At 42.2% G+C, this 112,715-nt stretch overlaps 3 protein-coding genes and 5 pseudogenes across 16 annotated transcripts; 2 read left to right on the top strand and 6 right to left on the bottom strand.

The window, feature by feature from the left end:
- Window positions 1-15,864: 15,864 nt before the first annotated feature.
- Window positions 15,865-36,953, bottom strand: LOC128570811 (schlafen family member 13-like). Of its 4 annotated transcripts, none has more exons than XM_053570316.1 (5): window positions 36,835-36,953; window positions 21,811-22,895; window positions 20,999-21,130; window positions 18,849-19,572; window positions 15,865-18,660 (listed from the first exon to the last, which is right to left on the bottom strand). In XM_053570316.1, the coding sequence occupies exons 2-5, from the start codon at window positions 22,874-22,876 to the stop codon at window positions 17,853-17,855; spliced, it is 2,730 nt and encodes a 909-aa protein (XP_053426291.1). In that variant the 5' UTR covers window positions 22,877-22,895; window positions 36,835-36,953; the 3' UTR covers window positions 15,865-17,852. The 4 variants fall into 4 exon arrangements, with proteins under 4 accessions (XP_053426291.1, XP_053426292.1, XP_053426293.1 ...); XM_053570317.1 differs by having other exon boundaries at window positions 21,811-22,883; window positions 36,835-36,889; XM_053570318.1 differs by lacking the exon at window positions 36,835-36,953 and adding an exon at window positions 32,315-32,778.
- A 1,141-nt stretch (window positions 36,954-38,094) lies between these two features.
- On the bottom strand, window positions 38,095-71,478 carry LOC128570563 (ATP-dependent Clp protease ATP-binding subunit clpX-like, mitochondrial; annotated as a pseudogene).
- On the bottom strand, window positions 38,176-40,295 carry LOC128570564 (ATP-dependent Clp protease ATP-binding subunit clpX-like, mitochondrial; annotated as a pseudogene).
- On the top strand, window positions 42,097-43,630 carry LOC128571078 (histone-lysine N-methyltransferase EHMT2-like; annotated as a pseudogene).
- On the bottom strand, window positions 47,856-68,135 carry LOC128570562 (schlafen family member 13-like). Its single transcript, XM_053569868.1, is given in 5 exon segments — window positions 47,856-49,836; window positions 50,054-50,777; window positions 52,203-52,334; window positions 53,015-54,099; window positions 68,017-68,135. Coding segments are annotated over 4 exon segments (2,706 nt in total). The 5' UTR covers window positions 54,081-54,099; window positions 68,017-68,135; the 3' UTR covers window positions 47,856-49,052.
- A 73-nt stretch (window positions 71,479-71,551) lies between the features above and the next one.
- On the top strand, window positions 71,552-74,806 carry LOC128571079 (histone-lysine N-methyltransferase EHMT2-like; annotated as a pseudogene).
- A 4,400-nt stretch (window positions 74,807-79,206) lies between these two features.
- Window positions 79,207-103,278, bottom strand: LOC128570561 (schlafen family member 13-like). Of its 11 annotated transcripts, none has more exons than XM_053569858.1 (7): window positions 102,976-103,278; window positions 102,704-102,833; window positions 87,658-87,749; window positions 85,828-87,548; window positions 84,999-85,130; window positions 81,295-82,018; window positions 79,207-81,077 (listed from the first exon to the last, which is right to left on the bottom strand). In XM_053569858.1, the coding sequence occupies exons 4-7, from the start codon at window positions 86,897-86,899 to the stop codon at window positions 80,294-80,296; spliced, it is 2,712 nt and encodes a 903-aa protein (XP_053425833.1). In that variant the 5' UTR covers window positions 86,900-87,548; window positions 87,658-87,749; window positions 102,704-102,833; window positions 102,976-103,278; the 3' UTR covers window positions 79,207-80,293. The 11 variants fall into 11 exon arrangements, with proteins under 11 accessions (XP_053425833.1, XP_053425835.1, XP_053425834.1 ...); XM_053569860.1 differs by lacking the exon at window positions 102,976-103,278 and having other exon boundaries at window positions 85,828-86,918; window positions 87,416-87,548; window positions 102,704-102,916; XM_053569859.1 differs by lacking the exon at window positions 102,976-103,278 and having other exon boundaries at window positions 85,828-86,918; window positions 87,412-87,548; window positions 102,704-102,916.
- LOC128570567 (protein SET-like) lies at window positions 83,391-84,386 on the bottom strand (annotated as a pseudogene).
- Window positions 103,279-112,715: the final 9,437 nt, after the last annotated feature.

The following is a 112,715-nucleotide window of genomic DNA, read 5'->3' on the forward strand; positions in this document are numbered from 1 at the left end:
ATAGGGACCCCTGAAGGGGAAGAAGATTATCCCAAAGGAATGGAAGCCCTACTGGAGACTATCATAAATGAAAACTTCCCAAGTTTTACTAAAGATCTCTACACACTTCTTTTAGAAGGATATCAAACCGTGGGTTATCTCGACTCAAACAGCTTCTCCAAGACATTGTAATGAACCTGTCCAAAGTTAAGATGAAAGAAAAATTCTGCAAACATCCAGGAGTGAGCACTAACTGACCTACAGAGGCAGAGCCATTAAGATGACAGCAGAGTTTTCAACTGAAACCTTCTAAGCCAGAACAGCATGGTTATCCACCTTCAACATTCTTAAACAAAACAATTTTTGAGCCCAGATTTATGTACCCTGCTAAACTAAGCTTCAAAATTGATGGAGAAATGAAATCTTTTGCAGATATACAAACACTGAGGAAATTTGCCACAAGACTGGCTCTACAGGAAATACTTAGACCTATTCTCAACACTCACTATCACAACCGACCACCAGTAAACTAAAAACCCAGAAGCTAAAGGTCAAAAATTAGCTTCCACAATGGTGTAAAGGAAAAACTACACAACAGAATTTTACAAAATACAATGAATAGAATTCCACTACACTTATTAATTTTCTCAATAAGTGTCAATGGACTGAATTTCCTATTGAAGAGGCACAGGCTGGCTGATTGGATAAAAAAACACAAGCCATCAGGAGACACACCTAGCCTTGAAGAACAAATCAAGACTCAGGGTTAAGGGATGGAACACAGTATTTCAAGCAAATGGAAATTAGAAGAAAGGAGGGATTGCAATTGTATTTTCAGATACAAGGAGATTTAAAGCAACTAAAGTTAAGAAAGACAAAGATGGGACACTTTATATTGGTGAAAGGAACAATACAACGAGAAAGCATTTCAATTTTAAATATTTATGCACCCAACTTAAATGCTCCCAGATTTATGAAACTGACCTTGATTGGTCTGAACAATATGATATTGCATAAGACATCATAGCCAGGGACTTTAACACCACTCTGACAGAAATGGACAGATCCTATAAACAGAAACTAAACAAAGATACAAAGGATTTAAATGTGACTCTAGAACAAATGGGATTAATAGATATATATAGAACACACCATCCCAAAGCTAAGGAATATACATTTTTCTCAACAGTCCATGGTACGTACTACAAAATCAACCACCTCCTAGTGTACAAATCAAAACCTCAGCAAAATTAAAAGCATAGAAATTGTATTTTGTATTTTCTCAGACCACATGGCAATAAAGGTGGAGCTCAACTCCAACAAAAACATTCATCCCCAAAGACTTGGAAATTAAACAACTTTATGCTGAATGATAGTTTGGTTAAGGAAGAGATTAAAGAGGAAACTGTTAAATTCCTCAAACATAACTACAATGAAGACACAAGTTATCAAAACCTGCGGGGTACAACAAAAGCAGTCTTAAGAGGGAAATTTATTGCATTAGATGTATATGTTCAAAAAACAGAAAGACAGTGCATCTACAAACTCTTTGAACCATTTTTTGGAATTGATAAACGAAGAACAACCTAATCCCAAAACCAGCAGAAGAAAAGAAATAACCAAAATTAAACTGGAGATTAATGAAATTGAAAACAAAACAGTCATTCAGAAAATTAATGAAACAAAAAGTTGGTTCTTTGAAAAAATAAATAAAATTGATAAACTTTGGGCCAGATTAACTAGAAACAGAAAAATAAAATCTCTAATAACCTCAAATGGAAATGATGAAGGGAAAATAACAACAGATGCCACAGGAGATCATCTCTGAGTGCTACAAGAAATTCTATGCTCAGAAATTTTACAATATGGAGGAAAGGGATAAATATCTGGAATCACACCCTCTCCTAGACTTAATCAAGACATAGATCTCTTGAACAGACTGATTTCAAGCCCTGAGATTAAAGAAACAATTAAAAATCTCCCAACAAAAATAAACCTTGGTCCAGATGGCTTCACACCAGAATTCTATGAAATATTCAAAGAAGAGCTTATACCCATACTGCAGAAATTACTCCAAAAAATTGAGAAGGAAGGAATCTTCCCCAACATGTTCTACGAAGCAAACACCAGCCTGATATCCAAACCAGGACCCAACTAAACAGGAGGGTTTCAGACCAATTTCACTAATGAATATAAATGCAAAAGTTCTCAATAAAATGGCCAATAGATTTGAGCTACATGTTAAAAAAGTCATTCATAATGATCAAGTAGATTTCATCCCAGGGATGCAAGGCTGGTTTAATATACACAAGTCCATAAACATAATTCATAATATCAACAGAAGCAAAAACAAAGACCATATGGTTCTCTCAATAGATGCAGAAAAAGCATTTGATAAAATTCAGCATCCTTTTCTAATTAGAACACTTAAGAACATAGGCATAGATGGCACATCTCTGAATCTGACTGAAGCCATCTACAATAAACCCACAGCTAATATTATACCAAATGGAGTAACACTGAAAGCTTTTCCACTTAGAATTAGAACCAGATAAGGTTGTCCTCAATCACCACTACTACTCAACATAGTGCTGGAAATGCTAGCCAATACAATCAGGCAAGAGAAGGAAATAAAGGGCATCCAAGTAGGGGCAGAGTAGGTCAAACTCTGGCTCTTTGCTGATGATATGATCTTATAGTTAGAGATCTCCAAAGATTCAACCACAAGACTCCTGGAAGTAATTTTAAAAATACAGCAATGTCTCAGGATATAAAATCAATGTCCACAAATCAGTAGCCTTTATATATGCCAAAAGCAGCTAAGTTGAGAAGCTAATCAAGGATACAATTCCCTTCCCAGTACCTTCAAAAAAATGAAATACTGAAGAATATACCTAACAAACAAGGAGAAGGACGTCTACAAAGAAAATTATGAAACCCCAAGAAAAGAAATAGCAGAAAATACTAATAAATGGGAGAACATGCCATGCTCACGGCTGGGAAGAATCAACATTGTCAAAAATGTCTATACATCTCAAAGCAAGCTATAGATTCAATGCAATCCCCATTAAAATATCATAATCATACTTTCAAGATTTGGAAAAAATAATTCTTTGGTTTGTATGCAGCCAGAAGAAACCCTATATAGCCAAGGAAATTCTTAATATTAAAAACAAAGCTGGGGCATCACCCTACCAGACTTTTGGCTATACTACAAGGCCATAGTGATCAAAACAGCATGGTATTGAAAAAATAGAAATAAAATACAAAAATAGAGACATTGACATTTGCAACTAAATAGAAAACCATGAGATGAAACTAACAACTTTCAGCCACCTCATTTTTGATAAACCAAAAAAAGAACATACATTGGAGAAAAGAATCCCTATTTAATAAATGGTGTTGGGAGAACTGGATAACCACATGTGAAAGGCTGAAACTGGGCCCGAACCTCTCACCACTTACAAAAATTGATTTAGAATGGATTAAAGATTTAAATCTGAGGCACAAAACAATAGAAATCCTCAAAGAACATGTGGGGAAAACACTTGAAGAAATTGGCCTGGGGAAAGATTTTATGAAGAAGACTTCATCTGCAATTGCAACAACAATGAAAATAAACAAATGGGACTTAGTTATATTGAAAAGCTTCCTTACAGCTAAGGAAACAACAACCATAGCAAATAGACAACCTTCAGAAGGAAAAGATATTTGCATATTATGAATCTGACAAAAGGTTGATAACCAAGACCTACAGAGAACTAAATTAATCAACAACAAAAAAGCCAACAATTCCATATATCACTGGGCATGAGAGATGAATAGAACCTTTTCTAAAGAAGACAGACAAATGGCTAACAAACATCTGAAAAAAAGTGCTCATTGTCCCTAATCATCAAAGAAATGCAAATAAATCAAAACTAACCTGAGATATCACCTAACCCCAGTGAGAATGGCCCACATCACAAAGTCTCAAAGCTGTGGATGCTGGCATGGATGTGGAGAGAAGGGAATGCTGCTGGTGAGACTGCAAACTAATACAACCTTTTTGGAAGGAAGTATGGAGAATCCTCAAACTACTCAAATTAGACCTCCCATTTGATCCCATAATCCAGTCACTAGGCATCTACCCAGAAGAAAAAAAAATGCCCTCAAGCTGAACTTGGAGCCTGATGCACAGCTAGTTGTTTCCTCTGAAAACTTCCATGCTCCTGAGCCATAGGAAATACTATTGGACTCGAGAAAGGACTTAGGCTGTGTCAGATGTTATTCTGGGGGGAAAGGGTGGGTATACAAGGGTCCTCAAAGATCACCATGGGGATGGGGCTGAGGTCCATTGGTCCTTCCACCCTGCAGTATCTTGAATGTTGTGGTGTTGGGAGCAGTTGTCTCACTCCACCTCCTTCCCCAGAAATTGAGTTTGGTTGCCTCCTCTGGCTCCTACAGTGAGAACACACATCATGGTGCTCTGGTGGGGCTCTAAGAATCCAGAGCTGCAGGGAACCTTTGGGGACTAAGGACATGGGCCCTGATAGACCAGTGCAATAGCACTTTCCTTCTGTACAGGGAGGAAATCAAATCTTGGCATGGAACACAGCTCACCCCAAGGCAAATAAGGATGCTGGAGTCAGGATTCCAGTTAAACCTGGCTTGGTGAGGAATCACAGAAGGCAGGGGCTAGGTTTGGAGAAAAGGAAACTGAACCTTCTCTTTTCTCAGAACTGGTCCTTTCTCTTCTACACTTCCCTCCCCTTGCCTATTTCCTCTTTCCCTCCTCAGACCCTTCTTCTCCCCCTCAGCAAGACTTAGGCTAGGCTCAGCCCCATCTTCTTCAGAAACCATTTTCATTCCCATGGCCTCCCTGACCCAATACAAAGCTCTTGGCACACATGTGCCACTGTGGGCAAGGGGCCCCTCCTGGACCTACTGCCCTGCCAGCCTGTTAAAAAGGCTGGGTAGTAGCAGATGATAATGTGGGGCACCTATGCCCAACCTAGGATCAGCTCCAATTTCTCTTTTCCACTCTGCCTTCTTTGACCAGCCCCTAGGAATTCTTTTCTATTTTCTTTTACTTTTTCCTTTTTGTCTTTTTCTTTTCTTTCTTTTCTTTTAACATTCATCACTATACTTTTGAGGACAGGAATTTTTGAGTATTACTTTTTCTCTACATTTCTTCAGATCCAAAAACCAGACTCCCTCCACATTACCTAGACAGAGGTCAAAGAAGTCAAGGAGATTTCCATCTGGTGAGGAATTTGCAAGAATGACCTATCTCTTACTGCTCAGTCTTAATCCCCTAAACCAGCAGCCCAGTCTTTCAAAGGGAAAACTCCCACCATTTTATCATTAAGTATAATGTGTGTTGGGAGCTTTTGAAAATATCCTTTAACAGGAAAAGGAAGCTCCTCTTTCATTCTAGTTTGCTGTGGGTGTTTATCTTGAGTGCATGTCAAATAATAATTGAGTGCTTTTTCTGCCTCCATTGAGATAATTATATCATTTTTCTCCTTTAACCTGCTGATGTCATAGATCACAATAATTGATTTTTACATGTTAAACCAAACCTTCCATTCTTAGGATAAATGTACGTATTATATTCTTGGGAGAATGTACATAGTACATTCCTGGGATAAATGATAAATTAAAACATTTGCTGTATTTTATTTACTAACATTTATTGATGAATAGTTGCATCTGTTTATTAGATTGAATGGCCTAGGACAGGGGTCTTCAAACTGTGGCCCGCAGGCCACATGAGCCACATGAGGCGGTGTGATTGTATTTGTTCCCATTTTGTTTTTTTTACTTCAAAATAAAATATGTGCAGTGTGCATAAGAATTTGTTCATAGTTTTTTCTTTTAAACTATAGTCCAGCCCTCCAACGGTCTGAGGGACAGTGAATTGGCCCCCTGTTTAAAAAGTTTGAGGACGCCTGGCCTAGGATATTTTTCTCATAATGTTCTTGTGAAGTGAGGCGTTCTCTCTCTCTCTCATTTTTTATTTATTGTTGGGGATTCATTGAGGGTACAAGAAACCAGGTTACACTACTTGCATTTGTTAGGTAAAGTCCCTCTTACACGTATTTTGCCCCCAAAAGATGTGACACACACCAAGACCCCACTCCCTCCCTCCTTCCCTCTCTGCACTTCTTTTCCCCACTCCTTCCTCCTTCTTTCTCTGCTCTCCCCTTCCCCCACCCCACCATGTCATTAATTGTCATTAATTGTCCTCACATCAAAATTGACTACATAGGATTCATGCTTCTCCATTCTTGTGATGCTTTACTAAGAATAATGTGTTCCCCTTCCATCCAGGTTAATACAAAGGCTGTAAAGTCTCCATTTTAAAAATGGCTGAGTAGTATTCCATGGTATACATATACCACAACCTGTTAATCCATTCCTGGGTTGGTGGGCATTTAGGTGTTTCCACGTTTTGCCGATTGTAAATTGAGCTGCAATAAACAGTCTAGTGCAAGTGTCCTTATGATAAAAGGATTTTTTTCCTTCTGGGTAGATGCCCAGTAATGGGATTGCAGGATCAAATGGGAGGTCTAGCTTGAGTTCTTTGAGGGTTCTCCATACTTTCTTCCAAAAAGGTTGTATTAGTTTGCAGTCCCACCAACAGTGTATAAGTGTTCCCTTCTCTCCATATCCACACCAGCATCTGCAGTTTTGAGATTTTGTGATGTGGGTCATTCTCGGTGTGGTTAGATGGTATCTTGGGGTGGTTTTGATTTGCATTTCTCTAATAATTAGAGATGACGAGCATTTTTTCATATGTTTGTTAGCCATTTGTCTGTCTTCTTTAGAGCAAGTTCTATTCATGTCTCTTGCCCATTGATATATGGCATTGTTGGTTTTTTTCATGTGGATTAATTTGAGTTCTCTATAGATCTTAGTTATCAAGCTTTTGTCTGATTCAAAATATGCAAATATCCTTTCCCATTGTGTAGGTTGTCTATTTGCTTTGGTTGTTGTCTCCTTAGCTGTACAGAAGCTTTTCAGTTTAATGAAGTCCCATTTGTTTATTTTTGTTATTGTTGCAATTGCCACGGCAGTCTTCTTCATGAAGTCTTTCCCCAGGCCAGTATCTTCCAGTGTTATACCTATGCTTTCTGGATTTTTGAGGATTTTTATTGTTTCATGCCTTAAATTTAAGTCTTTTATCCATCTTGAATCAATTTTTGTGAGTGGAGAAGGATGTGGGTCTAGTTTCAGTCTTTTACATGTGGATATCCAGTTCTCCCAGCACTATTTATTGAATAGGGAGTCTTTCCCCCAAAGTATGTTCTTGATTGGTTTATCGAAGATTATGTGGTTGTAAGATGTTAGTTTCATTTCCTGGTTTTCTATTCAATTCCAAATGGCTATGTCTCTATTTTTGTCCCAGTACCATGCTGTCTTGACCACTATGGCTTTGTAGTACAGCTTAAAATCTGGTATGGTGATGCCCCCAGCTTTGTTTTTTTTACTAAGAACTGCCTTAGCTATACAGGGTTTTTTTCTGGTTCCATACAAAATGCAGAATCATTTTTTCCAAATCTTGAAAGTATGATGTTGGTATTTTAATAGGAATGGCATTGAATAGGTAGATGGCTTTGGGAAGTATAGACATTTTAACAATGTTGATTCTTCCCGTCCATGAGCATGGTATGTTCTTCCATTCATTAATATCCTCTGCTATTTCCTTTCTTAGGATTTTATAATTTTCTTTATAGAGGTCCTTCACCTCCTTTGTTAGGTATCTTCTTAGGTATTTCATTTTCTTTGTAGCTATGGTGAAGGAAGTTGTGTCCTTAATTAGTCTCTCATCTTGGCTGTTGTTGGCATATACAAAGGTAACTGACTTGTGGACATTGATTTTATATCCTGAGACATTGCTGTATTTTTTGATGACTTCTAGGAGTCTTGTGGTTGAGTCTTTGGGATTCTCTAAGTATAAGATCATGTCATCAGCAAAGAGGGAGAATTTCACTTCCTCTGCTCCCATTTGGATTCCCTTTATTTTTCTTTGTTTTTGCATAATTGTATTGGCTAGAACTTCCAGCACTATGTTGAATAGTAAAGGTGACAGAGGACAACCTTGTCTGGTTCCAGTTCTAAGAGGAAAAGCTTTCAGTTTTACTCCATTCAGTAAAATATTAGCTGTGGGTTTGTCATAGATAGCTTTGATCAGTTTCAGAAATGTGCCACCTATGCCTATACTCTTCAGTGTTCTAATTAGAACAGGATGCTGGAATTTATCGAATGCTTTTTCTGCATCTATTGAGAGGATCATATGGTCTTTATTTTTGCTTCTGTTAATGTGGTGGATAATGCTTATGGACTTGTGTATGTTAAACCAGCCTTGCATCCCTGGGATGACACCTACTTGATCATGATGTCTGATTTTTTTGATGATAAGCTGTAATCTATTGGCTAGGAGTTTGTTGAGAATTTTTGCATCTATATTCATGAGTGAAATTGGTCTGATATTCTCCTTTTTAGTTAGGTCTTTTCCTGGTTTTGGTATCAGGGTGATGTTTGCTTCGTAGAACATGTTGGGGAAGATGCCTTCCTCCTTGATTTTTTGGAATAATTTCTGCAGTACAGGAATAAGCTCTTCCTGGAAGGTTTGATGGAATTCTGTTGCGAAGCCATCTGGACTAGGGCATTTTTTTGTTGGAAGCTTTTTTTATTGTTTCTTTGATCTCAGTGCTTGAAATTGGTCTGTTCAAGAGCTCTATTTCTTCCTGGCTAAGTCTAGGGAGAGGGTGTGCTTCCAAATATTGATCCATTTCCTTCACATTGTCAAATTTCTGGGCATAGAGTTTCTGGTAGTATTCGGAGATGATCTCTTGTATCTCTGTGGGATCAGTTATTATTTCCCCTTTATCATTTCTGATTGAGGTTACTAGAGATTTTACTTTTCTATTTCTGGTTAGTCTGGCCAAAGGTTTATCTATTTTATTCATTTGTTTTTTTAAAAAAAACTCCTTGTTTCATTAATTTTCTGAATGATTCTTTTGTTTTCAATTTCATTGATCTCCGATTTAATTTTGGATATTTCTTTTCTTCTGCTGGGTTTAGGCTTAGATTGTTCTTCTTTTTCCAATTCCATAAGATGGCTTGTGAGTTTGCTGATGCACTCTTTTTCTGTTTTTCGAATGTGGGCATCTAAAGCAATAATTTTTCCTCTTAGGACTGCTTTTGCAGTATCCCACAGGGTTTGGCAGCCTGTGTCTTCATGTTGTTGTGCTCAAAGAAGGTAATGATTTCCTGTTTTATTTCTTCCTGCACCCAACTGCATTTAACAGAAGGTTGTTTAATTTCCATGCCTTTGTGTGGGGTTGAACATTTTTGTTGGAGTTGAGTTCCACCTTTAATGCCTTGTGGTCTGAGAAGATACAAGGTAAAATTTCAATTCTTTTGATTCTGTTGAGGTTTGTTTTGTGGCCTGGGATATGATCAATTTTGGAGAATGTTCCATGGGGCAATGAGAAGAATGTATATTCTTTATCTTTGGGATGGAGTGATTTATGTGTCTATCAAGCACAGTTGTTATAGGGTCTCATTTAATTCCCTTATATCTTGGTTTAATTTCTGTTTAGAGGAGCTATTCAGCTCTGTAAGAGGAGTGTTAAAGTCCTCTGTTATTATGGTGTTATAGGATATCATATTGCTCAGACTGAGTAGGGTCTGTTTCAAGAATCTGGGAGCATTTAAATTGGGTGCATAAGTATTTAGAATTGCAATGTCTTTTTGTTGTATTTTTCCCTTGACCAATATAAAGTGACCATCTTTGTCTTTTTTGACTTTAGTTGCTTTAAATCCACATGTATCTGAAAATAAGATTGCAACTCCTCTTTTTTTTTAATTCCATTTGCCTGAAAAATTGTCTTCTAACCCTTAACTCAGAGTTTTAATTTGTCTTTTGAAGCTAGGTGTGTTTCCTGCAGACAGTAAATGGATAGCTTGTGTTTTTTTTTTTTTTTTTTTTGTAGAGACAGAGTTTCACTTTATGGCCCTCGGTAGAGTGCCGTGGCCTCACACAGCTCACAGCAACCTCCAACTCCTGGGCTTAAGCGATTCTCCTGCCTCAGCCTCCCGAGTAGCTGGGACTACAGGCGCCCGCCACAACGCCCGGCTATTTTTTGGTTGCAGTTTGGCCAGGGCCGGGTTTGAACCCGCCACCCTTGGTATATGGGGCCGGCGCCTTACCGACTGAGCCACAGGCGCCGCCCTAGCTTGTGTTTTTTAATCCAGTCAGCCAATCTATGCCTCTTCAGTGGGGAATTCAAACCATTAACCTTTATTGAGATAATTGATAAGTGTGGTAGTGTTCTATTCATCTTATTTTGTGAGAGTCCCTTGCTTAGTTTTATCTTTTGCATCAGCGTGAAAGTTAGGTTCTGTCCTTTAATTTCTGAGATCTTACTTTGCTGTTGATCCATTATGATGGTCAGTGTGTAGAACAGGTTGAAGTATTTTGTGAAGAGCTGGCTTATTGTAGCGAATTTCCTCAATGTTTGTATATCAGTAAATGATTTGATTTCTCCATCAATTTTAAAGCTTAGCTTAGCAGGATATAGAATTCTGGGCTGGAAATTGTTTAAGTAGATTAAAGGTAGATGACCATTGTCTTCTTGCTTGGTAATTTTCATTAGAGAAGTCTGCAGTCACCCTGATGGATTTTCCCCTGTAGGTCAACTGGCACTTACTCCTGGTAGCTTGAAGAATCTTTTCTTTTGTCTTGACTTTGGACAGGTTCATCACAATGCGTCTTGGAGAAGTTTGGTTAGAGTTGAGGCAACCTGGGGTCCAATATCCCTCGAAAGGAGTGTGTCAGAATCTTTGATGATATTTGGGAAATTTTCATTTATAATATTCTCTAGTATGGCTTCCATTCCCCTGGGGCATTCTTCTTCCCCTTCAGGGATACCTATAACTCATATGTTTGAACACTTCATAAAGTCCCATAAATCTGTCAGTGAAGGTTCTGCTTTCTCTCTCTTCTTTTCTGCCTCTTTAACTATCTGAGTTATCTCAACAGCTTTGTCCTCTACCTCCGAGATTCTTTCTTCTGCATGGTCTAATCTGTTGTTCATACTTTCTATTGCATCTCTAAGTTCCCTAATTGACTGCTTCAGTTCCTTCAGCTCTGCTGTATCCTTTCTTTATTCTTCATATCATTCATCTCTTATTTGATTCTGTTTTTGGATTTCTTTTTTGTTATTTTCCACTTTATCAGCAGTTTCCTTCATTGTTTCCATCATTTCTTTCATTGTTTTCATCATCTGTATTCTAAATTCCTTTTTTTTTTTTTTTTTAGAGACAGAGTCTCACTGTACCGGCCTCGGGTAGAGTGCCATGGCGTCACACGGCTCACAGCAACCTCTTAACCCTTGGGCTTACGCGATTCTCTTGCCTCAGCCTCCCGAGCAGCTGGGACTACAGGCGCCCGCCACAACGCCCAGCTATTTTTTTTGTTGTGGTTTGGCCGGGGCTGGGTTTGAACCCGCCACCCTCGGCATATGGGGCTGGCGCCCTACTCACTGAGCCACAGGCGCCGCCCCTAAATTCCTTTTATATCATTTCTAACATTTCTTTATAGGTGGAATCCTCTGCAGTAGCTACCTCATGGTCCCTTGGTGGTGGGAGGGGGGGTTGCTCTGGACTGCTTTTTCATGTTGCCAGGATTGTTCTGCTGATTCTGCCTCATGAGTTATTTCTTTTATCTGTTTCCTTGCCCTAATTTTTCTTTTACTTCCTCTTGCTCTTTAAGTTGCCATGCCTCTGGACTAGGGTTTTGATGATTCCTTTTGGTACAGGACCAGAAGGATGAGAAGACTGAAGAGCAAGAAGTGAAAAAAGAAAGAAAGAAAGAAAAGAAAAAAGAGAAAGGAGAGGTTATGGGTAAAAGGGAATATTGACAAAAAGAAGAGAGGCACAGAAAGAAGGAGACAAGAGCAATATAGGTGTACAGTAGGGTACTTTGACCCAATCTTAAAAAACCCGCAACCTCTGGGGGTGCCAGGTTGGGTCGTTCCCTTGAGGTCAGCAACTCTTTGCTAGCCTGTTCAGACACAGTACCCCACCTCCACCAGGTAGAGGGGAAAGACAAAAATGCTATAAATCAAACAAAAACAAGCAAACAGAAAAGTTTATGTGATAAAATTGGGGAGGAAACCATATAATAGGGGTAGAAACACTAGCAAAAATGAAGTTCTAATTGTTGAAAAAGGCAACAATGGAAAATTATATTTAAACTAGAAAAATGAAGAAAGAAAAGGAAGAAAAAAGAAAAGAAAAATCTATAGGGAAAATGTTGAAATTAAAAACAACAACAACAACAAAAACAAACAAAAAACAAAACCAAAAACAAAGCAGTATATATATCTTGCTGAATATTGTTTGGGCAACAGATGGTCTTCTAGGGTATGAGATGTTAATCACAATGCTGATATGGCTGTACAAGATGGAGACTGGAGGCTTCTGCTGATTTCTCAAACCCCGCAAGGTGGAGAGCCTAAATCTCTCCTCAGCCCACTTAAAAGGCACTTTAAACTACTAACCTTGGCTAAGCAGAAGCTTTCCCAGGAAAGCACTTGTCACTGGGATCACTCCTGAAGTGGCTGTCCACTTACCCAGTGTGCCAAAACTGGTCTCACTCTATGTCCTTGAGGGCTAAAGCTGTAAGGTGTCTCAGTCCCCGCTTTTAGGTTGCTCAGTCACTAGATTACTCACTACCACCCGATCCTTGCTGTGTGACCCTGAGGGTGGAGCTTGCTGGTGCAGTTCTCCCACAATGTCTCCATGGGCCCCACAGCTGAACACCCTTAGCTCTGTTTGGCTCAGCAGTTCAATCTGGGGTCCTAGACAATGCTTAAAGTCCTCTGCACTCTTGCCAAGTTCTCCCAATGTAGTTCAACTGCGTGCCAAGTCCAAAAAACCCCAAACAGCTCACAGGTAAGGCCTTTCCAGTTTGTAATCTCACTGCTGCTGTACTTACAGCTGCCCGTGGGATTAGACCGAATGAACACATGCAAACACTTGCCAGTTATCCACTGCTTTTGTCCTCCTCATGGGGTCCAGAAGTCTCACACTGACTCCTTGTGTCCCCAAAGGGATATTTCTGGGCAGATCCCACCAGCCAGAGATGCTTGGAGTCTTCTTTCCCCAGACTCACCATGCCCAGTTGCAAGGAAGCTGTTACTCAGCTCCATCTTGCTCTGAACTCCTCTCTCTTTCTTTTTAATACCTTGGAATATTTTGCGTAAGAATGGAATTATCTGTTCCTTGAACATTTGAGAAAGCTTGCCATTGAAACAATTTGGGCCTAATGTTTTCTTTGTGAGGAGATACCAAGCTACCTTTGGAGGTATGGTCTATAATTGGGGTTCCACACTCTGGAGTCCTGTTATAACTCAACATTTCTGACAGAGAGGATATGCATGGGGTAATGAACGTGGCCTTCCCCTTTCCAAGATCCATTTGGCTGCCACCATCACTGAGTGTTCATCCTGTTGACAGCAGTTACCAAAGCACAGTTTTCAAGACAGCAGCCTTCCCCACAGAAACCAGACAAAAAATGGTGGCTCATAGGAACACACACAATTCCAAACTTGAATGTGCCTTCCCTGTTCACAAAGTTTTTCTGTTAGCATCGCTGTTGATGGACTTAGAGAATGCCTTGTTTATTATTGCTGTAAAACACTGCCTCCAAACAAGGAAGTTGACAATGATAAGCAACGGAACCCATCTTACCTCAATGGTATGCCACAGTGGTATAGCAATGAGTTCAAGGCCATCACATTCGCTGTTTTCACCCTGTGGCCCTCACTCAGAATCAGCTGGCTTCACAGAATGATGGCATGGTCTTCTGCAGCCTTAGCTTTAGCCCCAGTTGGGAGAGAACACCTACATGGCTGGGGTTCTTCCCTGTGGGAGATTGTGTATACCAGAATACACTGCTCTGAACCAAGGGGTGGCAGTGGGTTCGAGTGGATCTTTTTACTAGCCAGGTCACTTTGGGCCCAGTTGGTTTGGAGGTTCTATACCCAAACATAGTCCTGATCTCATTAAATTGTAAGTCAAAGCTTTTTCAGAAAATCTCGGGACAGTATAGAAAAACTGTCCCCCAAACTGAGAGGGTTCCAAGAGACCCAAGAATGACTCTGACAAGTCTGGCTTGACAATTTAGATGGATTTATTAGAGGTTGCTTATTTGGTTGCTTGCTCCTGGGCAGCACAGGAACTCCTTCCACAGTGCTTTCTTGCATGCAAAATCCAGGTCTGCCCACCCTGTGCTGTTGCCTTAAATTCCTTCCCGTAAGTCATACGCAGCTTTTACATTGTTTCCTGGTAAAGAAACAAGTCAGATTGCACAGTACCATCATCATGTGCCTTGTGCAACCCATGTTGTGTTAATGATATTACAATTCTCCACTAGGTGAGGATTTTAGTATTACAATTAGCTAAAGGATACCACAGGGTAGCTAAGGCAGTTCTAAAGCAGTTAAGGCCAATTTGTGCCATTTCAGGTGAGAAAGTGCTCAGGTACCCAAGAAATGCTGGGCACTTTCCCCATGCCCATGGCTTATACTTCCTTATCAGGGCTCTTTTGTTGGTGGTGTTCAGCTGTTTTCTGGCATGGACCATTTCTCTGAAGGCTGGTGCCAATCCAGTACTCCTTTTGTTATAAGTGAGTCAGTTTTTTTTTTGCAGTTTTTGGCCGGGGCTGGGTTTGAACCCGTCACCTCCGACATATGGGACCAGCACCTTACTCCTTTGAGTCACAGGCGCCATCCAGTGAGTCAATTTTTTTGTTTGTTTGTTTTGAAACAGAGTTTCACTTTGTTACCCTCGGTAGAGTGCTCTGGGATCACAGTTCACAGCGACCTCAAACTCTTGGGGGCTTAAGCGATTCTCTTGCCTCAGCCTCCCAAGTAGCTGGGACTACAGGTGCCTGCCACAATGCCCGGCTATTTTGTTGTTGTTGTTTAGCAGGCCTGGGCCGGATTTGAACCCGCCAGCCTCAGTGTATGTGGCTGGCACCGTAACCAGTGTGCTACAGGTGCCTAGCCTAAGTGAGTTGTTTTTTTGTGTGTGGCTGCCAATGAGGTCTGTTTTTACTGCCTAACAAGTGTGGTGGTTGTATGTGAGTGTTAAACTTCCCAGACACACTGCAGGCCTCCATGACACATAGATTCAGGTGTTCTTTTATTCCAGACATGTTTTATTAAATTATCATTTTAAAATGTTTCTTCTGATCCAGTGCTTTTACTCTTTGAGGAACTCCAATTTTATACACGTTGAAAATGTATTGCTTATCTTTTGTATGTATCTCTTTCTGATCTTAAAAATATCTCTTTCTTTGCTTCTGTTTGCCTTTTTGGCTTTTCTTGTTCACATTTTTAGATTTTATTATTCTACTTTCTATGTGTCAATCATTCCTTGTGCATCTCATCATCTAGTCTTCCGAAATTATTTTGACTTTTGCTTCCTGTCTTGATTGGGTTAGTTTCTGTTTCATATCCTCTTTTGTGGGGTTGTGTCTTATCTTTGAGATATCCTTCTGTATTGCAATCACTTCATAATATTTTTTAAATTTTTAAAATGTTGTCATATTGTGTGTCAACATCCCTCTGCTTTGTGGCCATATATTTCTGGCGAACTTTATTCTTTTTTGCTGTGATAATGTGATATTGCATAACACATTAAATTAATGATAGAAATTAGTCTTTGGAAGAATGAATGTTATAAAAGTTTTCTACTTGGAAAGTTGCCTTTTGAGATAACTTGACAGAGTTATTTATATATTGTTCAGTATAAAGGTAAATTTCACTTTTTGACCATAGCACAATATGTATAAATATCTATGTAAAAAATGTACTTAGTTAAGTACTTTAAAGTTTACAATGTTCCATTTTTTCTGATTTAATGTTTCCTTTTCCTAAAAATATTAAGGCTGAGAAAAAGGCACACCAAATTTTGCTGGAATGGGGGAAGTTATAGTTATAAGCTGGAGCTGGCTTAGGCCAGTTCCCAAGGACAAATGTTAATTTTTGAGGGATGTTGTGAACTTATTCATATCACATAGTTAGCTTGAAATTGACTATGAGGCCTGGCATAGTGGCTCACTCCTGTAATCCTAGCCTTCTGGGAGGCAGTGGAGGGTGGATCCCTTGAGCTCACCAGTTTGAGACCAGTCTGAGCAAGAGCGAGACCCTGTCTCCACTAAAAATAAGAAAAAACTAGCCATGCATAGTGGTGGGTGCCTGTTGTCCCAGCTACTTGAGAGGCTGAGGCAAGAGGATAGCTTAAGCCCAAGAGTTTGAGGCTGCCGTGTGCTGTGATGCCACAGCACTCTACCCAGGGCAACAGAGTGAGTCCCTGTCTCAAAAAGAAAAAGAAATTGACTGTGGTGAGAATAATTGTCTACTTCACATTACTTTTTGTTAAATTTAAAGAACCGCAGATTCTTTTTCTTTAAACTTAATTTTTATTAAATCTTAACTGTATATATGTACGGGGTATAATGTGATGATTTGATTTACAATGTAGAATGCTTAAATCAAACTAATTAACATAATCATCACCTTGCTTACTTATTTTTGTGGTAAGACATTTATAATATACTCAGTTGTTTGAAATATACCCTTGCATTGTGCACATTAGGTGAGATCCCACCAAACACCCTCCCTCCACTCCCCACTTTCTTTCTGAACTATCTTATCATTTGTATTGTATTTTATCATTCATATGAATTTTATCATTCATATGAATGTGTAGGTGTCTATATATTGGTTTCATAATAGTGTTGAGTACATTGGATACTTGTCCCCCCCATTCTTGAGGTATGTTACTAAGAAGAATATGTTCCAGCTCCATCCAGGTAAACATAAAAGATGTAAAGTCTCCCTCTTTTTTATGCCTGCATAGTATTCCATGGTGTACATATACCACAATTTGTTTATCCATTCATGTGTTGATGGGCATTTAGGCTGCTTCCAAGACTTGGCTATTGTGTATTGAGCTGCAATAAACATTTTGGTACAATTGTCTTTGTTGTAAAATGATTTTTGTTCATCTGGGTAGATATCTAGTAATGATATTGCAGGATCTAACAGTTGGTCAACTTTTAGTACCTTGAGAAGTCCCCATACTTCTTTCCAAAAAGACTGTATTAGTTTGCAGTCCCACCAGCAATGTAGAATTAAAAGAACCACAGATTCTTGAACTCTTCATGAAAAGATATAAAGTGCAATTGTGTTTTATTGCATTTTCAAGGGTGAACAAAGAAGGAAGTATCAACAATCCTCTCTCCCTTAATGAAAGAAACTTACTTGTAAGTTTGTAAACATGGGATTTCAATACAAATACCAATAGAAAGGTAATGTGTATTAATTATGAAAGCTATAACCCAATTATAGCCCAAGAATATAGGGAAAGGGGAGAGAGAAGGGAGGGGAGGGGGGAGGATGGGTGGAGGGAGGGTAATTCGTGGGACCACACCTAAGGTGCATCTTACAAGGGTGCATGTGAAATTTACTAAGTGTAGAATATAAAGGTCTTAACACAGTAACCAAGAAAATGCCATGAAGGCTACGTTAACCAGTTTGATGAAAATATTTCAAATTGTATATAAAACCAGCACATTGTACCCCATGACTGCATTAATGTACATAGCTATGATTTGATAAAAAAGAAAATAAAATAAAGTGTATTAATACAATCAGTCAGAATTTTTATCCCTTTCCCACATTATAGCAGCAATTCTGAGGCTAATTCTCTTAACAGTTCCCTGCTGTTAAAAATAATACTCTTGTGATGCAGAATAATCATTCTTTTTTGGATACTGCAGGAACAAAGGGAATATTCTGTCTTTATCACTTCTTAGACTGAGGTCTTCTAATTGAGTTAGAAAGACTGAGAATATACAAATGTTTGTTTGCCCTGGAAGCCAGACAGAGCAGAAAATTGTTGAAAATGGCTGGCTCAGCTGTTGTGGGGTTGATCCCAAACACAATATTTCTTTCCAGGCCTGAAAATCGACGGACACTGTCAAACATGTCCTCTGTGAAAACAGATACATTGTTAATCTGAGAAAATTTTCTCTTCTTCATTTCTTTCAAGAACTTATCTTTGAATTCATCCGCTTCACTTGCTGTGCTGCAAAGAATAGCAATATCCTTGGGAGAATAACCATTCTTGAAGAGAAACTGGCATTTATTTGCTACATCGATCACCATCTTTTCCAAGTCCAAGTAGTCAATTTTCTGTACACTACCTTCCACACCTGAAGACCATTCAGCTTCATGGAGCATGACCAGATACTCAGGAGGAAGGTTAGGTGGAGGATCTTCTCTGATCTTCTGCATTATTTCTTGTAGGTATTTGGCTATTTGATCCGCATTGCGGACCACTCTGGTGAGCTCCTCTCTTGGATACTGCTCTGAGAGAGAGGGGAGGCCACTGCGAGTCAAGTGGCTGGTCTGGAAGTAGTCTAGAAAGACCCAGAGGATTCCTGGGCAAGCTTTTGTTCTCTGAGTGATGGTTTTTGCCTTCCCATACCAGTCCCCATCTTCTTTGCGGAAATTCTGAGCTTCATCAATGACGATGTGTTGAATATGTTTAAAGTTAAAGCTTCTTTTCATGAAACTTTTCCGGGTCACTGCCTCGCAGATGTTCATCTTACTGCAAAAATTAAAATGACACACTGAGTTTTTCTCTAAAAAGGGGAAGGGAGTGACTTTATTGTGTTTCCCTGAACACAAGTCTGCTGCCACAGACTTATCACCTAATTCTCCTGGGAACAAGGTGATACAGCAAAGAAATTAAACCCAGATTAAATAACACTTAGAAATATAAGGTCCACAGCTTACCTGATAGAGTCCCTCAGAGGCTGGTTTTCACAAATGTAGAGAATTTCATGTGGCTGACAGAGAAACACATTTCTGATTTTCTCCATGATCTTCGTGGCCATGATTGTCTTCCCTGAGCCAGGCAAGCCATGGACAAACAATTCTCTGTTCTTGCGCAGGTTTTTGGAAAATAGCTCATACTGTTGGGCTGTAAGCAGATTTAAAACCTCACAGCCAAGCTGGTCACTCAGGAGGGACCTGAAGCTGAGGAGGACGATCACCAGGGCTTGCAGCAAGGCTTCGGCTTGCTGGGTGTCCACAAGGGTGTAGGACCTGGGATAACGTATCAGAGAGACTGCACCTTCCAAGCTCTCTGTGTTGCTCTCAGCACTCAGGTGGAGGACCTTGGCCATGACGTACAGATTCCCAGTGTAGCCCCCAATGTTCACCAGCTTCTGCTTCAAAGTAAAGGCTGTGAAGGTGCAGTCGCCCTGCCCCCCTGCCTCCTGCTCCCTGAGAATGGTGTAGAGAATGGGGGGGCTGTTCTGTGCTATCAGCAGAGCATCACAAATGACTTCTCGCTTCTCTTCCAAGTTCAGATCCACAGCCCAGCTTCTGGAGAAGATCAAAATTCCCTGGGAGAAAGGACGCATTTGCCCGTGTATTAACTCCTCCAGTCCTTCATGCTCTGAGACCAGCTCCTTCCAGAGAGATTCGGGAGTGTATCTCAAATGATCTGATGGCACTGGGTGTGAAAAAATAGAAAAGATTTGAAAACACGTTTTTATTATTTTGTATGAATCACACGTTACATTTAAAGGGGAGAGTAAACCTCCAAATAATTGTACAATTTAGGAGAAGTTCCTTCTGGTGCCTCTCTTTAGCCCACACCCTGTAAGTCTGGTGAACTGAATCACGTTGCCCTTTTATGTACCTCTTGGAGAGAAGAGGGTGTCAACTCCAACGGCGTTAATTGCGCCTGAGAAAGTGAACACTATGTACGCCTTCAATCACTCTAGTACCTGTGTCTCACATTTATTGGGGAATGTCATTAATAAAAAACCTTTCTGATAAGCCAATTACTACAAAGGTCATGTAATTAGGAAAACTATTTGGTTGGCTTCTTTGCCTTTTCTGGTTGAGACAATGGGGGGCCATTCGTCACCTATGGTGAACACATCATGCTCTGTAGGCCTGCCCCTTGCTCTTACCCTGTAAACCAATCTTTCTTTCTCAAGATACTTTGTTTCATGTTTGAAAAAAAAAAAAAAGAAAAAAAGAAAGAAAACTAGTTGAAAATGGGCCTAAGGCCCTATGCAGTAATGAAGGCCTTGATTAATATTTATACAGTATGGCATTTGTATATAATGTTCTACTCTTAGATCTCACATTTTATATGTTCAATGTGTGAAACTAAACCAGCCACTTTACTCCTCTAGAAATCTACATTTCCTTTTCTAAGTAGGAACTCCTAGACAAAGCCTTGCTAATAAAATATTTAGGCAGTGAGGAGATGGATTACCAAACATGGTTCATTGTATTGAATTCTTATTTTGTGCTACATCTGGGACATTGGAGACTCATCTCCTCTAGCCTCCTTAAGAGAAATTACTTCTTGTTTCTCTGTATTTTTAAATTCTACCAGGCAACATAATTCCTGAATCTCTGAAAAGCTGACCAGAAGTGGTCAATTATTCTACAGTGCCCCCTCCCTTGCCTGCACTTGTAGTAGATGAGTGATTTCCAGCCCAGTAGAGCATCGGAATAATTTGAGAAGCTTGCTCAAATGTGCATGCCCAGGCCTCATCCCTGAAAACTACGTGTTTATAAGTTCTTGGTGGGGACCTGGACATCTGCACGTTTAACTACTTCCTGCAGTATTTCTGATAATCAGCCATATTTGCAACCACTAAGCTAAGGGTACCTGAAACTCTAAGGCAGTGGTTCTCAACCTTCCTAATGTGGCAATGTATTTTCATTGTTAAAAAGGGGTCACGACTCACAGGTTGAGAACGCTGCTCTAAGGGTACCCAAAACTCATCTGCAAGAGGCTTGTGGCATTATCATTTTCCAACTTGGATTTGCAGAGCATAATCTTTCACAGATTTGTTTTTAACCAAATATATTAAGTCATCTCCCTTTCTCCTAACATAAAAACTGGCAGTGAGTACCTGGAAACAAACGTTGTTGGAGATCTGCTTTATGTTCTAGACCTTTCTTAGAATACACTGGTCTGCAAAGTGGAGGTCCGTGGGACAGACTCAGCTGAGATTCAAAAGCCTCGGCCAACTCTGAAATTAACTCTGAAAGAAAGAACATTTTTCCCTGTTTGATTCCACCCCAAATTCATAACTGGAATAGGCCATAAGGCTGTCACTGAGCACAGCAGAATTCAGGCCATGCAGTCAGACACTTCACCCTTCCTTGACTCTGCCAAGATTCCCAAAGCCCCCCCCATTATACAGACCTTCTTTTGCATTTTGAATGGTGTTTCCCTATTCAGTATAATGCTTCCTCCTCCATATTTAAAAAGCTCTTTTCTTGAGTTGTAGTGAAATTTAAAAGTCTTTTTTTAAATTTGCATCATTGTGTGTTTTAAATTCACACAGGCAACTGCACTCACCCCAACCCAAACAAACACACCCAACGCTGGCTTTTGTCTCCCAGAGTTGATCTATGCTAAACTGAGGCACAAGGTCATTGTTAGTATGAGGCTGTAGAAAATTCCAACAGAGGATTTTAATAAAGGAATCCATTTCCAAATTTTCCCTTCACTTCCTTTGTAGGAAATCACCATTCACAAAATATCTGATTTTGGCCTTTTCTCAGCCACCAAAATTTTCCTTTATATGAAAAGCATGGAGGTTTAGAGAAAGTAAATTTCACTAGGTGTGAGGAGCTGAAAGTTACAGAGAATGAAGAAGAACATGGCAATAGTGAAGAGGCAGAGAGGATGGGAAGGGAGGATCTTGTTCCTTCTTACCTGGGTCTGTATCTGTCATCATGTTGACCCATTCCTTGGCTGTCAGGCTGCAGATTTTCTTGTCATTCACTATCCACGATTTGGGATCTTCTGAGAACACCGCACAGCAGAATGGCTCCACTTTAATCACACAGAGATAACCATACAACTCTTCTCCCTTAAACACATCTATCATTTTGGTGCTGTACTCCACCCTTGGCTGGGAAGAGCAGAAGTGGACAAGGGGCAACTTGGAAATTGCTCCTGCTATTATACTTTCCAGAGTCTTAAGGTCAACGTTTTCTTTTGCACATCCCAGGACTTTCTTACTCTCATCATCCACTCCAATAAAAAGATAGCCTCCTTCGGTGTTTGAAAATGCTGAGACGTACTGTGGAATTAAATTTTTTATATATTTTGTGATGTTTTTTGTACTAAACTGTTTAAACTCTATGTATTGAGACTCGGGAAATGGCAAAATTTCACCATATGTAAGCCTGTTCATTTGGAAAACTTTGTAAGCGGGATTTGATTCAGAGGTATTCTGGTGATCAATTCTGGGAATTTTACTAGGTGGATATTCTTCATTGTTCAGACTGGATTCTGCATTCTTTTTCTTGGTCTTCAGGAAGCCGAATGCCTTTTTTGAATCCATGGCAAGCACACAGGTGCCAGATCTATAGTATAGGGAAGAACTCAGACTGCAAATGCAGGACTTGACAGAACTGTCTTCAAGGAAAGAGTCGCTGCTCCAACACTTAACAAAAATGTAGAAACTCCTCCCTTGTTGGTTGGACTCAAAGAAAGCCTGAAAATTTGAAGACTGAATAAGCTCTCTTAAAGACCGTTCTAAATCTTGTCCCATCTCCACAGGATGCTCATCTTTGTTTTTCATTTCCATCCGAATCACTCCTCCTCCTGAGTTTAATAGAGCACACGCAGCCTGTACAACTCTTGCCTTCTCTTGTTCTCTCTGTGTTTTCTGCAGCTCATTCCTATTTCGTTCTCCAAGAGTCACTTCACCCACATCGATGACCAAGTCTGAGCATGATGGTTCCACCACCAGGGAGCAGTGATTTTTTTGCATGGTGATCCTACAGAAGAAACTGTTAGAGCACACATTTCATTTTGACTAAGAAATTAATTGTTCCATGCATGCAAGTCACTCATTAAAAAACATTTAATCTATGTCAAATACGTGCTGGGAGAAAGTAATATAACAGTGAGCAAGACAGGAATAGTTTCTTCGCTTTCGGAGCTGACTGGTAGGAAAGGGGGCTAATGAAATTAGCATTCACCATCATGTGTGATGTGGGTTATAAGAGGGAAAAAACATTAAAGGGATATCTGAACTAATCCACAGATGATAGTTCAGTAAGACTTTCCAAAAGGAGTAACATTTAAAGCCAAGACCTGTAGGATGCTTTGGAATTGGCCAGGAAGTCATGGGAGCAGTGGGGTCATCCAAGTGCATGACAATATGAAAAATCTCAGTTTAGGACAAATTTCCAATGAATATCAACATCAGAGATGAGTAAAAGGAGAAAACATACAAAAGGAGACTGTGGAGTGGGCTGAGTGTAAACAACCAAAGAAGAAGGAGAAAAACAAGGAACTATGGCATTAAGGAAGCCCAAACAAGTTCACCTGCTGAGGTTTTAAGGTATCTAGCACTGCTGACAGGTGCACTAGGTGATGACCAGAAAGTCTTATTAGGTTTAATAAAATTGAGGTTATTGGTGAGTTTGAAAAATGCTTTTCAGACAACTGGGAAGTAGGCATCAGGGGGCATTGTACCAGGGGCTGAGGTCACTAGAGTCAATGAGGACAATTTGAATTCCAATGTCAATGAATAGCATTCTGTTATTGGCCTAGATATTCCATCTTTATAACTCTGCTTTCTTTTCTTTCCTTTTTTTTTAGACAGAGTCTCACTATATCGCCCTTGGTAGAACAATGGCGTCACGGCTCACAGCAACCTCAAACTCTTGGGGTCAAGTGATCCTCTTGCCTCAGCCTCCCAAGTAGTTGGGACTACAGGCACCTGCTACAACACCCAGCTACTTTTAGAGATGAGGTCTAGCTCTGGCTCAGGCTAGTCTCAAATTCGTGAGCTCAAGTGATCCATCCACCTCAGCTGCCCAGAGTACTAGGATTACAGGCAAGGAAACTATATTGTCATCATTTTGCAATGGGTTGGAGAATGAATGGAAGATATGAAAATAGCATTACCAAATCTGTACAACTTGTTCATCTGTCAAGCCATGAAAGAGGAGACATTCAGTGATATGTAGTTGGAGGAGAACTATTGAAGTGTAAGAATTTTTTTAAGTTTGGAGTGTCTAGAAAATACTTAACATCAATGAGAACGATCCAGCAGGGAAGTGAAAATTTTAAGATGTAGAAGGAAGATGAGATGATTGAAATAGTGAAGGCCCTGAAAAGAGAGGTAGGGAAGGAACAGGATCCAGAAGGTCAGGAGGAGGAGAAAAGCAAATAACTGGCATGGGAGAAAATAGGTTTATTGGTTTTAGGAAGTTGAGAGAGGGCCCTTCTAATACCTTCTCTTTTTCCTTTGACGTAGGAAATAAAGTCATCCCAAGACAGAGGAAATGGGTGCAAAGGCAGAAGGATAAAACATTTTAATAGAGCAGTGAAAGTCTGAAACAGACATTGTAAAGAACAAGATAATTTTTTCTCTGTTTCTTTACAATTTCAGATTAATATGAGGGTACAAACCACTAGTTTACACATGTAAAGTTAAAGTCCAAGTTGTAGCTGTGTCCTTCACCCAGGCAGGGTGTATGACATATATCTATGCATTATACCCATTGGGTGGGAACCTACTGAACCCCTTCTCCTCTTCTTGAGTTTAATTGAGTTTTTTTCTCATATGGGTCTTGATCGTTAATCTCCTAGTTTCAAATTGGCATTGAGTATATGTAATGGTTGTTTTTTCCAATCTTGTGATACTTTATTTAGGAGAATGTTCTCCAAATCGAACCACATTGTTACAAAGGATGCAAAGTTTCCATCTTTTATGACTAAATAGTATTCCATGGCATACCTATACCATAGTTTAGTAATCCATTCATGTGTTGATGGGCATGTGGGTTTCCACAAGAACAAGATAGATTTTTGATGTGAGAAACAGAAGACTTACATACAAGGAGAAATTAATACAGTAGATAAAATGTGTAAACCTTACCTTCATGTATAAACATAGATGAATTTACAAAGCATGACGATGAGCAAAAAATCCAAATGTGGAGTGATGTTACCAAGATGACAGAACAGAAGGTAACCTGCCCATGACAGCAAGAATTCCATACCCACCCACAGTTAAAAATCTCTCTCTGGGAGACTGAGGATTCAGGTTAAGAGTTTGTGAAGCCCCAGTGGAGCCCAAGACTTAGGAAGGTCATTTCAAGAATGATGACCAATCCCCAGTTGGCTGATCTGCCCTGCAAAGCTTACTTCTGGGTTCAAGCCTAAAAAATGACCCAGTCTCTCAAGGGGCATTGCTATAGCACAATTTGGTCTTGAGCCTATAACCAAAACCATCTGCTAAGGGGTCTGGTTGGAATCAACTCTAGTGCCTTGGCAGACAAGCTCATGCCCACTGATGGTGGCCATGGCAGTGAACGTAAAAGTTGTCCTGTGGCAGTGCTCCAGCCTTCCTCAGTTGAGGTTCCAGTTCAGAGCTACTCCCACAAGAATGCAGAGGGAGACTCACCCATATCTTTCAGCCCACAAGTCTGAGCCCTTTGATGGGCTCATCAATGCACATCCCACAGCAGATTCTGAGGGGATCCGGTCTCAGCTCTGGAACTACTCCACATGTGCAGGGACGTGCAAGGTGATGCATGCCTGTCTGAGTGAATTAGATGGGTCCAGCAGCCTCCTTTCCAGCATTTTCACATCCTGAAGGAGTCCAACTATGGATTGAACTATGGCACAAAATTAACTCTAGCCCCTCTTGCTGCAGTTGGGGACCCATCCTGCCTGTGTGGAGATCTGCTGGGAGGCATGCCTATCTTGGCCATCAGGACAGTCTTCTAGATGCAGATCCTTGGCCAACCTTCCAACACAGCCCTAGAACCCTCCTTGGATCTTTCCTGGTCCATCTGGAACAGAAAGCCACATCAACCTCAGAGTCTTCCTGAGGCTCATGCAACCCCAGGCTTAGAATGTCCTCTAGTGCTGACATGGCTTCAGGACTACTAGGCTCCAGACACATAACAGTTGGCTTAGAATCCTTCTCTGAAGCAGAACAAGCACAAACAAAACCAGACTGAAAAGACAAAAATAAAAATGTAATCCCTCAATGCACAGACTGGTACCAATACATTTTCTCAGCACTTCAGGAACTTCAGAAAATTAGGAAGTATCAGGAACTTCAGAAAATTAGGACCTCACCAAACAGACAAAATAAGACACCAGAGACCAACCCTAAAGCTATAAATATGTGTGATTTCTAAGACAGTTCAAAATAGCTGTTAAAAAACAAGAAACGAACTTCAATAGAAACAGAAAATCAACTCAAGAATTATCAGAGAAATTTAACACAAGTTGAAATAATGTTTAAAAATTAAACAAATTCTTGAGGTGAAAAATATGACGAATGAAAAATGCAACAGAGAGCATTAACAGCAGATATGATTAGACAGAAGAAAGAATGCGTGAACTTGAATACAGACTATTCAAAAACACACAGTAAGAGGAGAAAACAGAAAAAAGAATGTAAAGAAATGAGCAAGATTATGGGCACTATGACTCAAAATTAAAAGATAAAATATTTGGGTTATCAGAATTAAAGAAGGAACTAAGAAAGACAAAGGGGTAGAAAGCTTATTCATAGAAATAATATTAGGAAACTTTCCAAACCTGGAGAAAAATATAAATACACATGTACAGGAAGGTCAAAGTTCACCAATCAGATTCAACCCAAAGAAGAATACCCCAAGACATACTATAAGCAAACTCACAAAGGTAAAAGACAAAGAGAGGGTCCTGCAGGTAGTGATAAAAAAAGAAGCCAAAAACACATTAGGGAGATCCAATATGCCTGGCAGTAGACTTCTCAGCAGAAGTTGAAGGAAGGAAAAGAGTTGCCAACCCCAAACTCTGTACCCATTAAAGTTATCCTTCAAAAACTGGAAAGAAAAAGACTTTCTTTCTTGGACAACTAAGGTTGAGGTGGTTTATTGCTACCAAAAGAGATCTTCAACCCAAATCAAAAGGACACTAATGTGTTTGTTTTACTAATATTGTAATTCTGGTGTTTAAATCACTTACATCTTTTGTAAGAAGACTAAAAAACAAAACTATTAAAGATGATTATAACTACACAAGTTAAGAGATAGGTAATATAAAAATGTAAATAATGACATCAAAAATTCAAAATGTGGGAGGAAAAATAAAAAATATTTAAAAAAGTGAGAAGGGAGTTAATGTGCAGAGTTTTATTTGTTAATTTATTTCTTTTTCTTTTTGTGCTTAAACTTAAGTTGGTATCAGTTTTAAACACTTGTTATAACTACAGGATATTTTTTGTACTTCTTACAGTAACTATAAACCAAAAATATATACTAGATATAATAAAAATTTAAAAGTAAGGAATTAAAACATACTACCAGAGAAAAACACTAAACCACAAAGTAAGACAGCAAGAAAGGAAGATAGGAGTTATACAACAACTAGAAAACAAGCAAGAAAATGGCAACAGTAAGTCTTTCCCTGCTAATAACATTGACTGTAAATGAACCAAGTTCTCCAATTAAAAGACAAAGAGGGGTGCCTCCTGTGGCTCAAGGAGTAGGGCGCCGGCCCCATATACCTGGGGTGGCAGGTTTGAACCTGGCCCTGGCCAAAAAATAAAAAATGCAAAGAAAAAAAGAAGTTCTAGCCAAATTTTGTTCCGCGCCTGTAGCTCAGCAGCTACAGCACCAGCCACATACACCGGAGTTGGCAGTTTTGAATCCAGCCTGGGCCTGCCAAACAACAATGATAACTACAAAAAAAAATAGTTGGGTGTTGTGGCAGGCACCTGTAGTCCCAGCTACTTGGGAGGCTGAGGCAAGAGAATGGCTTAAGCCCAAGAGTTCGAGGTTGCTGTGAGGTGTGACACCATAGCAACCATAGCACTCTACCCAGGGTGACAGCTTGAGACTCTGTCTCAAAAAAAAAAAAAAAGGAAAAGGATAAAAGACATAGAATGGCTGAATGGATTAAAACACTAGACCTGACTATATTCTGCCTGCAAGAAACTCATTTATAAGGACACAGATAGACTGAAAGTGAAGGGATGGAAGAGATTTTCCCTTGAAAAGGAAACCAAAAAAAGAACAGGAACAAAGTCTAGTATTTGATAGTACAATAGGGAAATTATAGTTAGCAATTTATTGTGTATTTCAAAATAGCTAGAAGAGACGAATTGCAATGGATATCCAAATTATCCATATTTCATTATTACACACGGTATACGTGTATTAAACATCACATGCGCCCCCAAAATATGTACAACTATATCAACAAAAAATGCAAAAAAGCAAATTTGTGGAAGTTATATACAATAGCAATAGATAAAAATTTAAAGAAAAAACTATAGTGCTGCAGTTAGGGACCTATCCTGTTTAAATCTGATACCAACTTAACTTTAAGCACAATGTTATTGTTAAAAAACTATAGTATAATAAATATTATTTATGAATATATATGTGTAGTAAAAGGATAAAAACATAGTGAATAAGGATGCACTCTGGTTTCCTAACAGAGGTTACAAATAAGGTTAGAAAGGAATGAGACTGGAGAATTAAGAAGTTTTTATATGACAATTAATGACACGATGGGGGTGGGAGAAGGGGAGAGCGGAGAGAGAAAGAAGGGGGAGGGGTGGGGAAAGGAAAAGCAGAGAGAGGGAAAGAGAGAGGGAGGTGGGGTCTTGGTGTACGCCACACCTTTTGGGGGCAAGACTAGATTGTAAGAGGGACTTTACCTAACAAATGCAATCAGTAACCTGGTTTCTTGTACCCTCAATGAATCCTCAACAATAAAAAAAAAAAAAAAGAAGTTTTTATATATGTAATACTAAAATTTTGGTGTGGAAAAAAAAAAAAAAACCTGTGCCAAATATGGCAAAATCCTGTTAAATGTCAGGGGTAGGTGAGACATGCATTTTTCTTTTTTTTTTTTTTTTACTTTAAACCAAATTTTATTTTATTTAAAAACAGGTACAAAGTAGAAGTATAGGGCACACCTCCTGGGTGAAGGACCCAACTGCAACTTGGACTTCACCTTACAAGTGCAAACAATGTAACCTAATCATATGTACCATCATATCAATTCAAAATTTTATTATTATTTTTTCTTGGCAACTTTATTTTTTTTATTTTTTTATTTATTTTTATTTTTTTTTATTGTTGGGGATTCATTGAGGGTACAATAAGCCAGGTTACACTGATTGCACTTGTTAGGCAATGTCCCTCTTGCAATCATGTCTTGCCCCCATAAAGTGTGACACACACCAAAGCCCCACACCCCTCCCTCCGCATTTTTCTTATTATATTCTTTTTACATTTCTGGAATTTTGAATTATTACAGATTTTTTTTTTTTTAGTTTTGTAAAAAATAAATGTTTATTTCAAATACGAAAAGTAATGTTAACATTATCCAAATTGCGTCTTCACTTTTACAAGTATAAAACAAGAGTTCTGAAAAACTGTTTACAATTAGGTATAAAATATTTAAGAATATAATTTGATATTTACAGTGGGCATTTTTGAAAAATAAGTTTTCTAATATAGCTTTGAAACAAAAGTACATTTACAGTCCCAGTTAAATAAACAAGTCCCTCACTAAGGAACAATCCTCCCTCAAGATAGATAGATAGCATTTCAAAATTAAGTCAGTGTTAAGTATTCCTCTTAAAATAATGATAAACGTGACTCAATAATGTGTAAGTTCAAATACCTTGTGCTCCCTGACAAATACGATCTACTTCTTATGTCTGCCGACCCAGAGTTCTCAAACCATTTTAATTAAGCAATTTCAGTGAAATACATAACCTAAGTGGGAACCAAACTCTCCAACTGAGAAATCTCTATTATGGCAATTCTGAGTATTTCCAAGAAAATATTCCGAACAGAGAATGACAAATTTCTCAGCAGCAATTACGGAATCACACTTTGTAATTACTTGACAGGACTGCTCCCCAGACTTCTGCTTCTCGTCTCCAGATGCATCTGTATTAGATTTGAAGCAAGGCTTTTGAATCCTTTACTGGGTTTTGTAGCATCTCAAATCCATCTGCACTGAAGCTTCTCTTGGACAGTCTTAAATTAACATCCTTATCTATTTCTTGAGCGTCCTCCTGCATCCTTTTCTTCACAGTTGCACGTTTTAACCAGTCTTCTTTTGTACTTTTTATTCCTGAAACTTGACTAGTATGTGGGTGACTAACCGTGCATTAGTTGACTTGCAGATACGATGCTGTCTTCTCTCTTCTCCGGCACACACTGCAGCCTGGATCCAACAGTCCAGTTATTCTTGCCAGGTGGTCAGCAAGCAGACCGTTAAAAATGATTTTACTCTGTAATTACTGTATGTGTTCCCACTTCTCTCGAAACATGTCTCTCTCCACACAGACGGTTCAGTTCCTTGGACCGGCGGGGAGCAGAAGACAAGCCAGGCCAGCGGGGAGAACACCGGAACTGAATTCTTTAAAGCATCATGTGAGTAACCTTGGAAGCAGATTTTCCCCCAGTGAAACCTAGAGATGCTGGCAGACCCAGATGACACCTCAAATGCATCCTTGTGAAAGACCCTAAAAACCCAGCTATGTGATACACAGATTTCTAACCCATAGAAACTATGAAATAATATTTTATATATATAATATTATATATTTTATATATATATTTAGAGACAGAGTCTCACTTTATTGCCCTCAGTAGAGTGCAATGGCGTCACAGCTCACAGCAACCTCTAACTCCTGGGCTTAGGGGATTCTCTTGCCTCAGCCTCCCGAGTAGCTGGGACTACCGGCGCCTGCCAGAACACCAAGCTAATTTTTTGTTGCATTTTGGTCGGAGTTGGGTTAGAACCCACCTACCCACTAAGCCACAGGCACTGCCCAATAATATTGTTTTTAAGCCACTGTGTTTTGAGTTAATTTGGTGTTACACAGCCTTTGATAATACATCTTCTGATCTCAAACTTCTCCATCCCCAACACACACACATCCTTCCTCTCCCTATCCTGACTTTTAATCCATGACCTAGCCACCTATTTCATAGAGAAAATAAAGGTCTCCAGTTTGATAGGAATTTCCTCAATTTCTTGAAAGCAAAACTACTATACTTCTATGAACATCTGCTCCATTAAGCCCTCTCTTGTACAATTAGCCCCCTTTTATCTTGTGTTTCTATCATCTCCTTTTCTGGCTCCTTCTCTATCAGAATTTAAATTACCTAATTCTCTCCCATCCAAAACACACACTTAAAATGGACTTGACCCCCATCATCTTCTACAGGTACGCCTTTCTCTCCTCCCTCATTTTAAAATGAGAGTTCTGCAATTGCCATTTCAATTTCTTTACCCAATTACTCCTCAACCTATTTGAATATAGATATCTTATCTCCCCTGTATAGTCCTAAGAACTTCATTAAATCTGTTTTTGCTAAGGTCTTCTACCAAAGACAACCGTGATGCTAAATATACCAAATCATTCACAATTTTTGTTTAGCATGATCACTTGGCAGCCATCTGGCACTGGTGACCACACCATCTCTTTTGAAACACTCTTTTCTCACGGACTACTTGATGTCACAGTCTTCTGGTTTTCCATCTTTTTCCAGCTGCAATACTTGGTCCTTTCAGGCTTTATTTTTTCTTTAACTCAATCCATAAACGCTGATTCTTCTAAGACAGCCATTCTCAACCTTGTTCAGTGACAGACTCCGTCCTAGTCCCTTGAACGGTGTGCCTAGCATAACGTTGACTCTCAATCCGCTTCTATCGAAATGTTTACATCCACGCTTGCATACAGCTACTCTAAATCCCCATTCTCAAGGTCTTTGAGAAAAAAATAAATCTTAACTACTTAATTATCCTCAAAACGCCTTTCCCTGGAAGAATGAAGGAATGAACCAGTCACGTGCAGCTGATTACAGGTCACTGGCCTCTTTAAAGGAGGGGGCAGTAGTAAGGACATCTCGTGTAAATAATTCCGAGCAGATGCAGGCGCTGGGCAGGGCAAACACACGCCGAAGGCCAGGAGCCGCGAGGGCGGGCTCGGGGCAGGAAGATCCCGGCGGCCCGAACGTGCTCGTGCCCGAGCGGCTGCTGCGGCGTCCGCCCAACGCGCGTGCGCCACCGGAGCCGAGCGGAAGGCGCGCCCTGCTCGCGCGGGGAAAATGGAGGCCAAGAAGCGGCTTAGGGGTAGAGGAAGGTGTGGGGAGAATTGTGCCCAGGGAGGAGACAGCACGGAAGAAGACTTGAGGAACAGAGAGGAAGAAAGGCCGACCTACGTCTTGGAAGCAAAGTGGGCGGAGTGGGGACTGGCTGGAGGAGCTGCGGAGTATCAGCAGGGTTAGTGACTTTATTCTCTGCGCAGGCCGGAAGCGCCCGCTCCTGAAGTCCAGCACCAGAGGGTGGGAGGTGGGAGGGCGGCGATTTAGGTTCCCAGCTCCGGGCAAAGCCAGGCTCTGTAGGAACCCAACCCCATCACGTCCGGATCTTCTCAGAGGGCGCGCGGCCTCGCTCTCAGCCAACCTATTACAGAATTTTTAAAAACAAACCTTCCCCAATTTAAAGGATCATGAGAAAAGGGTGGAATTTTATCATGTAAGTCATTGAAATCTGGATTATGAATTCTAAGCTACTAGGACAGATAGTGAGGGCAGCAGGGATCTAATGGAAGGAGACAAACTAAAAAGGTCAATGGATTTTAGGACTGAATAAGGGAAATGACAAAGTAAACTTTGAAATACAAAATTATGAATAGATGATCAAGATTAAGAGGTATCTTAAAAGGTTAATACAATGGTCAAATACATCATTATTTGGCATCAGTTGACAATTTACAAAACCCAGTAGGATTTAGAACAATCAATAAATTCAGAAGTTAATTTGAAGTCATTCGGGATACATACAAACCGTAGAAGTGGAGTATCACAGCTTAATTTTCCTTTCCTACAAAAATCCATTTTATCCTAAAGCCTTGAAATTGCAGTTCTTACTTGCCGGTAGATGCTAGTAACTCTGGACTGATAAGGTGGATATTGACATGTAACAGAAGGTGCAAGAATACCAAGCAGTAGGATATTTAGAAGAATTCTGTTACATAAAAACAAAAGCTGACACATTTACGATCTTACCTTTTGCATAATATATCCTTGCATAGAAATTTATACTTCTCACAATTTTCTTCTGCAGTCCAGGATCATTGAAATTGACCAAATTATTTGTAAAATATTGGAAATTGTCAAATTATTTGTAAAATATTCCTTTTGATGTATGAGGACTTCAAGTTAAATATTTTCTCTTTGCCCCCATACTTCAATTTTAAAGAAGTATATGCCAATAATTTTTTTAATGCAGTTTTTGGGCTGGGCTGCGTTTGAACCCACCACCTCCAGTATATGGGGCTGGCACCCTACTCCTTTGAGCCACAGGAGTTACCCAATGCCAGTAATTTTTCATTGGTAACTGTATTTAAAATGTCAACCACACCCACCTGTTTAGATTCTATTGCAGGTAGAAAAGACTCAGGGAATTTTATTTCTACCTCTTTCCTTAGATTTATTTATTTATTTATTTATTTTGAGATGTAGTCTCAAGCTGTCACCCTGGGTAGAGTGCTGTGGTATCAACAGCTCAAAGCAACCTCAAATTCTTGGGCTTAAGTGATTCTCTTGCCTTAGCCTCCCAAGTAGCTGGGACTACAGGCACCCACCACAACGCCCAGCTATTTTTGTTGTTGTTGTTCTAGGAGTTGTCATTGTTTTTAGCTGGCCCAGCCAGATTTGAACCCACCAGCCTCGGTGTATGTGGCTGGCACTGCCCCTTTCCTTAGATTTAAAGGAAAATTATGATCAATGCTACTTTCAGATTCTTTGTAAGATAGAGATATTTTCCATATATACTTCAAATCACAAATAAAATTGAACTAAGTCAATAAGAAACTGAGAATTAAAAAATAATCAGAACACTCACCAAAGAACTTTTAAAACAAAAGCCGCTGATTCTGTTGGATTTACAGGATAACTTTCTCAAACCTTTGAATGTAACCACAGTTCCCACCCACACAGTGAATTACCACTTCCTGCTGACTCCTTCCACCAAAATCAGTCCCGAAGGACCTGTATACCAAAACATATGTAGAGAGAGAGGCAGTAGAGGTCAGGGATGAAGATTCAGACTTCCTGGGTTCAAATCCTAGCTCTGCTATTTATGAGCTGTGTGGTTTGGAGCATTTACTTGACTTTTCTGTACTTTAGAAAAATAATGATAACAAGAAAACCCCCCTCACTGATGAAATTAAGTGAGGTACTATTTTTTTTTTTTTTTGTAGAGACAGAGTCTCACTTTATGGCCCTCAGTAGAGTACCATGGCCCCACACAGCTCACAGCAACCTCCAACTCCTGAGCCTAAGCGATTCTCCTGCCTCAGCCTCCCGAGCAGCTGGGACTACTGCACCCGCCACAACGCCCGGCTATTTTTTGGTTGCAGTTTGGCCCGGGCTGGGTTTGCATGACACAAAGTAAACTTATTGTACTAGAGTTTAATAGACTCGCATAGGAAAAAATGTCCCAGAACCCAGGAAATGGGGTTTGAGGGGTGGAGACCGGAGAGAATCCTATGAGGAGCCCCTGGGGGCAATGGAAGCTTGCTGGTAAGTAGCCAGCACAAATGCATGAGTTAGGAAAGTGGCCTTCTTGCCTCTTACTTCTCTGTGGAACTTGGTGGAAGCAGTTCAGGCCTCCCATGCAGGTGTATTGGAGGTAAAATCAGGACAGCACAAACTGCACCCCGCCCCCCAACCATGGGATAGAGCTCTGAGGAAAACTGGTGGGGAATCAGCTGCCCCAGGCAGAAATGAAACAGAAAGGGAAACAGGCTGTAACAGAAGTGATCTCAAGGTGTCGCCAGACTGAGGAGTCTGCCTCAGAGAAGCAGATGAGAGATCAACAGTTTCACTTGTATATACAGGAAAGCAAAGAGCTGTTCTGTTCTCCTGTTTTTTATTTTTTTTTAATTTCAGATTAAGATGAGGGCACTAGGGATTAGGTTACAATGTTTGCATTTGTTACATAAAGTCCCTGCTGTAGTTGTATTTACACCCGGGAGGTGTACCATATATCCTTACATTGTGCCTATTAGGTGGGAGCACACTGATCCCTCTTCCTCCTCCTCCTTCTCTCCTCTCCCTCCCCCCAACTTGAACTGAATTGAGTTTTTCTGTTGTGTGGGCGTGTATTAGTTCATCTACTGGCCTCATATTAGTATTGAGTACATTGGATACTTGCTTTTCCATTCCTGTGATACTTTACTAAGAAGAATGTGTTTCACCTCCATCCAGGTTAATACCAAAGATGTAAAGTCTCCATCTTTTTATGGTTGGATAGTTTTCCATGATATACATATACCACAGTTTGTTAATTTATTTATGGGTGGACAAGTCTCCTGGGTTTTGTTGTTGTTGTTACTTTTATACCCTCACAGTAAAAGTAAATATCAACAATGTTATTAATCATCATAATACACTTGAAAGAGATTCCTCCTCATAGGTTACAAAGTTACACACACATATATTATATCCCTATATATTAAAGTGGCTATATCTTCAAAACTTTTTTTTTTTTTTTTTGGGACAGAGCCTCAAGCTGTCCCCCTGGGTAGAGGGCCATGGCATCATAGCTCCTAGCAACCTCTAACTCCTGGGCTTAAGCGATTCTCTTGCCTCAGCCTCCCAAGTAGCTGGGACTACAGGCGCCCACCACAACACTCGGCTATTTTTTTTTTTTTCTGCAGTTTTTGGCTGGGGCTGGGCTTGAACCTGCTACCTCCAGTATATGGGGCTGGTGCCCTACTCCTTTGAGCCACAGGCGCCACCCTTAAAACATTTTTCCTCTAGAGTAAATTTATAGTTAGTCAACACTTCACTGGGCACACAGAGTGTCCTGAGTCCTTGCTGGTTATCATGGCCTCCAGTCTCCCAAATTACCTAAGACAGCAGGCCTTGGAAGTGAATCAACAATCTCCAGGTATGGGCATGCAGGCTCATTCCACCTCCCCAGAGCCTGTCCAGCAGCCCCTGTATGTAAAGGTTGCATAGGAAAACAGTGGCTGGCATCACTGGGAAACTAAAATCATAGAGCTCTTTGGCCTTCTCCAATAACACCCTGCATTTTACAGACCTTGTTGGAAGAAAGACTTTTTTTTTTCATTTCTTCCCTCTCTAAATTATAAGCTTCCCGGCAGGGTAATGGCAATCTTAATTCTGCGTTTAGCTCCTAGATCAAGAACAATAACTTACAGTGTTTGGTCAGTCACACAATCACCTGCAGAACCTGTTTCTTGGCGTTACATATTGCAAACACTCTGGACCGCGGGCCTTCACGGTCCTGGGATCTGTCCAGAAGGCAGACATGTGCGTTTCTCTCCTTCCTGCTGGCCTCCCAGGCTGGGCGCCCTGTTCCGCACCATCCCCAACCCCGCCCCACTCCCGGCAGCAACCAGCTGGCGGTAACCGGGCTCCTCCTGCTTCCCTGACAGAACAGGCGCATAGGCCAGGCCCATCCCCAATCCCTTCACGCACCCACACTCCCCGCCACCCAGTGCTCCACAGTCCGATCTTTAGGGAATTTCCTGAGTAACCTAGCTGGGCCTCCCAGGAAGAAGAGAAACGCACAGATGTCGCCCTGGGTCGCGATGGCTCTGGTCTCCTCCTCCTCCCGCCCGGCGTTTGGTAGGGTTGGACTGGCCTGGGGAGAAGCGGGAATTCTGTGGATCGGGGAAAAGGAGCTGAAACCCTCTCTTACCCTTTCAGGCTCCAGCAGGTCCAGGTCCTCTTCGCGTGTCCTTGGAAGCTCCAGGGTCCTGTCCTTACATCCCAGCGGTTAGCGCCACCCACGCGGGTGGACTGGCCAATAGGAGTGTCCGCTAAGCCCGGGAAACTTTGCCGCGCTGAATGACGCTTGAACCTTAGGATTGCTCTATGTGGGGGCGTGGGGGCAGTTCCTAGTTCTTTTCTGCTTTCCTCCTCGCTCATTCCCGCCCTTGTCCCATCTCCTCGCTCCTCCCTGTCATCTATCCATCCAAATTACAGTAAAACAAAGCATTCAGATAATTTCGGAGAGAGGGCTTCCCCAGGCGGTTGCTGCGGTCCTGCTCCTGCGCTCCCAGCGCAGCCGGGCCAGGTCCTTCCTCCCGCGCCCTCCTCTCCCGGCGCCTGCTGTCCCACCTTCTCCAGACCCTTCCGAGGGTCTGTGTGAGCTCTCACCCCGGCTTTACCCTTCCAACCCGCTCCAGCTGCCCCAGTCCCAACCTGGGGTTCTGTCCCTACTGTCCCAGAAAGTGGGTCTTGGAGGCCGGGACAGGAATTTGAGCCTTCTCGTTTGTCCCAGACCTGCAGTCCGCTGTCCCGCCAACCTGCGGCAGGTACGCGGATCCAGCTGCTATCGGTTTGTGGCTGGGTTTAGCCAGCCCCGGCGCGGGGGTCTGGGCTTCTCAGCCCCAGCTGCAGAGTGGGGTTTGGCGGCGGTTAGGGGACAGTTCTCAAGTGAACCCCGATCACCGTGAGACTGCTTGTGTCCCGAGAAAACCAACCTGCTTTCTGGTTGTCTGCCCCATCACAGACACTATCAAGTGTCTGTCCCACTATTTGGATCAGGTAAGTCTCCATCCTAGGCTGGGCGCTCCCAGTGAGCCGGGCTCCAAGGTGTCCCTGTCTATGGGCCCAGTTTCCACTGCAAGGAGCAGCCCAAGGGCAGGAGCCGGCATGATTAACACCTGGCAGCCAACTAGGGCTCCATTGGAAGTGAAACTGAGAAAATAAACTGTTTTGTGACGCTCCCCTTCAGAGATTACTTCTACCACTATTCACAGCTGTTGCATATATGCCTCCAGATCATAATCTACATACGTACACAATATGGATGATGTATATGTAACATGAATATTTATTAAAATGAGATCATAATGTACATACTGTTTCATAACCTGATTTGGGGGATCCCAAAATTCACTTTTAAAGAATTCATTTTCCCATTTGTAGAGTAACATTATTGTAAAACCCACAGTTATTGCAATACCTGCATTGCTTAAAAGAATTCCTAAGAATTTTGTTAAAGCATATTTTTAAAAAACTGAACCAAAATAACGTACATTTCTGAACAATGTATCATTAAAGTCCACCTGATGTCCTCTGTATAAATCAATGTCATGTTACAATAAAATATACATGATCTGATTCTTATCCCAAAGGTTTCTCTGACCATGTATGATAGCCAAGACAGGTCCAAATGCCTTTAATATCAGACTGCAGAGACAGTTATGATCCTAAACAAAAGAAGGAGGGAAAGCTTTCTATACAGGACAGGAATCTGACAGTTTAGCTGTTTGCAGCATCTGTTTGGCGAAGCCATCTTTCTTCTTCAACCCCAGAGTCATACTGCTCTTCAGAGGATTCTTTTGTTGGAGCCGAATGTATCCTGGTTCCTTTTTTTCCTTCTACTACTTCTCTGTCAACCTCCATACAAAGGATATCAGAATTAGGGACTTCAAACATTGGTTCTAGTAACAGCTTTTCCATTATAGACCGAAGGCCTCATGCATCTGTTTTTTATTCTAGTGCCAATCTGGCTATTGCTTTCAAAGCGTCCTCAGTAACATTCAGCTCACACTTATCCATGCTGAAAAAGGCCTGGAACTGAGGAATAACAGCATTGCGTGGCTCAGTCAGTATTTGTACAAGTGTTTTCTCATCTAGACTGTGCAAAGGAACTACCACAGGCAACCATCCCACAAACTCAGGAATCATGCCAAATTCAATGAAATCTCTGGCTTCCACGTGATGTAATAACTGAACTTTTTCTTGAGTTTTTTGATAAGTATTTGATTCACCACTTTGATTAGCAAGGTCTGCAGCAGCTGTAGCCCTTCTGCCTTTTCCCAGATTAGAAGGTGTTCCAAATCCAAGATACTTTTAATTTTTCCTCCTGCTTATGATTCTGTCTAAACCATTGAAAGCACCGGATGCAACAAACAGAATGTTTGCTGTGTCAACTTGTATTCTTTCTCCACGTAGCTTTCGGGAATTCTTTTCCGGAACATTGACTATTTTGCCTTCTAGTAGTTTTTTTTTTTTTTTTTTTTTTCCTTCTAGTAGTTTTAATAAACCTTGCTGAATGCCTTCTCCACCTACATCCTGTAACTGATAAATTCCTGGCACACTGCCAATCTCATCTACTTCATCCAGAAAGACAATTCCTTGTTGTGCCCTTTCTATGTTATAATTGGCATCTTGGAGCAGTTTGGCAATCACAGACTCAATATCTTCACCTACGTATCCAGCCTGAGTCAAAGTTGTACAATCACAGATACCAAAAGGGACATCAAGGCATTTAGCTAAAGTCTGTGCCAGCAGGATTTTACCTGACCCAGTTGGTCTGAGCAGCAAAATATTACTTTTTCAAGTTTATGTCATCATGAGAAGAATCCAATACTTCAACTCCTCGTTTTTTCTGAGGTATCTTTTGATTTACCTGTTGCTGCATTGATGCTCCTAAAGCATTACCATGTGGTCTGATTCCAGCAATCTGAAGCAATTTTGTAAAGCTGTACTCATCCTCCCATCTCGGTGTTAATGCTGTCTGCTTCTCAACTTCTGCTTGCTGTCTCAAATTAGCTGGAATATTATTATATATTCTCTTATAATGATTGTACACAGCAACTGAAAGCACCTTCTTAGCAAATGACTGGCCAACAACATACTTCTTGGGGGGTGGAGGTAGTTTCTGTGGGAATGCCAATTTTACAGCTTCGGCTGTTGATTCAGTTTCTTTAATTATGCTTTTCTTTGAGTCTGCTTCAGATAGCACAACAAAAAGATGATGACATTTTTCACACTTGACAAAACGGGCTGGTGACACGAAGGTCTCTACCTGTGCACAAGTCACCACATTTAGGACAGCGCAGCTGGTTTCCACCTTTCTCAGAATTCCCAGAGCCTGACTTCTCATAGCTTCCCTCACTCACTGATTTCTTATTTCTATCACCAGAACCGCCTTTACTTATCCCGTCTTTTGAGGCAAAGTATGCTGGTGTTTCTGTAAAGGTTCTAAGAGGAGCCCTTCGCAGAATCTGAGTTTCAAAGGCCCCAAGCCTTCCTAAAACTGGTATATGAATGCGACCACAAGAAATACCTCTCTGCGTGGAGGCGAATGAGGAGGTAATGAGCCGAGCGGGCCGCACTGCAAGTACAAGAGCCGCAGCTGGACATCTCCGCAAGGCCTACGCCGGGGCTTCGCCCCCCAGGATCTGTATGTTTCAGCAGCCCGACTCTTACTCGCAAGATGTGCTTTCTTGATTCTGAACCCTTCCGCTGGCCCAAGGCGGAGAGTAGAGTGCACTAGCCAGGCCTTCGCGCTCTTGGTGCCCCACTGCTGTCTACTCTAGAGCAGACTCCTGACCCCACTTCCTTCCCCTCCTACCGGGCCCGGGGAGCCTGCGCGCGCCTGCCTGCGCCCTAGGCCCCGGAGGCGGCGTGGGCCCATCACCTGATTTTTCCAATGACCTCCACCGTTCCAAATCGTCATATCATCATTTTAAGTTTCTCCACTTTTCCTTAAAATGTTGTTTATAGATTCTTTGTACAAACCTGTATCTAATCCAGAACCATCTGTAAAGCACTTCAGGAAAAGACTGTTAACCTAGAATTCTATAACCACCAAAAACCAAAAAGCAAAACAAAACAAAATCCTGCCAAATGGAGACAAAGTGATGCCCTTTTCAGACAAATGTTAGGAAATTTGTCCCCAGCAGGTCTGTCTCACAAAAAAATGTTAAAGGAAGTTCTCTTTAGATTGAAGGAAAATGACACCAGAATGAAATTCAGATCTAGACAAATGAACAGCTCCGAAGTTAGCAAACATGCAGATAAATATAAGAGATGTGCTTTGTCACTGTTAAAGTTATTTTTAAAATAATTATTTTTAAGATGATTGTTTAGGTCAAGTGCAGTGGCTAACAATTGTAATCCCAGAACTTTGGGAGGCCAAGGCAGGAGGATCACCAGACTCTAGGAATTGGAGACCAGCCTGAGCAACCTGGTCTCAACAAAAAAAATTAAAAAATTAGCTAGGCATGGTGGTGTGTGCTTACAGTTCCAACAATTTGAGAGGCTGAGACAAAAGGATCCCTTGAGCCCAAGAGTTGGAGGCAGCAGTGAATTATGCTCATACCCCCATATTCCATCCTTGGCAACAAAGTGAGATCCCATCTGAAGAAAAAAGAAAAGATTGTTTAAAGAAAAAAAAAAACTACGTATTTTGGTGCTTACAACAGAATATAGAGATAAAAATTATGATAATTACAGCACACAGGATGGGTGCTGTTATGGGTGTAAACCTTTCCCTGGATCCTGAATACATTGCCCGTATCATCATGATTTAATTAGGTGGGAACCAATCTTAAGTATAGATGGCATAAGTTTAAAAAATGTGTTTTGAAGCTCAGCGCCCATAGCAGAGTGGTTATGGGGCTGGCCATATGCACAGAGGGTGGCGGGTTGTAACTCAGCCTGGCCAGCTAAACAACAATGACAACTGCAACAACAACAAAAAAAATAGCTGGTTGTTGTTGCGGGAACCTGTAGTCCCAGCTACTTCGGAGGCTGAGGCAAGAGAATCGCTTAAGCCCAGAGTTTGAGGTTGCTGTGAGCTGTGACACCATGGCACTCTACCAAGGGCGACGTAGTAAGACTCTGTCTCAAAAAAAAAAAAAATGTGTTTTGAAAATGAGGTTACTCACTTTCTGTTTTATTTTGGATGAGATGTCTTCCTTTTCCCCAGCTCTTATTTCCTTGCCTTTTATAATACAGTAGCATTTTTACAAAATATAAAATTTTGTAAAAATTTTACAAAAATACAGTAGCATTTACTTTTTAATGTACTGTAAAATTTACTTTTCATGTATGGCTCTATGAATTCTAACACATGTATGGAATCTGTAGCCTCTACCATAAAAGATATAGAATAGTTCCATCACCACAAGAAAAAAAAATTCAAAAAACTCACCCAGAGATGTGGGGTCTGCCAAGAGGGAGGGGCTGAAGTGAGCCTGGAGGAGAGGTCATTTGGCCCCTCCAGGCAGCTGAGGCCACAGAAGTGGGGGCCCCCACAAATGAATGGGTAGGCCCTGGAGCCTACTCTCTCTCCAGGGCCCAGCATCTTAGGTCCCCCAACTCCCTACTGGGCTGACCAGCCCACCACTCCTTGTCACCCCTCCCGGAGAGGCCTCTACCAAAATGGGTGCACTGTTGCTAGAGAAGGAGACAAGAGCAGCCACCAAAAGAGTTCATGGCTCTTTGGGCGACAACCCTTGAAGTGAGGAGACCCTGCCCAAGGCAAACCCTGACTCCCTGGAGCCTCCTGGGCCCTCATATCCAGCCTCTGTCACTGTCACTGTTGGTGATCAGAGGGCTGACCCCCTGTAGAGGCTACACCGCTCATTGGGGATGAACCAGAGCATCTCAAGGGAGATATGGACCTCCATGAAAGATAGATCCTGCCGGGCCATGCAACAAAGTCATTCCCTCTTCCCCCAGCAAGGCAGGTGCCTGTCCCAGCCAGGCCAAGATGTCAATAACAAGGGCAGGAAAGTCACCTCCATTGATCCAGAGTTTGGCTATGAGTATGCTGCTGAGTATGTCTGGTGCCTAGGAAACTGCAACAGCAGGGCCTGAACCCCCTCCAGCCACCACCAGCCTGGAGGGGCAGCCTAAGGTCCACAGATCCCACGAAACCATGTCCAAACCAGGAAATGGGCAGCCCCCAGTCCCTGAGAAGCGGCCCCCTGAAGTGCAGCGTTTCCGCACGAATGATAGCATACACTCTCTGACTCTCTGGGGAAGGTGACTTCAGATGTGGCCAAAAGGAGGAAGCTGAACTCGTTAGAGGAGTTGGGTTCTGCTCGGAGTTCAGGAGAAACAACTCTGCAGAAGGGGGGTCCTGGGCCTCTGTAGGACTGGGAGACTGTAGTAGATGACAACTTCAGCCTCTACCACGATTCCTATTCTATGGATGAACATGTGGATCTTAACAGCAAGCCTAAAGTTGAAGCACTAGCTGAGCAACTGATTGAAGTGTGGAAGAAGAGGAAGAGGAGGGGTCAGGGAATCAGTCAGATTGGAGTGGTTCCAGTGGCCGGTGCAAGGTCAGGAAGAGATACCGAAAGGACAGCCCCTGGGTGAAGACTTCTCCTAAAGGGAGGAAGCAGGGGTCTCCACAGGCTCAGGAGCCTCGAGGAGTGAATGGTGTGGGCTCCTTGGGCCCCAGTGAGCACACAGAGATCCCTCTGGGGACCCTGGAAATGCCCAGGGAGAGGGAGGGGACCCTCTCTCGCAACCACACTGGGATGTCCAATAACACATCTTCACTGGAGACAGAACCAGGGTTTGAGGAGTTGCCCCTCTGCAGCTGTCGCTTGGAGTCACTCAAGATTAGCCACATCAGTGAGGGAGCAGGGCACAAGTGCTTGGCCACTGAGAGTGTGGACGGAGAGCTGTTGGGCTGAAATGCTGCAGCCCTTCAGTTTAAAACCCAAAATAAAAAATAACACCAGGCGGTGCCTGTGGCTCAAAGGAGTAGGGTGCCGGCCCCATATACCGGATGTGGTGGGTTCGAACCTGGCCCCAGCCAAAAAAACTGCAAAAAATTAAAAAAACACCAATCTTACAAAAGACTCTTCTGAAAAATAAAAAAGAGAATACTTCCTAGCTCTTTTGTGAGATTAATTAACTTTGATTTCAAAACCTGATCAGAATATTAAGAGAAGGGAAAATTATAGAGCAATCTCTGCCATAAATGTAAATTTAAAAACTCTCAATAAAATATAAGTAAAATGGGCGGTGCCTGTGGCTCAAGGAGTAGGGCGCCGGTCCCATATGCCAGAGGTGGCGGGTTCAAACCCAGCCCCGGCCAAAAAAAAGTATATATATAAGTAAAATGGATATACCAATATATAAACATATATTACAGTAAACAGAGGTTTACTCCAATTATCCAAGAATGATTTACATGTGAAAATCAATCAGCCTGTTCACTACATTAATAGAAAAAGAGAACAGCGTACAACCGTTTCAGTGGATGCACAAAAAGCATTTGACTCCTGAAAATCATGCGTAGGAGTAATGCACGTTCCCTCTGCTCTCACTTCCCTGGTCAAAATGAGTTACCTTGCCAAGTCTAGCACCAGTGGGGTAGGGAACTCTGACCTTCTTCTGAAGAGGGCCCCAACCTGTCGAACGTTATGACATCTGCCACAACATCTCATGCTCTAAAGTGGGACAAAAATTCAACCACCACTCATGATTTTAAGAAAGCTCTCTCAGCAAATTAGGAATAGAAAGAAATATCTTACATCTGATAAAGATTATTTACATAATAAAAGCATTTATAAAACATACTCAGGAGGGAAATGTAACAAAGTCACCCTGCAGTGGAATGAGGTAAGTTAACCATTTTCACTTCTAATCCATGTTGTGCTGGAGGCCTGTCAGAGCAATGAGGCAAGGCCAGCCCAACAAGTCTGAAGAACAATAAACCTCTAACATGACAGCAATGTGACGGGGTGCAAATTAGACCATCAGACCAATGGAACAGAAGAGAATCCAGAAACAGACAACGTATAATCCCCTACTTAGGGCACAGGAAGGGAGCAAGGTGGAAAGGAGAAGACTTTTAGGAGGTGGGAGGAGGACCAGCCCAGGAGAGATGCAGGATTGTTCTAATGCTGGGTTGGATCCTGTCTTTGTGCAAAATGTTTTGATGTTTTATTCATCATAAAATGACTTTTGCAGTTTCTGGCCGGGGCTGGGTTTGAACCCGCTACCTCTGGCATATGGGGCCGGCGCCCTATTCCTTTGAGCCACAGGCACCGCCCATAAAATGATTTTTTATGAATTTTGATTTTTAAAATGTTGTTTCTTTTGATATGCAAAGTGTTTTTTGGTGCCCCATTTAATTTTGCACTTGATAGTAGCGCCTCACTCTTGTCACCCTCGTGGGCCCTGATATATTCATCATCTTAATTGTAGTGACGGTATCCAGAGGTTAACACATGTGGTGTGTTAAATGCATCATATCATACATGTTAAACATGTACAGGGTAGTGCCTATCGATTATAGCTCATTATGGCTATTTTCTTTCTTTTTTTTTTTTTTTTTTGCAGTTTTGGCCGGGGCTGGGTTTGAACCCTCCACCTCCGGCATATGGGCCGGTGCCCTACTCCGTTGAGCCACAGGCATTGACCTCACTACAGCTATTTTCAAAAAAGTAAACCTATAAGAAAAACAGACCACAGGCTTGGTGGACGGGTCTTCTCTGTTCAAGGTGTGGCCTCTGCGCCTCACCAACAGAGGCCAAGACAATTCCCCAGCGCAAAGCCCCTACCATGGGGACCTGAGACTCTGGTGGCATGCTTACCTTCTCCCCTGCTCCTTTCTTAGCTCCCCTGGGGTGGATGGGAGATGCAGAAGCTGCGGCTGCACCCTCCTCCTCACCGCAGGCCCGAAGGCTGGGACCTCCGCTGGCTAGCTGTGCAGATTGGTGCCCAATTGCCCATTTCTCCTGGTGGACAAGGACTAGACCATGATCTGTCCTCAGGGGACGCTGGCCTTCTAGCCCACTAACAGGTCAGGGTTAGTTCCACCACACCTTGGAGATCAGCCTTAGTGAGAGCAAGATCTCTTCTCTAAAAACTAGAAAAAACTAGCAGGGTGTCGTGGCCGGCTCCTGTAGTCCCAGCCACTTGGAAGGCTGAAACAGAAGGATCACTTGACCTCAAGAGTTTGAGGTTGCTGTGAGCTAGGCTGAAGCACCAGCACTCTAGCCTGGGTGACAGAGTGAAACTCTTGTCTTTAAAACAAACAAACAAACTCCAGTGTGTGCCAAACATTCTGGCTGGTGCACTTTGAATTTTCCCTCCAGGAAACCAAGGTGAGACCTGAGGTCCTGACAATTCCTAGACACGGAGCAAGGTCACCCCAGAAGCAGCTATCACGGCAGGGAAGGGAACTGGGAGCTAAGGACTCCTCCAGTTACAGGGACATCTCCAGACAACACTGTCCTTCGTTATCTTTGGGGAATGAGGTCAAGAATGATTCCTTACATTTTTATTATGGGTCTGCACAGTGGCTCATATCTGTAGCCCAACACTTTGGAAGACCCTATAGAGACGATCGCTTGAGGGAGATCCTCTCCCTATAGAGAGGATCACTTGAGGAGTTTGAGGTCACAAGAGCACTAAGATGACACCACTGCCCTCCAGCTTGGGCAACAGAGGAAGACCCTACCTGTCTTTAAAAAAAAAATAATGATTGTGAGATGTTTTTTTTTTTTTTTTTTTTTTTGGCCGGGGCTGGGTTTGAACTCGCCATCTCCGGCATATGAGACCGGCGCCCTACTCCTTCAGCCACAGGCACCACCTGATTGTGAGATGTTTTAAACTTATAGAAAGTATGCCACCACCCATGTATCTGTTCCCCACCTTAGAAAATGAAAATGACTACAATTGAAGAGTCCTGTATTCCTCCCCCCTCGCAGCCTTCCTTCCGTCCATTGTTTTCCCCTGCCATCCCCCACCAACTCCCCTCGCAGCCCTTCTCCCGGGAAGGTTCCAGGCAGAAGATGGAGTCCCAGTTCTGCCCCATACCCAGGCCATGTTTAAAGAGTTCGCGGTTGGTCTCTGCTTGGTGATTGTGTTTCCTGTCCTCACCAGGACTGAGGACGGTCAGCGCTTCTCCGTGTGTGTGTGTGTGTGTGTGTGTGTGTGTGTGTGTGTGTGTGTGTTTTCTTCCTTTTTACAAAAACAAGTCTGCATTCAGACTTCCTCTCTGCACTCTCTGCAAACTGTCAGCCCTCTGAGGATTCTGTATGATTCTGTGCAGGCCGTCCCTCATTCAGCAATAAGTTAGTGAGGGCACAACATGTTTTCAAGGAAAAATAGGACGGCTTATCATTTTACCCTGATCATATAAATGGAGTAACTGTGGGAGTGCACATAATTTGCTGGGTTTTCTGAGGTTATCAAAACCCAGCGTGATGATAGCAGTCATTTCCACTATAACCAACTTAGTAGGAGGGTTTATACTCTGAAGACTGCAGGTTTACAGTCTGAACTAGTAGCTAGGTGGAATACTTATTTTGGAAGTTGCAAAGCTGTGCAAATGTCTTGAAAATGCCTTCTCTCCATCTCTGTTTCACACCATGGAAAATCAGGGAGAAATTACATACCCATTTTGTATACTTTGCATTCATGAAACAATTGCATTTTTTGACAAATAATACTAAAATCCACTAAATAGTCATTAAAAGTCTTAGTGAAGATAGGATTCTTAAATTCTTAAGAATTACTGGGCGGCGCCTGTGGCTCAGTCAGTAAGGCACCGGCCCCATATGCCAAGGGTGGCGGGTTCAAACCCAGCCCCGGCCAAACTGCAACCAAAAAATAGCCGGGCGTTGTGGCGGGCGCCTGTAGTCCCAGCTACTCGGGAGGCTGGGGCAAGAGAATCGCTTAAGCCCAGGAGTTGCAGGTTGCTGTGAGCTGTGTGAGGCCACCGCACTCTACCGAGGGCCATAAAGTGAGACTCTGTCTCTACAAAAAAAAAAAAAAAAGAATTACTGCTAATTTCTAGCCTGACGTTATTTGAAAATCTTGCTTCTTTATCAGCGCTGTCACCACACTTCTGGTGTCAGGTTTTCCTATTTTTCAGCTCAAAATGTTTAGAGTGATACGGCTTGTGTAAGAAAGATGGAATATTTTTTAAATTTTATTATTGATTTTCATTTTATTTTATTCTATCTCACTGTAACATTTACATTTAATCCAAGATTTTATTTCTTATTTATAGTGTTTTTCAAGTAGAAAGACATAAGATTCAGAGTTTTGAAGATGAAATTCTTTAATGCATTTGAGATATGTATACAAGTTTCACAGACTCATGTCTATGGGATTACCACTGAGTTTAGATTATCTCCTCCAAGAGTGTTTTTGAAGAATTCGTATATTTAAAAATTAGAGATTTTGGCTTAATCTTTTCAACTCTATTACCTCAACATCAAAAGGGTCAGGTCTCTATGAGGAACCCTGAATCTTCCAGGAATCTTCATTCCATTTACCAGTTCACTAACAGTATAGGAAAACTCAGTCCATTGGGCCTTAATTATTGTAAGCAAAACACTCCCTCATTTTGATCAGATTAAAACTCTCACCAGTTCTGCTCTTCGGACCTGAACATACTTATTTAAGGAGGGTAGAGCTACTCTTATTCTTCCTGTAGTTTAGGGCTTGTCTACCTAGGCATTATTGAGATTTGGGGCTGGTGGCTCAGCGCCTGTAGCTCAGCAACTAGGGTGCCAGCCAAATATATCAGAGCTGGCGGGTTCGAATCCAGCCTAGGCCCGCCAAACAACAATGACAACGGCAACCAAAAAAAATAGACAGGCGGTGTGGCAGGTGCCTGTAGTCCCAGCTGAAACTGAGGCAAGAGAATCACTTAAGCCCTAGAGTTTGAGGTTGCTGTGAGCTGTGATGCCACCACACTCTACCCAGGGCGACAGCTTGAGACTCTGTCTCAAAAAAAAAAAAGAAAAGAAAAGAAAAAAAGATTTGGAGCTGGAAAATTCTTTGTTGTGGGGGCTATCCTGTACAATGTGTGATGTTTAGCAGCCTCCTTGGCCTCTTCCCATTAGGTACAGATGTGCAGGGCCCAGACGTGCATTGTACATGGTGGCAAAAGCTTTTATAGAAAACCACCATCCTTCTGACTGGAAGATTCAGGAGACAAAATATGGGGCAACCACAGCTGCTGGAAAGAGCCGAGAGAGGAATCCTTGAAAAAAAAGCAAGGGAGGAGGAGGAGTTTCAAGTTCATCGTCCAAATCTCAAGCAGGCTTGTGAACTAAAAAGCAGTTTCTGCCAACACCAAGCAGCCTTTCACCCACAGACATTGCCTCTCATTTTCGTTTGGAATTCTTCCTATCGGTCAGCAAGCCACAGAATATACAGATGTTGCTTTGCCCTTGAAGCCAGACAGGCCAGAATACAGTGTGCGATAGCTGTCTCAGGTGTACTCGGATGGATACCAAATACTATGTTCCTTTCCAGGCCTGAGAATCTCCGGACACTGTCCAACACAATGTGATCACCAGATATGTCACATGCATCACTGAGCTGCAAAATCCTTTTCTTCCTCATGGCTCTTAGCAGCTTGTGCTTGTAACGCTCCACTTCTCTGGCGGTGCTTACAAGCACAGCAATGTCTTTCTCAGAATAGCCTTTTTCAAAGAGGGCCTTGCAGGTGTCTGCCACGTAGGTCACTATTTCCTCACGAGTTAAGTCATACTCAATTTTTAAGTATCCCTGAATACCCTGAGCCCATTCAGCTTCAGGAAGCATGTTCAGGCCCTCAGAAGGGATGTTATCTGGAGGGCTATTTCTAATTGCTTGCATTTCTTCTTATAGGAAGTTGGCTATTGGGTCTGCATTACGGACCACTCTGGTGAGCTGTTCTTTTGAATTCTGCTTTGAGAGAGGGGGGAGGCCACTAACATCCAAGTGGCTGGTCTGGAAGTAGTCCAGAAAGATCCAGAGAATTCCTGGGCAAACATTTGTCCTCTGAGTGATGGCTTTTGCCTTCTCATACCAGTCCCCATCTTCTTTGCGGAAATGCTGAGCTTCATCAATGACAATGTGTTGAATATGTTTAAAGTCATTTTTCATGAAAGTTTTCCGGGTCACTGCCTTGCAGATTTTTTTTTCACTGTAAAAGTTAAAATGACACACTCAGGTTTTCTTTAGCTAAAAAAAAGGGACTATTACTCTGTTATGCTCCCTGAACATGGTCTGTTGTCACAGATCGCCTTACCACTTAAGTCTTAAGGAACAAGGTGACTTAGCATCGCAGAAAGGTGACTTAGCATTAGAGAAAATTAAACCCAAATTAAGTGACCCTTAGAGACATAAGGTCCACGGCTTACCTGATAAAGTTCTTCAGAGGCTAGTTCTCACAAACATAGAGAATTTTATCTGCCTCACAGTGAAACACATTCCTGATCTTCTCCATGATCTTCATGGCCATGATTGTCTTCCCTGAGCCAGGGAAGCCATAGACAAACAATTCTCTGTTCTTGCGCAGGTTTTTGGAAAATAGCTCATACTGTTGGGCTGTGAGCAGATTTAAAACCTCACAGCCAAGCTGGTCACTCAGGAGGGACCTGAAGCTGAGGAGGACGATCACCAGGGCCTGCAGCAAGGCTTCCTCTTGCTGGGTATCCACAAGGGAATAGGACCTGGGGTAACCTATCGGACAGACTACACCCCCCAAGCTCTCTGTGTTGCTCTCAGCACTCAGGTGGAGGACCTTGGCCATGATGTACAGCTTCCCAGTGTAGCCCCCCATGTTCACCAGCTTCTGCTTCAAAGTAAAGGCTGTGAAGGTGCAGTAGCCCTGCCCCCCTGCCTCCTGCTCCCTGAGAATGATGTAGAGAATGGGGGGGCTGTTCTGTGCTATCAGCAGAGCATCACAAATGACTTCTCGCTTCTCTTCCAAGTTCAGATCCACAGCCCAGCTTCTGGAGAAGATCAAAATTCCCTGGGAGAAAGGACGCATTTGCCCGTGTATTAACTCCTCCAGTCCTTCATGCTCTGAGACCAGCTCCTTCCAGAGAGATTCGGGAGTGTATCTCAAATGATCTGATGGCACTGGGTGTGAAAAAATAGAAAAGATTTGAAAACACGTTTTTATTATTCTGTATGAATCACACGTTACATTTAAAGGGGAGAGTAAACCTCCAAATAATTGTACAATTTAGGAGAAGTTCCTTCTGGTGCCTCTCTTTAGCCCACACCCTGTAAGTCTGGTGAACTGAATCACGTTGCCCTTTTATGTACCTCTTGGAGAGTAGAGGGTGTCAACTCCAACGGCGTTAATTGCGCCTGAGAAAGTGAACACTATGTACGCCTTCAATCACTCTAGTACCTGTGTCTCACATTTATTGGGGAATGTCATTAATAAAAAACCTTTCTGATAAGCCAATTACTACAAAGGTCATGTAATTAGGAAAACTATTTGGTTGGCTTCTTTGCCTTTTCTGGTTGAGACAATGGGGGGCCATTCGTCACCTATGGTGAACACATCATGCTCTGTAGGCCTGCCCCTTGCTCTTACCCTGTAAACCAATCTTTCTTTCTCAAGATACTTTGTTTCATGTTTGAAAAAAAAAAAAAGAAAAAAAGAAAGAAAACTAGTTGAAAATGGGCCTAAGGCCCTATGCAGTAATGAAGGCCTTGATTAATATTTATACAGTATGGCATTTGTATATAATGTTCTACTCTTAGATCTCACATTTAATATGTTCAATGTGTGAAACTAAACCAGCCACTTTACTCCTCTAGAAATCTACATTTCCTTTTCTAAGTAGGAACTCCTAGACAAAGCCTTGCTAATAAAATATTTAGGCAGTGAGGAGATGGATTACCAAACATGGTTCATTGTATTGAATTCTTATTTTGTGCTACATCTGGGACATTGGAGACTCATCTCCTCTAGCCTCCTTAAGAGAAATTACTTCTTGTTTCTCTGTATTTTTAAATTCTACCAGGCAACATAATTCCTGAATCTCTGAAAAGCTGACCAGAAGTGGTCAATTATTCTACAGTGCCCCCTCCCTTGCCTGCACTTGTAGTAGATGAGTGATTTCCAGCCCAGTAGAGCATTGGAATAATTTGAGAAGCTTGCTCAAATGTGCATGCCCAGGCCTCATCCCTGAAAACTACGTGTTTATAAGTTCTTGGTGGGGACCTGGACATCTGCACGTTTAACTACTTCCTGCAGTATTTCTGACAATCAGCCATATTTGCAACCACTAAGCTAAGGGTACCTGAAACTCTAAGGCAGTGGTTCTCAACCTTCCTAATGCCGCAATGTATTTTCATTGTTAAAAAGGGGTCACGACTCACAGGTTGAGAACGCTGCTCTAAGGGTACCCAAAACTCATCTGCAAGAGGCTTGTGGCATTATCATTTTCCAACTTGGATTTGCAGAGCATAATCTTTCACAGATTTGTTTTTAACCAAATATATTAAGTCATCTCCCTTTCTCCTAACGTAAAAACTGGCAGTGAGTACCTGGAAACAAACGTTGTTGGAGATCTGCTTTATGTTCTAGACCTTTCTTAGAATACACTGGTCTGCAAAGTGGAGGTCCGTGGGACAGACTCAGCTGAGATTCAAAAGCCTCGGCCAACTCTGAAATTAACTCTGAAAGAAAGAACATTTTTCCCTGTTTGATTCCACCCCAAATTCATAACTGGAATAGGCCATAAGGCTGTCACTGAGCACAGCAGAATTCAGGCCATGCAGTCAGACACTTCACCCTTCCTTGACTCTGCCAAGATTCCCAAAGCCCCCCCCATTATACAGACCTTCTTTTGCATTTTGAATGGTGTTTCCCTATTCAGTATAATGCTTCCTCCTCCATATTTAAAAAGCTCTTTTCTTGAGTTGTAGTGAAATTTAAAAGTCTTTTTTTAAATTTGCATCATTGTGTGTTTTAAATTCACACAGGCAACTGCACTCACCCCAACCCAAACAAACACACCCAACGCTGGCTTTTGTCTCCCAGAGTTGATCTATGCTAAACTGAGGCACAAGGTCATTGTTAGTATGAGGCTGCAGAAAATTCCAACAGAGGATTTTAATAAAGGAATCCATTTCCAAATTTTCCCTTCACTTCCTTTGTAGGAAATCACCATTCACAAAATATCTGATTTTGGCCTTTTCTCAGCCACCAAAATTTTCCTTTATATGAAAAGCATGGAGGTTTAGAGAAAGTAAATTTCACTAGGTGTGAGGAGCTGAAAGTTACAGAGAATGAAGAAGAACATGGCAATAGTGAAGAGGCAGAGAGGATGGGAAGGGAGGATCTTGTTCCTTCTTACCTGGGTCTGTATCTGTCATCATGTTGACCCATTCCTTGGCTGTCAGGCTGCAGATTTTCTTGTCATTCACTATCCACGATTTGGGATCTTCTGAGAACACCGCACAGCAGAATGGCTCCACTTTAATCACACAGAGATAACCATACAACTCTTCTCCCTTAAACACATCTATCATTTTGGTGCTGTACTCCACCCTTGGCTGGGAAGAGCAGAAGTGGACAAGGGGCAACTTGGAAATTGCTCCTGCTATTATACTTTCCAGAGTCTTAAGGTCAACGTTTTCTTTTGCACATCCCAGGACTTTCTTATTCTCATCATCCACTCCAATAAAAAGATAGCCTCCTTCGGTGTTTGAAAATGCTGAGACGTACTGTGGAATTAAATTTTTTATATATTTTGTGATGTTTTTTGTACTAAACTGTTTAAACTCTATGTATTGAGACTCGGGAAATGGCAAAATTTCACCATATGTAAGCCTGTTCATTTGGAAAACTTTGTAAGCGGGATTTGATTCAGAGGTATTCTGGTGATCAATTCTGGGAATTTTACTAGGTGGATATTCTTCATTGTTCAGACTGGATTCTGCATTCTTTTTCTTGGTCTTCAGGAAGCCGAATGCCTTTTTTGAATCCATGGCAAGCACACAGGTGCCAGATCTACAGTATAGGGAAGAACTCAGACTGCAAATGCAGGACTTGACAGAACTGTCTTCAAGGAAAGAGTCGCTGCTCCAACACTTAACAAAAATGTAGAAACTCCTCCCTTGTTGGTTGGACTCAAAGAAAGCCTGAAAATTTGAAGACTGAATAAGCTCTCTTAAAGACCGTTCTAAATCTTGTCCCATCTCCACAGGATGCTCATCTTTGTTTTTCATTTCCATCCGAATCACTCCTCCTCCTGAGTTTAATAGAGCACACGCAGCCTGTACAACTCTTGCCTTCTCTTGTTCTCTCTGTGTTTTCTGCAGCTCATTCCTATTTCGTTCTCCAAGAGTCACTTCACCCACATCGATGACCAAGTCTGAGCATGATGGTTCCACCACCAGGGAGCAGTGATTTTTTTGCATGGTGATCCTACAGAAGAAACTGTTAGAGCACACATTTCATTTTGACTAAGAAATTAATTGTTCCATGCATGCAAGTCACTCATTAAAAAACATTTAATCTGTGTCAAATACGTGCTGGGAGAAAGTAATATAACAGTGAGCAAGACAGGAATAGTTTCTTCGCTTTCGGAGCTGACTGGTAGGAAAGGGGGCTAATGAAATTAGCATTCACCATCATGTGTGATGTGGGTTATAAGAGGGAAAAAACATTAAAGGGATATCTGAACTAATCCACAGATGATAGTTCAGTAAGACTTTCCAAAAGGAGTAACATTTAAAGCCAAGACCTGTAGGATGCTTTGGAATTGGCCAGGAAGTCATGGGAGCAGTGGGGTCATCCAAGTGCATGACAATATGAAAAATCTCAGTTTAGGACAAATTTCCAATGAATATCAACATCAGAGATGAGTAAAAGGAGAAAACATACAAAAGGAGACTGTGGAGTGGGCTGAGTGTAAACAACCAAAGAAGAAGGAGAAAAACAAGGAACTATGGCATTAAGGAAGCCCAAACAAGTTCACCTGCTGAGGTTTTAAGGTATCTAGCACTGCTGACAGGTGCACTAGGTGATGACCAGAAAGTCTTATTAGGTTTAATAAAATTGAGGTTATTGGTGAGTTTGAAAAATGCTTTTCAGACAACTGGGAAGTAGGCATCAGGGGGCATTGTACCAGGGGCTGAGGTCACTAGAGTCAATGAGGACAATTTGAATTCCAATGTCAATGAATAGCATTCTGTTATTGGCCTAGATATTCCATCTTTATAACTCTGCTTTCTTTTCTTTCCTTTTTTTTTAGACAGAGTCTCACTATATCGCCCTTGGTAGAACAATGGCGTCACGGCTCACAGCAACCTCAAACTCTTGGGGTCAAGTGATCCTCTTGCCTCAGCCTCCCAAGTAGTTGGGACTACAGGCACCTGCTACAACACCCAGCTACTTTTAGAGATGAGGTCTAGCTCTGGCTCAGGCTAGTCTCAAATTCGTGAGCTCAAGTGATCCATCCACCTCAGCCGCCCAGAGTACTAGGATTACAGGCAAGGAAACTATATTGTCATCATTTTGCAATGGGTTGGAGAATGAATGGAAGATATGAAAATAGCATTACCAAATCTGTACAACTTGTTCATCTGTCAAGCCATGAAAGAGGAGACATTCAGTGATATGTAGTTGGAGGAGAACTATTGAAGTTTAAGAATTTTTTTAAGTTTGGAGTGTCTAGAAAATACTTAACATCAATGAGAACGATCCAGCAGGGAAGTGAAAATTTTAAGATGTAGAAGGAAGATGAGATAATTGAAATAGTGAAGGCCCTGAAAAGAGAGGTAGGGAAGGAACAGGATCCAGAAGGTCAGGAGGAGGAGAAAAGCAAATAACTGGCATGGGAGAAAATAGGTTTATTGGTTTTAGGAAGTTGAGAGAGGGCCCTTCTAATACCTTCTCTTTTTCCTTTGACGTAGGAAATAAAGTCGTCCCAAGACAGAGGAAATGGGTGCAAAGGCAGAAGGATAAAACATTTTAATAGAGCAGTGAAAGTCTGAAACAGACATTGTAAAGAACAAGATAATTTTTTCTCTGTTTCTCTACAATTTCAGATTAATATGAGGGTACAAACCACTAGTTTACACATGTAAAGTTAAAGTCCAAGTTGTAGCTGTGTCCTTCACCCAGGCAGGGTGTATGACATATATCTATGCATTATACCCATTGGGTGGGAACCTACTGAACCCCTTCTCCTCTTCTTGAGTTTAATTGAGTTTTTTTCTCATATGGGTCTTGATCGTTAATCTCCTAGTTTCAAATTGGCATTGAGTATATGTAATGGTTGTTTTTTCCAATCTTGTGATACTTTATTTAGGAGAATGTTCTCCAAATCGAACCACATTGTTACAAAGGATGCAAAGTTTCCATCTTTTATGACTAAATAGTATTCCATGGCATACCTATACCATAGTTTAGTAATCCATTCATGTGTTGATGGGCATGTGGGTTTCCACAAGAACAAGATAGATTTTTGATGTGAGAAACAGAAGACTTACATACAAGGAGAAATTAATACAGTAGATAAAATGTGTAAACCTTACCTTCATGTATAAACATAGATGAATTTACAAAGCATGACGATGAGCAAAAAATCCAAATGTGGAGTGATGTTACCAAGATGACAGAACAGAAGGTAACCTGCCCATGACAGCAAGAATTCCATACCCACCCACAGTTAAAAATCTCTCTCTGGGAGACTGAGGATTCAGGTTAAGAGTTTGTGAAGCCCCAGTGGAGCCCAAGACTTAGGAAGGTCATTTCAAGAATGATGACCAATCCCCAGTTGGCTGATCTGCCCTGCAAAGCTTACTTCTGGGTTCAAGCCTAAAAAATGACCCAGTCTCTCAAGGGGCATTGCTATAGCACAATTTGGTCTTGAGCCTATAACCAAAACCATCTGCTAAGGGGTCTGGTTGGAATCAACTCTAGTGCCTTGGCAGACAAGCTCATGCCCACTGATGGTGGCCATGGCAGTGAACGTAAAAGTTGTCCTGTGGCAGTGCTCCAGCCTTCCTCAGTTGAGGTTCCAGTTCAGAGCTACTCCCACAAGAATGCAGAGGGAGACTCACCCATATCTTTCAGCCCACAAGTCTGAGCCCTTTGATGGGCTCATCAATGCACATCCCACAGCAGATTCTGAGGGGATCCGGTCTCAGCTCTGGAACTACTCCACATGTGCAGGGACGTGCAAGGTGATGCATGCCTGTCTGAGTGAATTAGATGGGTCCAGCAGCCTCCTTTCCAGCATTTTCACATCCTGAAGGAGTCCAACTATGGATTGAACTATGGCACAAAATTAACTCTAGCCCCTCTTGCTGCAGTTGGGGACCCATCCTGCCTGTGTGGAGATCTGCTGGGAGGCATGCCTATCTTGGCCATCAGGACAGTCTTCTAGATGCAGATCCTTGGCCAACCTTCCAACACAGCCCTAGAACCCTCCTTGGATCTTTCCTGGTCCATCTGGAACAGAAAGCCACATCAACCTCAGAGTCTTCCTGAGGCTCATGCAACCCCAGGCTTAGAATGTCCTCTAGTGCTGACATGGCTTCAGGACTACTAGGCTCCAGACACATAACAGTTGGCTTAGAATCCTTCTCTGAAGCAGAACAAGCACAAACAAAACCAGACTGAAAAGACAAAAATAAAAATGTAATCCCTCAATGCACAGACTGGTACCAATACATTTTCTCAGCACTTCAGGAACTTCAGAAAATTAGGAAGTATCAGGAACTTCAGAAAATTAGGACCTCACCAAACAGACAAAATAAGACACCAGAGACCAACCCTAAAGCTATAAATATGTGTGATTTCTAAGACAGTTCAAAATAGCTGTTAAAAAACAAGAAACGAACTTCAATAGAAACAGAAAATCAACTCAAGAATTATCAGAGAAATTTAACACAAGTTGAAATAATGTTTAAAAATTAAACAAATTCTTGAGGTGAAAAATATGACGAATGAAAAATGCAACAGAGAGCATTAACAGCAGATATGATTAGACAGAAGAAAGAATGCGTGAACTTGAATACAGACTATTCAAAAACACACAGTAAGAGGAGAAAACAGAAAAAAGAATGTAAAGAAATGAGCAAGATTATGGGCACTATGACTCAAAATTAAAAGATAAAATATTTGGGTTATCAGAATTAAAGAAGGAACTAAGAAAGACAAAGGGGTAGAAAGCTTATTCATAGAAATAATATTAGGAAACTTTCCAAACCTGGAGAAAAATATAAATACACATGTACAGGAAGGTCAAAGTTCACCAATCAGATTCAACCCAAAGAAGAATACCCCAAGACATACTATAAGCAAACTCACAAAGGTAAAAGACAAAGAGAGGGTCCTGCAGGTAGTGATAAAAAAAGAAGCCAAAAACACATTAGGGAGATCCAATATGCCTGGCAGTAGACTTCTCAGCAGAAGTTGAAGGAAGGAAAAGAGTTGCCAACCCCAAACTCTGTACCCATTAAAGTTATCCTTCAAAAACTGGAAAGAAAAAGACTTTCTTTCTTGGACAACTAAGGTTGAGGTGGTTTATTGCTACCAAAAGAGATCTTCAACCCAAATCAAAAGGACACTAATGTGTTTGTTTTACTAATATTGTAATTCTGGTGTTTAAATCACTTACATCTTTTGTAAGAAGACTAAAAAACAAAACTATTAAAGATGATTATAACTACACAAGTTAAGAGATAGGTAATATAAAAATGTAAATAATGACATCAAAAATTCAAAATGTGGGAGGAAAAATAAAAAATATTTAAAAAAGTGAGAAGGGAGTTAATGTGCAGAGTTTTATTTGTTAATTTATTTCTTTTTCTTTTTGTGCTTAAACTTAAGTTGGTATCAGTTTTAAACACTTGTTATAACTACAGGATATTTTTTGTACTTCTTACAGTAACTATAAACCAAAAATATATACTAGATATAATAAAAATTTAAAAGTAAGGAATTAAAACATACTACCAGAGAAAAACACTAAACCACAAAGTAAGACAGCAAGAAAGGAAGATAGGAGTTATACAACAACTAGAAAACAAGCAAGAAAATGGCAACAGTAAGTCTTTCCCTGCTAATAACATTGACTGTAAATGAACCAAGTTCTCCAATTAAAAGACAAAGAGGGGTGCCTCCTGTGGCTCAAGGAGTAGGGCGCCGGCCCCATATACCCGGGGTGGCAGGTTTGAACCTGGCCCTGGCCAAAAAATAAAAAATGCAAAGAAAAAAAGAAGTTCTAGCCAAATTTTGTTCCGCGCCTGTAGCTCAGCAGCTACAGCACCAGCCACATACACCGGAGTTGGCAGTTTTGAATCCAGCCTGGGCCTGCCAAACAACAATGACAACTACAAAAAAAAATAGTTGGGTGTTGTGGCAGGCACCTGTAGTCCCAGCTACTTGGGAGGCTGAGGCAAGAGAATGGCTTAAGCCCAAGAGTTCGAGGTTGCTGTGAGGTGTGACACCATAGCAACCATAGCACTCTACCCAGGGTGACAGCTTGAGACTGTCTCAAAAAAAAAAAAAAAGGAAAAGGATAAAAGACATAGAATGGCTGAATGGATTAAAACACTAGACCTGACTATATTCTGCCTGCAAGAAACTCATTTATAAGGACACAGATAGACTGAAAGTGAAGGGATGGAAGAGATTTTCCCTTGAAAAGGAAACCAAAAAAAGAACAGGAACAAAGTCTAGTATTTGATAGTACAATAGGGAAATTATAGTTAGCAATTTATTGTGTATTTCAAAATAGCTAGAAGAGACGAATTGCAATGGATATCCAAATTATCCATATTTCATTATTACACACGGTATACGTGTATTAAACATCACATGCGCCCCCAAAATATGTACAACTATATCAACAAAAAATGCAAAAAAGCAAATTTGTGGAAGTTATATACAATAGCAATAGATAAAAATTTAAAGAAAAAACTATAGTGCTGCAGTTAGGGACCTATCCTGTTTAAATCTGATACCAACTTAACTTTAAGCACAATGTTACTGTTAAAAAACTATAGTATAATAAATATTATTTATGAATATATATGTGTAGTAAAAGGATAAAAACATAGTGAATAAGGATGCACTCTGGTTTCCTAACAGAGGTTACAAATAAGGTTAGAAAGGAATGAGACTGGAGAATTAAGAAGTTTTTATATGACAATTAATGACACGATGGGGGTGGGAGAAGGGGAGAGCGGAGAGAGAAAGAAGGGGGAGGGGTGGGGAAAGGAAAAGCAGAGAGAGGGAAAGAGAGAGGGAGGTGGGGTCTTGGTGTACGCCACACCTTTTGGGGGCAAGACTAGATTGTAAGAGGGACTTTACCTAACAAATGCAATCAGTAACCTGGTTTCTTGTACCCTCAATGAATCCTCAACAATAAAAAAAAAAAAAAAGAAGTTTTTATATATGTAATACTAAAATTTTGGTGTGGAAAAAAAAAAAAAAACCTGTGCCAAATATGGCAAAATCCTGTTAAATGTCAGGGGTAGGTGAGACATGCATTTTTCTTTTCTTTTTTTTTTTACTTTAAACCAAATTTTATTTTATTTAAAAACAGGTACAAAGTAGAAGTATAGGGCACACCTCCTGGGTGAAGGACCCAACTGCAACTTGGACTTCACCTTACAAGTGCAAACAATGTAACCTAATCATATGTACCATCATATCAATTCAAAATTTTATTATTATTTTTTCTTGGCAACTTTATTTTTTTTTATTTTTTTATTTATTTTTATTTTTTTTTTATTGTTGGGGATTCATTGAGGGTACAATAAGCCAGGTTACATTGATTGCACTTGTTAGGCAATGTCCCTCTTGCAATCATGTCTTGCCCCCATAAAGTGTGACACACACCAAAGCCCCACCTCCCTCCCTCCGCATTTTTCTTATTATATTCTTTTTACATTTCTGGAATTTTGAATTATTACAGATTTTTTTTTTTTAGTTTTGTAAAAAATAAATGTTTATTTCAAATACGAAAAGTAATGTTAACATTATCCAAATTGCGTCTTCACTTTTACAAGTATAAAACAAGAGTTCTGAAAAACTGTTTACAATTAGGTATAAAATATTTAAGAATATAATTTGATATTTACAGTGGGCATTTTTGAAAAATAAGTTTTCTAATATAGCTTTGAAACAAAAGTACATTTACAGTCCCAGTTAAATAAACAAGTCCCTCACTAAGGAACAATCCTCCCTCAAGATAGATAGATAGCATTTCAAAATTAAGTCAGTGTTAAGTATTCCTCTTAAAATAATGATAAACGTGACTCAATAATGTGTAAGTTCAAATACCTTGTGCTCCCTGACAAATACGATCTACTTCTTATGTCTGCCGACCCAGAGTTCTCAAACCATTTTAATTAAGCAATTTCAGTGAAATACATAACCTAAGTGGGAACCAAACTCTCCAACTGAGAAATCTCTATTATGGCAATTCTGAGTATTTCCAAGAAAATATTCCGAACAGAGAATGACAAATTTCTCAGCAGCAATTACGGAATCACACTTTGTAATTACTTGACAGGACTGCTCCCCAGACTTCTGCTTCTCGTCTCCAGATGCATCTGTATTAGATTTGAAGCAAGGCTTTTGAATCCTTTACTGGGTTTTGTAGCATCTCAAATCCATCTGCACTGAAGCTTCTCTTGGACAGTCTTAAATTAACATCCTTATCTATTTCTTGAGCGTCCTCCTGCATCCTTTTCTTCACAGTTGCACGTTTTAACCAGTCTTCTTTTGTACTTTTTATTCCTGAAACTTGACTAGTATGTGGGTGACTAACCGTGCATTAGTTGACTTGCAGATACGATGCTGTCTTCTCTCTTCTCCGGCACACACTGCAGCCTGGATCCAACAGTCCAGTTATTCTTGCCAGGTGGTCAGCAAGCAGACCGTTAAAAATGATTTTACTCTGTAATTACTGTATGTGTTCCCACTTCTCTCGAAACATGTCTCTCTCCACACAGACGGTTCAGTTCCTTGGACCGGCGGGGAGCAGAAGACAAGCCAGGCCAGCGGGGAGAACACCGGAACTGAATTCTTTAAAGCATCATGTGAGTAACCTTGGAAGCAGATTTTCCCCCAGTGAAACCTAGAGATGCTGGCAGACCCAGATGACACCTCAAATGCATCCTTGTGAAAGACCCTAAAAACCCAGCTATGTGATACACAGATTTCTAACCCATAGAAACTATGAAATAATATTTTATATATATAATATTATATATATATTTAGAGACAGAGTCTCACTTTATTGCCCTCAGTAGAGTGCAATGGCGTCACAGCTCACAGCAACCTCTAACTCCTGGGCTTAGGGGATTCTCTTGCCTCAGCCTCCCGAGTAGCTGGGACTACCGGCGCCTGCCAGAACACCAAGCTAATTTTTTGTTGCATTTTGGTCGGAGTTGGGTTAGAACCCACCTACCCACTAAGCCACAGGCACTGCCCAATAATATTGTTTTTAAGCCACTGTGTTTTGAGTTAATTTGGTGTTACACAGCCTTTGATAATACATCTTCTGATCTCAAACTTCTCCATCCCCAACACACACACATCCTTCCTCTCCCTATCCTGACTTTTAATCCATGACCTAGCCACCTATTTCATAGAGAAAATAAAGGTCTCCAGTTTGATAGGAATTTCCTCGATTTCTTGAAAGCAAAACTACTATACTTCTATGAACATCTGCTCCATTAAGCCCTCTCTTGTACAGTTAGCCCCCTTTTATCTTGTGTTTCTATCATCTCCTTTTCTGGCTCCTTCTCTATCAGAATTTAAATTACCTAATTCTCTCCCATCCAAAACACACACTTAAAATGGACTTGACCCCCATCATCTTCTACAGGTACGCCTTTCTCTCCTCCCTCATTTTAAAATGAGAGTTCTGCAATTGCCATTTCAATTTCTTTACCCAATTACTCCTCAACCTATTTGAATATAGATATCTTATCTCCCCTGTATAGTCCTAAGAACTTCATTAAATCTGTTTTTGCTAAGGTCTTCTACCAAAGACAACCGTGATGCTAAATATACCAAATCATTCACAATTTTTGTTTAGCATGATCACTTGGCAGCCATCTGGCACTGGTGACCACACCATCTCTTTTGAAACACTCTTTTCTCACGGACTACTTGATGTCACAGTCTTCTGGTTTTCCATCTTTTTCCAGCTGCAATACTTGGTCCTTTCAGGCTTTATTTTTTCTTTAACTCAATCCATAAACGCTGATTCTTCTAAGACAGCCATTCTCAACCTTGTTCAGTGACAGACTCCGTCCTAGTCCCTTGAACGGTGTGCCTAGCATAACGTTGACTCTCAATCCGCTTCTATCGAAATGTTTACATCCACGCTTGCATACAGCTACTCTAAATCCCCATTCTCAAGGTCTTTGAGAAAAAAATAAATCTTAACTACTTAATTATCCTCAAAACGCCTTTCCCTGGAAGAATGAAGGAATGAACCAGTCACGTGCAGCTGATTAAAAGGAGGCCTCTTTAAAGGAGGGGGCAGTAGTAAGGACATCTCGTGTAAATAATTCCGAGCAGATGCAGGTGCTGGGCAGGGCAAACACACGCCGAAGGCCAGGAGCCGCGAGGGCGGGCTCGGGGCAGGAAGATCCCGGCGGCCCGAACGTGCTCGTGCCCGAGCGGCTGCTGCGGCGTCCGCCCAACGCGCGTGCGCCACCGGAGCCGAGCGGAAGGCGCGCCCTGCTCGCGCGGGGAAAATGGAGGCCAAGAAGCGGCTTAGGGGTAGAGGAAGGTGTGGGGAGAATCGTGCCCAGGGAGGAGACAGCACGGAAGAAGACTTGAGGAACAGAGAGGAAGAAAGGCCGACCTACGTCTTGGAAGCAAAGTGGGCGGAGTGGGGACTGGCTGGAGGAGCTGCGGAGTATCAGCTGTGTTAGTGACTTTATTCTCTGCGCAGGCCGGAAGCGCCCGCTCCTGAAGTCCAGCACCGGAGGGTGGGAGGTGGGAGGGCGGCGATTTAGGTTCCCTGCTCCGGGCAAAGCCAGGCTCTGTAGGAACCCAACCCCATCACGTCCGGATCTTCTCAGAGGGCGCGCGGCCTCGCTCTCAGCCAACCTATTACAGAATTTTTAAAAACAAACCTTCCCCAATTTAAAGGATCATGAGAAAAGGGTGGAATTTTATCATGTAAGTCATTGAAATCTGGATTATGAATTCTAAGCTACTAGGACAGATAGTGAGGGCAGCAGGGATCTAATGGAAGGAGACAAACTAAAAAGGTCAATGGATTTTAGGACTGAATAAGGGAAATGACAAAGTAAACTTTGAAATACAAAATTATGAATAGATGATCAAGATTAAGAGGTATCTTAAAAGGTTAATACAATGGTCAAATACATCATTATTTGGCATCAGTTGACAATTTACAAAACCCAGTAGGATTTAGAACAATCAATAAATTCAGAAGTTAATTTGAAGTCATTCGGGATACATACAAACCGTAGAAGTGGAGTATCACAGCTTAATTTTCCTTTCCTACAAAAATCCATTTTATCCTAAAGCCTTGAAATTGCAGTTCTTACTTGCCGGTAGATGCTAGTAACTCTGGACTGATAAGGTGGATATTGACATGTAACAGAAGGTGCAAGAATACCAAGCAGTAGGATATTTAGAAGAATTCTGTTACATAAAAACAAAAGCTGACACATTTACGATCTTACCTTTTGCATAATATATCCTTGCATAGAAATTTATACTTCTCACAATTTTCTTCTGCAGTCCAGGATCATTGAAATTGACCAAATTATTTGTAAAATATTGGAAATTGTCAAATTATTTGTAAAATATTCCTTTTGATGTATGAGGACTTCAAGTTAAATATTTTCTCTTTGCCCCCATACTGCAATTTTAAAGAAGTATATGCCAATAATTTTTTTAATGCAGTTTTTGGGCTGGGCTGCGTTTGAACTCACCACCTCCAGCATATGGGGCTGGCACCCTACTCCTTTGAGCCACAGGAGTTACCCAATGCCAGTAATTTTTCATTGGTAACTGTATTTAAAATGTCAACCACACCCACCTGTTTAGATTCTATTGCAGGTAGAAAAGACTCAGGGAATTTTATTTCTACCTCTTTCCTTAGATTTATTTATTTATTTATTTATTTTGAGATGTAGTCTCAAGCTGTCACCCTGGGTAGAGTGCTGTGGTATCAACAGCTCAAAGCAACCTCAAATTCTTGGGCTTAAGTGATTCTCTTGCCTTAGCCTCCCAAGTAGCTGGAACTACAGGCACCCACCACAACGCCCAGCTATTTTTGTTGTTGTTGTTCTAGGAGTTGTCATTGTTTTTAGCTGGCCCAGATTTGAACCCACCAGCCTCGGTGTATGTGGCTGGCACTGCCCCTTTCCTTAGATTTAAAGGAAAATTATGATCAATGCTACTTTCAGATTCTTTGTAAGATAGAGATATTTTCCATATATACTTCAAATCACAAATAAAATTGAACTAAGTCAATAAGAAACTGAGAATTAAAAAATAATCAGAACACTCACCAAAGAACTTTTAAAACAAAAGCCGCTGATTCTGTTGGATTTACAGGATAACTTTCTCAAACCTTTGAATGTAACCACAGTTCCCACCCACACAGTGAATTACCACTTCCTGCTGACTCCTTCCACCAAAATCAGTCCCGAAGGACCTGTATACCAAAACATATGTAGAGAGAGAGGCAGTAGAGGTCAGGGATGAAGATTCAGACTTCCTGGGTTCAAATCCTAGCTCTGCTATTTATTAGCTGTGTGGTTTGGAGCATTTACTTGACTTTTCTGTACTTTAGAAAAATAATGATAACAAGAAAACCCCCCTCACTGATGAAATTAAGTGAGGTACTATTTTTTTTTTTTTTTTGTAGAGACAGAGTCTCACTTTATGGCCCTCAGTAGAGTGCTGTGGCCCCACACAGCTCACAGCAACCTCCAACTCCTGAGCCTAAGTGATTCTCCTGCCTCAGCCTCCCGAGCAGCTGGGACTACTGCACCTGCCACAATGCCCGGCTATTTTTTGGTTGCAGTTTGGCCCGGGCTGGGTTTGCATGACACAAAGTAAACTTATTGTACTAGAGTTTAATAGACTCGCATAGGAAAAAATGTCCCAGAACCCAGGAAATGGGGTTTGAGGGGTGGAGACCGGAGAGAATCCTATGAGGAGCCCCTGGGGGCAATGGAAGCTTGCTGGTAAGTAGCCAGCACAAATGCATGAGTTAGGAAAGTGGCTTTCTTGCCTCTTACTTCTCTGTGGAACTTGGTGGAAGCAGTTCAGGCCTCCCATGCAGGTGTATTGGAGGTAAAATCAGGACAGCACAAACTGCACCCCGCCCCCCAACCATGGGATAGAGCTCTGAGGAAAACTGGTGGGGAATCAGCTGCCCCAGGCAGAAATGAAACAGAAAGGGAAACAAGCTGTAACAGAAGTGATCTCAAGGTGTGCCAGACTGAGGAGTCTGCCTCAGAGAAGCAGATGAGAGATCAACAGTTTCACTTGTATATACAGGAAAGCAAAGAGCTGTTCTGTTCTCCTGTTTTTTATTTTTTTTTAATTTCAGATTAAGATGAGGGCACTAGGGATTAGGTTACAATGTTTGCATTTGTTACATAAAGTCTCTGCTGTAGTTGTATTTACACCCGGGAGGTGTACCATATATCCTTACATTGTGCCTATTAGGTGGGAGCACACTGATCCCTCTTCCTCCTCCTCCTTCTCTCCTCTCCCTCCCCCCAACTTGAACTGAATTGAGTTTTTTTGTTGTGTGGGCGTGTATTAGTTCATCTACTGGCCTCATATTAGTATTGAGTACATTGGATACTTGCTTTTCCATTCCTGTGATACTTTACTAAGAAGAATGTGTTTCACCTCCATCCAGGTTAATAACAAAGATGTAACGTCTCCATCTTTTTATGGTTGGATAGTTTTCCATGATATACATATACCACAGTTTGTTAATTTATTTATGGGTGGACAGGTCTCCTGGGTTTTGTTGTTGTTGTTACTTTTATACCCTCACAGTAAAAGTAAATATCAACAATGTTATTAATCATCATAATACACTTGAAAGAGATTCCTCCTCATAGGTTACAAAGTTACACACACATATTATATCCCTATATATTAAAGTGGCTATATCTTCAAAACATTTTTTTTTTTTTGAGACAGAGCCTCAAGCTGTCCCCCAAGCTGTCCCCATGGCATCATAGCTCCTAGCAACCTCTAACTCCTGGGCTTAAGCGATTCTCTTGCCTCAGCCTCCCAAGTAGCTGGGACTACAGGCGCCCACCACAACACTCGGCTATTTTTTTTTTTCCTGCAGTTTTTGGCTGGGGCTGGGCTTGAACCCACTACCTCCAGTATATGGGGCTGGTGCCCTACTCCTTTGAGCCACAGGCGCCACCCTTAAAACATTTTTCCTCTAGACTAAATTTATAGTTAGTCAACACTTCACTGGGCACACAGAGTGTCCTGAGTCCTTGCTGGTTATCATGGCCTCCAGTCTCCCAAATTACCTAAGACAGCAGGCCTTGGAAGTGAATCAACAATCTCCAGGTATGGGCACAGCAGGCTCATTCCACCTCCCCAGAGCCTGTCCAGCAGCCCCTGTATGTAAAGGTTGCATAGGAAAACAGTGGCTGGCATCACTGGGAAACTAAAATCATAGAGCTCTTTGGCCTTCTCCAATAACACCCTGCATTTTGCAGACCTTGTTGGAAGAAAGACTTTTTTTTTTTTTTCATTTCTTCCCTCTCTAAATTATAAGCTTCCCGGCAGGGTAATGGCAATCTTAATTCTGCGTTTAGCTCCTAGATCAAGAACAATAACTTACAGTGTTTGGTCAGTCACACAATCATCTGCAGAACCTGTTTCTTGGCGTTACATATTGCAAACACTCTGGACCGCGGGCCTTCACGGTCCTGGGATCTGTCCAGAAGGCAGACGTGCGTTTCTCTCCTTCCTGCTGGCCTTCCAGGCTGGGCGCCCTATTCCGCACCATCCCCAACCCCGCCCCACTCCCGGCAGCAACCAGCTGGCGGTAACCGGGCTCCTCCTGCTTCCCTGACAGAACAGGTGCATAGGCCAGGCCCATCCCCAATCCCTTCACGCACCCACACTCCCCGCCACCCAGTGCTCCACAGTCCGATCTTTAGGGAATTTCCTGAGTAACCTAGCTGGGCCTCCCAGGAAGAAGAGAAACGCACAGATGTCGCCCTGGGTCGCGATGGCTCTGGTCTCCTCCTCCTCCCGCCCGGCGTTTGGTAGGGTTGGACTGGCCTGAGGAGAAGCGGGAATTCTGTGGATCGGGGAAAAGGAGCTGAAACCCTCTCTTACCCTTTCAGGCTCCAGCAGGTCCAGGTCCTCTTCGCGTGTCCTTGGAAGCTCCAGGGTCCTGTCCTTACATCCCAGCGGTTAGCGCCACCCACGCGGGTGGACTGGCCAATAGGAGTGTCCGCTAAGCCCGGGAAACTTTGCCGCGCTGAATGACGCTTGAACCTTAGGATTGCTCTATGTGGGGGCGTGGGGGCAGTTCCTAGTTCTTTTCTGCTTTCCTCCTCCCTCCTTCCCGCCCTTGTCCCATCTCCTCGCTCCTCCCTGTCATCTATCCATCCAAATTACAGTAAAACAAAGCATTCAGATAATTTCGGAGAGAGGGCTTCCCCGGGCGGTTGCTGCGGTCCTGCTCCTGCGCTCCCAGCGCAGCCGGGCCAGGTCCTTCCTCCCGCGCCCTCCTCTCCCGGCGCCTGCTGTCCCACCTTCTCCAGACCCTTCCGAGGGTCTGTGTGAGCTCTCACCCCGGCTTTACCCTTCCAACCCGCTCCAGCTGCCCCAGATCCCAACCTGGGGTTCTGCCCTACTGTCCCAGAAAGTGGGTCTTGGAGGCCGGGACAGGAATTTGAGCCTTCTCGTTTGTCCCAGACCTGCAGTCCGCTGTCCGGCCAACCTGCGGCAGGTACGCGGATCCAGCTGCTATCGGTTTGTGGCTGGGTTTAGCCAGCCCCGGCGCGGGGGTCTGGGCTTCTCAGCCCCAGCTGCAGAGTGGGGTTTGGCGGCGGTTAGGGGACAGTTCTCAAGTGAACCCCGATCACCGTGAGACTGCTTGGGTCCCGAGAAAACCAACCTGCATTCTGGTTGTCTGCCCCACTACCAAGTGTCTGTCCCACTATTTGGATCAGGTAAGTCTCCATCCTAGGCTGGGCGCTCCCAGTGAGCCGGGCTCCAAGGTGTCCCTGTCTATGGGCCCAGTTTCCACTGCAAGGAGCAGCCCAAGGGCAGGAGCCGGCATGATTAACACCTGGCAGCCAACTAGGGCTCCATTGGAAGTGAAACTGAGAAAATAAACTGTTTTGTGACGCTCCCCTTCAGAGATTACTTCTACCACTATTCACAGCTGTTGCATATATGCCTCCAGATCATAATCTACATACGTACACAATATGGATGATGTATATGTAACATGAATATTTATTAAAATGAGATCATAATGTACATACTGTTTCATAACCTGATTTGGGGGAATCCCAAAATTCACTTTTAAAGAATTCATTTTCCCATTTGTAGAGTAACATTATTGTAAAACCCACAGTTATTGCAATACCTGCATTGCTTAAAAGAATTCCTAAGAATTTTGTTAAAGCATATTTTTAAAAAACTGAACCAAAATAACGTACATTTCTGAACAATGTATCATTAAAGTCCACCTGATGTCCTCTGTATAAATCAATGTCATGTTACAATAAAATATACATGATCTGATTCTTATCCCAAAGGTTTCTCTGACCATGTATGATAGCCAAGACAGGTCCAAATGCCTTTAATATCAGACTGCAGAGACAGTTATGATCCTAAACAAAAGAAGGAGGGAAAGCTTTCTATACAGGACAGGAATCTGACAGTTTAGCTGTTTGCAGCATCTGTTTGGCGAAGCCATCTTTCTTCTTCAACCCCAGAGTCATACTGCTCTTCAGAGGATTCTTTTGTTGGAGCCGAATGTATCCTGGTTCCTTTTTTTCCTTCTACTACTTCTCTGTCAACCTCCATACAAAGGATATCAGAATTAGGGACTTCAAACATTGGTTCTAGTAACAGCTTTTCCATTATAGACCGAAGGCCTCATGCATCTGTTTTTTGTTCTAGTGCCAATCTAGCTATTGCTTTCAAAGCGTCCTCAGTAACATTCAGCTCACACTTATCCATGCTGAAAAAGGCCTGGAACTGAGGAATAACAGCATTGCGTGGCTCAGTCAGTATTTGTACAAGTGTTTTCTCATCTAGACTGTGCAAAGGAACTACCACAGGCAACCATCCCACAAACTCAGGAATCATGCCAAATTCAATGAAATCTCTGGCTTCCACGTGATGTAATAACTGAACTTTTTCTTGAGTTTTTTGATAAGTATTTGATTCACCACTTTGATTAGCAAGGTCTGCAGCAGCTGTAGCCCTTCTGCCTTTTCCCAGATTAGAAGGTGTTCCAAATCCAAGATACTTTTAATTTTTCCTCCTGCTTATGATTCTGTCTAAACCATTGAAAGCACCGGATGCAACAAACAGAATGTTTGTTGTGTCAACTTGTATTCTTTCTCCACATAGCTTTCGGGAATTCTTTTCCGGAACATTGACTATTTTGCCTTCTAGTAGTTTGTTTTTTTTCCTTCTAGTAGTTTTAATAAACCTTGCTGAATGCCTTCTCCACCTACATCCTGTAACTGATAAATTCCTGGCACACTGCCAATCTCATCTACTTCATCCAGAAAGAATTCCTTGTTGTGCCCTTTCTACGTTATAATTGGCATCTTGGAGCAGTTTGGCAATCACAGACTCAATATCTTCACCTACGTATCCAGCCTGAGTCAAAGTTGTACAATCACAGATACCAAAAGGGACATCAAGGCATTTAGCTAAAGTCTGTGCCAGCAGGATTTTACCTGACCCAGTTGGTCCGAGCAGCAAAATATTACTTTTTCAAGTTTATGTCATCATGAGAAGAATCCAATACTTCAACTCCTCGTTTTTTCTGAGGTATCTTTTGATTTACCTGTTGCTGCATTGATGCTCCTAAAGCATTACCATGTGGGCTGATTCCAGCAATCTGAAGCAATTTTGTAAAGCTGTACTCATCCTCCCATCTTGGTGTTAATGCTGTCTGCTTCTCAACTTCTGCTTGCTGTCTCAAATTAGCTGGAATATTATTATATATTCTCTTATAATGATTGTACACAGCAACTGAAAGCACCTTCTTAGCAAATGACTGGCCAACAACATACTTGTCAAGGTGGTTGTAAATCTTCTTGGGGGGTGGAGGTAATTTCTGTGGGAATGCCAATTTTACAGCTTCGGCTGTTGATTCAGTTTCTTTAATTATGCTTTTCTTTGAGTCTGCTTCAGATAGCACAACAAAAAGATGATGACATTTTTCGCACTTGACAAAACGGGCTGGTGACACGAAGGTCTCTACCTGTGCACAAGTCACCACATTTAGGACAGCGCAGCTGGTTTCCACCTTTCTCAGAATTCCCAGAGCCTGACTTCTCATAGCTTCCCTCACTCACTGATTTCTTATTTCTATCACCAGAACCGCCTTTACTTATCCCGTCTTTTGAGGCAAAGTATGCTGGTGTTTCTGTAAAGGTTCTAAGAGGAGCCCTTCGCAGAATCTGAGTTTCAAAGGCCCCAAGCCTTCCTAAAACTGGTATATGAATGCGACCACAAGAAATACCTCTCTGCGTGGAGGCGAATGAGGAGGTAATGAGCCGAGCGGGCCGCACCGCAAGTACAAGAGCCGCAGCTGGACATCTCCGCAAGGCCTACGCCGGGGCTTCGCCCCCCAGGATCTGTATGTTTCAGCAGCCCGACTCTTACTCGCAAGATGTGTTTTCTTGGTTCTGAACCCTTCCGCTGGCCCAAGGCGGAGAGTAGAGTGCACTAGCCAGGCCTTCGCGCTCTTGGTGCCCCACTGCTGTCTACTCTAGAGCAGACTCCTGACCCCACTTCCTTCCCCTCCTACCGGGCCCGGGGAGCCTGCGCGCGCCTGCCTGCGCCCTAGGCCCCGGAGGCGGCGTGGGCCCATCACCTGATTTTTCCAATGACCTCCACCGTTCCAAATCGTCATATCATCATTATAAGTTTCTCCACTTTTCCTTAAAATGTTGTTTATAGATTCTTTGTACAAACCTGTATCTAATCCAGAACCATCTGTAAAGCACTTCAGGAAAAGACTGTTAACCTAGAATTCTATAACCACCAAAAACCAAAAAGCAAAACAAAACAAAATCCTGCCAAATGGAGACAAAGTGATGCCCTTTTCAGACAAATGTTAGGAAATTTGTCCCCAGCAGGTCTGTCTCACAAAAAAATGTTAAAGGAAATTCTCTTTAGATTGAAGGAAAATGACACCAGAATGAAATTCAGATCTAGACAAATGAACAGCTCCGAAGTTAGCAAACATGCAGATAAATATAAGAGATGTGCTTTGTCACTGTTAAAGTTATTTTTAAAATAATTATTTTTAAGATGATTGTTTAGGTCAAGTGCAGTGGCTAACAATTGTAATCCCAGAACTTTGGGAGGCCAAGGCAGGAGGATCACCGGACTCTAGGAATTGGAGACCAGCCTGAGCAACCTGGTCTCAACAAAAAAAATTAAAAAATTAGCTAGGCATGGTGGTGTGTGCTTACAGTTCCAACAATTTGAGAGGCTGAGACAAAAGGATCCCTTGAGCCCAAGAGTTGGAGGCAGCAGTGAATTATGCTCATACCCCCATATTCCATCCTTGGCAACAAAGTGAGATCCCATCTGAAGAAAAAAGAAAAGATTGTTTAAAGAAAAAAAAAACTACGTATTTTGGTGCTTACAACAGAATATAGAGATGAAAATTATGATAATTACAGCACACAGGATGGGTGCTGTTATGGGTGTAAACCTTTCCCTGGATCCTGAATACATTGCCCGTATCATCATGATTTAATTAGGTGGGAACCAATCTTAAGTATAGATGGCATAAGTTTAAAAAATGTGTTTTGAAGCTCAGCGCCCATAGCAGAGTGGTTATGGGGCTGGCCATATGCACAGAGGGTGGCGGGTTGTAACTCAGCCTGGCCAGCTAAACAACAATGACAACTGCAACAACAACAAAAAAAATAGCTGGTTGTTGTTGCGGGAACCTGTAGTCCCAGCTACTTCGGAGGCTGAGGCAAGAGAATCGCTTAAGCCCAGAGTTTGAGGTTGCTGTGAGCTGTGACACCATGGCACTCTACCAAGGGCGACGTAGTAAGACTCTGTCTCAAAAAAAAAAAAAATGTGTTTTGAAAATGAGGTTACTCACTTTCTGTTTTATTTTGGATGAGATGTCTTCCTTTTCCCCAGCTCTTATTTCCTTGCCTTTTATAATACAGTAGCATTTTTACAAAATATAAAATTTTGTAAAAATTTTACAAAAATACAGTAGCATTTACTTTTTAATGTACTGTAAAATTTACTTTTCATGTATGGCTCTATGAATTCTAACACATGTATGGAATCTGTAGCCTCTACCATAAAAGATATAGAATAGTTCCATCACCACAAGAAAAAAAAATTCAAAAAACTCACCCAGAGATGTGGGGTCTGCCAAGAGGGAGGGGCTGAAGTGAGCCTGGAGGAGAGGTCATTTGGCCCCTCCAGGCAGCTGAGGCCACAGAAGTGGGGGCCCCCACAAATGAATGGGTAGGCCCTGGAGCCTACTCTCTCTCCAGGGCCCAGCATCTTAGGTCCCCCAACTCCCTACTGGGCTGACCAGCCCACCACTCCTTGTCACCCCTCCCGGAGAGGCCTCTACCAAAATGGGTGCACTGTTGCTAGAGAAGGAGACAAGAGCAGCCACCAAAAGAGTTCATGGCTCTTTGGGCGACAGCCCTCGAAGTGAGGAGACCCTGCCCAAGGCGAACCCTGACTCCCTGGAGCCTCCTGGGCCCTCATATCCAGCCTCTGTCACTGTCACTGTTGGTGATCAGAGGGCTGACCCCCTGTAGAGGCTACACCGCTCATTGGGGATGAACCAGAGCATCTCAAGGGAGATATGGACCTCCATGAAAGATAGATCCTGCCGGGCCATGCAACAAAGTCATTCCCTCTTCCCCCAGCAAGGCAGGTGCCTGTCCCAGCCAGGCCAAGATGTCAATAACAAGGGCAGGAAAGTCACCTCCATTGATCCAGAGTTTGGCTATGAGTATGCTGCTGAGTATGTCTGGTGCCTAGGAAACTGCAACAGCAGGGCCTGAACCCCCTCCAGCCACCACCAGCCTGGAGGGGCAGCCTAAGGTCCACAGATCCCACGAAACCATGTCCAAACCAGGAAATGGGCAGCCCCCAGTCCCTGAGAAGCGGCCCCCTGAAGTGCAGCATTTCCGCACGAATGATAGCATACACTCTCTGACTCTCTGGGGAAGGTGACTTCAGATGTGGCCAAAAGGAGGAAGCTGAACTCGTTAGAGGAGTTGGGTTCTGCTCGGAGTTCAGGAGAAACAACTCTGCAGAAGGGGGGTCCTGGGCCTCTGTAGGACTGGGAGACTGTAGTAGATGACAACTTCAGCCTCTACCACGATTCCTATTCTATGGATGAACATGTGGATCTTAACAGCAAGCCTAAAGTTGAAGCACTAGCTGAGCAACTGATTGAAGTGTGGAAGAAGAGGAAGAGGAGGGGTCAGGGAATCAGTCAGATTGGAGTGGTTCCAGTGGCCGGTGCAAGGTCAGGAAGAGATACCGAAAGGACAGCCCCTGGGTGAAGACTTCTCCTAAAGGGAGGAAGCAGGGGTCTCCACAGGCTCAGGAGCCTCGAGGAGTGAATGGTGTGGGCTCCTTAGGCCTCAGTGAGCACACAGAGATCCCTCTGGGGACCCTGGAAATGCCCAGGGAGGGGACCCTCTCTCGCAACCACACTGGGATGTCCAATAACACATCTTCACTGGAGACAGAACCAGGGTTTGAGGAGTTGCCCCTCTGCAGCTGCCGCTTGGAGTCACTCAAGATCAGCCACATCAGTGAGGGAGCAGGGCACAAGTGCTTGGCCACTGAGAGTGTGGACGGAGAGCTGTTGGGCTGAAATGCTGCAGCCCTTCAGTTTAAAACCCAAAATAAAAAATAACACCAGGCGGTGCCTGTGGCTCAAAGGAGTAGGGTGCCGGCCCCATATACCGGATGTGGTGGGTTCGAACCTGGCCCCAGCCAAAAAAACTGCAAAAAATTAAAAAAACACCAATCTTACAAAAGACTCTTCTGAAAAATAAAAAAGAGAACACTTCCTAGCTCTTTTGTGAGATTAATTAACTTTGATTTCAAAACCTGATCAGAATATTAAGAGAAGGGAAAATTATAGAGCAATCTCTGCCATAAATGTAAATTTAAAAACTCTCAATAAAATATAAGTAAAATGGGCGGTGCCTGTGGCTCAAGGAGTAGGGCGCCGGTCCCATATGCCAGAGGTGGCGGGTTCAAACCCAGCCCCGGCCAAAAAAAAGTATATATATAAGTAAAATGGATATACCAATATATAAACATATATTACAGTAAACAGAGGTTTACTCCAATTATCCAAGAATGATTTACATGTGAAAATCAATCAGCCTGTTCACTACATTAATAGAAAAAGAGAACAGCGTACGACCGTTTCAGTGGATGCACAAAAAGCATTTGACTCCTGAAAATCATGCGTAGGAGTAATGCACGTTCCCTCTGCTCTCACTTCCCTGGTCAAAATGAGTTACCTTGCCAAGTCTAGCACCAGTGGGGTAGGGAACTCTGACCTTCTTCTGAAGAGGGCCCCAACCTGTCGAACGTTATGACATCTGCCACAACATCTCATGCTCTAAAGTGGGACAAAAATTCAACCACCACTCATGATTTTAAGAAAGCTCTCTCAGCAAATTAGGAATAGAAAGAAATATCTTACATCTGATAAAGATTATTTACATAATAAAAGCATTTATAAAACATACTCAGGAGGGAAATGTAACAAAGTCACCCTGCAGTGGAATGAGGTAAGTTAACCATTTTCACTTCTAATCCATGTTGTGCTGGAGGCCTGTCAGAGCAATGAGGCAAGGCCAGCCCAACAAGTCTGAAGAACAATAAACCTCTAACATGACAGCAATGTGACGGGGTGCAAATTAGACCATCAGACCAATGGAACAGAAGAGAATCCAGAAACAGACAACGTATAATCCCCTACTTAGAGCACAGGAAGGGAGCAAGGTGGAAAGGAGAGGACTTTTAGGAGGTGGGAGGAGGACCAGCCCAGGAGAGATGCAGGATTGTTCTAATGCTGGGTTGGATCCTGTCTTTGTGCAAAATGTTTTGATGTTTTATTCATCATAAAATGACTTTTGCAGTTTCTGGCCGGAGCTGGGTTTGAACCCGCTACCTCTGGCATATGGGGCCGGCGCCCTATTCCTTTGAGCCACAGGCACCGCCCATAAAATGATTTTTTATGAATTTTGATTTTTAAAATGTTGTTTCTTTTGATATGCAAAGTGTTTTTTGGTGCCCCATTTAATTTTGCACTTGATAGTAGCGCCTCACTCTTGTCACCCTCGTGGGCCCTGATATATTCATCATCTTAATTGTAGTGACGGTATCCAGAGGTTAACACATGTGGTGTGTTAAATGCATCATATCATACATGTTAAACATGTACAGGGTAGTGCCTATCGATTATAGCTCATTATGGCTATTTTCTTTCTTTCTTTTTTTTTTTTTTGCAGTTTTGGCCGGGGCTGGGTTTGAACCCTCCACCTCCGGCATATGGGCCGGTGCCCTACTCCGTTGAGCCACAGGCATTGACCTCACTACAGCTATTTTCAAAAAAGTAAACCTATAAGAAAAACAGACCACAGGCTTGGTGGACGGGTCTTCTCTGTTCAAGGTGTGGCCTCTGCGCCTCACCAACAGAGGCCAGGACAATTCCCCAGCGCAAAGCCCCTACCATGGGGACCTGAGACTCGGGTGGCATGCTTACCTTCTCCCCTGCTCCTTTCTTAGCTCCCCTGGGGTGGATGGGAGATGCAGAAGCTGCGGCTGCACCCTCCTCCTCACCGCAGGCCCGAAGGCTGGGACCTCCGCTGGCTAGCTGTGCAGATTGGTGCCCAATTGCCCATTTCTCCTGGTGGACAAGGACTAGACCATGATCTGTCCTCAGGGGACGCTGGCCTTCTAGCCCACTAACAGGTCAGGGTTAGTTCCACCACACCTTGGAGATCAGCCTTAGTGAGAGCAAGATCTCTTCTCTAAAAACTAGAAAAAACTAGCAGGGTGTCGTGGCCGGCTCCTGTAGTCCCAGCCACTTGGAAGGCTGAAACAGAAGGATCACTTGACCTCAAGAGTTTGAGGTTGCTGTGAGCTAGGCTGAAGCACCAGCACTCTAGCCTGGGTGACAGAGTGAAACTCTGTCTTTAAAACAAACAAACTCCAGTGTGTGCCAAACATTCTGGCTGGTGCACTTTGAATTTTCCCTCCAGGAAACCAAGGTGAGACCTGAGGTCCTGACAATTCCTAGACACGGAGCAAGGTCACCCCAGAAGCAGCTATCACGGCAGGGAAGGGAACTGGGAGCTAAGGACTCCTCCAGTTACAGGGACATCTCCAGACAACACTGTCCTTCGTTATCTTTGGGGAATGAGGTCAAGAATGATTCCTTACATTTTTATTATGGGTCTGCACAGTGGCTCATATCTGTAGCCCAACACTTTGGAAGACCCTATAGAGACGATCGCTTGAGGGAGATCCTCTCCCTATAGAGAGGATCACTTGAGGGAGATCCTCTCCCTATAGAGAGGATCACTTGAGGAGTTTGAGGTCACAAGAGCACTAAGATGACACCACTGCCCTCCAGCTTGGGCAACAGAGGAAGACCCTACCTGTCTTTAAAAAAAAATAATGATTGTGAGATGTTTTTTTTTTTTTTTTTTTTTTTGGCCGGGGCTGGGTTTGAACCCGCCATCTCCGGCATATGAGACCGGCGCCCTACTCCTTGAGCCACAGGCACCACCTGACTGTGAGATGTTTTAAACTTATAGAAAGTATGCCACCACCCATGTATCCATTCCCCACCTTAGAAAATGAAAATGACTACAATTGAAGGGTCCTGTATTCCTCCCCCCTTGCAGCCTTCCTTCCGTCCATTGTTTTCCTCTGCCATCCCCCACCAACTCCCCTCGCAGCCCTTCTCCCGGGAAGGTTCCAGGCAGAAGATGGAGTCCCAGTTCTGCCCCATACGCAGCCCATGTTTAAAGAGTTCGTGGTTGGTCTCTGCTTGGTGATTGTGTTTCCTGTCCTCACCAGGACTGAGGGCGGTCAGCGCTTCTCCGTGTGTGTGTGTGTGTGTGTGTGTGTGTGTGTGTGTGTTTTCTTCCTTTTACAAAAACAAGTCTGCATTCAGACTTCCTCTCTGCACTCTCTGCAAACTGTCAGCCCTCTGAGGATTCTGTATGATTCTGTGCAGGCCGTCCCTCATTCAGCAATAAGTTAGTGAGGGCACAACATGTTTTCAAGGAAAAATAGGATGGCTTATCATTTTACCCTGATCGTATAAATGGAATAACTGTGGGAGTGCACATAATTTGCTGGGTTTTCTGAGGTTATTAAAACCCAGGGTGATGATAGCAGTCATTTCCACTATAACCAACTTAGTAGGAGGGTTTACAGTCTGAAGACTGCAGGTTTACAGTCTGAACTAGTAGCTAGGTGGAATACTTATTTTGGAAGTTGCAAAGCTGTGCAAATGTCTTGAAAATGCCTTCTCTCCATCTCTGTTTCACACCATGGAAAATCAGGGAGAAAATACATACCCATTTTGTATACTTTGCATTCATGAAACAATTGCATTTTTTGACAAATAATACTAAAATCCACTAAATAGTCATTAAAAGTCTTAGTGAAGATAGGATTCTTAAATTCTTAAGAATTACTGGGCGGCGCCTGTGGCTCAGTCAGTAAGGCACCGGCCCCATATGCCAAGGGTGGTGGGTTCAAACCCAGCCCCGGCCAAACTGCAACCAAAAAATAGCCGGGCGTTGTGGCGGGTGCCTGTAGTCCCAGCTACTCGGGAGGCTGAGGCAAGAGAATCGCTTAAGCCCAGGAGTTGCAGGTTGCTGTGAGCTGTGTGAGGCCACCGCACTCTACCGAGGGCCATAAAGTGAGACTCTGTCTCTACAAAAAAAAAAAAAAAAGAATTACTGCTAATTTCTAGCCTGACGTTATTTGAAAATCTTGCTTCTTTATCAGCGCTGTCACCACACTTCTGGTGTCAGGTTTTCCTATTTTTCAGCTCAAAATGTTTAGAGTGATACGGCTTGTGTAAGAAAGATGGAATATTTTTTAAATTTTATTATTGATTTTCATTTTATTTTATTCTATCTCACTGTAACATTTACATTTAATCCAAGATTTTATTTCTTATTTATAGTGTTTTTCAAGTAGAAAGACATAAGATTCAGAGTTTTGAAGATGAAATTCTTTTTTTTTTTTTTTTATTGTTTTATTGTTGGGGAGATGAAATTCTTTAATGCATTTGAGATATGTATACAAGTTTCACAGACTCATGTCTATGGGATTACCACTGAGTTTAGATTATCTCCTCCAAGAGTGTTTTTGAAGAATTTGTATATTTAAAAATTAGAGATTTTGGCTTAATCTTTTCAACTCTATTACCTCAACATCAAAAGGGTCAGGTCTCTATGAGGAACCCTGAATCTTCCAGGAATCTTCATTCCATTTACCAGTTCACTAACAGTATAGGAAAACTCAGTCCATTGGGCCTTAATTATTGTAAGCAAAACACTCCCTCATTTTGATCAGATTAAAACTCTAACCAGTTCTGCTCTTCCGACCTGAACATACTTATTTAAGGAGGGTAGAGCTACTCTCATTCTTCCTGTAGTTTAGGGCTTGTCTACCTAGGCATTATTGAGATTTGGGGCTGGTGGCTCAGCGCCTGTAGCTCAGCAACTAGGGTGCCAGCCACATATATCAGAGCTGGCGGGTTCGAATCCAGCCTAGGCCTGCCAAACAACAATGACAACGGCAACCAAAAAAAATAGACAGGCGGTGTGGCAGGTGCCTGTAGTCCCAGCTGAAACTGAGGCAAGAGAATCACTTAAGCCCAAGAGTTTGAGGTTGCTGTGAGCTGTGATGCCACCACACTCTACCCAGGGCGACAGCTTGAGACTCTGTCTCAAAAAAAAAAAAAGAAAAGAAAAGAAAAAAAGATTTGGAGCTGGAAAATTCTTTGTTGTGGGGGCTATCCTGTACAATGTGTGATGTTTAGCAGCCTCCTTGGCCTCTTCCCATTAGGTACAGATGTGCAGGGCCCAGACATGCATTGTACATGGTGGCAAAAGCTTTTATAGAAAACCACCATCCTTCTGACTGGAAGATTCAGGAGACAAAATATGGGGCAACCACAGCTGCTGGAAAGAGCCGAGAGAGGAATCCTTGAAAAAAAAGCAAGGGAGGAGGAGGAGTTTCAAGTTCATCGTCCAAATCTCAAGCAGGCTTGTGAACTAAAAAGCAGTTTCTGCCAACACCAAGCAGCCTTTCACCCACAGACATTGCCTCTCATTTTCGTTTGGAATTCTTCCTATCGGTCAGCAAGCCACAGAATATACAGATGTTGCTTTGCCCTTGAAGCCAGACAGGCCAGAATACAGTGTGCGATAGCTGTCTCAGGTGTACTCGGATGGATACCAAATACTATGTTCCTTTCCAGGCCTGAGAATCTCCGGACACTGTCCAACACAATGTGATCACCAGATATGTCACATGCATCACTGAGCTGCAAAATCCTTTTCTTCCTTATGGCTCTTAGCAGCTTGTGCTTGTAACGCTCCACTTCTCTGGCGGTGCTTACAAGCACAGCAATGTCTTTCTCAGAATAGCCTTTTTCAAGGAGGGCCTTGCAGGTGTCTGCCACGTAGGTCACTATTTCCTCACGAGTTAAGTCATACTCAATTTTTAAGTATCCCTGAATACCCTGAGCCCATTCAGCTTCAGGAAGCATGTTCAGGCCCTCAGAAGGGATGTTATCTGGAGGGCTATTTCTAATTGCTTGCATTTCTTCTTGTAGGAAGTTGGCTATTGGGTCTGCATTACGGACCACTCTGGTGAGCTGTTCTTTTGAATTCTGCTTTGAGAGAGGGGGGAGGCCACTAACATCCAAGTGGCTGGTCTGGAAGTAGTCCAGAAAGATCCAGAGAATTCCTGGACAAACATTTGTCCTCTGAGTGATGGCTTTTGCCTTCTCATACCAGTCCCCATCTTCTTTGCGGAAATGCTGAGCTTCATCAATGACAATGTGTTGAATATGTTTAAAGTCATTTTTCATGAAAGTTTTCCGGGTCACTGCCTTGCAGATTTTTTTTTCACTGTAAAAGTTAAAATGACACACTCAGATTTTCTTTAGCTAAAAAAAAGGGACTATTACTCTGTTATGCTCCCTGAACATGGTCTGTTGTCACAGATCGCCTTACCACTTAAGTCTTAAGGAACAAGGTGACTTAGCATTGCAGAAAGGTGACTTAGCATTAGAGAAAATTAAACCCAAATTAAGTGACCCTTAGAGACATAAGGTCCATGGCTTACCTGATAAAGTTCTTCAGAGGCTGGTTCTCGCAAACATAGAGAATTTTATCTGCCTCACAGTGAAACACATTCCTGATCTTCTCCATCATCTTCATGGCCATGATTGTCTTCCCTGAGCCAGGGAAGCCATAGACAAACAATTCTCTGTTCTTGCGCAGGTTTTTGGAAAATAGCTCATACTGTTGGGCTGTGAGCAGATTTAAAACCTCACAGCCAAGCTGGTCACTCAGGAGGGACCTGAAGCTGAGGAGGACGATCACCAGGGCCTGCAGCAAGGCTTCCTCTTGCTGGGTGTCCACAAGGGAATAGGACCTGGGGTAACCTATCGGACAGACTACACCCCCCAAGCTCTCTGTGTTGCTCTCAGCACTCAGGTGGAGGACCTTGGCCATGACACACAGCTTCCCAGTGTAGCCCCCCATGTTCACCAGCTTCTGCTTCAAAGTAAAGGCTGTGAAGGTGCAGTAGCCCTGCCCCCCTGCCTCCTGCTCCCCGAGAATGGTGTAGAGAATGGGGGGGCTGTTCTGTGCTATCAGCAGAGCATCACAGATGACTCCCTCCTTCTCTTGCAAGTTCAGGTTGACAGCCCAGCTTCTGGAGAAGATCAGAATTCCCTGGGAGAAAGGACGCATTTGCCTGTGTATTAACTCCTCCAGTCCTTCATGCTCTGAGACCAGCTCCTGCCAGACGTCTTTGGGAGTGTATCTCAAATGATCTGATGGCACTGGGTGTGAAAAAATAGAAAAGATTTAAGGATGTATTTGTATTACTTTGTATGAATCACGTTACATTTAAAGGAGAAAGTAAAACCCCCAAATAACTGGGCAATTTAAAAGAAGTTCCTTCTGGGGCACTTCTCTTTAGCCCACACCCTACAAGTCTGGTGAACTGAATCGTGTTGCCCTTCTATGTATCTCTTGGAGAGTAGAGGGTGTCAACTCCAACGGAATTAATTGAGCCTGAGAAAGCGAACACCATGTATGCATTTAATTATTCTTGCATCTCAGATACTTATTATGAAATATTAAGAAAACTTTCTGATAAGGAAATGACTACAGAGATCTTAGGTAACTAAGAAAAGTAGGTGGTTAAAAATGGGTCTAAACAGACCTGATATATTAATTATCAGGCCCTTGATAAATGGTTAGACATACATAGGACAGTTGTATGTTACATTCTGCTGTAGATTTCATGTTTAACATGTTTGATGTGTGAAGCCAGCCGTTTCTTCTCTCTCCTAGAAATCTAGGTTTCCTTTCCTTTTCTTTCTTTTTTTTTTTTTTGCGTGTGTGTACACATTTGGTCTTCTTGTAACAAAGCTACTGTACACTTCTAACGTTTAAAACTGAGCATCATCTTTCCTTTCCAGTGAAACAAAAAGAAAATTTAAAAATAAACAGGACAAAATTACAATAGAGAATGTCAATTCCCAATAAGATCCTACAGGTTCTGATTCTCCCATTTGAGTGGCAGGGATCAAGTCATCTTTAGGGGAGAATCTATTTTAAAAGTGTCATCTTAAACTGCAAGGATGTCCATTAAACATCACAATTAAACATGCCAAAGGAGAAGCCATGTTGTCAACATGCCACTTAACCCACCCAAACATCTCAAACCCACCCTCTGCTGACCTTCTATACCCCATTTTTTAAAGTTTTTTTTTCTTTTTTTAAGCAAGAGCAAGTAGACAGATACATGTTGGTAAATGCTAACTGTCCATATTCACATAGAGGCACAATGTACTCTCTGAGCCCAATATACAGAGAAAGGAGGAAAACAGCTAGAATTCTATGCACTGCTACACAGGGGCCTGGCCCTCCAGCTTCCAGCAGAGCGAAGGGAGCAGGTTCTTCTTTTTTCCCACAGAGCTCGGTGGTGTTGCTTCCATACAGTTTTTGTTGAGACAGGAAGGGATAAAAGTGAATTTGGAACAGAAATGAGTAGAGATTCTTTTCCCGTTGTATTCTGCTCAAGGTATTTCCCCCAAAATAAGTTGAGAATCATGGCGTAGAGAAAAGAAACCTCACGAACAGGGCGACTAAGCAGAGAGGGAAAAAAAAAAAGACTGCAACTTGCTCCCAGGGACTGGAGAAAATTTTTTAAAAGGTTGGAATCCATCCGTGTTCCGTTAGTCATCTTCTCCTTCATCCTCCTCCTTCCTCCCCCTCATCATCATCTCATCTCCTTCACCTTCATCCTCACCCCCTTCTTCATCAATATCTCCCAAACCTTCATCATCATCATTGTCCTTTTTTTCTCCTACTCCTCCTCCTTCTTCATCATCCATATCAGGAACCAAGTAGTACTGTAATGGGTTTGGCCAAACACATCTTTGACGACCTCCGCTAATCCACCTGCACCTGCATCAGAATGGTCAGTAACCAGGTACAGAAAGTCTCTGGTTCCTCCTGCTGCCTCTTCCCGCTGGCTTTATTCTGTGTCTGACTGGAACGTTTCGTCAGATCCTATCCAGATTTCCATTTGATTTCAGTGGACTTTGAAGATGGATCACCACTCTCATTCAGATGAAATTCTTTGGAGAGAACTTTATTTTCAAAGTAAGGGTTTTCATCAAAATAAAAATCTATTCTGTAAAATGACTTAATGTCTTCAAATTCTGTCACTTCCACTCTGGTCAAATAATGCAGTGCCCCAAGCAGGGTGGACACTTGTGGATGGTTGATAAATGTTACTACCCCCAAATTTTGGATTTTAGCGATCAATTCTGACCTCTTCTGAAAAAATGGTTGGCGGAGTTTCTTATATTTCTGTTCTACTTTCAAAATCTCCTCATGGCTTATTCATTAAGTCTGTCTATTTCATTCTGTACTTCATCAATATGTTCAATTGCTTCCTGCTGTTCTTTTTCTTTCTTTTTCGGCAATCCCTGAGAGCCTGAGGTGTCCTGCGGTCTGTGAGCAGTGGGCAGTCTTGGTTTCTTCTTCTGAGGTGGGAGCGGACACTGGCGTTTGGGGGCCATGCTGCCGGGAAACTCAGAGAACCTAACCACAGGTCTCCTACCTCGGCAGAAAGACTCTGAAAACTAGGTTTCCTTTTCTAAGTAGGACTCCAAGAAGAAACTTTGCTAAAATATATTTGGGCAGTGGCGAGTCCAGTTACCAAATACTGTCCATTGTCTTGAATCCTTATTTTGTACTGTGTCTGAGACGCTGGGACTCATCCTCTCCAGCCTCCTCAGAAGAAATTACTTGTGATTTCTCTGTGTTTTTAAATTCTACCAAGTGAACCCTTTAAAAGATAAAATAATTTTACAGGTATAATTCCTGAATCTCTGAAAAGCTGACCAGAAGTGGTCAATTATTCCACAGCGTCCCCTCCCTTGCCTACACTTGTATTAGTGTAGTGATTTGCAACCCAGCAGAGCATCAGAATAATTGGAGAAGCCTGCTCAAATGCACATGCCCAGGCCTCATCCCAGAAAATTACATGTCTATATGTTCTAGTTGAGGACCTGGACATCTGCATGTCTAACTGCCTCCCGTAATATTTCTGATATTCAGCCATGTTTGCAACCACCAAACTAGATGATCTCTAAGGAGACCTGAAACTCATCCCCAAGAGACTTATGGCATTATCACTTTATACACTTGGATTTGCAGAGCATAATCTTTCACAGATTTGTTTTTAAACAAATGTATTAAGTCATCTCCCTTTCTCCTAATGTAAAAACTGGCAGTGAGTACCTGGAAACAAGCGTTGTTGGAGATCTACTTTATGTTCCAGACCTTTCTTAGAATACACTGGTCTGCAAAGTGGAGGTCCGTGGGACAGACTCAGCTGAGATTCAAAAGCCTCGGCCAATTCTAAAATGAACTCTGAAAGAAAGAAAAATTGACCCCACATGATTTCACCCCTCACATATGGAATAGGCTGTTTAAGGCTGTACCTATATTTCCCTTAATGGGGTCCAATTCAGTCCACAAAGTCAGACACTTCACCCTTCCTTGACTATTTCAAGGTTCCCAAAGCCCCACCATTAAAAAGACCTTCTTTTGCATCTTGAATGGTGTTTCCCTATTCAGTATAATGCTTCATTCTCCATGTTTGAATAGATTGCTCCTCAAGTTGTAGCAAGACTTAAAACACTCTCTTTTTAAATTTGGATCATCATGTGTTTCATCTTCCTGCACAGGCACCTGCACTAACCCCAACCCATACAAACCTCACCCAACACTGGCTCTTGACCCCCAGAGTTGATCTCATGCTAAACTGAGGCACAAGGTCATTGTTATGATGAGGCCCTAGCAAATTCCAAGTAGAGGGTTTTAATAAAGGAATCCATTTCCAAATTTTCCCTTCACTACTCCTTTTGTGGGAAATCACCATTCACAAAAAATATATATCTGATTTTGGCTTGTTCTCACCCATAGCCTTACCCTATATGAAAAACCCAGAGGTTTAGAGAAAGTAAATTTCACCAGGTGTGAGGAGTTCAAAGTTACAGAGAATGAAGTAGGACATGGCGATACTGAAGAGGCAGAGAGGACAGGAAGGGAGAAGTTTGCTTCTTACCTGGGTCTGTATCTGTCAACATGCCAACCCATTTCTCCGCTGTCAGCCTGCAGATGTTCTTGTCATTCACCATCCATGATTTGGGATCTTCTGAGAACACCACACAACAGAATGGCTCCACTTTAATCACACAGAGATAACCATACAACTCTTCTCCCTTAAACACATCTATGATTCTGGTGCTGTACTCCATCCTTGGTTGGGAAGAGCAAAAGTGGACAAGAGGCAATTTGGAAATTTCTCCTGCTATTACACTTTCCAAAGACTTAAGGTCAATGTTTCCTTTTGCACATCCCAGGACTTTCCTACTCTTAGCATCCACTCCAATAAAGAGATAGCCTCCTCCAGTGTTTGCAAATGCAGAGACATATCGTGGAATTAAGTTTATTATATGTTCTTCAATGTCTGTTGTGTTGAATTGTTCAAACTCTATGGACTGAGACTGAGAAAAAGGCAGAATGTCACCATGTTTTAGACTCTTCATTTGGAAAACTTTGTAAGCTGGATTTGATTCAGAGGTGTTCTGGTGGTCAACTTTGGAAATACCACTAAGTGGAGATGTTTCTGTTTCACTAATCAGACTATGTTTTGCATCTTTTTTCTTCTTCTTCAGGAATTGTAATGCCTCTCTTGAATCCATGGGAAGCACATAGGAGCAAGATGTAGAGTATAGTGAAGAATTTAGGCTGCAAATGTGGGGTTTGACAGAACTGTCTTCAGCAAGAGCATCACTGCTCCAAGATTTGACAAAGATGTAGAAACTTCTACCATGTTGCTTGAACTCAAAAAAATCTGGAAAATACGAAGACTGAATGAGCTCTCTCAATGAACATACTAAATCTTTCCCCATCTTCATAGGATACTCTTCTTTATTCGCCATTTCCAACCGAATCACTCCTCCTCCTGAGTTTAATAGAGCACACGCAGCCTGTATAACTTTTGCCTTCTCTTGGTCTCCCTGAGTTTCCTGCAGCTCATTTCTGTTTTGGTCTCCAAGAGTCACTTCTCCTACATTGATGACCAAGTCTGGGCAAGATAATTCCACCACCAGAGAGTGGTAACTCATCTCCATAGTGATCCTACAAAAGAAACTATTGAAACATTTATTTTATTTTTATTAGGAAATTAAGTGTTACATGCATGCAATTCATTCATTAGAAAATATTTAGTCTTTGTCAAATATGTTCTGGGAGAAAAATTAGGGTGCAGAGACAAGATAGCTGACTGAAGCCAGCTTTCCACAGAGGCTCCCATCCAGAAGGAGAGTTAAAGGACAGAAATTTAGCAAGTAACCTGGCAGATTAGAGCTGCACCAAGAGAGAAGGTTGAAGAATGCACATCAACCCTGCTGAGGAGAGCTGCGACCCCAAGGATACAAACAAAAGGTACAAAATCCATCACCAAGCAAATGGGAGTCCCCGCCCCCATGAGAATGGCTTGGAGTACCCCATATACAAACGAGCAGAGTTCAAAAGTCCTCCCATTATATCCCACGGGAGAGACCCTCTAAAAACTATACCTACTTCCTCTGCTAGGGTGCCATGGTGCTCTCCTGCCAGGCATAAAACTGTATATATTCTCTACCTACAATACTGAGCTCCCAGCACTCCCCTCCACTCTCACTCTGAGGTCTGGAAGCCTATCCCCCAGGAGTCCAGATTCTTGGGTTTTATCTCAAGAGGTGTGGACAGGGCATGGACTGCTGCTGGCCAGTGCTGATTCTGTAGCATGAGAGTGAGGAGAGGATGGTCGGCTGAGAGGGAACCACACCAGAGCAGTGGTGCCCCGAGGCGCAGCACAGCAGCTGTTTTTGGCAATAATAGAGCTCACCCCTGGATATTCTGGAGTCACACCCCCTGTCTCTCTGGGCAACCAGAGGAGGCCAGGTATCTTCTCCAGTGGCAGCCACTGGTAGAAAATATCTGGGATGGAAATGCAGGCCCCATGACTAAAGGGTTTGCTTGAGGCGGTACTGGCCTGGGTGGAGCGCAGGGACTAGAAAACACACACGCAGAGCCAGCAGATTCCCAGGGCGGGGCTGACCCAGAGGACTGCTTTACAGAGCTTAACAGGCACCCGGCCCTCAGGGGATCATCATCCTAGACAAAGGAGGGCAGGAGGCTAGAACTGACAGCTAACCGTGCTGCGAATACAAACTACCAGGCAGCAGCAAAGACAGGGCGTGAGGCGCAGGTTCTGTGAACTCAAAACAGCTTCTCATTTGCAGGAGAATTTAGCCGCAAATTCCACAAAGTTGTTCTGTTCTGTCAGTAACATCAATCAGGGACAGGGCTGGAACTGGGTGAAAAGCCCCAGCCTTCATCAAGCGCCCAAGGTTGTCAGGCCTCACCTCCCTATGCCTGATAGTGGCAGAGAGCAGTGGCCTGGCTGAGGAGACATAGAACTCCCTGTGATTCAGGCAGGTGCAAACTCCTGGAGTATCTGCTCATTGGAGGCAACTGGGTCACAGCCCTGTGGGGTTACCATTGACTGGGTATGACAGAGGTGCAAGGTGGGTAAGGAGGCATCAACCTTCCAAGACTTATCTATTTGCTGGGTAGGTCCTCCTGACCTCACGGAGCACCAGAGCAAGTCATATTTGAGTTGAGTTGTCAGGAGACCCCTGCAATCTAGTTGCCAGAGACCTTTTAAACTCTCCCACCTGAGACAGGTGCTGACTGAGACAATTGATTTGGACCTCTTGAACTGGGCCAATCGCCTGAGGACTATAATGGGGGTGTGGTTGTAGGAAGGTTTGATTTTCCTTTTCCAATTGTTGCCTGTGGGGGGCAGGGTGACAAATTGCTAGTATTTGCCCCAGACTTCAACCCAGAGTAACTGTTTCACTAGGGTTGGACAGAGACCCGCTGTAAACAAGACAGAGGCACTTAGCCCCACCACACCAAGCAGGTCCCCAGTTTCTCAGGCGATAGCACTGTATGGATGCCTGGCAAAGCTCCAGGGGAAAAGGTACAGACACTAGTCCCAGCTTTTGGGTAAAGAGCTGGTTAATCACTATTCCTGGAGCCCCGAACCCAACTCTTCTTTATCCACTCATCTAGTCAAATGGTGTAAAATAATCATGGGGTGAAATCAGTGGAAAAACTCTTGTAACATGAATAACCAGAGTAGATCAACCCACCCCCAAGGAAATATATGTAGATGTAACTGAAGATATGCAGATGTAACTGAAGATCCCATTCATAAACAGATGGCAGAGTTGTCAGAAATCGAGTTCATAGTTTGGATTGCAAACAATATTAATAGAATGGAGGGAAAGAGGGAATTGAAAATTCGAGGAGAAATTCAAAAGTTGTCTCAAGAATTCAACGAATTCAAAGACAAGATCACCCAAGATTTTGACACATTGAAGCGAGAATTTGCAGCCCTCAAAGATCTGAAAAATACAATAGAATCCCTCAGTAACAGAGTGGTGCAAGCAGAAGAAAGGATTTCTGACATTGAAAACAAAGCTTTTGAATGCTCCCAAACTCTCAAAGAGGAAGAGAAATGGAGAGCAAAAACAGATCATTCTCTCAGACAGCTCTGGGATAATTCAAAGAAGGCTAATATCCACCTCATTGGAAACCCTAAAAGTGATAAAGTGGCTTCGCAAGGCACAGAGGCTCTTCTCCATGAAATTATGAAAGATAATTTTCCAAACATGCCAAGAGATTCTGAAATTCAGATAGCAGACAGTTTCAGAACCGCAGCACAATTCAACCCAAATAAGACATCCCCCAGGCACATCATAATTAACTTCACTAAAGTTAATATGAAGGAAAAAATTCTGAAAGCAGCCAGACATAAGAAAACCATAACCTACAAAGGGAATAATATTAGAATGACTGCAGATCTCTCTGCTGAAATCTTTCAAGCTAGAAGAGGGTGGTCATCGACTTTTAAACTCCTAAAACAAAATAACTTTCAACTCCAGATCCTGTATCCAGCTAACTGAGTTTCATTTATGACAGAGAAATTAAATACTTTAATGAAATTCACATGTTGAAGAAATTTGCCATAACCAAACCAGATCTTCAGGATATTCTCAGACCTATCCTCCACAATGACCAGCACAATCCTCTACCACAAAAATAACCTCACTCAGAAACTTTTGACCAAACTCCAACTTCCACAGTGGCAAAAGGATTAAAAATGTCCAGTAGACTTTCAAAAAACTCGATACCCAAAATTTTACCAAGCTTATCAATATTCTCCATTAATGTGAATGGCCTAAACTGTCCTCTAAAGAGGCAGGCACAATTTGGCTGACTGGATACCAAAACTCAGGCCAGATATCTGATGCATACAAGAATCTCATCTTACCTTAAAAGATAAATATTGACTCAGGGTGAATGATGGTCAACTATATTCCAGGCAAATGGAAATCAGAAAAAAGCAGGTGTTGCAATTCTATTTGCAGATACAACAGGCTTTAAACCAACAAAAGGAAGGAAGGATAAGAATGGTCACTTCATATTTGTTAAGGATAATACTCACAATATGATGAGATTTCAATTCTTAATATTTATACACCCAACCAAAATGCACCTCAATTTATAAGAGAAACTCTAATAGACACGAGCAACTTGATTTCCTCCAGCTCCATAGCAGTTGGAGATTTTAACACTCCTTTGGCAGTGTTGGATAGATCCTCCAGTAAGAAGCCAAGCAAAAGAAATTTTAGATTTAAACCTAACCATCCAACATTTGGATTTAACAGACATCTACAGAACATTTCATCCTAACAAAAATGAATACACATACTTCTCATCAGCCCATGGAACATACTCCAAAATCGATGACATCTTAGGTCACAAGTCTAACCTCAGTAAATTTAAAGGAATAGAAATTATTCCTTGCATCTTCTCGGACCACCATGGAATAAAAGTTGAACTCAGTAACAACAGGAATCTGCATACTCATACAAAAACATGGAAGTTAAATAACTTTATGCTGAATGATAGCTGGGTCAGAGATGAGATTAAGAAAGAAATTGACAAATTGTTGGAACAAAATGACAATGAAGACATGAATTATCAGAACCTGCAAAGGCAGTTCTAAGAGGGAAATTTATAGCACTGCAAGCCTTCCTCAAAAGAATGGAAAGAAAGGAAGTTAACAACCTAATGGGATATCTCAAGCAACTGGAAAAGGAAGAATATTTCAACCCCAAACCCAGTAGAAGAAAAGAAATAAGCAAAATTGGAGCAGAATTAAATGAAATCGAAAACAAAAGCAGTATACAACAGATCAATAAATCAAAAAGTTGGTTTTTTTGAAAAGGTCAATAAAATAGGTAAACCTTTGGCTAACCTAACCAGGAAAAAATGAGTAAAATCTTTAATTTCATCAATCAGAAATGACAAAGACAAAATAACAACATAGTCCTCAGAAATTCAAAACATCCTTAATGAATATTATAAGAAACTTTATTCTCTTTATTCTCTTAACATTGTAATGGAAGTTTTAGCTATCACAATTAGGGAAGAAAAGGTGATCAAGGGTATCCATATAGGGTCAGAAGAGATCAAACTTTCACCCTTTGCAGATGATATGATTGTATATCTGGAAAACACCAGGGATTCTACTATAAAACTCTTAGAAGTGATTAAGGAATACAGCAGTGTCTCAAGTTACAAAATCAACATCCATAAATCAGTAGCATTTATATATACCAACAATAGTCAAGCTGAAAAAACAGTAAAGGACTCTATTCCATTCACAGTAGTGCCAAAGAAGATGAAATATTTGGGAGTTTATCTAACAAAGGATGTGAAAGATCTCTATAAAGAGAACTATGAAACTCTAAGAAAAGAAATAGCTGAAAATGTTAACAAATGGAAACACATACCATGCTCATGGCTGGGAAGAATCAACATTGTTAAAATGTCCATACTACCCAAAGCAATATACAATTTTAATGCAATCCCTATTAGAGCTCCACTGTCATACGTTATAGATCTTGAAAAAATAATACTTTGTCTTATATGGAATCAGAAAAAAACTCAAATAACCAAGACATTACTCAGAAATAAAAACAAAGCAGGAGGAATCATGCTACCAGACATCAGACTATACTATAAATTGATAGTGATCAAAACAGCATGGTACTGGCACAAAAACAGAGAGGTAGATGTATGGAACAGAATAGAGAACCAAGAGATGAACCCAGCTACCTACCATTATTTGATCTTTGACAAGCCAATTAAAAACATTCAGTGGGGAAAAGATTCCCTATTTAACAAATGCTGCTGGGTGAACTGGCTGGCGACCTGTAGAATACTGAAACTGGACCCACACCTTTTACCATTAACTAAGATAGACTCTCACTGGATTAAAGATTTAAATTTAAGACATGAAACTATAAAAATACTAGAAGAAAGTGCAGGGAAAACTCTTGAAGAAATCGGTCTGGGTGAATATTTTATGACGAGGACCCCCCAGGCAATTGAAGCAGCATCAAAACTACATTACTGGGACCTGATCAAACTAAAAAGCTTCTGAACAGGCAACAACACAGTAAGTAAAGCAAGCAGACAGCCCTCAGAATGGGAGAAGATATTTGCAGTTTATGTTTCCGACAAAGGTTTAATAACTAGAATCCACAGAGAACTCAAACATATTAGCAAGAAAAGAACAAGTGATCCCATCTCAGGCTCAGCAAGGGACACAAAGAGAAACTTCTCTGAAGAAGACAGGCGTGCAGCCTACAGACATATGAAAAAATGCTCATCATCTTTAATCATCAGAGAAATGCAAATCAAAACCACTTTGAGATATCATCTAACTCCAGTAAAATTAGCCCATATCACAAAATCCCAAGACCAGACATGTTGGTGTGGATGTGGAGAAAAGGGAACACTTCTACACTGCTGGTGGGAATGCAAATTAATACATTCCTTTTGGAAAGATGTTTGGAGAACACATGGAGATCTAAAAATAGACCTGCCATTCAATCCTATAATTGCTCTACTAGGTATATACCCAGAAGACCAAAAATCACATTGTAACAAAGATATTTGTACCAGAATGTTTATTGCAGTCCAATTCATAATTGCTAAGTCATGGAAAAAGCCCAAGTGCCCATCGATCCATGAATGGATTAATAAATTGTGGTATATGTACACCATGGAATATTATGCAGCCTTAAAGAAAGATGGAGACTTTACCTCTTTCATGTTTACATGGATGGAGCTGAACATATTCTTCTTAGTAAAATATCTCAAAAATGGAAGAAAAAGTATCCAATGTACTCAGCCCTATTAGGAAACTAATTTATGGCTTTCATATGAAAGCTATAACCTAAGAATATGGGGAAGGGGGAGAGGGAGGGAGGAAGAATGGACGGAGGGAGGGTGATTGGTGGGCTCAATAAAAAAAAAAAAAACAAATATGTTCTGGGAGAAGGCAATAGTAAGCAAAACAGGCACAGTCCCTTCTCAGCTGTCTGGCAGGAAAGGGGACTAATGATATTAGCATTTACCATCATGGGCGATATGGGCTATAAGAGGGGAAAAACATTTAAGGAGTATCTGAACTAATCTGGAAATGATAGTTCAATAAGATTTCAAGAAGGAAGTAAGCCAAGACCTATGGGATGCCATGGAATTGGCCAGATGAAGTCATCAGCAATGAAGCATGGGAGCAGTGGGGTCACCTGACAGGGGTGTGCACCATGGTATGAAAATATCTCATCTTAGGACAAATTTCCAATTAATATCAATATAGGCAATGAATAAAAGCAGAAATTATCAAAAGGGGGACTGCAGAGAGGACAAACTGTGAGAATCCTAACAAGTAGGAAAAGAACCAGGAGAATATGGTAATAAGAAGCCTAAACAAGGTTTTAAGGTATTTAGTACTACCGACAGGTGCAGCTAAGTGACGACTGGAAAGTGTTATTAGGTTAATTGGTGAGCTTGAAAAATGCTTTTCTGACAAATGGGGAGTAAGCATCAGGAGGCAATATACGAGGGGCTAAAGTCTTATACACTAGAATTAATAAAGAGGGCTTGAATTCTAGTTGTCATTTAAAAGTTTTATGCTATTAGCCTAGATTTTTCATCTTACTAATGCTGTTTTCTTGTCTATAAAATGTGATGTGTCTTCCTTAATATGACTGCTATTAGCTCGGCATCTGTAGCTCAAGTGGCTAAGGTGCCAGCCACATACTCCACAGCTGGTGGGTTCAAATCCAGCCAAGGCCTGCCAAATAATAACAACTACAATCAAAAAGTAGCCGGGTGTTGTGGTGGGTGCCTGTAGTCCCAGCTACTTGGGAGGCTGAGGCAAGAGTATCGCTTAAGCCCAGGAGTTGGAGGTTGCTGTGAGCTGTGATGCCATGTACTCTACCCAGGGCGACAGCTTAAGGCTCTGTCTCAAAAAAAAAAAAAAAGAAAAATGACTGTTATTATGAGCACTCATCAAGATAGTTCACACCAAGCTTTTATCACTATCCTTTGGCTCACAAGTTTTCAGTCAAAGAACCTATAATTGTCCTCATTTTGTGGTGGGTTGGAGAATGAATGGGAGGCAAGTAAATCTCAGTACCAAGTCTTGTTCATATATCAAGCTGTGAAAGAAGAGAGGTTAAATGATACATAGTTGGAGAAAGAGAAGAAGTTGACGAATTTTTTTAAGTTGGGAAAGGGTTGAAAAAATTTAACACCAAATGGAAGGATTCATGAAGTGAAAAATTTAAGATGTAGAAGTAAGGTGGATGATTGATATAATGAAGTACCTGAAAAGAGAAGTAGGGAAGAAACATGATCCAGAATGGGAAAGAAGATCAGGAAGAGGGGAAAATGAAATAAATGGTATGGGTGAATTTGGGGGAAAGGAAATTGAGAGAGGGCCCTTCTAATACCTTCTCTTTCTCCTTTGAGGAAAGAAATAAGTCATCCCTAGACAGAGCTAGTTGGTGTGAAGTCAGAAGGCCAAAAACATTTTAATAGACCAGGCACAGTGGCTCATGCCTGTAATCTTAGCATTCTGGGAGGCCAAGAAAAGTGGATAGCTTGAGCTCATGAGTTCAAGGCCAGCCTGAGGTAAAAGTGAGATCCTGTCTCCACTAAAAATAGAAAAAATTGAGGCAAGAGGATTGAGACCAAGAGTTGGAGGTTGCTGTGAGCTATGACACCATGACACTGTACCCAGTGGAGACTGTCTCAAAAAAACAAACAAAATAAATTTAATAGAGTGGAGAAAGTTTGAAACACATATTATAAAGAAAAAGATAGAATTTTGATATGAGAAACAAAGGACTTACATACAATGAAGGGTTAATACTGCAGATTAAAAATAAAACCATACCAATCCAAACCATAACCATCAAACAAGTAAACCATAAATTTACAAAGCATCATGATGAGCAAAAAATCAAAATTTTGAGTGATGTCACCAAGATGGCAGAATAGAAGGTGACCTGCTCATATACCCCCATGACAGCAAGGATTCTGTATCCATCAACAGTCAAAAATCTCTCTGCAGAAGAATCAGGATTCAGGTAAGAGTTGTGAAACCCCAGTGGAGGTGAGGATGTAGGGAGGTCATTTTGAGACTACAGACCAACCCCCAGTTGACTGGTCTGCCCTTGCAAAGCTTACTTCTGGGTTCTCTCTCCAGGGGCATTGCTATCGCACAATTTGGTCTTGAGCCTGTAACCAAAACCATCTTCTAAGGGGTCTGGTTGGAATCACACACACTAGTGCCTTGCCAGACAAGCTCGTGCCCACTGATAGTGGCCATGGCAGTGAATGTAAAAGTTGTCCTGTGGGAGTGCTCCAGCCTTCCTCCAGTTGAGGTCCCACTTCAGAGCTATTCCCACAAGAATCCAGAGGGAGATTCACCCCATCTTTCAGCCCACAAGTCTGAGCTTCTTTGATGGGCTCACCGATGCACATCCCACCACAGATTCTGAGGAGATCCAGTCTCAGCTCTAGTCCTTTATGTTCCCCAGAGGGATTACTCCACATGTGCAGGGACCTGCAAAGTGATGCCTGCCTGTCTGAGTGAACAGATAGGTCCACTAGCCTCCTTTCCAGAGCACATCCTGAAGGAGTCTAACTGTGGATTGAACTACGGCACAAATTAGAAGTTAACTCTAGCCCCTTTTGCTGCATTTGGGGACCTATCCTGCCTATGCAGAGATCTGCTGGGAGGCATGCCTATCTTGGCCATCAGGACAGTCTTCTAGATGCAAATTTTTGGCCAACATTCCCATACAGCCCCAGAATCCTCCTTGGATCTTTTCTGGTCCATCTGGACCAGAAAGCCACATCTACCTCAGTGTCTTCCTGAGGCTCATGCAACCCTGGGCTTAGACTGTCCTCTAGCGCTGAGATGGCTGAAGTAGCTCTAGGTTCCAGGCACACAACAGTTGGCTTAGAATCCTTCTCTGAAGCAAAACAAACACCAAAAAAAGCAGACTGGAAGGAGTAAAATAAAACCTAATCCCTCAATGCACAGACTGGTACCAATAAATTTTCTCAGCACTTGCACAAGCATCAAGAACATTCAGAGAAGTAAGACCTCACCAAACAGACAAAATAAGACATCAGAGACCAACCCTAAAGTCATAAAGATGTGTGATTTCTAAGATAATTCAAAATAGCTGCTAAAGGAAGATAAACAAACTTCAATAAAATACCAAAAATCAACCCAGAAATTACTGAGAAATTTAACAGAGGTTGAAATAATTTTTAAAAATCAAACAGCAGTTCTAGAGGTGAAATGTATGATAAATAAAATGAAAAATGCAATACAGAACATTGACAGAAGATGTAATCAAACAGAAGAAGAATCAGTGAGGTTGAAGACAGACTATTCAAAAACACACAGGTTAGAAAACAGAAAAAAGAACATAAAGAAACGAAGAAGCTTATGGGAACCATGGCTCAAAGTTAAAAAGGAAAATATTTGGGTTATCAGAGTTAAAAAGAGAACTATGAAAAACAAAGGGGTAGAAAGCTTATTCATAGAAATAATCTAAGAAAACTTTCCAAACCTGGAGAAAGATATAAATTTACATGTACAGGAAGGTCAAAGGTCACCAATCAGATTCAACCCAAATAAGAATTCTCCAAGACATATTATAAGCAAACTCACAAAGGTAAGAGACAAAGAGAGGGTTCTGAAGGCAGTGATAAAAAAGAATCCAATAACATATTAGGGAAATCCAATATCCCTGGCAGTAGACTTCTCAGCAGAAGCTGAAGGAAGAAAAACTTGTCAGCCAAAAGCACTGTACCCATCAAAGTTATCCTTCAACAAATGGAGAGAAAAAGACTTTCCCTGAGAACTAAGGCTGAGGTAATTCATTCAGATTCAGATCAGATCTGTCCTACAAAAAATGCGGAAAAGAGATCTTCAAACCAAAAGAAAAGGACACTATTGTGTTTGTTATACTAATACTGTAATTCTGGTGTTTAAATTACATCTTTTGTAAGAAGACTAAAAAACAAAACTATTAAAAATGATAATAACTAAAAAAGTTAAGAGACAGGTAATATAAAAATGTAAATAATGACATCAAAAATTCAAAATGTGGAAAGAAAAATAAAAAATATAAAAAGAATGTGTGAGGAGAAGTGAGTTAATGTGTACAGAGTTTCATTTTTAATTTGTTTCCTTTTCTTTTTTGTGCTTAAAGTTAATTTGGCATTAATTGTAAACACTTGTTATACCTACAGGATTTTTTTGTACTTCTTATGGTAACTACAAACCAAAAGTATATACTAGATACAATAAAAATTAAAAAGTAAGGAATGACATTGACTGTAAACAAACCTAGTTCTCCAATTAAAAGACATGGAGTGGCTGAATGGATTAAAACACTAGACCTGACTATATGCTGCCTACAAGAAACTCATTTATAAAGACGCATTTAGACTGAAAGTGAAGTGACCAAAAAGATATTCCATCCAAAAGGAAACCAAAAAAGAACAGGAATAAACTCTAGTATTTGATAGTACAATAGGGAAATTATAGTCAACAATTTATTGTGTATTTCAAAATAGCTGGAAGAGATGAATTGCAATGGATATCCAAATTATCCATATTGGATCATTACACACTATATACATGTATCAAAATATCAACTTGGTGCCCATAGCACCGTGGTTATGGCGCCAGTCACATACACTGAGGCTGGTAGGTTCAAACTTGGCCTGGGCCAACTAAACAACTGCAACAAAAAAATAGCTGGGGGTTTTGGCAAGTGCCTGTCGTCCCAGCTACTCAGGAGGCTGAGGCAAGAGAATCGCTTAAGCCTAAGAGTTTGAGGTAGCTATGAGCTATGATGTCATGGCACTCTACTGAGGGTGATGCAGTGAAACTCTGTCTCAAAAAAAAAAAAAGTCATATGTATCCCCCAAATATGTACAACTATGATATATCAATAAAAATACAAAAAATGCAAATTTGCAGAAGTTATATACCATAGCATGTAGATAAAAATTTAAAGACAAAACTATAATAAATATTGTTTATGTATATATATGTGTAGTAAAAAGATAAAAACATAGTGAATAAGGATGCACTCTGGTTTCCTAACAGAGGTTACCAACAAGGGTGGAAACAAATGAGACAGGAGAATTAAAAAGAAGTCTTTCTATATGTAACACTATAGGTTTGGGGTGGAAAAAAAAAACCTGTGCCAAATATAGCAAAATCACAAGCTCGTTAAATGTCAGGGGTAGGTAAGACATACATTTTTCTTATTATATTCTTTTTACATTTTTGGAATGTTGAGTTATTACACAGTTTTTTTCTTTTCTTTTTTTTTTTTTTTTTGTAGAGACAGGGTCTCACTTTATGGCCCTCGGTAGAGTGCCGTGGCCTCACACAGCTCACAGCAACCTCCAACTCCTGGGCTTAAGCGATTCTCTTGCCTCAGCCTCCCGAGTAGCTGGGACTACAGGCGCCCGCCACAACGCCCGGCTATACACAGTTTTTTTTTTTGTTTTTTTTTTGTTGAGACAGTCTCACTTTGTCACCCCTGGTAGAGTGCCCTGGCCTCATAGCTCACAGCAACCTCAAACTCTTGGGCTCAAGTAATTCTCTCACCTCAGCCTCCCAAGTAGCTGGGACTATAGGCGCCTCCCACAATGCCCAGCTATTTTTAGAGATGGGGGTCACGCTTTAGCTCAGGATGGTCTTGAACTCACGAGCTCAGGCAATCTGCCCACCTCAGCCTCCCAAAGTGCTGAGATTACAGACGTGAGCCACAAGCCTGACTATTACATAATTTATAAAAATCCATTCTCTGCCAAATTGAAAAGATCATGAGAAAAGGGTGGAATTTTATCATGTAAGTCATTGAAATCTGGATAATGCATTCTAAGATAAAAGGACAGAGAGTGAGGGCAGCAGGGATCTAATGGAAGTAGACAAAGTAAAAAGGTCAATGGATCATAGCTCTGAATAAGGATATGACAAAAGGACAAAGTAAACTTAGATGGTCTATATTATGGACAGATAATCAAGATTAAGAGTTATCTGAAAAGATTAATACAATTGACAAATACATAATTATTTGTCATCATTATTTGAAAATTTATAAAAACCAGTAGAATTTAGAACAATCAATAAATTCAAAGCTAATTTGAACTCATTAGGGATATATACGAAGTGTAGAAGTAGACTATCATAGCCTAATTTTCCTTTCCAACGAAAATCCATTCTATCCTAAAAGCTTGAAATTGCAGTCCTCACTTGCCAGTAGATGCTAGTAACTCTGGACTCCTCAGGTGGATATTGACACAAGTGACAGGAGGAGCAAGAATACTGAGCAGTAGATATTTAGAAGAATTTTGTTAGATAAAAATGACAGCTGGCACATCTACAATCCCTTTGCATAATATAGACCCTTGCATAGAAATTTATATTGTCACAGTTTTGTTCTGCACTCCAAGATCATTGAAATATCCTTGTCAAATTATTTGTAAAATATTCCTGTTGATGTATGAGAATTTCAAAGTTAAATATTTTCTCTTTGCCCCCCATACTTTAATATTACAGGAGTATATGCCAATAATTTTTCATTGGTAACTGTATTTATTTATTTATTTACTTAGAGACAGTGTCTCACTTTGTTGCCCTTGATAGAATGCCATAGCATAGTAGCTCACAGCAGCGTCAAACTCTTGGGCTCAAGTGATCCCATTGCATCAGCCTCCCAAGTAGCTACAGGCATCCGCCACAATGCCCAGCTATATTTAGAGACAGGATCCCAATCTAGCTCAGGCTGATCTCTAACTATTGAGCTCAGTCAATCCACCCACCCCGGCCTCCCAAAGTGCTAGGATTACATGGTAACTGTATTTAAAATCGCAATCACACCCATCTGTTTAGATTCTATTGCAGGCAGAAAAGGCTCAGGGAACTTAGTTTCTATCTCCTTCCTTAGATTTAAAGGAAAATTATGATCAATGCCACTTTCAGATTCTTTGTAAGGTAGAGATATTTTCCATATAAATTCAAATCACAAATAAAATTGAACTAAGTCAATAAGAAACTGAGAATTAAAAAAAAATCAGGACACTCACCAAAGAACTTTTAAAACAAAAGCCGATGGGGCAGCACCTGTGGCTCAAAGCGGTAGGGCGCTGGCCCCATATGCCCAAGGTGGCGGGTTCAAACCCAGCCCCAGCCAAAAACTGAAAAATAAATAAATAAAAAAAAGGCTCTTAAAACAAAAGCCGCTATTTCTGTTGGATTTACAGGATAACTTTCTCAAACCTTTGAATGTCACCAGAGTTCCCACCCACACAGTGAATTACCACTACCTGCTGACTCCTTCCACCAAAATCAATCCTGAAGGACCTGTATACAAAAACATATATGGAGAGAGAGGCAATAGAGGTCAGGGATGAACATTCAGACTTCCTGGGTTCAAATCCTACTCTGCCATTTTTTAGCTGTGTGGTTTGGAGCATTTACTTGACTTATCTGTACTTCAGCAAAATAATGATAACAAGAAAACCTCCCTCACTGATGAGAATTAAGTGAGGTACTATTTATAAAACTTTTAAAATGCTGCATGACACAAAGTAAACCTATTGTACTAGAGTTTGATAGACTTGCCTAGGAAGAAATGCCCCAGAACCCAGGAAATGGGGTTTGAGGGGTGGGGAGTAGAGACAGTCCTATGAGGAGCCCCTGTGGGCAATGGAAGCTTGCTGGTAAGTAGCCAGCACAAATGCGTGAGTTAGGAAAGTGACCTTCTTGCCTCTTACTTCTCTGTGGAACTTGGTGGAAGCAGTTCAGGCCTCCCGTGCAGGTGTATTGTAGGTAAAATCAGGACAGCACAAAATGCCCCCCGCCTCCCAACCATGGGATAGAGCTCTGAGGAAAACTGGTGGGGAATCAGCTGCCCCAGGCAGAAACGAAACAGAAAGGGAAACAAGCTGTAACAGAAGTGATCTCTAGGTGTCGCCAGACTGAGGAGTCTGCCCGTCACCCAACAGAGAAGCAGATGAGAGATCAACAGTTTCACTTGTGATTTACAGGAAAACAAAGAGCTGTTCTGTTCTCCTGTTTTTCATTTTTTTCTAATTTCAGATTAAGATGAGGGCACTAGGGATTAGGTTACAATGTTTGCATTTGTTACATAAAGTCCCTGCTGTAGCTGTGTCCGCACCCAGGAGGTGTACCATATATCCTTACATTGTGCCTATTAGGTGGGAGCACACTGATCCCTCTTCTTCCTCCTCCTTCTCTCCTCTCCCTCCCCCCAACTTGAACTGAATTGAGTTTTTCTGTTGTGTGGGCGTGTATTAGTTCATCTACTGGCCTCATATTAGTATTGAGTACATTGGATACTTGCTTTTCCATTCCTGTGATACTTTACTAAGAAGAATGTGTTTCACCTCCATCCAGGTTAATACCAAAGATGTAACGTCTCCATCTTTTTATGGTTGGATAGTTTTCCATGATATACATATACCACAGTTTGTTAACTTATTTATGGGTGGACAGGTCTCCTGGGTTTTGTTGTTGTTACTGTTATACCCTCACAGTAAAAGTAAACATCAACAATGTTATTAATCATCATAGTACACTTGAAAGAGATTCCTCCTCAGAGGTTACAAAGTTACACAATATATCCCTATATTAAAGTGGCTAAATCTTCAAAGCATTTTTCCTCTAGACTAAATTTATAGTTAGTCAACACTTCACTGGAATTGCCCTGGTTATCATGGCCTCCAGTCTCCCAAATTACCTAAGACAGCAGGCCTTGGAAGTGAATCAACAATCTCCAGGTATGGGCACGCAGGCTCATTCCACCTCCCCAGAGCCTGTCCAGCAGCCCCTGTATGTAAAGGTTGCATAGGAAAACAGTGGCTGGCATCACTGGGAAACTAAAATCATAGAGCTCTTTGGCCTTCTCCAATAACACCCTGCATTTTATAGACCTTGTTGGAAGAAAGACTTTTTTTTTCATTTCTTCCCTCACTAAATTATAAGCTTCCCGGCAGGGTAATGGCAATCTTATTTCTGCGTTTAGCTCCTAGATCAAGAACAATAACTTACAGTGTTTGGTCAGTCACACAATCACCTGCAGAACCTGTTTCTTGACTTTACTATTGCAAACACTCTGGACCGCGGGCCTTCAGGGTCCTGGGATCTGTCCAGAGGGCAGACATGTGCGTTTCTCTCCTTCCTGCTGGCCTCCCAGGCTGGGCGCCCGGTTCCGCACCATCCCTATCCCCACCCCACTCCGGGCAGTAACCCAGCAGGCGGTAACCGGGCTCCTCCTGCTTCCCTGACAGAACAGGTGCACAGGCCCGCCCACAGTCCCTTCACCCACCCCCGCACCCTGACACCCAGTGCTCCACAGTCCGACCTTTAGGGAATTTCCTGAGCAACCTACCTGGGCCTCCCAGGAGGAAGAGACACGCTCAGATGTCGCCCTGGATCGCGATGACTCTGGTCTCCAGCCCTTGCCCGGGTTACCGCCTGGCGTTTGGTAGGTCGGACTGGCTTAGGGAGAAGCGGGAACTCTGTGGATGGGGAAAAAGAAGATGAGACCCTCTCTTACCCTTACACGCTCCAGCAGGTCCAGGTCCCCTTCGCTTGTCCCTGGAAGGTTCAGGGTCGTCCTTATATACCAATGGTTAGCGCCACCACCGCGGGTGGACTGACCAATAGGAGGGTCTACTAAGCCCGGTGCCGAGTTGAATGACTCATGAACTTTATGATTGCTTTATGCTGGTGGGGAGGGGGCCGACGGTTCCTTCTTTTCTGTTTTCCTCCTCCTCCCTCCTTCCCGCCCTTGTTCCATCTCCTCGCTCCTCCGTGTCATCTATCCATGTAAATTACAGTAAAAGCGGGAATAAACATCACTCAGACTGCGAGCGAGCTTCCCCAGGCCCACGCGGCCGTCCTCCTCCTGCGCTCCCGGCGCAGCGGGCCGGGTCCTTCCTCCGTCCCCTCCTCCCCCGGCGCCTGCTGTCCCACCTTCCCGGGACACTTCCTAGGGTCTGTCTGAGCTCTCACCCCGAAGTTACGCTTCCTGCCCGCTCCAGTTGCCCAGACCCTGGCGTTCTGTTCCCACCGCCCCAGAAAGTGGGTCTTGGAGACCGGGGCAAGAATTTCAGCCTCCACTTTTGTCCCAGACCCTGCCCCTGTCTGTCCAACCTTCTGTGGGTACGCGGATCCGGCTGCGATCGGTTTGTGGCTGGGTTTATCCAGCCGGGGCGCCAGGGTTGGGGCTGCGCAGCTCCCTCTCTAGAGTGGGATTTGGCGACAGAGAGCGGTCGGTCCTGGGGTCGACACCGTGAGACTGCTTGTGTTACTAGAAACCAACCTGCTTTCTCATTCCTGACCCGACCCAGACTTTAAGCACACCACCAAGTTTCTGTCCCACTACTTGGAGCTGACAACGCCCCATCCTTGTCTGAGCGCTAACAATGGGCGGGCTCGGTCCTGTCACTCCTGTAGGGAGGATGCACTGCCCAAGGCCAGCACACCGATTAAGGCCAGTACCAAGGAGCCAACTCGGGCTCCAGTGGAAATTAAAGTGAGAAAATAAACCGTCTTGCGTACTCCCCTTCAGAGATTACTGCCCAGCACTCTTCACACGCATTTGTATAAGTCTTTCCAGATCATTAGCTATACATAGGTACACATACGCATAAATACTACACATAGGCAACATACGTAACTATTTTTATTAAAATGCGATCTAATGTACATACTGTTTCATAACCTGCTTTTTAAAATGACTTCCACTTTCCATTTCAGTAAATGATGTCATCGTGTTTAAGTTTTGTTTCTCACAAAAGCAGTAAGCCTTAAAGGAAGTTCTCTTGAGGAACCCCTGCAAGCCTTAGGGAAGTTCTCCTGAGCTTCTCCTGCAGAGAGGGGTGGGTCCTCGGGTCGACACCGTGAGGCTGCTGGTGTTACCAGAAACCAACCTGCTTTCTCATTTCCTGACCAGACACAGAATGATTTTACCTCTTAGAAAGCACACCACTTTAGATTCAGGCATTATTTTTTAGACTTATGTTTGACTTGTCCTTTTTGGAAGGTTAAAGGCAGAGGAATGGTGGCTGGGCCACTGTCTCCAAGCTCTTAGGTCTGTAGATAAGCGGTGTGAACTCATAGATGTGATCTTGCCCCAAGTACTAATATAGTGGGGAGTTGATTTATGTGACACTCTTGTTTCTCTAAAAAGATTTTCCTTCTTTCTTCAGAGCTAAAATAAAACCAACTGTGGCGTTCAGATAAGGTCACGTGAGACGGTATCAGTTTGGCCTAGCTGGTTTCACTACGGTCATGCTGCAGTCTCTCCGGAGAGTAGGGATCAAGTTTTAAATCTTCCTCCCTCCCTTTTTTCTGGAGTTTAAATGGCCAGATTTTTTCCCTTTTTTCTTTTTCCTTTCTTTTTTTCCCCTGCTTGCGACCCTTTTGTGGTGTTGAAAAGGTGTTATAAACCTGAGACTAATATAAACCCTTCCTGACCTCCTTGCCTGTTCAGTTTTGTGCCAAGGAAGTAACTGCCCCAGTGTTTTATGTCTTGCCTTCTCTGAGTTATTGGCAGAACAGAGAGAGATGCATCGAACAGTCCCAGCTTCTTTCCCTTAATCACTTCTCTCTCCTCCCCAGGACCTGACAAAAAGCAGGAAAAAGACCCTGGGTTATGTCCAGACTTAGCACCTGTGATCACTGGGGCATGGATGGGTGTGTGTCTGTGTGTGCACAGGTGCTGAAAGGTTGTGGTTACTCCGTGTTCTGACTTAACGGCAATTTGACTCTGCATTTGGGGTCTGTCTGTACGGTTACTTATGTAATTGTAATGATTTCACTCCGAACTGTGACATTTTTATCAAATGCGTGAATAAATACATAAAGATTGGTAAAAAAAAAAAAAAAAAGAAAGAAAGAAAGAAAGAAAGCACACCACCAAGTTTCTGTCCCTCTGTTTGGAGCTGGCAACTCCCCTTTCTAGTCCGAGCGCTAACAATGGGCGGGCTCGGTCCTGTCACTGCCTGTAGGCCCGGTTCCGGAGGATGAAGAGTAGCCCAAGGCCAGCAGCACCGACTACGGCCAGTAACATAGGGCAGCCAACTCGGGCTCCAGTGGAAGTGAAAGTGAGAAAATAAACCGTCTTGCGTACTCCCCTTCACAGATTACTGCCGACCACTCTTCACACCCATTTGTAAAGTCTTTCCAGATCATTGTCTATACATAGGTACACATACGCATAAATATTACACATAGGCAACATATGTAACTATTTTTATTAAAATGCGATCATAATGTACATACTGTTTCATAACCTGATTTTAAAAATTACTTCCACTCTCCATTTCAGTAAATCTCCATGTCATCGTGTTTAAGTTTCTCCTAAAAGTAGGCAAAATTTTCAGCAGGTCTGTCTTCCAATAAGCCTTAAAGGAAGTTCTCTTGAGCTTCTCCTACAGGAGAGGAGCGGCAGCCCTAAGGCCTCATGGCTTCTAGAAGGTTCTCTGTGCGCTCCATCCCGCCAGCGCAGGCGCACGCGCCCTGCCCGCCCCCAAAGCGCCCAAGACCAAGGCCTGCTCTGCCAAAGGCGAGGTAAAGGAAGAGCCCGACAGGAGATCAGCAAGGTGGTCGGCCACACCCGCTGCTGCAAAAGTGGCAACTAAGCCAAAAGGGGCAGCAGCAAAGGATCAGTCTGCAGACCAAAAAAACTGCAACCAAAAGGCACAAAGCGGTCCATGTGGCTAACCAAGAAGCTAAAGGTTTACCCGCAGAAAATGGACAGACTAAAAATGACGAGAGTCCAGCCACCAACGAAGCAGGAGAGAAAGAAGCCAGCCCTGATTAATATGCTATACCCCCGTCTCCTCCGCGGTCCTTGTCTCCCGTCCTGTACAGTCAGACGAATATTTTCTTCAACTGTTTGGAAATGCGAATTTTTAGTAACTCTGGAAACACTTTTAAGAAGAAAGGAATCCCACGTTATCCCGTTTTTTGAAGTATAAATGCTGTTTCTAAAAGGTAAAATCATTCGCTGGTTGTTTGGGTTTTGGCACAACCAGAAAATAGTGTGAGGTGTTGAATTCTGGGACACTTGGACTGTCCTGGGCGGCAACTTAATAGTCCATAGATGGGGAGTTAGTTTTTATATCCTATAATACAAATAATACTGACTGGCAATATAGAGTCCAAGTCCTGCATTTAATGTCTTGAACATTTTAACTCACTTCTACTCCCATGGTGTTTTTAGTAGAATTGTTTCCTAAAGAAAACACTCTTTTGATTACAGCTCTCCCTGTCAGAATTGCAGGCACTCTGTAACATCTTTGGCTGTGGTAGTCCTGTTTTCCTAATAACTTTGTTAATATGCTGTGAAAGATTGAAAATTTGAGTATATAGCAGATAAGGTAATAAACTGTGAGTTAGTGGGACTTATGTAACAGCTTATCAGCATTTGAAGATACTGGTATTTAATATCCTCTTAAGGAAATTTTGTCTCCGAATATTAAGCTGGAAAGTCACTGGAATAACTGTTTAAAAAGTAATTACAGGCTCGGCGCCTCTAGCTCAAGCGGCTAAGGCGCCAGCCACATACACCAGACCTAGCAGGTTGGAATCCAGCCCAAGCCTGCAAAACAACAATGACAACTACAACCAAAAAGTAGCCCAGCGTTGTGGTGGGCACCTGTGGTCCCAAGTAGCTGGGAGGAGGCTGAGGCAAGAGACTCGCTTGAGCCCAAGAGCTTGAGATTGCTGTGAGCTGTGAGCTGTGACACCACGGCACTCTACCCAGGGACTTGAGACTCTGTCTCAAAAAAAAGAAGTAATAATAAAAAGAAAAAGTAATTACAATCAATGGCTTTTTAGATTTTGTGTTTGCATGTTAAGAGTTATGTACAAGGGCGGTGCCTGTGGCTCAGTGAGTAGGGCGCTGGCCCCATATACTGAGGGTAGCAGGTTCAAACCTGGCCCTGCCAAACTACAACAAAAAAATAGCTGGACACCGTGGCAGGCCCCTGTAGTCCCAGCTACTCAGGAGGCTGAGACAGAAAGATGGCTTGAACCCAGAAGTCAGTGAGCTATGATGAGACCACCGCCCTCTAGCCTGGGGGACTAAGCAAGATACTGTCTCCAAAAAAAAAAAAACCCTGTAAAGACCTACAAACCAAGTAACACAATTGATTAAAGATGGTCCTTCCTACCTCTGTGGTGTGTGTCACATACACTGCTTAGAAGAACTATAAAAAATGGAGACCCTGCCTCTAAAAAAAAGTACTATAAAAGAGAGAACTCCAAGTTGAATGATCTTTATTTTTTACCTATTGATACACAGCAGGCAGACTGTGGAAGCAGTTCCATTTAGAAAATCTTTTGCATGCTTAAGGTTGATAAGTTAAAAAAAAAGAGAGAGGGAGGATCTTATAGTAACAAAGTGCGGTTTAAAACCCCAAACAAAAAATAACACCAATCTTACAAAAACTGTCCTGGAAAATAAACAAGAGAGCACTTCCTTTTATGACACTTCCTTTTATGAGCTCTTTTATGACACTAGCTAAACTTGATTTCAAAACCTGCTAAGAATATTAAGGGAAAGGAAAATTAAAGAGCAATCTCTTCCATAAACATAAATTTTAAAATCACTTAATAAAATGTAAGTAAAAAAATAAAATAAAATATAAGTAAAATGGCTATAGCAATATATAAAAATACATTACATCAGGACAGAGGCTTACTCCAGGTATCCAAGAATGATTAACATGTGAAAAGCAATCAACCTGGTCACTACATTAATAGAAAAAGAGAACAGTATGTGACCATTTTAGTAGATGCACAAAAAGCTTTTGAGTCCTGAAAATTATGCTCAGAAGTAACGCACGTTCCCTCTGCTGTTTTGCAGACGGCCCAACCTGTTGAACATTGTGACATCTGTCACAGCATCTCATGCTCTAATGTGGAAAAAAAATTCAACCACCACTCATGGTTTTACAAAAGATCTCTCAGCAAATTAGGAGCAGAAAGAAAAATCTTTCATCCAATAAAGATTATTTACAAAATAAAAACATTTATAAACCACACTCAGTGAGGAAATATCAGAAAGTCTCCCCAGAGTTCTGGAATGAGGTAAGTTGACCATTTTCACTTCTAGTCCTTGCTGTGCTGGAGGCCTGTCATGGCAATGAGGTAGGGCCAGCCCCACAAGCCTGAAGAACCAGTAACTCTAACATGACAGCAATGTGAGGGGTGCAAATTAGACCATCACAGCAAAGGAACAGAGGAGAATCCAGAAACAATTCATAGTCACCTACTTAGCACACAGGAAGGGAGCCAGCTGGAAAGGGGAGGCCTCCTGGGAGGTGGGAGGAGGGCTGGCACAGGGGAGATGGGAGATTGATCGAATGTGGGGTGGGATCCTGTCTTTGTGCAATTTTTTTAATGTTTTATTCATCACGCATTTTTGTATTAATTTTGATCTTTAACTATTGTTTATTTTGGTTATTGGAAGGTGTTTTTCTTGTGTTCCATATAATTTTGCTCCAGATAGATTCTTTGGCTTAATTGTGGTGATGGTTTCAAGAGTTTCCCTGTGGTGTGTTACATGCCTCACATCCCACACGTTAAGCACGTGCAGTGAGGTGCGAGTCAATTATAGCTCAATACAGCTATTTGTGAAAAAGTAAACCTATAAGAAAAACAGACCACAGGCTTGGTGGACGGGTCATCCTGCTGAAGGTGTCCCCTCTGCGCCTCACCAACTGAAGCCTGGACAATTCCCCGAGGCCACGCCCCTGCCCAGGGGACCTGAGACTCCGGCCGCACTTACTTTCTCGCCCGCCCCTCTCTTAGCTCGGCCAGGGATGGGTGGGAGACACCTCCTCACCTCAGGCGGGGAGGCCGCGAGCCCCGCTGGCGGGATGCGGAGATTTGTGCCCAACAGTCCATTTCTGGGATCTGTCCCAGGGAAAGATGCTGGCCTTCTAGCCCACTAACAGGTCAAGGTTATTATCCCTACACCTGCTGGGAGGAGAGAAGAATCTGAACGTGACGGTGTTAGGGACAGAGGCTCCAGAAACCTTATTTGCAAAACAAACAGGCGGGGCATAATAGCTCTGTATAATCCTGGCTCTGTGGGAGGCCCGGGAGGGCGGATCCCTTGAGCTCCAGTGTTCCAGGTCAGCCTGAGTAAGAGCTAGACCTCCTCTCTGAAAACAAAAAAAATTAGCAGGGTGCTGTGGTGGGCGCCTGTTGTTCCAGCTACTTGGGAAGCTGAGGCAGGAAGATCACTTCAGCCCAAGAGTTTGCTGTGAGCTATGATGATGCCATGGCACTCTAGGCTGGGCGAGAGATTACACTATATCTTACAAACAAACAAACTGCAGCCACAGTCTGGCTGTGCACTTTTCACTTTCCCCCAGGAAAGCAAGCTGAGACCTCAGGTCCTTCCAGTTCCCAGACAGGGAGTGAGGTCACCCCAGAAGGGGCTGTCCCACAGGGGAAAGGGGAGCAACCCTGGGAACTAAGAACTCTTCCAGGTATGAGGAAAGGTCCAGGAAACGCTAGACTTGGTTATCCCTGCAGGAATAAGGTTAAAACTAATTCCTTACATTTTATGGGGCCAGTGTGGTGACTCATGCCTGTAGCCCCAGCACTTTCCAAGACCCTATGAGAGAATCGCTTGAACCCAAGAGTTTGAGGTTGCAGTGAGCTATGACGACACCACAGCACTGCAGCTTGAGCAACAGAGGGAGATCCTTGCCAGTCTCTTAAACAAAATTATTAAGAAATATTTCAAATTTTGGCAGCACCTATAGCTCAGTGGGTAGGGCACCAGCCACATACACCAAGGCTGGCAGGTTCAAACCCGGCCCGGGTCTGCTAAACAACAATGACAACAACAAAAATAGCTGGGGGCTGTAGTGAGCGCCTGTAGTCCCAGCTACTTGTGAGGCTGAGGCAAAAGAATCGCTTGAACCCAAGAGTTTGAGGTTGCTGTGAGCTGTGACGCTACAGCACTCTACTGAAGGCAGCATAGTGAGACTCCGTCTCACAAGAAAAGTCAAATTTATAAAAAAAGTATGCCACCACCCACGTATCCACTACCCACCTTAGAAAATGAAAGCTACTACAATGCAGAGTCCTGTGTATTCCTCCCAGCCTCACTTCTTCCCTCTTCAGCCTTCCCTCCCATCCACCCTTCTCCCCTGCCATCCCCCACCAACCCGCCTTGCCGCCCTTCTCCCTGGAAGGTTCCAGGCAGAAGATGGAGTCCCAGTTCTGCCCCATACCCAGGCTGGGTTTAAAGAGTGTGCGATTAGTTTCTCTGGCTCTGCCGGTAATCGTGTTTCCTGTCCTTACCAGGACTGAAAGCGGTCAGCACTTGTGTGTGTTTCCTTCCCTTTTTGTGCATAAAAGCAAGTTGGCCTTCAGACCTCCTCTCTGCACCCTCTGCAGACCCTCAGCCCCCTGAGTGATTCTGCGCAGGTCGACACTCATTCAGCAATAAGTTAGCGAGGGCTCAAAATGTTTTCCAAGAGAAATAGGACAGCTTAACATTTCACCCTGATGATATAAACGGAATAACACTGGGAGTGCATATAATTCGCTGGATTTTCTGAAGTTATCAAAACCCAGTGTGATGCTGGTAGTTTCCATTATCACCAACTTAGTAGGAGGGCAGGTTTACAGTCTGAATTAGTAGCTAAGTGTAAACCCATTTTGGAAATTGCAAAGCCATCCAAATGTTTTGAAAATGCCTTCTTTGCATCTTTATTTCACACCATGGAAAATCAGGGAGAAGATACACACCCATTTTGTATACCTTGAATCCATGAAACAATTTTAACAAGAGGGGATTCCTGAATTACAAGCATTAATTTTGATTCTCTTGCATTTTTTGACAAATAATACTAAAGCCCACTAAATATTCATTCAAAGTCTTAGTAATGAAAGGATTCTTAAATTCTTTAGTTACTACTAATTTCTGGCCTGACATTAATTTGAAAGTCTAGCTTCTTTATCAGCACTGTCACCGAAGTTCTGATGTCAAGTTTTCCTATTTTTCAACTCAAAATGTTTAGAGAGAGAAATGACTTATGTGAGAAAGATGGAATAGTTTTTACATTGATTTCATGTTTATTTTATTTTGAGTGTAATATTTACATTCAACTAAAGATTTTATTTCTTGGGCTGCGCTGTAGTTCAGTAGTTAGGGCGCCGGCCACATGCCCTGGGGCTTGTGGGTACAAACCTGGCTGGGCCTGCTAAACAAACAAACAAATGAAAAAATAGCTGGGCATTGTGGCAGGTGCCTGTAGTCCCAGCTACTATGCAGGCTGAGGCAAGAGAATCACTTGAGCCCAAGAGTTTGAGGTTGCTGTGAGCTGTGATGCCACAGCACCCTACCGAGGGTGACAAAGTAAAACTCTGTCTCAAAAAAAAAAAAAGATTTTATTTCTTATTTATAGTGTTTTTCAAGTAGAAGAGAGAAGATTAAGAGTTCTGAAGAGTAAATTCTTTAATACATTCAAGAAATGTATACAAGTTTCACAGACTCATATCTGCAGGATTACCACTGAGTTTATATTATTTTCTCCAGGAGTGTTTCTTGAAGAATTAGCATATTTAAAGATTAAAGATTTTTTGTTTCATTTCCTTTTTATCCCCCTGGGATCCTTAGAGACCCCTTCTGTTAGATTTATGTAAGCACTTAATAGGATGCTGCAATGATCAATATACCTTAGAATTTGAGAGACAGTAATGCCTTTATTTTCTAATATCCTCCAAAGATAGGCTATTTCTCAAAGGAAACTACTTCCCTGAGTTGACATATTATTACCACTTCAGTAGAAACAAGCAGCTCTTGCCACTCTACTACTTTGAGTTCTAAAGGTTGAGGTCTCTATTAGGACCATTGAATCCTCCAGGAATCTTCATTCCATTTGCCAGTTCATGAACAATATAGGAAAACTCAGTCCATTGGGTCTTAATTATCATAAAGCAAAACACTCCCTCACTTTGATCAGATTAAAACTCTAATCAATTCTACCCTTCTGACCTGAAAATATTTATTTAAGGAGGCTAGAGGCCAGGCAGGCACAGATCTGTCATCCCAGCACTTGGGAGGCCTAGGAGGGTGGATTGTCGCAGCTCACAGGTTCTGAGACCAGCCTGAGCCAGAGTGAGACCTAATCTCTAAAAATAGCTGGGTGTTGTGGCTGGCACCTGGAATCCCAGCTACTGGGGTGGCGGAGGCAAGAGAATTGCTTAAGCCCAGGAGTTTGAGGTGGCTGTGAGCTATGACTCCATGACACTCTACCAAGGGCAACAAAGTGAGACATTGTCTCTAAAAAAATAAAAAAGTAAAAAACAAAAAACAAAATAAGGAGGCTAGAGCTACATTCATTCTTCCTGTAGTTCAAAGT

The sequence above is a fragment of the Nycticebus coucang genome, chromosome 18 (assembly GCF_027406575.1).
Source record: "Nycticebus coucang isolate mNycCou1 chromosome 18, mNycCou1.pri, whole genome shotgun sequence".
Lineage (NCBI taxonomy): Eukaryota > Metazoa > Chordata > Mammalia > Primates > Lorisidae > Nycticebus > Nycticebus coucang.

Bases quoted from the DNA above. Each gene is read 5' to 3' on its own strand.
- LOC128570811 (XM_053570316.1), bottom strand. From the start codon at position 22,876: ATGCAAAAAAATCACTGCTCCCTGGTGGTGGAACCATCATGCTCAGAC. The intron at 21,131-21,810 runs GTAAGAAGGAAC...TCTTTCTTTCAG, and splicing joins GATGACAGATACAGACCCAG to AGTTAATTTCAGAGTTGGCC. The intron at 18,661-18,848 runs GTAAGCTGTGGA...TAATTTTTGCAG, and splicing joins CCTCTGAGGGACTCTATCAG to TAAGATGAACATCTGCGAGG.
- LOC128570561 (XM_053569858.1), bottom strand. From the start codon at position 86,899: ATGGAGATGAGTTACCACTCTCTGGTGGTGGAATTATCTTGCCCAGAC. The intron at 82,019-84,998 runs GTACTCACTGCC...TTTCACACCCAG, and splicing joins CCAACAACGCTTGTTTCCAG to TGCCATCAGATCATTTGAGA. The intron at 81,078-81,294 runs GTAAGCCATGGA...TAACTTTTACAG, and splicing joins CCTCTGAAGAACTTTATCAG to TGAAAAAAAAATCTGCAAGG.